General features: G+C 45.5%; 1 protein-coding gene across 1 annotated transcript; it reads left to right on the forward strand.

Moving 5' to 3' along the window:
* The first annotated feature begins 13298 nt into the window (after positions 1-13298).
* ITIH5 (inter-alpha-trypsin inhibitor heavy chain 5) lies at positions 13299-100095 on the forward strand. Its single transcript, XM_040248244.1, has 14 exons — positions 13299-13499; positions 25799-25843; positions 39728-39891; positions 41114-41215; positions 43581-43831; positions 59379-59548; positions 60264-60380; positions 79297-79465; positions 83889-84198; positions 85015-85580; positions 89317-89370; positions 91378-91494; positions 93272-93649; positions 95985-100095. The coding sequence occupies exons 1-14, from the start codon at positions 13410-13412 to the stop codon at positions 96272-96274; spliced, it is 2823 nt and encodes a 940-aa protein (XP_040104178.1). The 5' UTR covers positions 13299-13409; the 3' UTR covers positions 96275-100095.
* Positions 100096-144179: the final 44084 nt, after the last annotated feature.

The following is a 144179-nucleotide window of genomic DNA, read 5'->3' on the forward strand; positions in this document are numbered from 1 at the left end:
GTCTATCTGAGGTTATTGATATTTCTCCTGGCCATCTTGATTCCAGCTTGTGCTTCATCCAGCTCAGCATTTCACATGATATACTCTGCAAATAAGTTAAATAAGCAGGGTGACAATATACAACCTTGACGTTCTCCTTTCCCCATTTGGAATCAGTCTGTTGTTCCATGTCCAGTTCTAACTGTTGCTTCTTGACCTGCATACAGATTTCTCAGGAGGCAGGTAAGGTGGTCTGGTATTCCCATCTCTTGAAGAATTTTCCACAGTTTGTTGTGATCCACACAGTCAAAGGCTTTGGCGTAGTTAATAAAGCAAAAGCAGATGTTTTTCTGGAACTCTCTTGCTTTTTTCATGATCCAGCAGATGTTGGCAATTTGATCTCTGGTTCCTCTGCCTTTTCTAAATCCAGCTTGAGCATCTGGAAGTTCATGGTTCACGGACTGTTGAAGCCTTGCTTGGAGAATTTTGAGCATCACTTTGCTAGTGTGTGAGATGTGTGCAATTGTGTGGTAATTTGAACATTCTTTGGCATTGGCTGAAACTCTGGTACTTTGGCTGAAACTCCAATAATTTGGCCACCTGATGCGGAGAACTGACTCACTGGAAAATATCTTGATGCTGGGAAAGATTGAAGGCGAGAGGAGAAGGGGACAACAGAAGATGAGATGGCTGGATGGCATCACCGACTCGATGCACATGAGTTTGAACAAGCTTCAGGAGTTGGTGATGGACAGGGAAGCCTGGCATGCTGCAGTCCATGGGGTCACAGAGAATTGGAAGTGACTGAAACTGAACTGATGCTGGGGAAGATTGAAGGCAGGAAGAGAAGAGGATGACAGAGGACAGGATGGTTGGATGGCATCACCGACTCAGTGCACATGAGTTTGAGCAAGCTCTGGGAGACGGTGAAGAGTTACGTGAGGTGAGTCAAACATGACTGAGTGAACAACAGCAATGGTCCTTGTGGGTTTCCTTGCTGGCCCAGCGGTAAGGAATCTGCCTGCAATGCAAGAGACACAAGCTCGATCCCGGGGCCAGGAAGATCCCCTGGAGAAGGAAATGGCAACCCTTCCCGTATTCTTGCCTGGGAAATCCCGTGGACAGAAAAGCCTGGTGGGCCCCTGTCCACAGGTCAAAAAAAGAGTCAGACGTGACCTAGCGACTAAAGAACAACGACAAAATGGTCCTGGTGCAAAATCGGGGACCAAGAAGTTTAAAGTAAAACGCTGACTGGGCGGTAGGTAGACAGGAACTCCTGTGTCCTTCTAGAATAACCACAGGAGCTCTACTCTAGTGGCATTGCATAGGCACACACCTAATATCACCAGAGTCAACGATGCAGCGTTCCCTTCAAAAACACTGGCTTCACCACACATTAAAACTACAGATTCCGACATACGACGCATACAACTCATGAATACAGAAGACAGAGTCACTTCTAGGTCTTACGCAGAAGCTGCACTTACGAAACGGAAGCAGTGGATAAGTACGTACTATACATAATCAGCCAGTCGAGCAGGCGGCATTCACGGAAATACCTTCTATACACCAGGATCCTGACTGAGGCGGGGGTTGGGGGAGAACCCTGGGAGGGGGCTGGTTTGGTTTCCCTTCTGAACAGGCTGCTGGCGTGCTTTCCCGGGGCTTCCCAGGTGGCGCTAATGGTAAAGAACTTGCCTGCCAAAGCAGGAGACTGCGGTTTAATCCCTGGGTCGGGAAGATCCCCTGGAAGGTAAATGGCTACCTATTCCAGTCTCCTCTTGCCTGGAGAAGCCCAAGGACAGGGGAGCCTGGCAGGCTACAGTCCATGAGGTTGCAAAGAGTCAAGAGTACTGAGGTGACTTAGCGTGCACTCCGCTGGGGTTACCTCCAGGTGCAAGTACCTTGGCAGAGGCCTGTCTGTCTGAAGATGCTCAGTGGCTGGCTCAACTGCTGGCCTCCTGCCTTGTGGTCCCTCCACTGGGTCCTGTTGAGTGTCTCTCCGTGCATGGAAAGCAAGTGACCCCAGCCAGCCGCCTCCAAGGGACACCCATCTACTCTTGAGAATGTGCCCACGTGCACGGACCACATATAGCTGACCCCTCAGTCTGCCCTCTCCCCTCGTAGATGGCTTCAGCCAGCCTCTTGGGGTGGGGAGGTACCAGGCCCCCCCCCCCAGCAACCTTCCCCAAAGAGGTCCCTGACCTCAGTCTTTCCAGCATCGGCCCTGGAGGAGGTGATGGCTGAGGGGGCACAGAAGTGGGGTGGGGATGCATCACCCTAAGACCCGCCTGGGGGCAGCACACATTTTGCAGCGTGGTACAATGTGCCATCTTGTTCTTGACCTTGGTTCTTGGTGCCTTTCCTCTCTCCTTGGAGGTGAAAAGCACAGGCTTTGAGTTGTTGCTGTTGTTCTCTCACTCAGCTGTGTCCGACTCTTTGTGACCCCATGGACTGGAGCTCGCCAGTCCTCTGTCCATGAGATTCTCCAGGCAAGAATACTGGAGTGGGTTGCCATTTCCTTCTCCAGGAGATCTTCTGACCCATGGATCAAATCTCTGTCGCCTGCATTGGCAGATGGATTTTTTACTGCTGAGCCACCAGGGAGGGTGCCAAGGAAGCCTTCTGACGGTGTGGTAGGATAAATAAGAGCCCCAAAGATCTTCAGATCTGAATCCCCAGGACCTGCGAATGTATAACTTACCTGGCAAGAGGGATTTTGCAGACGAGATTAAGTGATCTTGAGATGAGGACATTATCCCAGGTTATCTGGGTGGACCCAAGGTGATCCCTGGGATCCCTGTAAGACAAAGTGGAGGATGACAGGTCAGGGTCAGAGAGGAGGCGTGAGGCTGGGAGCAGAGGCTGGAGGGACGTGGGCCTGTGAGCCAAGGCAGCCCCGTGCACCCTCGGAATCTGGAGAAGACAAGGAAATAATTCTCCCCCGCAGCCCCAGGAGAAACACAGCCCTGTCCACCCATTTTTAGACTTCAGACTCTCAGAGCTTTAAGAGACTGCATTTCTGTCGTTAAAGCCACTAAGTTTGTGGTCATCTGTCACAGCAGCCACAGGAGACCAGTCCAGATGTTCACGGAGCATCCGTCAGGGATAAACGTCATCGATGCGTAATATAAATGTCTGCGTTAGTCACTCAGTCGTGTCCGACTCTTTGTGACCCCGTGGACTCCTCTGTCCATAGGATTCTCAAGGCAAGAATACTGGAGTGGATTGCCAGTTCCTTCTCCAGTTATACAAATACGTCATAGCAAATGATACTTCCCTGTTGTGATGACATTATCTCAACAGGAGTCTTGGTACAAGGGGGATATAATGGTATTCCTATTGAAAAAATGGTAAAATCATGGCAGTATAAAAATAAAAAGGAGAGTCCATTCCAAGATCATACTACATAATCGGTGGCATTTTCAATGATGTATTTCATGACTTTAAAGTTTTAGAGTGTAGCAAAGATGGCTTCCCTTGTGGCTCAGCTGGTTAAGAATCTGCCTGCAATTTGGGGGACCTGGTTTCGATCCCTGGGATGGGAAGATCCCCCGGAGAAGGGAACGGCTGCCCACATCAGTATTCTGGCCTGGAGAATTCCACAGACTGTGTAGTCCATGGGGTCACAAAGAGTAGGACTCGACTGACCGACTTTCACTTTCACCTCAAAGGTGGACGAGTCGACAAGAGCGCAGAGGCCTTGTGAGGAAATGCCAGCTATGGAGCTGTTCTGAGGGTCAGATAGTCACGGATCTAGGACTGCTTAGCTCCACCGTTTCCAACTCTGTCACCTGGCGAAGGACCTCGCCATCCTGAAGTCACCTTTTTATCGGTGTGTTAGAGAGTGCCCTGAGGAAGAAAGAAGCCGTGGCGTGTACAACACTCAGCGTCAACTGGCAAGTGGTTGCATTAAGTGAGGGAAGTTGGCTGTACCTCTTGTATTCAGTTACGAAGTTATCTTAGCAAGACTCAGGACAGAATCATGAGTCTTAGCACGACACTGGCATTTCATTTAAATGATGGTAAAAGCATGACTGTATATATATATATTTTTAAAGATACTCCACTAGAAAGATAAATGACATAATCAGTGGCAGAGCTGAGAAATGACCCCGTATAGTAGGATTCCATTGGCCAACAGTGTTCTCTATTAGATATGACGTCATGCCTTATTGATAAGAGTAAGCCAAGAAAGAATGATTTTGTTCATTTTTGATAAGGAAGATCAAAAATAAAGGTGGTGACTACGGTCAGAGGGGGGGCGTCCCTGGTGGCTCAGAGGTAAAGAATCTGCCTGCAATGCAGCAGACCTTTCCCTTGGTCGGGAAGATCCCCTGGAGAAGGAAATGGGTACCCACTCCAGTATTCTTACTTGGAGCATCCCATGGACAGAGGAGCCTGGCGGGCTACAGTTTGTGGGGTCGCAAAGAGTCAGACATGACTGAGGGAGTTTCATTTTCAATGGTAAAAGGAGGTACAAAATGACCACACACCCCCCACACAGATGAACAGCAGGAAAAAACCTTCCCTTCTCTCCCTACCTCTTCCTCCACCTAGAGTCCCAAAGATGTAGGGTACAATAAACTTTATTTTTTTAACTTTTGTTTTGAGATGGTTATGGATTCACAGGAAGTTGTAAAAATAATGCATCAGGTCCATGTACCTTCCACTTGACTTCTCAGTTGGTAACATCTCACATAATTATAGCATAAGGTCAAAATCAGGGAAACTGTCATTGGTCCAACCCATAGACTTGCTCAGATTTCACCAGTTTTATATGCATCTGTGTGTGTGTGTGTGTGTAGTTAATTCTATGCAATTTGATCACACATGTAGACTTGTGTGACCACCACCACAGTCGATACAGGATAGTTTCATCACCCCAAAGGTGTCCCTGGAATTGTTAGCCTGTATAGTTACTCCCTCCATCCCTCAGTCACTCCCTGCATCCCTAAACCCTGGCAACCAGATGGGATGATGCAAGTGCCAACATGAACAGATGCATCAGTCAGCTCAGGTTGCTGTAACAAAACTCCACAGATGCGGGCTTAAACCACAGAAGTTAATTCTCAGATCCTAGAGCCTGGAAGTCCAAGATCAAGGTGCCAGCTGTTTCGGTTCCAGGTTACGGGTTCTCCTCCTGGAATGAAGACAGTCACTTCTCACTGTGTCCTCAAAAGGTGGAGAGACGGTTCTGGCGTCTCCTCCTCTTCTTTATAAGAGCACTAATCCCATTATGGAAGCCCCGCCCCTGTGACCTCATCTCACACTGATCACCTCCCAAAGGCCCCAACTCCCAATACTGTCTCACCGGGGGTTAGGACCCCAACATGTGAATTTTAGGTGGATGCAAACATTCAGTCCATAACACAGGTGATGACTGAGTGGCTCCTCCCTGTCTACTCCCTAATGACTTTATGTAACTTAGGACCCAGCCAACAGAGAGGAAGAAAGGCAAAAAAGTCTAAATTGACTAAGAAAACAATAATAATTTTAAAGATCCACATGCATGGTTTCGGGGGCCTCCCAGGTGACTCAGTGGTAAAGAATCCACCTGCCAATGCAGGAGACGTGGGTTTGATCTCTGGGTGGGGAAGATCCCCTAGAGACCAGTATGGCAACCAACTCCAGTATTTGTGCCTGGGAAATCCCATGGACAGAGGAACTTGGTGGGCTACCGTCCAAGGGGGGTCACAAAAGAGTCAGACACAACTTAGTGTCTAAACAACAACAATGCATGGTTTATCGTGAACGGGCAAGAGTGAAGTCCATGCTACACAGGCGGATGGGAACTCAGTATGGAGGTAAGCCTGAGATACGGGGGACAGGATTACATATTTGGATCAGCAAGTGTGCACCTGTGAGTCATACCTGTGGCACGTGTTACACAGACAAGAAAGTTTCTCCCTCACCAGCCAGGCAGCGAGCCTGTGAGCTGTGGAGAAAGCATGATGACAGCTCTGTTGTTAAGTCTTGATTTCAGGGAGTGTGATCTATCTCTTGGCATCAACCACAAAACCGACATTGTTTAGCTTGAGTCAAAACCCTTCCAAAGACACACCGGCAGCTTTCAGTGAAGGTCTCTGGACACCTCCCAAGCTCTGTCTGGAAAGGATCTGGCAGGTCGTCAGGGAGAAAACACATGCTGTGGATGAACTCCAAGCTTTGTGGGCTTCTCCATCCTCCACGCCTCAAGACAAAGAAAAAGCCAGGCGGGGCCCTCACAGTTGGGCCCCAAGGCAGGGTGACCCGTCATCTCTGTCACAGCATCAGCAAAGCCTCTGTGCTGTCACAAGTCTTCTGCTGTCCCAGGCTAAACCCCAGAACAGCAGGACACCTCTTGTGGTTCTAGGCGTCCTTCCAAAAGACAAGTTCTTGTTGTTCAGTCGCTCAGTCGTGTCTGACTCTTTGAGATCCCAAGGACTGCAGCAGGCCAGGCTTCCCTGTCCTTCACTATCTTCCAGAGTTTGCTCAAACTCATGTCCATTTGAGTCGGTGATGCCGTCCATCCATCTCATCCTCTGTCGTCCCCTTCTCCTCCTGCCCCCAATCCCTCCCAGCATCAGAGTCTTTTCCAATGAGTCAACTCTTCACATGAGGTGGCCAAAGTACTGGAGTTTCAGTCTCAGCATCAGTCCTTCCAATGAACAGCCAGGGCTGATCTCTTTTAGAATGGACTGGTTGGATCTCCTTGCAGTCCAAGGGACTCTCAAGAGTCTTCTCCAACACCACAGTTCAAAAGCATCAATTCTTCGGCGCTCAGCTTTCTTCACAGTCCAACTCTCACATCCATACATGACCACAGGAAAAACCATAGCCTTGACTAGACAGACCTTTGTTGGCAAAGTAATGTCTCTGGCTTTTAATGCTATCTAGGTTGGTCATAACTTTCCTTCCAAGGAGTAAGCGTCTTTTAATTACATGGCTGCAATCAGCATCTGCAGTGATTTGGGAGCCCCCCAAAATAAAGTCTGACACTGTTTCCACTGTTTCTATTTCCCATGAAGTGATGGGACCAGATGCCATGATCTTCGTTTTCTGAATGTTGAGCTTTAAGCCAACTTTTTCAGTCTCCTCTTTCACTTTCATCAAGAGGCTTTTTAGTTTCTCTTCACTTTCTGCCATAAGGGTGGTGTCATCTGCATATCTGAGGTGATTGATATTTCTCCCGGCAATCTTGATTCCAGCTTGTGCTTCTTCCAGCTCAGCGTCTCTCATGATGTACTCTGCATATAAGTTAAATAAGCAGGGTGACAATATACAGCCTTGATGTACTCCTTTTTCCTATTTGGAACCAGTCTGTTGCTCCATGTCCAGTTCTAACTGTTGCTTCCTGACCTGCATATAGGTTTCTCAAGAGGCAGGTCAGGTGGTCTGGTATTCCCATCTCTTTCGGAATTTTCCACAGTTTATTGTGATCCATACAGTTAAAGGCTTTGTCCTAGTCAATAAAGCAGAAATAGATGTTTTTCTGGAACTCTCTTGCTTTTTCCGTGATCCAGTGGATGTTGGCAATTTGATCTCTGGTTCCTCCACCTTTCCTAAAACCAGCTTGAAAACCCATACACCACTATACATCAAATAGATAACCAACAGGGACCTACTGTATAGCACAGGGAATTCTACTCAATACTCTGTAATGACCAATATGGGAAAATAATCTAAAAAAAGAATATACGTATAACTGAATCACTCAGCAGAAACTAACACAACATTGTAAATCAACTATACGCCAAAAAAAAAAAAATTTTTTTTTTTTAAAGAGAACAAAACTCAGAAAGATGAAGATGAGTAGATGAGATGAAACTCAGCCACTGCTGACTCCCAGTCTGAGTTTTAGAAGACACTGAGCTGGTGGTTTTCCTTCCCCATCACACACACCTTGAGAGCACTTAAGTTAAAAATGAACTGATCTCACTCTACAGCGCCAGGAACTATGCTCAATATCCTGTAACAAATCAAAACGGAAAAGGACGTGAAAAAGAACACAACTGACTGACTCACTTTGCTGTATAGTAGGAACTAACACACTGTAAATCAACTAGACTTCAAAAACATGAAATTTTAAAAAGTATACGTGTTCTTCTCAAATGCGTGCGCGCATCACATGAAATGTTTATTGAGCTCAAGTTACACTGAGAATTTCGTGGCTGTGTAAACATTTCCATCAGAATCCTAAACAAGGTAACCAACCGATCAAGACAGCATCTGGCAACAAGCCCCTTCATTTAACTCTAATGGTTTATTAAGGACAACTTACTTGATTTATCACTGCTTGCTCACTGTTACATGGCTGCATTGAAATTTCAAGTTTATTTGATTTGCAGCTGTCCTTTTTGCTTATATTAGGTTATATCACTTACATTTATCAAGGAAAAATTACTTTTTAAAGTTTTATTAACGGGAAAGACTTGTTCAAAAAAGCATATTTAACTACTCACTCTATAGTATTAATAACAGCAGTAAGTATGGGTCACTGAAATGGTAGTAATTTTTATACCACCTAGGCATATAGTACCACATTTGTGGGGGGTGTAGGCAGAATTTTGGAATCAACTGGGCATGTTTTCCTCTCAACACCCTCCTGAGGCTCTAGTTCACCACCTCCTCCACTCCCCTCATTCTCCCAATATATATATATGGCCCCCCGGGAACATACTCTTCTCACCCTTCCCCCCAAGGACCCAGAGAGACACCATCACTGATGGGAGTGACAAAAATCTTGAAGTAAAGGACAGTTCTTTTAAAAAGGTAGCTTGATGGGAAAAGTTACCAGATTTGCACTTGGAGACTACTCGCTCAAGAACATTCTACAGGTAACTCCCCAAACTTGGACCTTTCCCCCAGCATTTTGTGAATTTTCCACGATGTCTAAAGCCTTTTCCACACTTGCACCCTCTCCTTCTTCTGCCTCCCATCTTCTCCATCTGGCTTTCAAGTCTGATTCATGAAAAGAACAATTTTTTCTTCCTCTCCGAAGCCTTCTCTAAGTATCCTAGACCATAGTCACAATCTCACCCTCCTCTCCACTTAGCATCTCACCCTTGAGCTCAAACTACACTGTTAGTTCCAGCTTCATATCTAAGTGGTTAAATTCTTCCAGGATCATGTCTAAAACTCCTGTTATATCATGGCATACAGCTAGCACAGGGGTTCATGATACAGATACACAATCTTCCAATCCATCAAACACACTGCATGTCGACTCTATTCCAGGCAGACTGGAATACAGATTCCAGGGGATATTTTTATATTCCAGGGGATATAAAAATGAGCCTGAGACTATCCTTGCCCACGAGCAAATCAAGTCTAGGGTCTCAAATGTGTAAGCAGAAAATTCAAATAGAATATGCTGTGCTACACTTCGTGAGTGTTGACATATTTAGCAAATCATCAATCAAAAGCAATAGGAAAACTGTATTCTCTGCTTCCTCTCTCATAAATCTCTCTGGGTAAAAGTCACCATCTGTAAACTAGGTGAAAATTGGTTTTAACCAACTCTGGGAGATAGGGAAGGACAGAGAAGCCTGGCGGGCTGCAGTCTGTGGGGTTGCAAAGAATCAGACATGACTTAGGAACTGAAGAACAACCACGTGACTCCCAAGATACCAAGGGGCCCTGAGAAATCATGTAGGCAAAGCCAAAAGGAATCCATTTTCTCCTCCTATCTTTTTGATTAAAAAGATAAAAAAGTCACTGGAAAAAAGAAACTGTCGTGAGTACGCAAAGCTGTCAAGGGTTCAGGAGAAACACAAGGTCGTATAAGCAGATAAAAAGGTGAGTCGGAGGAGGTAGGAAAGAGCTGGCCCAGAATAGAACAACGGCCTTGCAGATGTTCAGAAAGAAGCTTGGGTAAGGAGGCCTCTGGGGGGAGGCGCGGAGGAGGAGCTTGACTATCAGAGCAGCTAGACAGAGGGACCAGAAGGCGACCAACGGTAAATTCGAGGGAGAAGAAAACAGCGGCAGAGCCTGCCTTCCCTCTTCAGTCTCTCTGCCCTGGCTACGCTGGCCAGGCCCATCCACTGGTGGTCTCACGTGGGGGACCAGGGGAAAGCCCCTAACTCCAATGAGCCTAATTCTAAAATCCTGGATCCCTTGCCCGATCTTTCAGTCACACACAGGAGCCACTTCCTGGCAAGAGTCAGCACAGGGGCCTCCCCGACCAGCAGAGCCTCTTCAGTCTTGTACTAAGACACCCTTGTTGCTGAGCCCTGCACTCAGACCCTGTCTGTGAACACGTGGGTCCTGACTGGAGCTCTGTGTCTAACTGGAGAATGGGCCCTACAAACCCCTTACAGGTCTCATCGGAAAAATCGGGACTGGGTTTTAGGTCTTTTCCAGCTTTGAGGTTCTCCGAGCTCGGGGGTGCCACACAGTTAAACCAGTAACACCTGGCATCAAAGGACATATTTGTGGGGATACCTTGGCTCCTTTGAAGGGGGATCATTAATTTATTCATCCTGACTGATAAGGCTAATAGAAATAATCACCTATAATTACAGAGATTTTTGGAAACCTTTCACTGGGTTTTATTTGTATGACACCTGCCTAGGTTTAAAGACCATCTGGTCACACAAACTCTCTGATGTCACTCAGAAGCTTAGGAAGTTCGGTAAATACTAGGAAGTTCAGAAACTCTCAAGTTGTGTAGCTAGAAAGGGACCAATTCAGAATACAGCCCAGCAGTCTTCCTCCAGCACAGCTAGCTCCCTGCCCAACCTGGCCTCCTGTCCCCTAATTCCATTCATCAAATGCTCCTTAGAGGCTAGGCATGCATTGAGGACAATGTTACAATTTGTGGAAGAAAACTTAGGTCCTCAAGGAAGTTCTGATCCCTTAAGTCAAAGGTGCCATAAAACAAATGTAACAATGAACCAGCACCACCACCTAGAGTAGAATTGGAGAGTCCAAGCAGATGGAGAAAAGAAAACTCATTTCCCTTGACGACTTGGCCTCTGCAGAAACCAGTTGGGACACAATGGGACAAAGGGCAGATATAAGGTCAAAAAAAAAACACAACAAAACAAGAGTTGAGTAGGAGAGAGGAGAAGAGAAAGACCAAGACAAGGTCCCCAGGGTTGTTGGAGAATTGACAGATTGAAATAACAGTAGCTGTTATTGTTTACTTTCAAATAAACCAGTTTTGTCCAAATTCAACTTTCAGGTTTTAAGCAGGCATTTCCTTTTGGAGGCAAGGAGGTGGTAGGGCCAAAATTCTAGAAGATTTGGGGCTCTCCTCCTTTTTATTTTATTCTATTATTTTTCTCCCCCTTAATTTTAAAATGAGGAGGGGACTGCACATACTTTGCATGCTGCTAAGCTTCTAAGTGTGCCCAGGATGCATCTGTAATTCATGGTTAGTAAAGAGCTAAAAATAAAAACCCTCTGACTTACTTCAAAGCTCTCCTTTACCAGTGCTTTTGCTGTGGAAACCTTGTTGGACCAGTTACTGTCACTCCACAGTGGAGCCATGTTTTTTTAATTAGCCCATGGAAAGGCTATTACATGTTTAATTGCTAATGACAATGATTTTCCTTCCATTTATTTCACCAAAACAACACTCCCCTCGCCCCTTAATGTCTTTAACAATCAACATTTCAACAAGAGGAAATAAAATATTTTTTAAAAGAGATACTGCCATAAGCTAACACACCCACTGTTTTCATTCTTCCCTAGTTCTGATGTCCACTCATATGTATTTTTACCCAATTAAACTCATACTTTTGATATGGTTATGTGATCCGATTTTTCCTTTAAATTATGCTGTAAACATTTTTTCTGTTTCCATGCACTTTATGATTGTGCGTAATATTCCACAGGATGGATGTTCTGTCTTTTGAGTTAACCATTTCCCTGTTTTTGGCCACTGAGATGGATGCCAACTTATTACTCAGTGTATTGATTTAGAGGGAATTTTTACAGAGACATAAAAAATGTCTTAAGGTGAAAAATTCAGGAGATGCATGATGGTAAAAGTTGTATGATAATGTGAACGTACTTAGTGTCACCAAATTGTATAGGTAAATAGGGTTAAAACAGTACTTTTAATTTTATGTGATTTTTATCATGACAAGGAGAAGGCAATGGCAACCCACTCCAGTACTCTTGCCTGGAAAATCCCATGGATGAAGGAGTCTGGTAGGCTGCAGTCCATGGAGTCTCGAAGAGTCAGAAATGACTGAGCGACTTCACTTTCACGCATTAGAGAAGGAAATGGTGACCCTCTCCAGTGTTCTTGCCTGGAGAATTCCAGGGACGCCGGAGCCTGGTGGGCTGCCGTCTATGGGGTTGCAGAGTCGGACACGACTGAAACAACTTAGCAGCAGCAGTATCACGACCAAAAAAAAAAAAAAAATTTAAGTGTCTTTGAGGTGATTGCCTTTTCGGAAACAAGCAGCTCCAGATCACTGGGCGTCTGCCAGGTACAAAGATGGAGCCCAGACTCTAAAAGGTGGGTGGGTGAATGGTTGGCAGATTATTAATAATTCTTCCTATGACAGGACAGGAACATGACCAATACTCTGATATTGTATGTATAGTATGATAACAGTATGATAACTGTGTAACAGTGACATTCATTTTTATGATTAATAACCAAAAAAATCAGAAGTACAACGACGTGGTGCCAACTCTAGCTTTCTCCTTTCTGTTCCCTTATGCCAGAGCCATATAAAAGGGGACCACATTGCTGGTACTTTCCGCGTTAGACCACTTAGCATTCCCTCAACTGGGCTTTTAAGCATCAGTGCTGGATGTCAAGGGGAACGCACTATTTTCCCAGAAGAAGGTCTCCTGATGCCTTCAGGCGGCAGGTGTGGGAATGGTGGTGGTATATACCGGGTGGGAGGTGGTATGTATTGGAAGTGGGCGGGCGGTATACATGCAGCGCGGGAGAGAGGTCTGTATAGCAGGTGAAGGGGGCGGACTGTAGATGGAGGGGCAGGTTGGCCCTTACAGTGTCCTCCTGAGACAGGAATGGCGCGAGTTCACGAAGGAGCGGGAGAGGGGCATGCAGGTGGTAGCAGGCGCCCGCGGCGCAGGTTGGAGAAGGCGGGGGGGGGGCGGGGCGGGAGGGGGTTGCTGAAGGTACTGGCGGGAAGGCGGCGAGCGATGGGGGGCGAACCGTGCTCTCTGGGCTGGGGGCACCCGTTGTGGATGCAGCGGACCGGGGCGGGCCTCGCGGGAGCGAGGTGTCTGAACCGGCGAGGGGTGAGGAGCCGAGGCGGGGCGCCGGGGGCAGGGCAGGAGGGGGGCAGGGCAGGAGGGGCGCAGGGGCCGGAGGGGCGCGGGGGCGGGGGGGGAGAGAGGCAGGGGCGGGGCGGGGCGCGAGGCAGGGCCGCGCGCGTCTGCAGCCCAGAGCGCATCCCTGAGTCCCGCGCTGTATCCGCGGGTCCCGCAGCACCTTGGTGCAGCCGCCCGGCCTCACCATGCTCCCGCTGCTCGGGCTGTGCTTTGCGCTGCCGCTCTGCGCCGGGTTGCTGGAAGAGGCGAGGAGCTGGGGAGACACATCGGATCAAGTAAGTGAAGTTCTAGGGGTCCTCGGGCGGGCCCCGGGCGCCGGCTGCAGTCTCTTCCCACCGCCGTCTTCGGGCGCGTGGCTGCGGGCCAGGCTACAGGACGCGAGGGAGGGTGGGATCACCCCCATGTCCTGGCACATCGTCCCCCCTTCTCCTCTCCGTCCCCAGTCTTCTGCTTGGGAGCTTCCCAATCTACTGTTCCCTTGAGGAGAGAGTCCGGCTGACAAAGTTTGTTGCAGAATTGTGTCTGCACTTCAGAGTCTTGCGGAACCAAACCTCTTTGGCTCCTGTTACCTGCGCGGGTTTCTGCTGGTTTTGTTCATTTCTGAGCCAGAACCCTAAGTTAACTGCAAGGTTCTTTCAGATGCGCCTGTGGGGTAGAGTTTTGGCAGGTTGCTGTTGGCTTCCAGTTGTTCTAGAGAGAGAGCACGTCTAGGAAATGTTCTAAACTCGGGGAAGCCTCCGCTTTTCTCATCTGAAAACCGGGAGAACAGAGTTTTCATCTCTTATTGCTTTAGCGGCTTAAAGGTGGCCAAATGATGGGCGGAGGACGAAGAACCAAAGGGTCTCAGTTCCCCTGGTTAATATTCTGTGTATCTGTCAGGATTTTTTAAATGGCTTAACCTCACAAGTGAATGAAACCTGCAAATATGAACTCTCAATACAATCTCTTATGGATAGGAAGGCTCTTGAAAGAATATCAAACAGGTTCCCAAAAATATCAATGCATAGACCTTATAGGGAGAAGGGGCTCTATCCTGATTAACGTAGGCGGTGCATTTCTGCATCTCCTGGTGCTGTTTGCACAGATGTGTTTAAATTGTTTAGCTGAAAGCATGCTTTTGCAGGATGAGAAGAAGAGATAAGCAGGTATACTTTCTGACCCCTTTCCCAGAGCCTTGGTTTGAAGGCAGATCTGGAAAACAGAATCTGCCTAAACATCCCATGGTGACTTTCACATCAACTCTGCCTTAAGGATGTGCTTATCTACAAAATGGAACTAATCTTCTCTTGTAGGACTGCCATGAGGAATAACCCATAAAAATTCCAGGAGGTTGTATGGTGGAGGAGGAATGTGCAAGCTTGGCATCCAGAGAGTGAGGCTGGTCTCCCTCTTGCCCTTTACCGCGGTGTGGCCTGGACGAGCTCCCCTATGCCTCTCTGTGTCTCCCTTTCCTGTCCCTCACAGCAGGGCACACACCTACTCTTGAGCATACTTGTAAGGATCCAGCTGCTAGTTTGTGTAAAGGACCTCATATACTGTGGTATATGAAATGGCAGATGTTTTGGTTAAGGACGGGGGCTTGATGTCCGCTGCTGCTGCTAAGTCACTTCAGTCATGTCCGACTCTGTGCAACCCCATAGACGGCAGCCCACCAGGCTCCCCCGTCCCTGGGATTCTTCAGGCAAGAACACTGGAGTGGGTTGCCTTTTCCTTCTCCAATGCATGAAAGTGAAAAGTGAAAGTGAAGTCGCTCAGTCGTGTCCGACCCTCCACGACCCCATGGACTGCAGCCTTCCAGACTCCTCTGGCCATGGGATTTTCCAGGCAAGAGGACTGGAGTGGGGTGCCATTGCCTTCTCCGCTACCAGGGCTCAATTCCTGATTCAGGCGCTTTCAGCTCGGTGATGCTGAGCACAGTCCTGAGTGCTTCAATCTCCAATTTTGTACAAAGTGGGAAAGAACGGAGTAATGAGGGTTGGGTAGGTAATGCATCTAAAAGTGCTGGGGATGGTCGGCACTTGATATTGGCGCCGCTGAAGTGCTGAGGGAAGGAATTTAGGGTAAAGATCTGAAAACTTTTCAGGGGGCGGAGGGAGAAGATGTGGGAAGCACTGAAACAAAGATTCTGTTTATGAGCTAAGAGGAGGGATTAAAGCTCTGACATCTGCAAGTCCAAGTAGGCTTAACACTGAACTTCCCTGCTTATAAGAACACGGGTTTGGCCCATGTTAGTGATTTCTTGCTGTCGTCAGCCCAAGGCACCATTTATTCTTCTGGAAAATGACTAAATCAGGAAAAAACTCTGAATATAAAGTTTTGTGAAAAGTTGTGATTTTACTTTTTATCCCTACCCTCTTAAAAAAAAATTTTGTGTGTATAAGATGTAGGACTTGAGAGCACAGCCTCTAGAACCAGACTTCTGAGTTCGAATCCTGTCTCTGCGCTTATTGGAGAGTTAGTTCACATCTGTGTGAGTGCTAAGTCACGTCAGTCACGTCTGACTCTGCGACCCTATGGACCGTAGACCACCAGGCTTCTCAGTCTATGGGACTCTTCAGGTTTGCATAGTGGAGTGAGTTGCCATGCCCTCCGACCCAGGGATCGAACCTGTGCCTCTTGCATTGTCAGACAGTTCTTTATCACTAACGCTGCCTGGGAAGCCCTAATTCACATCTATGCGGCTCTATTTACCCATCTCGAGGATGGGGGTGACTAGATTACTTAATTAAAGGATTCTGAAGATCAATTAATATACTTTGAACAGTGCCTGGTAATGCAGTTAATGCTGTGGTCTCAATAATTATGGCCTTCAAAATTATATGTGAACCATTTTTTAAAATTTGTTTTTATTGAATTGTAGTTGAATTACAATACAGTTGTAGTTGTATCAGTTTCTGCTGTATAGCAAAGTGATTCAGTTATATATGTACATTCTTTTTTATTATATAATTTGATTGGATCACTGTACTGTGACTTATTTGTGTCTTAGTTTTGGTTTTTTTTTTTTAATCTTTTGGCCACACCATAAGGATCCTAGCTCCCCAACCAGGGGATTGAACCCACACCCCCTGCATTGGCAACACAGTCTTAACCTCTGGACTCCCAAGGAAGTCCCGTATTCTTCTTCCGTATTCTTTTCCATTATGGTTTGTCATAGGGTGTTGAATATAGTTCTCTGTGCTATACAGTAAGACCCGCTGTGTATGCATTCTGTAGCTAATAGTTGGCATCTGCTAACCTCAAACTCCCAATCCAACCCTCTCCCACCCCACTCCTCTTTGGCAACCATCAGTCTATTCTCTATGTCCCTGACTCTGTTGGTGTTTCATATAGACAGGTTCATTTGTCATATTTTAATTCCACATGTGGTATTTGGTGAACAGCTTTCAGAGCTTTCCAGGTGGCTCGATGGTCAAGAATCTGCCTGCCAAAGCAGGAGATGCGGGAGGCTCGGGTTCGATCCCTGAGTTGGGAAGGTCCCCTGGAGGAGGAAATGGTAGGAATGGCAACCTATCCCAGTATTCTTGCCTGGAGAATCCCATGGACAGAGGAGCCTGTTGAGCTACAGTCCATGGGATTGCAGAGTCAGACATGACTGAGCAACTGAGTGCAAACAATTTTTAGATGTCAGTGAACTTGTGAATTTTAATATACCTGAATTTGCCTGTTAGCCTGCACTGTAATTCCTATTACTTGTCTTTAACTGAAAATATTACTAATAGATGCTAGATTCAAGATGCTTCTTCCCCCACACGTCATCTATAAACAGTATTACCCATAGTGTAATAAACCCACTATCTGCAGTGGTTTTCAAACTTCATCTTGCACAAGGACACTCAGGGGCTCTTTAAGAATTCAGATCCCTGAGCCTTACTCCCATCAATTTCCATCCACTAGGTTTGGATGGGACCCCAATGGTCCCGATGTGGGCAATGCATGGACCACATTGAGACTGATACAGCTTTGAAAGCATCTTTCAGGAAATTAATATTAAAAAGCAAGTCTTGGTCTTCCCTGGTGACTCAGTGGTAAAGAATCCACCTGCTGATGCTGGAGATGAGGGTTCTACCCCTGATCTGGGAAGATCCCACATGCTTTGGGCCACAACTATTGAGCCTGTGCTCTACAGCCCGAAAGTTACAACTACTGAGCCCATGTTCTGAAACTAGTGAAGCCCACACTCCCTAGAGCCCATGCTCTACCACAAGGGAAGCCAACACAATGAGAAGCCTCGTACCACAACTAGAGTCGCCCCGCTTGCTGAAACTAGAGAAAGAAGCTTGTGCAGCAGTGAAGACCCGGCGCAACCATAAATAAATAATTTTTTTAAATTAACTGCATTTTTTTAGAAAGCAAATGTCTTATATAAAATCAGTCTGCTTTCAAATTGATATGCTTTCTTTAAATAAGGATGGAACTGCATTCCCATTATTGCAAAAACAGTTTTTAATTTACAGAGTAATAGTAGCTACCAGGTATTGAGTTTCACAGAGAGTTTTCTAGGAGCTCTATATAAAAATTATAAGAAGTAATAAAGTATATAGTTAACAACATTCCAAGTGGAACCAGGCTGCCTGGGTTCAAATCTGGATCCCACTGCCTACTGGCTGTGTGTACTTGGGCAAGTAACTTAACATCTCTGGTCTCTTTCATCATCTGGAATATAGCATGTTAATGGTTCCTACCTCATAGGCAGGGGTGGATCTAAATTTTTGAGAGGGGAATCAAGTTTACATAATTGGCAAAGTCTTCTTGACAAAATTCTGTGCTAAAATGAACAGTCATTTATTTTTTAAATTAATTAATTAATTTTAATTGGAGGCTAATTACTTTACAATATTGTAGTGGTTTTTGCCATCCACTGACATGAAGCAGACATGGGTGTACATGTGTCCCCCATCCTGAACCCCTTCCCACATCCCTCCCCATCCCATCCCTCAGGGTTGTCCCAGTGCACTGGCTTTGAGTGCCCTTGAACAGTTATTTAGAATGATAAATCACAACAAATGACACATTTTGACAGACTGACAAGCAACATAATGTTAGAATAACTGTTTTTTCTCAGACTTTTTTGGTAATTTATTTATTTATTTTCAGCTCCTCCAGGTCTTCACTGCTGCTCAGGCTTTTCTCTAGCTTGGTGCGAGGGCTTCTCACTGTGGTGGCTTCTCTTGCTGCAGAGCATGGGCTCCAGAGAACAGGCTCAGTAGTAGTGGCGAACCGGCTTAGTTGCCCTGTGGCATGTGGGATTTTCCTGGACCAGGGATCGATCCCTTGTCTCCTGCACTGGCTGGCGGATTCTTTAGTACTGAGCCACTAAGGGAGCCCAGTTTCATCATTGTTAAGGGACTGTGCAAGTGAGGGATCCTGACGCTTACCTTTCATCAGCTCCTAAGTAATAATAAACTATTAAATAAAAAATAATCAACCCACTCTGTCAGGTAAAGCACTTACATATAGTAACAGTCAGGTCTCATGAGCCATTTTTATTATTTATGAACAGCCTGGTTGAATCCCTACCACTGCAAGGAAAGCCTCAGCAAGCTTCCTTTCGAAGGAGAAGAACCTTGGAAATCCCCCCAGGGGGAGTGATGCGCCCAAGGGGACATTTCAGAGCCTGAATTAGAACCCAAGTGCCCTGAATGCCAAGCTGTGCTCTCAGTGACTCCTCCAAAGACTGCACCACTTTCATATTTCCAACTTAATGTGGTCTGTTTAAGGATGACTTTAACTTTTATCTCCTGGCACACAGATAGTGTTGAGCCCCTGCTTCCAGTAACACATTCATTGTGGTGATCTGTTTGTAAGTCCCTGAACTGAGCATTTCTGCACTTTTAACTTTTGTAATCTACCACTTTGCATTTGGGAAAACACAGAAAATCAAAACAATTTTTTTAAATTCTTTGAAAAATAAAGTCAAGGCAAGATCTTGTGAGCCCCAGACCACTCAATCAAAGCTCCTTTATGTGCACAGCTGTGATTGTTTCAGTGGCGTTGTAAGGCTGGATGGGGAAGAAGGATATTGTGGGAGAGATTCCAGAGACTGGCTCACTTCTGAACTAGCTGTGTCTGGTTTCTCTGGGGGTGGGACTGGGGAGAAGAGGGGGTAGTCCTAAGAGCTGAGCGATGAGTCCTGTGTGACCTTGTGTTCCTAACACGCACTCCCCCCAAATCCTGGATGCTCTAATGTAAAGGAGCCCTGCCCACATGCTGTCAGAGGTCCAGCTGGAAGTCCTGCAAGCTTTCTCTTTTTAATTTTTTATTGACTTTATTACCATATTGCTTCTGTTTTATATTTTGGTTTTTTGGCAATGAGGCACATGGGATCTCAGCTCCCCAACCAGGGATTGAACCCACACCTCCTGCATCAGAGGTCTTAACTCCTGGACCACCAGGGAAGTCCCCTGCAAGCTTTCAGTTATCTAAGGAACAGATGGTCGGTTTAGGAAGATGGAGCCATCGGATGGAGACCTGAGCTTTTTTTTTGTTTCCTGCTGGGAGGGTCCCTGACTTCTTCATTATCTTCCCCCAAGCCAGGTCCATGTCCCTTGTTTCACACAGATTGAAAGCAACAGGGTGATTCACCTAAGGCTGGTTGGTTTGGGTTTTGTTACTGTTTTCCTGGCTGCCTGGAAATTGTTTGAAATTTCAACCCACCCAACCCCAGATGAAGTTTCTTCTCCCATTGCTGAGGTTATGGGTAGCCCACATGGCGCATGGCACGTAGCTGAACAATGTGCAGCCCCATTTCTCCGAAAGAAAACTTTTGTGCCAGTGATAGAGAATTCCCAGAATGAGGCTCTTCGAAGACTGAGTGTCCTCAGCCCTGATGGGTGGCATCTCCCGTGCCGTCCAGCCTGTCACCCTGGGGTCGGTGTCAGGTCCTGGCCAGGTCTCTGAGGCAGCTGAGTTCCTGGTCTTGGCTTCAGAATGTCCTCGGGAGATGCAGGCCAACGGGCAGATAAATTCCTGGCACAGAGCCGACCAGGAGCTCATGCCTTCAGCCATCTGATGGTGTGTGGCTGAGACTGGCCTCCGTGCAACCACTCCTGGCTCTGATGGAACCTAGGGCGACAGAGATGGTGGCAGAGCTCAGAAGGAATGAGGGCTTGAATCCGGCCTTTCCGTCTCTCGTTCAGTGGACCCAGGTCATGAAAGCACCCATCCCTAAAGGGAACGTGTGTACTGTGTGTATTTCGAATACCCCTCGCTCCTCTCCTCCCTTCCCACGCTCTTCCCCATCTGTGGACTTTCTGGAATGCTTTCTCTTCCCTCCTGATCCTGATCCAACTCTGTGATTGATCCTGGGGGGAAAATACCATCTCTTTTACCCAGATGATGAACATTAAGCTGTTTTTCACCTGTAGTTGGACCGTCTGATGGTGGGATCGATGGGGATTCCAGTCCCCCAGCTCTGATTGCTACATTCTTGGTGCAAAGGCAGTCTTCAGCCACCCGTGCATGTTCTGGTGGTAAATGCTGCTTGGTCCATGTGAGTTGAAGAGGCAGATAATGAGTGATTTCTCAGCATGGTTCTCACGTTGAACCTGATTCTCTTTAAATTTGTCTTCCCCCTTTATTCCACTCCAACCAACATCCTACACACCGACTTCAAGCCATCCCTCCATCGTAGAGCCTCTCGTGGTCACTCGAGAGTGTAGTGAACTCTTCTTTTTTTTTCCCATTTTCTTTGTAACTTATAAAAATTACCTCATCTGGTAAGTTTTCCTGAGTGTATTTTCTTTGACGTTAGGTAGTATGGTCGGTCCTGCATGGCAAAGATTGTGACTGATACTTCTTATTAAATACTGTGGTCTGCACATCTGTTCTGGCGCTGGAGAAGTAAGCTCAGCTTGGAAGGAGTAGAAATTCCTATCTGAGCCATCTCATAAGTCTGTGATTTGGGGCCCATGCTCTGAGGTTATTTATTATTCAGAACACTCCTTGCCTTTAAGCTGGATTCGGTTACCTGTCCTTAACCCCCACTTCCAGGTTCTTATAGGGGAACAGGAAAGCTCTCAAACAATAAAAGGGGTCAGGAATTCCTAACTAACAACAATGAAGATGACATTACTGTCATTTCCACTGCTAATCCTAGCTGGCACCAGGAGTCTCTGTGCACCAGGAAGTTTTGATTCTGGTTTGGTCTGTGTCTAAATCTGGACTCAAGTGTTGCCATGGTGATCCCCTGAGATATCAGATAGCCACCTCAAAAATGAAAAACCAACTTCTCTTGTTCTCCTGAATACTTGTTTATTTTCTTGGAAAACCTATTCTTCAAAGGAGGAGACTTCAAAGAGAATATTTTAGATCAACCAGAGAACATAATACCTGAGCAGGGCCAGGCTTCCCTTCTGACCATGATTAGTTATTTTAAGTGGCCCCCAGCCGATTCCACAATTTTAGGAAGGGAGAGGCCTGAGACGAACCTGCAGAACTGGTGGACACCTTGCCCAGGACACTGATTCTGGTTTCCTTCGGACCATTCAAATCATTCCATCTTATTTTAGAAGTAGAAAGCAGCAGCCTCCTAGTGACTGGTTCTCATTTGGCGTCAGAGCATATGTCAACTGAAATCCTATACTAATTCTTCCTATTCCATGTTCTGTAGAATAGGAGACTCTACAATGGCTTACAATTGTAATTTACAGTAGCACATATCTATTTTCAGAAGGGATCAGAAGAGGATCATGATTAAACCAGTTTTTTAGTTTACAGAATGGAAATATCTTTATTGTTTTTTCTGTTTGCAAGTGATACAAAACTAAGGTACTACAGAAGAGTTTAAAGAAAAAAATTCAGACATCCAGAGGTAATTGCCATTAAAATTTTGGGTGCATTCTGCACATACAGACACTTATACTTAAAAAATGAGGTCAGTAAAGATAGCATTTTGTTACCTGATTTAATCATTCAAAGTGTGTCTGACTGTATCAGTGAGGACAGGCCAGGCTGAAACTGGGGTAAGAACCCCCAAACTGCAATAATTTAAATGACAAACATTTCTTTTTTAAAAAACTTTTTGTTTTATATTGGAGTATAGCCGATTACGGAGAAGGCAATGGCACCCCACTCCAGTACTCTTGCCTGGAAAATCCCATGGGTGGAGGAGCCCGGTGGGCTGCAGTCCATGGGGTCGCGAAGAGTCAGACACAACTGAGCGACTTCACTTTGACTTTTCACTTTCATGTATTGGAGAAGGAAATGGCAACCCACTCCAGTGTTCTTACCTGGAGAATCCCAGGGACGGGGGAGCCTGGTGGGCTGCCCTCTATGGGGTCGCACAGAGTCAGACACGACTGAAGCGACTTAGCAGCAGCAGCAGCAGCAGCAGCATAGCCAATGAACAATGTTGTAATAGTTTCAGGTGGACAGCAAAGGGACTCAGCCATACATATACATGTATCTATCCTCCCCAAGAACCCCCTCCCATCCAGGCTGCCACATGACGTTGAGCAGAGTCCCCTGTGCTATACAGTAGGTCCTTGCTGGTTCTCCATTTTAAATACAGCAGTGTGTATATGTCCATCCCAGAGGCCCTAACCATCCCTTCTCTGCATCCTTCTCCCCACTACCTGGCAACCATAAATTAGATGAACATTTCTTTCTTGCTTGTATGACGTCCATCTTGGGGTGTCAGTGGAGCAAGTGAGACCTTAGGCTTGATGGAGCAGCAGCCTCTCAAATGTTACTACTTACTGTGCAGGTGAGAAAAGGCAGTTCTGGAGAATCTCATACCTTCCATCGAGTCCTTGGTGGAGAAGTGACAAGGCCACTTACATTCATAAGTTATTGGCCAGAACCAGTCATGTGGCTGTCTTCCCACCAAGGGCCAGGAAATGCAATCCTTCCAGCAGACAGCTAGAGAAATATTTAGTGAACAGCTCAGAAGTCCGGTAAAACTAACATTTGATGTAAATAAATATAGGCCCATACCATTATTTTTAATAGCTGTATTCTGATTAATCATTATATCATAATATATTTAACCAAACCACGTTTAAATAATATGTTAGGCTATTTCCAAGGATCAACAATTGTTTCAAAAGTTGCAAAGAAGTCTTTTCCTGCTTTCATTTTTTTTTGTATTGACACCCCCCCACCCCAAGTTGATACTTTTCTGAAAGTATGATTTCTAAATTAAAAGACATGCATACTGGTGGGAATGTAAAATGTTACAGCTACTTTGCAAACTGGTGTATCTATTTCTCAAAAGTTAAATTTACCATATGACCCAGGAATTCCACTTATGAAGGAAATAAACACAGAGACATCTATGTGAATATCCATGCAAGTTCCACAGTATAAATAATAGCCAAAAGGTGGAAATAACCTTAGAATTGACAACTGAGAAGTGGATAAACACAATGTGATGTATCCACACAATAGACTATTATTCAGACATAAAAAAGAATGAAGTGCTAATAAATACAAAAGATTATGCTAAGTGGAAAGGGCCAGTAAAAAATGACCACAATAGTACAATAGTATGATTCTATTTATTCGAAACACCCAGGATGAGTAAATCCATAGAGACAAAGTAGATTAACGGGTGCCTAGGGCCTTATTTAACTTATATGCAGAGTATATCATGAGAGACACTTGCCTGGAAGAAGCACAAGCTGGAATCAAGATTGCCGGGAGAAATATCAATAACCTCAGATATGCAGATGACACCATCCTTATGGCAGAAAGTGAAGAGGAACTAAAAAGCATCTCGATGAAAGTGAAAGAGGAGAGTGAAAAGGTTGGCTTAAAGCTCAACATTCAGAAGACGAAGATCATGGCATCTGGTCCCATCACTTCATGGGAAATAGATGGGAAAACAGTGGAAATAGTGTCAGACTCTGTTTTTGGGGGCTCCAAAATCACTGCAGATGGTGATTGCAGCCATGAAATTAAAAGACGCTTACTCCTTGGAAGAAAAGTTATGACCCACCTAGATAGCATATTCAAAAGCAGAGACATTACATTGCCTCCAAACGTCCGTCTAGTCAAGGCTATGGTTTTTCTTGTGGTCATGTATGGATGTGAGAGTTGGACTGTGAAGAAGTCTGAGCGCCAAAGAATTGATGCTTTTGAACTATGGTGTTGGAGAAGACTCTTGAGAGTCCCTTGGACTGCAAGGAGATCCAACCAGTCCATTCTAAAGGAGATCGGCCCTGGGTGTTCTTTGGAAGGAATGATGCTGAAGCTGAAGCTCCAGTACTTTGGCCACCTCATGTGAAGAATTGACTCATTGGAGGGGACTCTGATGCTGGGAGAGATTGGGGGCAGGACGAGAAGAGGATGAGATGGCTGGATGGCATCACGGACTCAATGGACGTGAGTTAGAGTGAACTTAAAGAGAGATGGTGATGGACAGGGAGGCCTGGCGTGCTGCAATTCATGGGGTCGCAAAGAGTCGGACACGACTGAGCGACTGAAGTGAACTGAAATGAACTGAGGGCCAGAGAAAAGCTGGGGTTTGGAAGTGACAGGTAAAGCAAGGTTTTTTGGGGGATAAAAATGTTCTAAATTGATTGTGGTGATGGTTTGCCCAGCTCTGTGAATATATTTTAAAAAATTGAATTGTGCACGTTAAAAGAGCGAATTTTATTGTTTGTAAGTTATACCTTACAAAGCTGTTAAAAAAGGTTTATGCAAAGTCTAAGCATATTTTCCAAGGTTTTGATCGACATTGTCATACTGCCCTCCAGGAAGGCCAACTTATTACTCACAGCAGTGGAGTCCACACTTCTGTTCTTTAAACAGTGATTTATCTTGAGAAATGGTTGGCAACCAGCTAGGATTTCTGCATGAGCCCGGAGGGGCTGGTTAATTATTAGATGATTTTAAAAACTAAGGATGCTATCACCTCCCCGTGCCCCTCCTCTGCCGGTGGGAAAGTATAGCAAATCATCCAGAAAAAACACAGTAAGAAAGTTCAAGGCAAGTTCAGTTTTGCCTTCAGAACTTCCTGGGGTTTTGACCGGAATGAATGAACCCGTCAGAGGCAAGCGGACATGTTTACTCATTGTAACAGACACAACAGCGAAGAATTGATTTTCAAGCCAAAATAAATGGAAACCAAATACAAATACTTTTTTTTTTAATAGATTTTTCTTTTGATGTGGACCATTTTTCAGGCCTTTGTTTAATTTGTAACAGTATTGTTTCTGATTTATGTTTTGCTTTTTTGGCTGCAAGGCATGTGGAACCCAGCTCCCCCACCCGGGATTGAACCCCAGCTCCCTACATTGGAAGGTGAAGTCTTGCCCACTGGATGGCCAGGGAAGTCCCTGAATACAGATATTCTAGTGAACTCTGTTCTGGTCATTTCATCTGCTCTCTTAACAGATGTAAGACCCCTCAGATGAGGAGGTGGTGTGATATTGTGGGTTAAGCAGCCAGCCAGGTCTGAGAAGCATGAATTCTAATCTTGTTCTGGGTGCTTCCTGGTTCAAAGTCAAAACTGCTTTTCAGGTGATGGATAACCCTTCTTGTGTCTTCATGGGCCTTAACCCTCTTCGTGTAACTAACTCACATGAGAATGACCTCACAATCGTATTTCATGTCTCTTTCTTCCTTCTAGGTTGGACTCAGGATCCCAAGGCAAGTCAGGCTGTTGCAAAGGCTGGTACGTATATTCACATAAATTCTCTTAAAAGTCTGTACCCTTCACGAGTCTGTGTATTTGGAACCAGGTAACAGCTATGCTCGCAGCTACTCCAAACCTTACAATTGCATGTAGAAGAAATTGAACGTGAAACAGCATAGCTTTTTAAAAAATGTTTATTATGATGATATTGTCATGTTCTCTTTTTTTTTTTTTTTGGCTTCACAACATGGGGGATCTTAGTTCTCCAACCAGGTATCAAACCCTCACCCCTTGCATTGGAAGCATGAGGTCTTATCCAGTCGACCACCACGAAGTCCCCAGCATAGGTTTTATAAACCTTTCTTTGATAAACTTTTTCTTTAAGTAGGTGTTTTTCTGAAAAGAGACCTGATTATTCCAGTAAAAGTATAAGGACGAAGTGTGAAATTTTCAAAGACCTTCTTAGAAAAAAGCTAACACCTAAGTGAACCTTTCCTTTTTTAAATAATGTTCTTACACAAGAAATAAAGATGGTGTTAGGAAGCAAACAGTGAAAGCAAGCAGAGGATTCCCACTTGTAGACTGAAGCTTCATGTGATAGAAGTTGGGCCAGGCTCTCGGTGTATGCTGCAAGCTCCCAGATGGAACTTGGGAAGACGTTCAGGATTCTAAGTGTTTATTTGAAATGACCTCAGTCCTTCCTTCCCACGGTGTGTACAGTGATGTATCCAAGTGTGGGGACACGCCTTCAGGCTCTGAGGCTACGGAATCCTCTGCACACCCTCAGGGATAAGCCATAAGCCCAAGCCGTTTACCGCCTGCTCCTGGCTGGTATCTGAATTCCTGCTGAATTGCTCATGACCAACGTCACAATCATTCCCACCTTTATTTGGACCGGGACTTTGTATTCTCCTCATTTTCTGCATGGCTTCCTCCTCCCCATCCACCCCCATCCTCCCAATCCTGCCGCCCCAACTTTATTACCCTCAGTCTTTTTCTGTTTTTCTGCATATTCACATAATCATAGACAGACATATGTGTAAGGTATAGTTCGGGCCGAGGAAGAAAAGAAGGAGAGACGACCTCAATGGAAGTAGGTTACTTTTATTCAGGCAAGGAGGGGCGACAGTCATCCTAACGACCAGGCTGAGCACCCAGAGGGATCAGGGAGGCTCCATATTTATAGGAAGGTTTGTGGAAGCAATAATGGAAACGTTAATCAGGCGGGATGTTTTGGGTATTGGTGGCTCAGATGGTAAAGCATCTGCCCGCAATGCAGGAGACCCGGGTTCGATCCCTGGGTTGGGAAGATCTCCTGGAGAAGGAAATGGCAACCCACTCCAGTACTCTTGCCTGGAGAATCCCATGGACAGAGGAGACTGGTAGGCTACAGTCCATGGGGTCGCAAAGAGTTGGACACAACTGAGCGACTTCACTTTCACTTTCACTTAGTTGAGATGGCATTTGTAGTTGGGCAGGGGTGATTAGTCTTCTGGGCAGGTGTAGGGGGTGAGAGGTTTCTGGACAGGGGGTGATAAGTCCCAGATAGATGCAACTGGCCTGGAGCATCAGGGCAGGACCTAAAGTTCAGTTTTGTTTTCTCCAAAGTTAGATGATTCAAAGGCCTTTGAGACTGTTGTTTTCTTTTCTAGGCCCAAAGACTCCTTCAATGTGTGAACATAAATGGGGGGGGGGGGCGCAACACCTACACACCTGGTACCTGGTTGGTTTGACCACAAGAGGGGTACTGAGTACTGAGGGGGTCGCCAACCTCTAGGATCTAATGTCTGATGATCTGAGGTGAAGCCGATATAATAATAATAGAAATAAACTGCACAGTAAATATAACGCACTTGAGTCATCCTGAAACCGTCCCTCAACCTCCTGGTCCATGGAAGACCTGTCTGCCATGAAACGGGTTCCTGGTGCCTAAAAGGTTGGAGACTGCTGCGGTATAGCACAGGGAACTCTACTCAATACTCTGTAATGACCTATATGGGAATCGAATCTAAAAAGCAGTGGATATATGTATGTGTATAACAGCAGAAACTAGCACATCGTTGTGAATCAACCATACTTCAGTTCAGTTCAGTCGCTCAGTCATGTCTGACTCTGTGACCCCATGGACTGCAGCACCCCAGGCTTCCCTGTCCATCACCAACTCCTGGAACTTGCTCAAACTCATGTTCATCAAGTCGGTGATGCCATCCAACCATCTTATCCTCTGTCGTCCCCTGCCTTCAATATTTCCCAGCATCAGGGTCTTTTCAAATGAGTCAGTTCTCCACATCAGGTGGCCAAAGTATTGGAGCTTCAGCATCAGTTCTTCCAATGAATATTCAGGACTCATTTCCTTTAGGATTGACTGGTTGGATCTCCTTGCAGTCCAAGGGACTCTCAAGAGTCTTCTCCAACACCACAGTTCAAAAGCATCAATTCTTCAGTAAAAATTCATTACAAAGGGAGGAGCCCTTGCTCCCAGCAAGACATAGATGCACATATTCATTCATTCAAGGATTTTGTTGAGTCCTCACTGTCTGCCCAGCACTGTTCAAGGCATTGGGAATCCAGCAATGGACAAACAGGCAAAAGACACTATCTTTCATAGAGCTTGAATTCTAAAGAGGGCAGAGATAGGCAAAGTCTATAAATAAATGGTTAAATGTGTTAGGAATGGAGAAGATAAGTACCACTGAGGGAAAAAAAAAAAACAGCAGAGGAAGGTGGAGACCCTTGTATACATTTTGAGATTTTTCATATTTGCTATCAGACAGTGGGACTATTTACAGCTGCTGTTCCCTGCATGCTGACCACAGGCCAGGTGTTTTCCTGAGTATCTCTTGTGTTCTAGCTCAGCCAAATACAGACACATTTTACAGACAAGAAAACAGTCACTTATCCAGCATTACACTTTCCATAAGAGGTGATCGAATAAGGGTTTTGAGTCCCAACAGCCTGGCTTCTGAGTTTGTGCTCATCACTGATACACCCAACTGCCTTCTCACCTGAATGTATTTCTTTCTTATTATTTTCACTCAACGGTGCCTCAGCTGGACTAAATCTGTCCCTTCTTCTAGGTGATTATAAATATACCATGTCGTTGGCACACCATAGTTTATCAAACATTCTACCATTGAGGTTTCAGTATGGTTTCAATTTTTTGTCCTCTGTATACGCTGCTGCAAAAACCTTTTTGCTTTTTCTAGTAAGTGGATGCTTTTACTTTCAGTAGGAGGGTTGCTGGATCAAAGTGCACATACATTTTTTTTTTAATGTGATAGATGTAGTCAGACTAGTTTTTGCATACTCCTAGTCCTTTCTGTCTTAATTCCATTCTATCCGCAATGATGACGATGCACATTTCTGCCAGCAACAGTGAAATTACTCTCTTTGGTTTGTCAGTCTCTGAAATATACAGTGATATCAGTCCTTCAGTGTGTATTCCCCTGACTCCTGAGTTTGGACTTTTCTCCATACAGAGTCGTTCCTCCATGAATTGTTTTACAGGTCCTGCAGCCATTTTTCAATTATGATTTCTTTTCAAATTTTTCTTGTTGCTTAGTCCCTAAGTCATGTCCAATTCTCTGCGACCGCACGCACTGCAGCCCACCAGGCTCCTCTGTCCATGGGATTTCCTAGATAAGAATACTGGAATGGGTTGCCATTTCCTTCTCCCAGGGGATCTTCTCGCCCAGGAATAGAACCCACGTCTCCTGCACTGGCAGGTGGATTCTTTATGGCTAACCCACCAGAGAAGCCCTCTTTTGTGATTTTTATCTCCTGATTGTCAGTATGGGCTTCCCAAGTGGCGTTAGTGGTAAAGAACCCGTCTGCCAGTGCAGGAGACAAAGAGAAATAGGTTCGATCCTGGGTTGGGAAGATTCTCTGGAGGAGGACATGGCAACTCATTCCAATATTCTTGCCTGAGAAATCCTAGGAAGGAGCCTAGCAGGCTACAGTCCATAGAGTCGCAAAGAGTCGGACATGACTGAAATGACTTAGCATGCACGCACTCACTTACTAGTATGTGGGAGATCTCTGTGTGTTTTGCATACTCAGTATTCTGAATTGGAAGAGTTCTTCCCTAAATCTGTCATTTGTCTATTAACTTTGTTTATGAAATATTTGTCATTATAAGGCAATGGCACCCCACTCCAGTACTCTTGCCTGGAAAATCCCGTGGATGGAGGAGCCTGGTAGGCTGCAGTCCATGCTAAGGGTCGGACACGACTGAGCGACTTCCCTTTCACTTTTCACTTTCATGCATTGGAGAAGGAAATGGCAACCCACTCCAGTGTTCTTGCCTGGAGAATCCCAGGGATGGGGGAGCCTGGTGGGCTGCCGTCTATGGGGTCGCACAGAGTCGGACACAACTGAAGTGACTTAGCATAGCATAAAGGCTTTAAGTTCCTGAGTATTAAGTTTATCTTTTCTTATTTTCATTCATAGTTACAAAGATTTTCTTGACCCTTTGACTGTTTTCATATAATCTCAGATTTTTCTCTAGAAATCTAGGAATGTTGAAAGCCTCTCTTTAACAAGTATCATATAAATTTGTTAATGTTGACTTCATTTACCCATCCAGACAGTACCAGAATGGTCTTTCCAGCATGGGTCTGGTGCATCACTCTCTTTTACAAATGTCTTCAGTGGCTTTGTGGCTTCCCTGGTTTGGCTCAGTGGTAAAGAAGCTGCCTGCCAATGCAGGAGACTTGGGTTTGATCCCCTGGGTCAGAAACATCCCTTGGAAGAGGAAATGACAACCCACTCCAGTATTCCTGCCTGGAAAATTCCATGGACGGAGGAGTCTGGCAGGCTACAGGCCATGGGCTCACAAAACAGTTTGACACGACTTAGTGACTAAAATGAAAGAAAAAATCAGTGACTTTGTATCACCTGTCAGATTAACTCTGAGGATGTCTAAGCCCACCCCCTACCCCACCCCCACTCCGTGATCTGGCTCCTGCCTGCCTCTGTAGCCTTAGTTTACCCAAAGTTTCCTTGTATTTCACGTTCTAGCTGTACCACACTAATCTGAACGTTCTCTACTCTGATTAATGAAGAGGATGTAGTGGCAACAGCTGAGATCTTCCTATCACTCCCAGCTCATGGACCCCTCCGGGACATGCTTTGATTTTATTCTGAATTAATTAGATACCCTTTTAAGGAAGCACTCTGCTATCACAGATACCAGCAGTGTTTACCTTTTGAAAAGCAGGAGTATTTTTTTGTCGGAGTCTCCCTGGTGCTCGACAACTACTGGCCTGGTTTTCCTAGAATAATTTGCTGTCCCGATGGCAGAGCCACGTCTTGGCATCCCCTTTGTAGCAGAGATTCTAAAATTTGCAGCTAAGATTTGTTTTGAGCGGATGTGGTGAGACACGCAGACACAGAAATGACCGTCACGAAGGAGGAGGTTTACACTCACAGGTCCCCGGGGACGAGCGGCATCCAGGGCCACGGAGAGAAGCACCAGGTCACTTGGGGCAGCAGGGTCAGAGGGGAGAGCATGGCCAGGAGCCTTTATTGGGGTTTTTGCAGGAAGGAATTGATGAGTCAGGTTAGGTGTGCCGAGTAACCATAGGACGGGGTCGTGGTTTAGTCACTCAGTTGTGTCCAACTCTTTGTGACCCCATGGACTGTAGGACTGGATAGCTGAAATAATCTTGGCAGGCTCTGGGCTACAGCATCTGACCATGGGGTGATTTGGGGCAGGGGGAATATTGGCTGGTGTGCAAAGGCTTGGCAAAGTTTGTGGCTGGGATGGGGGTGGTGCTGTTACTGAGTGGTTGTATCTTGAATCTGTGCTCACAGGGCAACGTTTGCTATCTCCAGGAATCAGCTGACCCTGGGAGGGGTGGAGCAACCTCTCCAAGGTCAAATCCCCAGATGCCGGAGCATCAAGAATATAGAAAATAATATGACAACGTAAAATTGATGTCCTGTGAATTAGGCACACAATCCCTACTCCTACCCCAGAAGACAAATGGAAAGGACATACAAAAGACCCACCCCACCCCTACTGCTACCAGCGTAACTCAATAACATACTCAGCAGAAACCTACCTCTTCTACTGTATTAAGTTTTTTTAAAAAAATATTTATTTATTTGGCTGTATTGGCACCTGGTATTTTTCATTGTAGTGTACCAGGCTCAGTTGCCCCTCGGCATGTGGGATCTTAGTTCCCTGACCAGGGATTGAACCCACATCCCCTGCATTGGAAGGTGGATTCTTAACCACTGGACCACCGGGGAAGTCCCTGTCTTATTAATCTTTAAAATTACACTCAGCCTAAACATTCACTTTTTTTCTTTAGAAGGTAATGTCAATATAGGGCTTCCCTGATGGCTAAGTGGTAAGAATCTGCCTGCAATGCAGGCAATGTGGGTTTGATCCCTGGGCCAGCAAGATCCCTTGGAGAAGGGGATGGCAACCCACTCCAGTATTCTTGCCTGGAGAATCCCATGGACAGAGGAGCCTAGTGGGCTATAGTCAATGGGGTCGCAAAGAGTCAGACACAACTTAGTGACTAAACAACAGCAACTCTATCAGTATACACAGCTAATAAAATGTAGTAACAAGCACTTTATAATCTATAAATATGACCTATATATTAATATTTGTATGCTGACTACAATCCCAGTTTTCAGTAATTTAATTTTTCTGTAGTATTTCTAAGTATTAAAACATTACTATTTTTCTTGGTGCTAACAAAAAGGGATATAGAAAAGAAAATACAGTCAGTTCAGCAGGTAGCATGGGGCTGGCACTGTTACTTCACTGAGAGCTAGTAATGTATGTATCTCCTTACTCCCAACATCTTGGTTCATCTTTAAATTTTTTTTTTTTTTTGGCCACAAAAAAGTGAATGAGTCCTCTATGTTTTTAAACGACTCACGTGGGCATGCAGGATCTTAGTCCCCCGATCAGGGACTGAACCCACATCCCCTGCACTGGAAGCTCAGAGTCTTAACCACCGGACCACCAGGAGAGTTCCATTATGGTTTATCTTAAAAGATTATAGAAATTTTTTTTTCTGAATATAGGGGATAATTGCCTGCTGTGTTTCCTCTCTAAACAAAGTGAAATATCACGCCATAGAATGTATTACTGTAAATAGGCAATTCAGAGCTGATGCACCCTCTGTCTACAGAGGGGCAGTTATTTCCCCAAGGTGGTAAATACAGTCCTCAGGGAGGTGCCGTGTCTGGAGGTCTTCTGCTTCATGTAATAGCAGCATGAACTTTTTCTAGATAAGAAGAAGCATTAAAAAAAGAAGCAGCAGCAGCATTGAGGTTTATTAATAGTTAAGATCTCTGGACTTGGGGCTTTCCTGGTGGCTCAGATGGTAAAGCGTCTGCCTGCAATGCTGGAGACCCAGATTCAATCTCTGGGCTGGGAAGATCCCTTGGAGAAGGAAATGGCAACCCAGTCCAGTATTCTTGCCTGCAGAATTCCATGGACAGAGGAGCCTGATGGGCTACAGTCCATGGGGTCGAAAAGAGTCAAAAACAGCTGAGCAACCTCAGTTTCCTCTCTGGACTTGGAGCCAGCCAACTGCCAAGCTCCATCAAGTGGGGGAGTAGATGAGGTGGTTTCTGAGGTTCTCTTCCACCTCTGAGATGATTTATTCTAGTGGTTGAGGAACAATTGTTAGCCCAGAATAAAACAGCAGGAGGATAATCCTCTGGGAAGTGGCCTGGCTTCTGGCAATACCCATGGCAGACACTCCCGGTCACCTTTCCAGTTGGCATCGTGGGTGATTCGGGATGTCTTCTGTGTGGCTTGATCTTAAACGGCTCACATGAGTCACACGGAAACCTCTGATCCCTGACTAATTAAGACCCTCCCTGCCTCAGAACACTTTTCCATCTGTTTAGCTTTTGTAGGGAAAAATAATGAAGAAATTATTATGTCGCAGGAAGGCTTGGTTTCTGCCCACATCCCTAAACAAAATACTGAGTCGAATACAAATATGGAAAGCATTTTGGATTTTTAAGCACTGTGCTTTGGCAGAGGTTGAGGCCACCGTTTATATCCTTTCTTCTACGACACATTTTTGTAAACCTCTGCCATTCCAGGTTCTGTGCTTGTCCTTGGGGTGGTTCATCTTACGATTTTATGTACCCTGCCAATATTCTTCACCCCACGCGCCCTCCTCTTAACTAAACTGCTCTGTTCTCATGCCAGGAGTGGGCTCTGGTTTATTCTTGTTTCTGTGTCTTTTATGTTTCTAGAATTTCGTTTTGTTCTCTTTCACTCCATCCAAATTCTATATCTCTTTAAAAAGCTTTTTCTTACTCCTACGGTCTTCACTGTTTTGCTCCTCCTTCTGGACTGTGGAAAGTCTTCTAACCGATAAATAAATACATATGCCTCCTAGTATCTTCCTGTGTTTTCTCCCTCTTTTTTTGCACTTTCTTCCCACCGCACCTTGAGAGAACAGGTTGTATGTTAATGTTTCTTCCCAATCCATCCTAGAATATAGAGTTGCACTTAACACTAAATGCTATTTATTACCATTTCCTGTTGGAGAGGATATATATTTTTCTTTAATTGGTCGAGATTCAGAAAACTCAGTTTTACAATTGGTTTTGATTTTGACTCCATGCTGAGAGCTGTTCCTGGGGAAAAAAAAAAAGTCATGAGCCCTCTTTTCCACGTGTTTGCAGTCCAAGAGGGGCACGGGAAGGGAGGGAAAGCTTTCGGGGATGGGGATACAGGAGTGCATAATTGATGTTAATAGATTTTCAGCAGACAGTGCCATCACGGCCAGACAAGGGGTGTTCGTGTCAATAACACAGCCTCCTGTGGGAAACCAGTAACAAGGCAGGCGCAGTAACACTAAAATAGTTTCTTGAAACTTTTCTCAGCCCGTCTCTTGGGGCCATGAGCCGTGAACTGTGCGTTGTCACATTTTAGTCGCAGTGAAATTCTAACTGATCATTATCTCATAAATGAGACCAAATCAGAGTGACATCAAAGATAGTCTCAAGGGTACCGAGTGTAGCCGATCTTTCATTACATCAGAAACAGTACAGGGCAGAGACCCTCTACAAAAGAAGCTCAGCTTTGTTCAGAATGCTAGAACTGTCCTCTCTGTTTATCAAAAACGTAAACTTAACAAGATTTTTTTCTATGTTAGTACTCAACTTTTGTGTAAAGAAGTGATAAATTGATAAGAAAAAAACTGGGGGGAAATGTCAGCGGATGACACCAGTGTAGAAAGCATTCAGCTCCCTGCTTTGTCTGGAGTGTTCGTGATTTGATGGGGTGATAACTCTGAGGGTCACAGGTAACTTTTAAATCAGCGTTGTACTTAGGATGTTTTGGCAGCTTTGTATTTTACTGGCTGTCTAACAGTGACCGCTGTGAAAGCCTTGACCAGCCAGCTTCTGCAGTCCTTTAACAGAAGAGGCAGGATTGGAGGTTAGGGACTCCCGATTCTTACGCTGGGTTTTGTTTAAAGTATCGTTAAGACTTTGACTTTACTTTTTAGAGCAGCTTCAGGTTTAAACCAAAGTTGAGAAAAAAGTGCAGATTTCCTATGTACTCCTCCCCTGATACAGGCATCACCTCTGCTATTGGCAACATCATTCTCTAGAGTGGGCCATTTTTAACCAAAGATGAACCTGTATTGGCCCATCATAATCACTCAAAGTTTATAGTTTACCTTAGGGTTCACTCTTGGTGGTGTACATTCTATGGGATTGAACACGTGTTTAATGACATGTATCCATCATTGGAGCTTCTCAACTGGCACTAGTGGTAAAGAACCCACTTGCCCATGCAGGAGACGAGGGACATGTAGGTTCGATCCCTGGGTTGGGAGGATCCCCTGGAGGAGGGCATGGCAACCCACTCTGGTATTCTTGTCTGGAGTATCCCATGGACAGAGGAGCCTGGCGGTCTACAGTCGACAGGGTCAAACAGAGTCGGACATGACTGAAACGACTTGGCATGCATCCATCATTATCATATCAAAGGAGAAGGGGGCGGCAGAGGATGAGATGGTCAGATAGCATCGCTGACTCATGGACATGAATTTGATATTCCCTCGTGGCTCAGATGGTAAAGAATCCACCTGCAATGAAGGAGACCAGGGTTCGATCCCTGGCTTGGGAAGATTCCCTGGAGAAGGGAGTGGCTCCCCATTCCAGTATTCTTGCCTGGAGAGTTCCATGGACAGAGGAGACTGGTGGGCTATAATCCACGGGGTCACAAAGAGTTGGGACATGACTTAGCAACTAAACAACAACAAAACTGAGTATTTTCACTGCCCTAGAAATCCTGGGCTCGACAGTTCACAGACTGCCCCTCCCTGCAATAGTCGTATTTTGCCCTTTCCAGAACGTTGTAGGGTTGGAGTCATACAGTATGTAGCCTTTTCACGTGGACTTCTTTCATTTAGGAATATGCATTGTATTGTTCTTCCGTGTCTTATTATGACTTGGTAGCTCATTTCTTTTTACTCTGGATTTCTTAGCTCCCGCTGTGTGACTGGAGGCAAGAACCTTATCCTGATCTTACATTGGTTAAGCGACAGGATTGGACTTGAGTTTCTTTTTCTTCATATTGTCTTTGCAGCTTACACTATAACTTCTTCATTTCAGGAGTGTTTCTAATATGCAGAAGTCTAGTTCCCAAAACAAAACCAGTAAAATGTGTCATGATCAGACAGAGCGTAGAGTTTGGAATAATTAACCCAATATCTAAGCGCAGCTCAAGGGCAACTCCCAATGAAAGCAGGGTTGTAAACTCAAACATCTAAAGAGACAAAGAGGGTGTGCAGTTTTTACTGTTGTGTCAAATTCTCTCCAGACACCATGGCGTCATGCAACAGATTTTGTCCTGAAGAGACCAGATGTACGTAAAGAATATTTTGTTGTCAGTTATTCCTGATTTCAGGAGTAATTTCCTAAAATCCAAAGCTTTATTCCTTACTTTTGGCTTTGCTTTATATTCTTGGATCTCAAAAGAAGACATAACTTTGGTGATTTATTCAAGCCCTCTCTATTTATATTGTTATTTAGTTGCTAGGTCGTGTCCAACTCTTTGCAACCCCATGGACTATATATAGCCCACCAGGACGGAAATCCGTCCATGGGATTTCCCAGGCAAGAATACTGAAGTGGGTCACCATTTCCTTCTCCAGGGGGTCTTCCCGACCCACTGGTCAAACCTGTGTCTCATTCTTGACAGGCAGTTTCTTTACTACGGAGCAACCTGGGAAGCCCTCTCAATTTAGAGATATTATAAAGTGAGCGAAGTCGCTCAGTCGTGTCCGACCCTCAGCAACCCCATGGACTGCAGCCTTCCAGGCTCCTCCATCCATGAGGTTTTCCAGGCAAGAGTACTGAAGTGGGGTGCCATTGCCTTCTCTGGATATTATAGGGCTATAGCAGAAATACATGAAGTGTCATCTAGCGATATTAATTTTAAAAAGTGTTTCTCGAACATTAGAGTCCCTTAGAGGGCATGTTGAAACACAGATTGCTGGCCTGGCCCCCTGAGATTTGCTCTGTGAGTTTGGGGTGGAGTCCGAGAAACTACATTTCTTCTTCTAAAATATTTTATATTTTAACCAGAGGATAATTGCTTTACAGTGTTAGTTTCTGTTGTACAAGAACGTGAATCAGCTGTATGTATACATGTATCCCCTCCCTCTTGAGACTCCCTCCTACCCTCCCATCCCACCCTTCTAGTCATCACAGAGCACCGAACTGAGCACCCTGTGCTCTTCAGCAGCTTCCCGCTCGCTGTCTGTTTCATGCTCGGTAGTGTATATGTGCAGGCTAAGTCGCTTCAGTCGTGTCCGACTCTTTGGGACCCTGTGGACTATAGCCCACCAGGCTCTTCTGTCCATGGAGATTCTCCAGGCAAGAATACTGGAGTCGACTGCCATCTCCTCCTCCAAGGGATCTTCCCAACCCAGGGATCAAACTTGCCTCTCCGGGGTCTCCTGCATTGGCAGGCAGATTCTTGACAGCTGAGCCACCAGGGAAGCCCGGTACAGTATATAGGTCAGTGCTAATCTCTCAATTCGTCCCACCTTCCCCTTTACCCACTGTGTCTACAAGTCCCTTCTCTGTGTCTGCTTCTCCATTCCTGCCCTGCAGATAGATCATCAGTACCATTTTTATAGATTCCACGTATATGTGTTAAAGTTTCTGCATTTTTAACAAAAGTTTCTGGGTGATACTGTTGTTGCTGATCTGTGGACCACATCTTGAGAACTGTTGTTTTGAAATAATTCCTTCTCAGACCAAATGAGAGAACTTCTTTTCTTTTTAGGTGAAAATCTTCCAAATGCAGTTAGATTTTTTTTTTTTTTTTCTACTTGAAGTTCAGCCACTGGATGAATAGTCTCCAAAACTCTGCCTTCAACCCCACCCCTACTCTGGCCTGGCTCAATGCTTGTGATGAAGACACTTTGCTAAAATTACAATACAATGAGACAGAAGCATATACACATATTATGGATGCACAGAGAACAGTGAATAGTTTTAACCAGCTTTTAAATTTGCACTTTCTAGCTACTGCCCTTTATCAGAAGCTTTAGGGATAAATGTAGTTAGCATACACTTTCCTTTTTTTGGGTTCTAATTCCCTCAAATACTTTCTTGAGCTCAGTGTTGATTCTCATTGGATAATAGTGGGATTGTCATCTGGATGGAAAAACCCCACAGTATAGTTTCTCTAAGTGGATATTGAAATTAATTTGGAAGTATGAGAATTTCTTTAGGCATGCTCTGATCTTGTGATCAATTTAGTGATCCTAGAAATGTGATCTAAAAATTTATAAAAGTGTTATGTGCTTCACATACTTATCAAAGTCCAATAATTTATTAAATTCTTTAAGCAAAATTAACTCTGTTAAATTGGAAAACTTGCATGTGTCTGGGTTTTTTTTTACAGTTAAAAAAAATTTTTTTGAAGTACATTTACCATGTTGTGTTAGTTACAGGTGTACAGCAAAGTGATTCAGTTATATACATGCATATATCCATTCTTTCTCAGATTCTTTTCCCATATAGATTGTTAGAGAGTGTTGAGTAGAGTTCCCTGTACTCTACAGTAGGTCCTGGTTGATTATCTCTTTTATATATATGTGTGTGTGCTAAGTCGCTCAGTCGTGTCCGACTCTTTTGACCCCATGGACTGTAGCCCTTTAGACTCCTCTGTCCATGGGATTCTCTAGGCAAAAATACTGGAGTGGGTTGCATGCCCTCCTCCAAGAGAATCTTCCCGACCCGGGGATCGAACCCAGGTCTCCTGCATTGGCAGGCAGGTTTTTACCACTAGCGCCACCTGGGAATCCCTATTTTATACATAATAGTGTGTATGTGTTGGGCTTCCCTGGTGGCTCAGCTGGTAAAGAATCTGCCTACAATGCAGGAGACCTGGATTCGATCCGTGGGTTGGGAAGGTCCCCCTGGAGAAGGGAAAGGCTACCCACTTCAGTATTCTGCCCTGGAGAGTTTCATGGACTGTATATTCCATGGGGTCACAAAGAGTCAGACACAGCTGAGCGCCTTTCACTTTCATTTTCAGGTATATGTTCATCCCAGTCTCTAATTTATCCGTCCCTACTGGGTTCATTTCTTAAAGCTGGGCTAAGCAGGTTGTTTCTCTGTCATGTACTTGTTCAGCTGTGGTTTTCTTACAAGTGAAGGGGAAAATCACAGGAACTCAGGACAAGATAAAGAAAGAAAACAATCACAAGTTCAAGGACTTCCAAATTGAAGATGATGTTCTCTTACAGAAAATAAAGACCACCCCTAACCCCAAATGGTTGAATCATGCTTTTGTGGGCTATGTGTGTGGAAAATACTGTGTTTTTTAAAAATTGAAGGTATGGTTGATTACAGTGTTGTGATAGTTTCCAGTGCACAGCATACTGTGTGTTCTGATTCCAACAGAAAACCAAACCCTTGATGACGGAGTTCTCGGTGAAGTCTACCATCATCTCCCGTTATGCCTTCACCACAGTTGCGTGTAGGATGCTCAACAGAGGGTCTGAGGACCAGGAAGTCACGTTTCAGATGCAGATTCCAGCTGCAGCTTTCATCACTAACTTCACTGTGTAGGTGAACCCTGGAATGAAGATTTCTCTGTAGAGTGGTCAGGGGGAGCCTGAGATGCTGTGAGGACCACAGCCTTTGACCCTGAGAATATATACATTCTCAACCCAAAGGACTGTCCATGGGAAAGAAGGTTGATTCCCTCCCCTCTGCCTTCTTCTTTGCATCCCCATTTCCCCTTTCCTCCTTTTTATTGTCTCTTCTTTCGTCCCATTCCTCTCTTCTTTCCTTCCCTTCATTTCCTCTTTCTTTCCCTCCAACAAATGGCTCCCCACCCCAGGCCAGGCACACTTCAAGGTGATTGGTCTACTTCTTTGAAAAAGATGAGTGTTGCTCTGCTCTAGAAATCCCTCTGGGGAGAAACAAATAAGCAAACAGATGAATAATGAGATTGCCTTCAGACAGTCGTGAGTGCCATAGAGATGACAAGTAAGACTGAGGGGCTCTTTTAGGTCGGGGAGTTGGGGAGGTGGCTCAGAGGAGTCAGTGTTGAAGCTGACATCTGAAGGACCAGCCAGCATGATAAACCTTTGATAACTAGATATCGTATATTTCTTCTTTTCATCTGAACTAAGAGGTAAAGAGATGCAAAATAGGTGTGTGGGTTTAATGTTAGGTCTGGGCAGGATTCTAGTTGGTGCATCTTCTTGGAAGTTTGTTTGAGCAGGTCTTTTGTGTTCCTCCTGGAGAATCAGAGACACCATGGGTTGGCTCTTAACACGTGGACCTGTTGAAATTTGCCCTAGAATGAAATGAGTGATGCAAGGGTAGTGCCCTAGTCTGGAATGCATTCCCAGTGCATATCCAAGAGGCAAACAAAAATATTTTCTAGGGTTGTCATGGTTATGAGATCCATGCTTGAGTTCGTCTTGGCAGGCTGGCAGCACAGCTGTCTCTCTTTTTTTCTTTTCAATTAAACATTTTATCTTGTATTGTGGTATAGCTGGTTAACAATGCTATAATAGTTTCAGGAGAACAGTGAAGGGACTCAGCCATATATATACATGTATCCATTCTCCCCCAAACTTTCCTCGCATCCAGGCTGAGACATAACATTGAGCAGAGTCCCCGGTGCTATACAGTAGGTCCTTGTTGGTTATCCAGTTACTACAGCAGCATGGACATGTCCCCTCCAAACGCCCTAACTATTCCTCCTCCTATCTCTACCCTCGACGTCCCTAAGTTCATTCTCTTAAGTCAACACAGCTGTCTCTTGTGTTTCAGGCTTATTGGAGACACGGTGTATCAGGGAGAAATTACAGAGAGAGAAAAGAGAAATGGTGATAAGGTTAAAGAGAAGAGGAATAAAACCATAGAAGATAATGGGTAAGTACCATTGAATTCCCTTGTGGCGCAGACGGTAAAGCGTCTGCCTACAATGCAGGAGACCCGGGTTCCAGTCCCTGGGTGGGGAAGATCCCCTGGAGAAGGAAATGGCACCCCACTCCAGTATTCTTGCCTGGCAAAATCCCATGGACGGAGGAGCCTGGTAGGCTACAGTCCAAGGGGTCGCAAAGAGTCAGACACGACTGAGTGACTTCACTTCACTTCACCATTGAATTCAGGAATTAAAAGTCCACTACAGCCAAGTATCAAGTTTTCTACCTCTTTGACTTCTCATCTTGTTTTCACCCTGTTTCAAGGATTTATCTTTTTATTTTTACCGTATTAATAATCTATAATATAACTGGTTAACAATACAGTAGCTAAGGGTTTATGATCAAAAACCCACTCACCCCCATTTCGCAGTTCTCACGTCCTAAAAAGATCCACTTCTGATATTTCTGTAGTTTTATGGTAGTTACTTCCCTTATTCTAAATATTATGCTTGTTGCTCTTGTTCAGTCACTTAAGTCATGTCCAACTCTTTGTGACCCCATGAACTTCAGCACACCAGGCTTCCCTGTCCTTCACTATCTCCCAGAGTTTGCTCAGACTCATGTTCATTGAGTCAGTGGTGCTGTTCAACTATCTCATCCTCTGCTGCCCCCTTCTCCTCTTGCCCTCAGTCTTTGCCAGCTTCAGGGTCTTTTCCAGTGAGTCAGCTCTTCTCATCAGGTGGCCAAAGTATTGGAGCTTTATCTTCAGCATCAGTCTTTCCAATGAATATTTCCTTCAGTATTGTCTGTTTTGATCTCCCAGCTCTCTGAGAGACTCTCAAAAGTCTTCCCCAGCACCACAATTTGAAAGCATCAATTCTTCGGCACTCAGCCTTCTTTATGGTCCAACTTTCACATCTGTACATGACTATTGGAAAAACCATAACTTTGACTATAGTCTTGTTTTTTAAAAATTTTCTTGATAAAAATCAGATGTTTATTGTTGATTCTCTGCTGCAAAGAAAGAGGATTCAGCAGATTTATAATACTCCCACTTCCTCTCCGCGTTCCAAATTTTTGTATTATTTCTTTTTCTTCTTCAGTATAAGCAGAATTATACCATCCTAGATGAGCCCTGTTCTCTTCAATGGTAGTATTCTCTCTCCTGCATGTCACCCGACCTTTTCTTTTCCTACTTAATCATTTACTTTTGCATTGTCAGAATTATCAACATTTAAATTCTGATCTGTCATGGTATTTGAATTCTTAGTCTATAAACTGAATCCAAACATTGAAGACCAATAAGTCAATTCACTTTGAATGACTGTAAATAACATTAACTGCAGAGCCACCTAGTATACTAAGATTTGTTTCCTTCTCTGCTAGACCAGTTGAAAAAATTATCTGTTCCTTTTGAAGAAAAACGATCACAAGATCTAGAGAAAATGGTGTGGGCTTTATGAGGATTATTGTTATTTTTTTTCACACTTCACAAATTGTTCAGAATCATGCCACAGTTATGTTTAGTTGGATCACAGATTTATTTTGGTCACGCCTCGTGTGGTATGTGGGATCTCAGTTCCTGGGCCAGGGATCAAACTGGCAGCCCTGTGTTGGCAGTACAGAGTATTAACCACTGGACCACCAGGGAAGGCCCTGTGTGTCTTTCCTTGAGGTCACCTGTGTCAGTCATCTTCCCCTTTGCCCCCTCGGGTCTGCGTCAGGGAGAAAGAAATAGAAGGGTTCCGTGGTCTTTGAACTCTCTGCTCTTCAGGATTCCTCGGACCCATGTAACCTTCCTCTCGTGCAGGCGTTTGCTTCTCCTCCCAAAGCTAAATTCTAGTTTTTCTTTCTAATGTCGACTGGAAAAGTTACGTACCACCTGGAAGTTGAGGATTATGTTTTCTTGGAGGCATTTTTGAGGACTATAGCCCTGGAGACCATCTCTCAGGTAGCTCTGAGGGACTGTTCCAGAGCAGTAAGGGAGGACTAGGATATGGAGGAGGGTCTACTGAAAAAATAAATGTAGTCGAACATCAGAACATGGCTGCTAATCAGAAAAAATCCAGATGTCTCGGGTGAATGGTTTTAGTGCTTTTCTGCGTATGGGAAGGTGCGAGAGTCTGGGCTCATTGACACGAGTCCTTAGGTATGCACCTTAAGAACTGTAACCTATAACTAACTTTAGGTCAGGCTCCTATTTCCCTCCATCCTGAAACCCCTCAGGGTGCATCGTGGGGACGGCTGCAGTGGCTGGTGGCTTGCTGGTAGGGAATGCTGAGGGTTCTCACTCAGCGCTTGGCTAGGACCGTCTTGCACTTGAGGGCACCTGGCTTTCTCCAGTCCTCCGTCACCTTTTCTCTTCCTTCCAGGGAGAAGGGGACGGAGACATTCAGAGCTTCTGTGGTGCTTCCCAGCAAGGACAAGGCTGCCTTCCTCCTGAGTTACGAGGAGCTCCTGCAGAGACGGCTGGGGAAGTACGAGCACGTGGTCAGTGTGCGACCCCAGCAGCTGGTGGGGCGGCTGACGGTGGAGGTGACCGTGCTGGAGAGGCCAGGCATCGCGGAGCTGGAGGTGCTGGGGCTGCAGAACAGCCGGCAGAGGGGCAGCGGCCGGGGCCCAGGTGAGAGGTGCTGGCCGGTGTGCTCAGGTGTCCCGGCGTTAAAGCAGATGGCGCCCCTGCCGTCCAGGCCCAGGGTGAAGCAAGGATCTGAAGGATAGCAGCCAAGCAAAGACAGTGCCCTGTACATTTTTAAAGACAAGTTTATTTCTTTGGCTGCATCGGGTCTTGATTACAGTTCAGGGGATCTTTTGCGGTGGCCACAGACTCTCTAGTTGTCCCGAGGCATGTGGGATCTTAGTTCCCTGACCTGGGAGCAAACCCATGTCCTCTGCATTGCAAGGCAGATACTTTACCATTGGACCACCAGTAAAGTCCCAATAATGCCTTTTTTTTTAAGCCATGCTGTATCAGGAGATTTTACCATGTTCTAATCATCTCTCACGGTTGTGTCATTTCTGGGAATCTACCCCTGGTGAGACATCTAAAATGTTGGGATGGTTATATATATGAACGTGTTTGATAATGTTTGTAGTAGCAAAAGCATTCCTTCATCCTAAATATTCAAGTACATGGATGTGATTAGTAAATTGGGGTTGTAAAAACAATTCGTCATATGATAAGGAAAAAAGAGACACGTTTGTATGTACACTTTAATGTTAAATATGGTAACTGTGAAGCCTTGTCCTTGCTGGGAAGCACCACAGGAAGTCATATAAAATCATTGTTTATGGGTGAGGGATGATGGGTCATTTTCTAATACTGTTTTATTTTACCTTATTTTTAAATACTGTGTTATCAAAACAAACATTTAACATTAACAGAAACATCTAAATAATGTGCTATATTCTTTCTAAAATTAGAGAAAAATATGTACTGGAAATTTGATTTAGACACAGACATTTGTGTTCATCAGCAGGATCTCTTAATTTGAGTTTTTCTCAGATTTTAATTTTTTTAAAGTTAATTAATTTTGGACTGTGCTAGGTCTTCATTGCTTTGTGTGGGCTTTATCTAGTTATGGTACTTGGATTTCTCTTGTAGATGGTAAACTCTAGGGCGAGCGGACTTCAGTAGTTGCTCCTTGAGGGTTTAGTTGCCCCAGGGAATGTAGAATCTTCATTCCAGGTCCAGGCATTGAACCCATGTCCTCTGGGTTGGCAGGCGTGTTCTTAACCACTGGACCACCAAGGAAGTCCCCTCATATTTTAATTTTTTAAGTAGCACTCTTTGCTGAGATGATCATGAAAAATTCAATCTAATTTAATTGCTATATTAACGTCAACTAATAGTTTAATATTCACTTGCATTCGGCCTTATCCTAAATATATCTGTAAGGTCTAATGTCAAGTTGGATAACGAAACAGATGTGCCCCCCAAATTGCACCAGGGTTAAAATGACAAGACTTTGTACCTGTGATGCTGAGGTCAGGGAAAGGCTGAGTGATAAGAGAGCGCAGAAAATGCAGAACCTGCTTTCATCCCCTGTGACTACAAGGAGGGTGCAGAGTCGCCCAAGAAGCCTTCTCGTATGAGAATATTTAGGGATGAGTTTGCAAGGAGATAAGAGAAATGACTTGACACGAGGAATAAGAGAATGTCGTTTATCTTACTTGAGGAGAAAATAGTGAAGACCTGGAGCTGTTGGTGGGAAGACTAAATGGTATGGAACCTAGTTATGCCCCCAGCACGCAGTTCAGTGAACGATTCTGGATGAGAGAGGTAGTTTGCTCTCAAAGACTGGAGCATGGATGCAGGTCTTTGGTAGAAGTTAACTCCAAGCAATGCGTTTGCAATCTGTCCAGATCTCATCAAAAAGTTAAAGATATTGTCAAGAGACCTGACATTCAGAAATGATATGAGATAAAAGACATCATTCTTAGATCATTGAGGTCACCATGGGTAGGGTTAATGGATTTGTGATCAGTTAAGAGTTAATATCCTTGAAAAAAATGACTTGGGCCCTGTGAGACTCAGCTTACACATCTGTAAATAAGGATTATAACCATCTCTCAGGGTCATTGAGAAGCTTTCGTGCCGAGTAAAATCTTAATCATCAGCGTTATTACAGTTACCTTCTATTTAGTTTTTCCTCTGCAAATCTTACCTCTCCTATTAGATCATAAATGATTTTGAAACAGGACTTTGTCGCCTTGTAATAGTTTTTTTTTTTTTAATATTTATCATTTATTTATTTAGCTTCATCCAGTCTTAATTGTGGCATGTGGGATCTTAGTTCCCAGACGGGGAATGGAACCAAGGCCCCCTATATTGGAAGCATGGAGTCTTAGCCACTGGACCACCAGGAAAGTCCCTCTGTACGGTATTAAACACTATGCCTTTTAAAGAGTAGGTAGCTGATTAGGTGTCTGCAAAGTAGAGAAGGAAAGGGAAAAAGAAACGAAAAAAACACACACCTAAACTAATCACAAAGAATGTTTTAAAATTTCATTTTTTCCTAATCTTAATTTATCAGGAAATTATCCCACATGGGAAGGATGGTTATCCTGCTGTAGAAATGAAGTGCCTTGTGTCCTGCCGGGTTCAGAACCACCATGACTCTTCCAAGATGTGTCTGTGTGGTGGTGTGTGGGTCATCCTGTAAGGGGTAGGTCTGAATCCTGATGGTTGTTTGTAAAGTTGCTCACTGCTTATCAGCAGGGCCTGTGGGAATCTCTGAGGAATGTTTCCAGACCAGCAATCTCCTGGGAATTTGTTTATTTTTAAGAAAATTGTTTTCCTGGCTCTTTGCACCAGACCAGATATCTGGCCTTACAGAGCAAGAGATCTCACAAGCCGTTCCCTGGGCCAGGTGCGGTGGACTGGGGCCCTTTTTGCTCCTCAGTCGGTCCAGAGCTCAGCTGCCTCTGTTCCTGCAAAACAGCCGCTGCAGGAAGGAGCCACAGGCACAGGATGCTGTGATTGTGCCTGGATGTTGTTGCGTGCGTTCCGAAAGCACCCGGGCAGAGATGCAGCTAGAATAGAACTGAGACCAGGACATGGGCTGCGAGCGTGTGAATGTGGACTGGAGCCAGCGCGGGCCTCTGAGGTCAGACTTCTGGGTGCTCTCTGAGCAAATCTCTATCCACTGGACCCACTGATATCGTTAGGGAAGCAGTTCTAGAGAAGAATGACCGTGTGCTAGCTACTAGACTCAGCTTGTGCACACCAGACTTCTAGGACAGCCCTCCCTGGGAGCTTTTGTAAAATACTTAGGGTGTGAATACAGATTCCATGTCTCCCCCTAGGTCCATACAAAGAAGAGAAAGCCTAAAAGCTGTGGAACCTACTTTTGCCTCCGTTTCCTTGTCTGATGTGTTGGGCCCATGGCTATTGAACCATAAATGAGTGAACTTTGTCTCAATGTGAAAGCCAGTGCTATGAGATGTAATTTGCAAGTCAAAGCATTCTACTTTCTGGATTATTAAAACAGTTAACTTGTGTGTGTGGTTCAAACTCTAACAGGTTACAAATTGGTGTTCAGTGCAAGACCTCACTCTCTCTCTCTTCTGTCACCCTGCTTCCTTCTCCCTCAGTAACTTGATGATTTAGGGGCTCAGTGGAACAGGAGTATTTGAAATTAATTCTTTTCTGGAACATCCCTGGATGTCTGACGATCTTAAGTTATAACCTGGATAAATATTCCACCCATGTGATTGGTTTAAAGCTGGTTACTTCACTCTCTAGGTTAAAATCTCAAACTTCTTGTGGTCCTATGGTACCTGAATCACTGCCCTTTCCATGAGTCAAAAAAAAAAAAAAACACCAAAAAACCAAAGCAAAACAAAAAACTGGTTGGGGCCATAAAATTTTCTTTTATGATCAGATCCCTAATGGCTCAGAGTAAAATAAAATGATAAACGATATTAAAAATAAGGTATCTTGCCTTTTTCATCTCCTTTAGCTTTATATCAGTGATGCTCAAACCTGGCTATACCCTAGAGTCTCCTGGAGAGGTTAAAAAAAAAAAACAGATGACTGAATCCTCATTCAAACACTTGAATTAGAATTTACCCAGGTTGAGGCCTCGATAACTGTATTTTGAGGTGTGATATTCTGAGTCTATTCTACGAGAAACTGAAAATTTTATGAATGCTTTTAATTTATTTATTTGTAATGCTCAAGAATAACGCTCAGATTTTTTCCTACCACTAAACAGATGTGGCTCTGTGACTTGCATAGTCTATCCTTTATATTCTTTGCTTATTTCTTTTTAAAATTTGTATTTATTCACTTTGGCTTTGCTAGATCTTCATTGCTGTGTCTGGCTTTCTCTGGTTGCCGTGAATGAGTCTAGTGGTGGTGTCCGGGTTTCTCGTTGCTGTGGCTTCTCTTGTGGAGCATGGGCTTTAGGCATGTGGTTTTCAGTCACTGCGGCTCACCGGCTTAGTCGTTCCGGGGCATGTGGGATCTTCCAAAACCAGAGATTGCACCCTTGTTCCCTGCATTGGCAGGCAAATTCTTAACCACTGGACCACCAGGGAAGTCCTGTTCTTTGCTTTTTTAAAAAAGCAGTTTTATTGAGGCTGAGCATAAAATTGACTCATTTTAAGTCTTGTAACTCAGTGATTTTTGTACACTTGCAAAGTTGCGCAACCGTCAGCCCAATCCAAGTTTAGAACATTCCTATCACCCCGAAAAGATGTTTGTGCTTCTTTGCAGTCACTCCCTGTTCCAACCTCAGCCCCAGGCAACCACTAATCCACTTTCTGTCTCTCTTCAGACAGCTGCATTTTTCAAAGCACGCCAGGTGGTTTTGACAGTTGGTAAATGTTAGGAGCCTTACTTTGGACCTCCCAGCAGAATGTATGGACATGAACTCTATTAGGATCCTGACCTATAGAAGCAGCTTTTTTTTAGATGAGTTACTTTTATTCATTTATTTTTAACCATTTTTAAAAGTTGGAGTATAGTTAATTTACTATGTTGTGTCACTTTCTGGTGCACAGCAAAGTGACTCAGTTATACGTACACGTGTGTCTATTTTTTCAGATCCTTTTCCCTTATGTACTGTGTGTGCTTAGCTGCTCAGTCGTGTCTGACTCTTTGCGACCCCATGGACTTTAGCCAGCCAGGCTCCTCTGTCCATTGAATTCTCCAGGAAATAACACTGGAATGGCTTGCCATTCCCTTCTCCAGGAGATCTTCCTGGCCCAGGGATCAAACTGGGGTCTCCTGTATTGCTGGCAAATTTTTTACTGTCTGAGCCATGGGGGAAGCCCATTTACAGTAGTATATGTTAATCCCAAACTCCTAATTTATTTCTTCCTTTATTTCTTCTTACCCCACCTTTACCCCTTTGGTAACCCTAAATTTGTTTTCCATGTCTGTGGGTGTATTTCTGATTTGTATGTAAGTTCCTTGTATCTTTTTTTGGGGGGAAAAATTATGTTTTAGGGTTTTAGAACCCATACCCACACCCCCCTACCCCCACTGCCAGCCCCCACCAAGTGCTCTGCAAGCAATGTGTGCCCTTTATCCTTTACCTGCCCAGGAACTCAGCCTACAGCTTGCTTTTTAATTGTATCACTCCTAGGTCAGCTTCCCATAAAATATTCCTAAGAACCAAGAAAGCTTCATTAGAAAGAAGAGAACCACCCAAAATACAGTTTCATTACTTTTGATGTTAGAAGATGAGATTGTTGACTCTGCCGGGGTCTTTGAGGATAAATTAATGACCAGTCTTGAGTCCTGCAAGCTCAAGTCACCTTTGACTGCCGGCTAGACTTGTATGTGTCTACCGTGTCTTGTGTATCCGTAGACACCAGTGAGGAGTTGGTTGAATCTGTTTAAAAATCAAATTTTTCTTTCCTTTTGCTTGGTCTGTTAACCTCCTGACCCTGCCGTTTGCTGTGATGGCTCTGAGGATTGAAATGGAGGCACCTAGCATGGTGCCTGCCATAGAATGGGTGCTCAGTAAGTATTTGTTAAAAGAATTTAAGAATAAATAACTGTCAGCAATGAAGATGCCATTGGGTTTTCAACACCTTCCTGGTTTGTTGTTGCTCAGTTGCTAAGTTGTGTCCGACTCTTTGCGACCCCATGGACTGACCGTATATAGCATGCCAAGCTTCTCTGTCTTTCACTACCTCTTGGAGATTGCTCAAACTCATGTTCCTTGAGTCAGTGATGCCATCCAACCACCTCATCCTCTGTCGCCACCTTCCTGGTTTAAGTTGGTTAAGTTCTCCAGATCTTGGGTGTGGCTCTTATTCTGTTGTGAAGGAGGGATTCGGAGGCAGAGTTTGGTTCCAGAAGACTCGTTGCAAGAATGTAGATCCCTCCCTTTTCCAGAATTGTCAGATAAAAGAGGGGATGCTGTGTTTAAATTTGAAACTCCAGGTAAACAATGTGTCCCGTACAGTATCTGAGACATGCTTATCCTAGAAAGTCACTGGTGGTGTATCTGAAATTCAGATGTGACAGGGCATCCTTTTTCTTTGCTAAATCTGGCCACCCTGCACTATTAAAGGCTACCTTGTGACTAATGGTTCACCCCCAGCTCCGGTTCCCCGCTGGTGTGTGTCCCTCCCCGGGACCCAGTCTTCAGGCTGCAGCTGGAAGGGTATGGCCCCGCGTGGCCTCTGCACCTTTGCCAGGAAGCAATCTGGCTGTTATGCGAGGGTTTCCAACATTGTTCAGTGCAGAAATCACTGATGTATGAATCATTTGGCTCCACAGTAGGATCTGTTTTATTTTGTTTTTAACGCTAATAGGAGGGGACCCACGCTATCTCGTCTGTTTGGTCGTCGGCTGTAGCTGGGTGGGAGTTGGCTGTGAACAGGATGGCTCAGAGCCACCCGGGAGGGTGACTTTCTCTCTTTCACTTAATACTGGTGAGCGTCCTCCTCTTCTTCAGGATACCTCACTCTGCTTCTTCCTTTTCCCCGCTGTGTTAGTTTGCTATACGAGGTGGGATGTTGTCCGGGCAAATGGCGCTGTCTGCCACAGGTGTGACTGAAACCAGAGGTGGAAGCATGTGTCCGGTTTCAACTAGAGCACTGCCACACCCATCAAAACACTTTCAAGATGACCCTCCTGAAGGGTCCCTCCGTCCACCTGCCCGAGTATGTGCCGACGTGTTGAGCCGTGTCCACGGTAAACGTTCCAAGAGCTCACAGCGCGTCCTCACCGTGTTCCTGCTCTGTGCTACAGATGTCCACCGCCACTGTCCCTGCCCTGGAAGAACTTAGAGGGGGCAGTGTTTAAAAATTGACAACAGTGTTGTTCTTTAATTGACATGTGTTTGATTTGCAACTCTGTGTCAGTTTCAGGTGTATAAAACTGATTCAGTTTACATATACACATATCTGTTCTTTTTCCGGGACTTGCCCAGTGGCTCAGTGGTAAAGAATCCACCTGTCATGCAGGAACCATAGGAGATATGGGCTTGATCCCCGAGTCGGGAAGATCCCCTGGAGGAGGACGTGGCAACCCACTCCAGTATTCTTGCCATGGACAGAGGAGCCTGGCGGGCTACGGTCCATGGGGTCACAAAGAGTCGGACATGACTGAAGTGACTTAGCACGCACACACGTTCTTTTCCAGATTCTTTTCCATATAGTTTATTATAGAATATTAAGTATAGAGATCCCTTTTGATTATTTATTATATATATATTGTTTCTATTTAGTCATTAAGTTGCATTCAACTCTTTTGTAACCCTCTGGACTGCAGCCCGCCAGGCTCCTCTGTCTGTGGGATTTCCCAGGCAAGAATACTGGAGTGGGTTGCTATTTCCTCCTCCAGGGGAAGCTTCCTGAACCAGGGATCAAACTTACATCTCCTGCATTGCAAGCAAATTCTTTACTGTTGAGCCATCGGAGACACCCCATTTTATAGTATATACGTTCATCTCAAACGCCTGATTTATCCCTCTCCCCTTTCTTCTTTGGTAACCATAAGTTTGTTTTCTATGTCTGATTTGATATTTGTATATGATGCAAAATGGTGATCGCAGTAAACCTAGGTGACATCCCTCACCATACACAGTTACAGAATTCGTGTGTGTGTGTGAGATGAGAACTTTTAAGATCGGCTCCCTTAGCAACTCTTAAATATGCGCTACTGTGTTATTGACCATCACCGCCATGGTGTAATTCTATCCCCATCACTTTTTCCCTTAACACTCTGCCGATTGGCCTGACTTTGTCTTTTTGTCGATGGCAGGAGGGTAGTTGCCCAATTATTCATTCCCTCTGTTGAAGAAATCTCCCCACTGGAGCCCAGGTGAGCAGGTGACATAAACAAACACAGGCAGTTTAACCTCTTTTCCAAGGGGAAATGAGACAGTGTTTGGAAATGCTTTTGTAGAATCACCAGGTGTTGGCTGCTTTTCCCTGACAGTGGGCAAACCCAAGGCCCACAGGAAAGAGAGGCCAGGAAATCCCCCATCAGTTGACCGAAAGGGGAGTAGCGTTCAGCTGATGACCTTGACTGTGGTTCTTTGCTTTTAAATTCTTTCACCTTTAGACACTGTACATAGCAACTGGCTTTCCTTTCCCCCCATGTGGTTGTCTAGGAGGGGAATGTTTGTCTGTAAATAACATCCTGTACTTTTCACCCTTTATGCAAAATAAACAATGTCTTATCATACAAAATAGAATCGATGGGGAAAATAGGAATTTTTAAAAATTATTTATTTGTTTATGTGGCTGTGCTAGGTTTTGGTTGTGGCACATGGAAGCTTTAGCTGCAGCTCTCAGACTCTTAGCTGTGGCATGTGGGATCCAGTTCCCCGACCAGGACTCGAACCCCAGGCCTCATGCATTGGGAGTCTTCGTCCCTGGACCACCAGGGAAGTCCCAAGGATAGGAATACTTCATAGCACTTGTGTGTGTGGTTCTTAACCTTAAGAGGGCTCCTTGGAGAATCTGGTGAAAGCTACAGACATCTGTCCGGAGAAAAGTATACATGTACAGTTTCATGCCAAATTCTGTATATAATTTCAGGGAACTCTTGAGGAAGAGTTGTTCCCTGTATGTGAAGCAAAAGTGAAAGTCGCTCAGTCATGTCTGTGTCCATGGAATTTTCCAGGCCAGAATACTGGAGTGGGTGGCTTTTCTCCAGAGGATCTTCCCAACCCAGGGATCAAACCCAGATCTCCCGCATTGCAGGCAGATTCTTTACCAGCTGAGCCACAAGGGAAGCCCAAGAATACTGGAGTGGGTAGCCTATCCCTTCTCCAGGGGATCTTTCCAACCCAGGAATCGAACCCAGGGTCTCCTGCATTGCAGGCAGATTCTTTACGAACTGAGCCAGACATTGTTGGATTCCCTGTTATGAATGTTCTACACGATGTGCCTTTTTTCCCTCCCAATAATGAATATTTGTTTTTACTAAGTTTTCAGTGGTACAGAGAAACCTGCTATTTACTGGAAAATGTAAACTGTATGTTAACAAAATGTCTTTTTTTTCTCATGAGTTGCCTTTCATCCTAGATAGAATAACAAGGTGCTTCTTGAGGGAAAGAGGCTGGGGGCTAGTAGGTACTGAGCATTTATTGTGTGTCTGGTGGGACTTCCCTGGTGGCTCAGGCAGGAAAGAATTCACCTGCAATCCAGGAGCCACGGGTTCGATCTGTGAGTCAGGAAGAGCCCCTGGAGAAGGGAATGGCAACTCACTCCAGTATTCTTGCCTGGGAAACCCCATGGACAGAGGAGCCTGGCAGGCTACAGTCCAGGGGGTAGCAAAGAATCGGACACAACTTAGCAATAACACCATCCTTAGTTCCTTTTAGATGTGATGTCATTTAATTCTGATCATGATTCTATGATGTGGATTTAAAAGACATGGAACTAAGGCTCAGAGATGTTAAGTCAGTCTTTTGAGTCTATCAAACCCTGGAGCCCACTTCCCTTGATATTGTATGGGTTCTAAAAAACACATATTTTCCAGTTAAAAAATATGGGACTTCAGACAGGAAGAAGGCCTTGTGGGGATGCTGATGATCTGAGAAGCAGGGCAGAGTGGGTGGAGACAGACCAGTCGGTGCATCTTCAGGGGTTGCCCTAGAGGCAGTCCTGTGCCCGTGAAGGTCATCTTGCAGAAGATCACTCTTGCTTGGGTGAAAACAGGGAGATGGCATGAGAAGATACAGCTTCCTCCAATTCAGAGGAATCATGAAGTTCACTGCTAGCCCTGACCAAGTGGGTGTGAAGCAGGGCAAGCCAGGATATGTGGGTTCTCATTAGAAAATTACATCAGATTCTCATTCTCTTGGTCTGCTCCCAACCTGTTCACTTGCACTCTTCATTATGTTTAGGACACATCCCGTGATTGCTGAGGGCCCTGCTAATAAATTAGCTCGTTGTGCTTCCGATTTTGCGGCAGGCAGCAGGACCCCTGTTCACACACAAGAAAAGCTAAATAGTACTATTCTGCTTTTCGATCATGGTCAGTCATTAGGGGCAGCCTCACTGATTTTTTTTCTTTCTCTAATAAAAAGAGGATTTTATGTTCTAGAAATACTTCTCTGGAATTTTTCCCAGTGGGCCTTTATATTTTTTTTTTGATAGGTAGTGGAAAATTCTTTGAGTCACATTGACTGTCTGATACTTAGTGGGTGGAGGTCAACCTCAGGAACTGGGCTTCTTGGTGAATAACCCGGTTGGGAATCAACCCACTCTTTGAGCACATAAAAGAAGCCCATTTAGAGGAACTTCATGAATTTTCATCACGCACTAGCAAACATCAGAGGTCAGTAGGAAACTAAAATAATAATACACTATCCTTTCTCATGGCTTATATCAAAGAGGCTAGTCAAATTGATTATGAAGAGAGAAATTATACTTTTTAATCCTTGGTGCTTTCATTCAACTATGAATGGTATTAATTCAGGGCAATTGTAAAGACCATTTCAGCAAGAAAGACTTGGAACATGAAATGGTAGGTACGTCCTGACAGCATTGCTGTTCAGTCACTCAGTTGTGTCCGACTCTTTGCCACCCCATGGACCATGCATGCCAGGCCTCCCTGTCCTTCACCGTCTCCTGGAGCTTGCTCAAACTCATGTGCATCGAGTCAGTGATGCCATCTAACTATCTCATCTTCTATCGCCCCCTTCTTCTGCCTTCAGTGTTTCCCAGCATCAGGGTCTTTTCTAATGAGTTGGCTTTTTGCATCAGGTGGCCAAAGTATTGGAGCTTCAGCTTCAACATTGGTCCTTCTAGCGAGTATTCAGGTTTGGTTTCCTTTAGGACTGACTGGCTTGTTCCCCTTGACAGTGTAAAGGGAGTAAAATCTCATTTGTGTCAACTTGGAAAGTTAGAGAGAATCTAGTGCCGCCCACTCACATACGTCAAAGGCACACTACCATTGTCTGTGCAGGACCCAGAATCACCTGGGAAGCTTTGTGAAAACACGGATCCCTGGGTTCTACCTGCAGGGTTTCTGACTCCAAGTTTCTGGGACGAGCACAAGAACTTGTGTTTCTGGCAAGTTCCCAGATGATGGCTGCTGGTCCAAAACCACAGTAGAGCTGGTCCGTGTCACCTGGCCGACGATGAACTCATCTAGGGTTTGCTGGAGCACTGCTAGAGAGACGAGTGTGAACATACCTCTGCCAACAGGACGTCTTTCTTAGAGCTGAGGGGTGTGGAGGGCTTCCCTGGGGGCTCAGATGGCAGAGAATCTGCCTGCCAAGCAGCAGACTGCCTGCAGTGCAGGAGACCTGGTTTCGGATCCCTGGGTCAGGAAGATTCCCTGGAGAAGGAAATGGCAGCTCACTCCAGTATTCTTGCCTGGAAAATTCCATGGACTGAGGAGTCTGGAGGCTACAGTCCATGGGGTCACAAAGTCGGACACAACTGAGCATGCACACTTAGGGACGCTGCACAAGAAATTGTTTCCCTGGACCTCTGTCCCTGGACCTCGTTCTGCCAGCTATTACACTGTGTAATGCCACCAAGTATTACCTTGAATGTATAAATGCCCACACAGAAAGATTTACCCTAAGACAGAGGACCATTTGACAAATAATACTATGTTCCATCCTGGGAGTTACTTATTCAGGCTCTTGTGCTATGCAACTTTCAACAAGTTTAAATTTTTTTTATAAATTGGGGTATGCATAGAATTAAGTGTATAAACCTTATGTGTGTAGCTTAAGGAAGTTTTACATACATACATATATATATACACACACACTCAGCAGTTACTTTCAGGTCAAGATGTAGAGTATTTTCAGCTCCCCAAAATGTCCCCTTAGCCTCTTTCCCAGTCAGGGTTTACCCTCCCCAAAGGAACCAGTATGCTCTTTCTTTCTTTCTTTTTTTTCTCCAACAGATTTATTTCTTTAAAGGAAATGGATAAGAAAAAACATAGGGCAGACAGGTATGAAATAGAAAATAAATGCAAATGTAAGCTGTTTTGCTCATTGCTTTATAATCACAGCAAACTAGTACAGAGAATGCCCTGTACAAAACACAATAAAGGTTCAAAGATGGAGGGGTTCCCTGCTGCTGCTGCTGCTACTGCTGCTGCTAAGTCGCTTCAGCCGTGTCCGACTCTGAGCGACCCCATAGATGGCAGCCTACCATGTTCCCCTGTTGCTGGGACTCCAGGCAAGAACACTGGAGTGGATTGCCATTTCCTTCTCCAATGCATGAAAGTGAAAAGCGATCCATTTTACAGATGAGATAACTAGGGCTCAGTAACCTGCCCCAAATCTCATAGATAACAGGTGGACCCAGTATCAAGTGCAGGTCCTTGTGACTCACCTGTGATCTCAAGTTCTTAGCTAGGGTATTTTCATACCTCTCACTCTTAGTGCTTGAGCAGTAATCATCAGTGAGAGACGACTCTAGAGAACACAGGCTGGCACTCTTCACGCTCCCCTGGAGATTTTCCCAGCACCTTTTCCACATGAGCAGGTCTGTTGGAGGTATTCTCTTACCTACAACTGACTTTCTGCAAGAACAGACTTCCCTGTTTGCTACCTCTCTGTCAGTCCTGAAATTCCTGCCCTTGGTAAGTATAAATAATAGAAGAATCAGTTCTGCCTTGTGGTTCCTGTTAAGGTTACACCTAAATGGTCTCTTAAAATTAATTGTCTCTTTTGGTGAAGGAAATGTTTAAAGTTCCTTTGACTTTTGTCTCATACGCCCTTAGCAGAAGGAAGTTTATTCTTAGACACAAATTGCCATGGGCAAATGATGCCTCATTTCCTTTTTTGTTTTGCTAATTAAGGATGGAAAATTGTTGGTCAGCTCACTCCATGTTATCAACTTTATGAATAGATTTTAAAAGAGAATCTGATGCTTTGTGGCAATTTCAAGCCAGCCTTTGATTCAGTATCTGGATTAAAAGTCTCCACATACTGATGTTTAGGAATTCCTCATTTTCCTATTCTTCATAATGTATGCAAATCTCAAAAAGCTAGTTGCTCAACATATAGACACAGTATTGATTGGATTTACAGAGGTGGGTAGTCTGTGAAATAATTCTCCATAGTGTGTCTTACTGAAGGACATGAAAGTTAGGAGTAAACGAGATTGTTCTTTGCTTAATGTATCATCTCACTCATTTTTCTTAAATCACAGAAAAAAATAATTTATCTCTTCCTCTTCCTGGAATTTTAATTTACATCCTAAGTTTCGTGCTGGGGAAGGCTTTGGGCGATGTTTTTTTAAAGAGTCACAAACCTTCTGGACAAGCAGCACGTTATGAGAACCAAATGACTGACGGAGGAGACGCGCTCCTTATGGAAGAATTGCGTGTGGAAGGAGTGAGAGCCTCAGAAAGCGCCCTTTTGCGACTGATGAAACAGTGAACAAACATCTTCAGTGACTGATAAATCTGCTGAGGGAGAGACTGATGAGGAACTTCCTCCTGGGCGATCAGAACTGCCCAGCGCTCTTACTGAAACTGCTGCTGCTAAGTCGCTGCAGTCGTGTCCAGCCCTGTGCAACCCTATAGACGGCAGCCCACCAGGCTCCCCCGTCCCTGGGATTCTCCAGGCAAGAACACTGGAGTGGGTTGCCGTTTCCTTCTCCAATGCATGAAAGTGAAAAGTGAAAGTGAAGTCGCTGAGTCGTGTCCGACCCTCAGCGACCCCAGGGACTGCAGCCTTCCAGGCTCCTCCGTCCATGGGATTTTCCAGGCAAGAGTACTGGAGTGGGGTGCCATTGCCTTCTTACTGAAACTAGAAGCAGACAACTAGATATCGCGTACTACCTGATGGGGTAAAGAAGTAAGGACTCAGCGTCACCAGGACGTGCTCTTGTCCACAGCACTGAACCTGAATCTAACCCGCCTCTAGCTCTACCCGCCGACCACAAGGAGGTGCAGGGGACTGAGCTGGGAGCCTCAAGCTTGACTGAGGTTTGATCACGGGGGGATTGAAAAGACCCGACCCCCCGACTGCGTCCCAGAACAGTTAAATGAGCACTTGGCCTGGGCATTGGTACGTTTTCTGCTCCCTGTGATGCTACGTTCAAGCCAGAGTTGGGGATCAGGAGAGCAGGGGACCAAAAGACAGGACAGGAAAACCATCATGACATACAGAATGTGAGAAACTCCATGGAAGAGAGAACCGGCGTTTCACAAGGTGTATATGTAGCATTAGTAAAGGGGTAGAGAGAGGGGGCATTTGAGGATTAAGAGAGATTTCAGAAATATCAGTCAAATGTGATGTGGGGACTTTGTTATGATCCCGAGTCAAAAAAAAGCTGCCGTTCTAGGACATTTTCCAGAGAATCAGGAAACTTTAAATACAAGCTGAGTATTTGATTATATTAAAGCACAAAGCATTACTTTTGTTACTTTTCATACCAGTTTTGTGGTTACGCTGAAAAAAGTTCTTGTAGAGGTACATAAAGAAGTATTTTGGGCTTCCCAGGTGGCCCTCGTGGTAAAGAACCCATCTGCCAATGCAGGAGACTTAAGAGATGCGGGTTCAGTCCCTGGGTCAGGAAGATCCCCTGGAGGAGGAAATAGCAACCCGCTCCAGTGTTCTTGCCTGGAGAATCCCATGGACAGAGGAGCCTGGTGGGCTACAGTCCATGGGGTCGCAAAGAGTGGGACACGGCTGAAGTATTTATGCACTTCACAAGTGCACTCACGCACAAAGAAGCAGTTATAGATGAAATACGATGCCTCAGATTTGTTTTAAAATTCTAGCAAAAAAAGATGGTGAGAGGGAGATTTCCGTGGCAACGGACTTAAGACTTTGTGTTGCCAGTACAGGGGGTGCACGTTCCATCCCTGGTCAGGAAACTAAGATCCCACATGCCATGTGGCCCATTCAAAGGATTCAAAACAAACGGTGAGAGGATCCATCAAAACAGATAAAATAAGACTGGTGAAATGTTGATAATTGTTGGGTCAGATGATGGTTCCGTGAGAGTTCACTTTACTATTTTCTCTCCTTTTGTGTGTTTTTAAAATTCTTGTAAGAAAGGATTTAGAAGAAGACATAGAGATGAAATGCAAGCTAACATATCTCATGCACTGAGATTTATTACCAGTACAAAGTTTTGGGGGTTCATCTGAAATGCAAACCTGAAATAAAATAAAGGCTAACTTTCTGTGTCCGTGCAAAATAGATCTTGTTTCTTTTCAGAAAAAGTTATATGTTCAGTTATTCGTTATGTTTCTATCTTGCCTACAGATGATTCTGGGCCACCTCCTTCTACTGTTATCAACCAAAATGAAACTTTTGCCAAAGTTGTTTTTAAGCCTAGTGTGGTCCAGCAAGCCAAGATCGCCCAGAATGGCATTTTGGGAGATTTCATCGTTAGATATGATGTCAATAGGGAACAGAGCATTGGGGACATCCAGGTAATGGGTTTGTTGTTGCTGTCTCTCATTAGATGCATGACACTTTTAGTTAGACCCAGAATGAGGGATTTCAGTACTCACCTGAGAGAGTGAGAACTACCGATTCTTAGGAAATCTGTTTTAACCCCAAATGTGTCTCCGAGACCACCAGTGATGTTCCTTGCTAGAGGCTGGGGATATCTATTTCCTGCTTCAGTCATCTAGAGGCAAATGAAACCTATAACCTAATTTTCCCTGAGGTGCTTTAGATGAAATTAGAATTTAGTTCATCTTTTTAATTTAGAGAAACTGGCCCATGACTCAATTTCCTGTAGGTCATATTTCTCCAGAGACAGGGTAGGATTATCAAAATGTATTAATGTGCATCCAACATGTAGGCAATCTTTATGTCGGAGCATGAAAGATGCTTAGCAAAAAAACCAGATAATGCAGGAAGCAGGATTCTCAAGTGACAAGGGTGGAGAGGAGATGAATGATTTAAGTTGAGTCAGTGTAATCGATATATTTTTAAGGAATGCTCTTGCCCTTATCCCAATTAAGTTAGCAAGTAGCTGGAGGGTCAGGATCACGGACGCTTCTGCTCTGGATGTGGCATCTGGCCCGAGACCGTTTCATGCTGTCTGTGACTTTTAGACGTTCCATGGAATCTCCATTTTGGTTTGTTTTGCTACCTAATCTGGGCGCTATCAATTTTACTTTCTTTTCCCTCCACCAGGTTCTAGACGGCTATTTTGTGCACTATTTTGCCCCCAAAGACCTTCCGCCTTTACCTAAGAACGTGGTGTTTGTGCTTGATAGCAGTGCCTCCATGGTGGGAACCAAACTCCGCCAGGTGAGTCCGGGCTACTTTTTCCTCTTTCACGTTTGTCCAGGACAGTGATATTCTCAGTGAACAGGATTCAAATGATGCAAAATGTCCGCTTTACCATTCATCTGTTCCTGCCTGTGGGGAACATTCCTGAACAGATTCAGGGAAGCCACTGACATGAACTGTCATTTCAGCATGGGGGTTTTAGGAGAGCAGAGGGCTGCAGAAACATCTTGAAATAAAGGGAACTGGGGGATAATGTGAGTGAGATAAGAATACAATGAGGAGGCCACTGAATAGTACCATTGTGGATGGAATAATTCTGTTCAGTGACGGTGTCCATTGAGAATAACAGAATAAAGTCATTGGCAGCCCCTTGGCCTGTGGTTAGAACCAAAGACCCGTATCTCAATAATTCAGGACTCCCTGGTAGCTTAGCTGGTAAAGAATCCTCCTGCAGTGCAGGAGAGCCCAGTTCTATTCCTGGGTTGGGAAGATCCAGGAATAGGCTACCCACTCCAGTATTCTTGGGCTTTCCTGGTGGCTCAGAGAGGAAAAGGATCCACTTGCAATGTGGAAGACCTGGGTTCGATCCCTGGGTTGGGAAGATCCCCTGGAGTGGGCATGACAACCTACTCCAGTGTTCTTACCTGGAGAGTCCCCATGGACAGAGGAGCCTGGCGGGCTACAGTCCATGGGGTCACAAAGAGTTGGACACGACTGAGTGACTAAGTACAGCACAGTGCAATTCAGGACTCATATTCTCACAGTACTTAGGAAGAACCTTAGCATTCTAGGGATGGGGGATATTACGGGGACATGTAATCTATGCTGAAAAATTAAGTTATCACCCAAATGTAGCCATCTACATTTTTTTTTTCACAAACCACAGGAAAAGGCTATTCCTTATCTTACTCTGGTATCAGAAATGTCATAAATTTGCATTTATATTTCCAGCTTACAGAATGGAAAACAGAAAGAACTGCAGGTTGCCATACCAACAAATATCTCAACGTTCAACAAAAAATTAGGCCTCTTAGATTTTCTTTCTTAATTCATTATCCGTTTTTATCAATTAACAATAAATATGTGGTCTAATGAGTAAAATAGCATCTCATACCTCCTATAGACCCTGTGTCCCCTGTTTTCCCCTTTAAGTGCCCCTCCGCATAGAATTGAACTTGATCTTAGCGCGTAAACCATTGCAAATATTTTCTCTCAGTTATCACTTTGTAGTTACTTTGGCCATTTATATGTAAATATTTAGTTTACACATTTTTTAACGTGTCATATATGGATACACATGTATGTTGTTTCAGTGTGCCGCATGGTTGTTCAGATCTTAGTTCTCCAGCCGCAGATTGAACCTGGGCCCCCTGAACCACCAAGGAATTCCCAGTATAACATACTGATCTTTTTTCCATGATGTCTGATTTTGCCCTACTCCAAAATAGTGAAAACTACATTCCAAAATGTGATGCAAGGATTTGCTTTAGCCTTTTCTTTTTTTTTTTTTGAAGGATAGGTAAGTATAATTTCTAACTGGTATTAGAGGAGGATACCCCGTAAGCCAGATTCTCGTTGTTCTTCAGCATTGCGTTCTTGTAGTCAGCCTACCAACTCCTTCGTCTCCTATTTTTTTTTGCCTGTGCTGGGTCTTGGTTGCTGTGCTCAGGCTTTCTCTAGTTGCGGTGATGGAGGTTGCTTTTTGCTGTGGTGTGCGGGCTTCTCATTGCAGTGGCTTCTCTTGTTGCAGAGCACAGACTCAGCCGTTGTGGCCCGTGGGCTTCGCTGCTCTGCAGCATGGGCTGCCTTCCCAGAGCAGGGACCACAGCTGTGTCCCCTGCGCTGGCAGGCAGATGCTTCTCCACTGAACCACCAGGGAAGTCCCTAGAGCATCTTCAGTATGCTGAGGCGTTTCGCTAAGGGTATTACATGGATTGTTGAATTAAGGGATATTTAATCTGGAGAAGGAAATGGCAATCCACTCCAGCACTCTTGCCTAGAAAATCCTGTGGACGGAGGAGCCTGATAGGCTACAGTCCATGGGCTCGCAAAGAGTTGGACACGACTGAGCAACTTCACTTTCACTTTCAATCTTTATAATAATTTGGTTGTCATCCCCATTTTACTGATGGAGAGACTGGGGCTTTGCAGGAGCAGATAACAGCTAGTACATGGCAGGGCCAGGCTTTCAAGCCAGGTCTGACCCTGAAAGCCATGAATCAAATCAAGATACTGTGGGTCTCAGGGCGAGTAACGCAGTGACGAGGCAGCCTCCTCGTGTGCAGTGATAGGCGTGCAGGTGGCTACAAGGTCAATGCCTGACGTTTTAAGACTCCATGGCAAAGGCTGCATCTCAGGAGGAGGGATTTCCTTGCCAAGAGCAGACTAAGGATAGATGTCACCCTATTTGTTATCCTCCCCTCTCCCTTCGTTCTTGGATTCGGTGCTGCTTAGTCACTAAGTCGTGTCTGACTCTTTGGGACCCCGTGGACTGTAGCCTACCAGGCTCCTCTGTCCATGGCATTTTCTGGGCAAGAACACTGCAGTGGGGCTTCATTCCTGGGTAGGAAACTCCATTCGTTGCTGGGCGCTGAGCATCTGGCCTGCAGTCTTGCTGGCTTTTAAACCACAGCATGGCCTCTTTCCAAGGAGAACCGCCTTAGACCAGCCAAACACGTCAGAAGCCTCCAGGAAATTTCTAAAGCCTGTGGCTACCTTACGTGGTTTTGAAAACCAGAGTCTTTAAGCAGCTCTCAGCTTCTCTAAGGCCACAGCCCTGAGTGAGCAGCTTAGCTGGCTTTCAGTGGAGTCTGTACACAGTATCACGTTCCCGGGTGAAGAGGAAAATTTGCCCCAAGCAAAGGGCTTTGGTGATGTGTCTACGGGCTTGGCCACACCAGACATTTGGAATGGGTCCCTTGAATGCTGTGAAGACCATGAAGCGTCTTTCTTGCATTCTTATCCAAATGTTCTTGGCTCCCTTCATCTTCGATGGGCCTGAGATGTTTCACTGCAGTTATCAGTCTCAGGCACATAGTTGCTACTGAGTAAGTACTTGAACAATTGATCTGTAAGGAATTGTAAGGATCATTTGAGTTGAAAATGTGTTCTTTTTTTTTCAATTTTAAAAAATGAATTTGGTTGTATCAGGCCTTAGTTGTGACACAGGGGCTTGCTTGCCCCATGGCATGTGGGATCTTAGTTCCCAGAGCAGGGGTTGAAACAGCATCCCCCACATTGGAAGGCAGATTCTTTACCACTGGACTATCTGGGAAGTCCCCTGAAAATGTGTTCTTACCCAAGGGTCTGTCAGTACCCGGGAGCAACCAAAGCTGTGGGCTTTTGGCATCTTCCCGTTCTGTCCTAATCCTGGTAGGAATGTGAGCCTGGAAGCCAGGACTTCACCAGCCTGGGGGCAGCTTCAGCCTACACTGCAGCTGTCGATGCTGGGCTCGGCTCCGTGTTCTCCCCACGTGCTCTTCTGCCGAGTCAGGCAGGGTTTCTGCCTCCCAGCTTGAGTTTGTAAAACTTAGTGAGACAGGGGATCTGAAGAGAAACAAAAACACGCTGAGCAGAGAGCAAACATATGTGTTCTTGGGAGTGTGAAGGCTTGTTGCTGTTCAGCCTCTCAGTCACTTCTGACCCTTTGTGACCCCATGGACTGCAGCACGCCAGGCCTCCCTGTCCATCACCAGCTCCCAGAGCTTGCTCAGACTCATATCCATTGACTCAGTAATGCCATCCAACCATCTCATCCTCTGTCGTCCCCTTCTCTTCCCGCCTTCAATCTTTCCCAGCATCAGGGTCTTTTCCAACGACTCAGTTCTTTGCATCAGGTGGCCAAAGTATTGAAATGTCACCTTCAGCATCAGTCCTTCCAATGAATATTCAGGGTTGATTTCCTTTAGGATTGACTGGTTTGATCTCCTTGCCATCCAAGGGACTCTCAAGAGTCTTCTCCAACACCACAATTTGAAAGCATCAATTCTTTGGCGCTCAGCTTTCTTTATGGTCCAACTCTCACATCCATACATGACTACTGGAAAACCATAGCTTTGACTAGATGGACCTTTAAGTGATGTCTCTGCTTTTTAATACGCTGCCCAGGTTTGTCATAGGTTTTTTTCCAAGGAACAAGCGTCTTTTAATTTCATGGCTTCAGTCACCGTCAGCCCAAGAAAATAAAATCTGTCACTGTTTCCTTTTTTCCCCCATGTATTTGCCATGAAGTGATGGACCGGATACCATGATCTTAGTTTTTTGAATGTTGAGTTTTAAGCCAACTTTTTCACTCTCCTCTTTCACTTTCATCAAGAGGCACTTTATTTCCTCTTTGTTTTCTGCCATTGAGGGGGAGTGTCATCTGCATATCTGAGGTTATTGAAATTTCCCCCAGCTAATAGATGTTTATTAAATACAGTTTCCATTGACAGGGTCTAGACATTCTTTTCTTTCTTTCCCCTAATCTATATAATTTCCCCGATGGCTCAGCAGGTAAAGAATCCACCTCTAATGCAGGAGACACAAAAGATGCAGGTTCAATCGCTGGGTTGGGAAGATCCCCTGGGGTAGGAAATGGCAACCCACTCCAGTATTCTTGCCTGGGAAATCCCATGGACAGAGGACGCTGGCGGGCTACAGTCTGCAGGGTTGCAAAGAGTCAGACACGACTGAGCACTTGGGACATTCAGTATAATTTCTATCACTTTTGCCCTCGCATTTGCCGTTGGCTAAGGGACCCGCCTTGGCCAAGCAGTGGCTAATATATCAGTTTCCAGATGTCTTCAATGATGCAACTTTCTGCGGCCTTCTTCCCGGGTTTGTGCCCGTAACTGGTGCCATTCTGTGCCAATTCTCGACTCCAGTGTGGCTTTGGAAGCTTGGCATCCTTTTTCTGCTTAATTTAGTCAACAGTTTTAGAGGCTAAAGAACAAGCATAGAGATTCCTTTTATATTGAAGCATAGGTGATTGACAGTGTTGTGCCAATCTCTGTTCTACAGCAAAGCAACTCGGTTATACACATGTAGACCTTTCTTATATTCTTTTCCATCATGATTTATCACAGGATATTGACTATAGTTCCCTGTGCTATACAGTAGGACCTTGTTGTTTATCCATTCTAAATGTAATAGCTTGCATCTACCAACCCCAAACTCCCCGTTCAAGCACAGTGTTTCTTATCTGTAATTCTCAAACTAAAATGAGGACAAATGTGAGCTAGTGGATTAGAGAACCAGCATCTGAATTTCATTTGCACTTCCTTCATGGGCTTACTTCACCCTCCAAAACCTCACTTTCTTCTTCTCTGTGCAAAATTGAGCTTCCAAGTGCTATTTGCGACTGAGCGACTGAACTGAACTGAACTGAATGTGTAACCTTACAGGCAAGTAGTCCATGAGCTCCATGAATTTGGGAACCAACTTGGTTTTGATCATTAAAGTACAGATTTCCAGCTCCTAGCACTGTACCTGGTAATGATTTTTGCTGAAAAACCCACAAGCCCATAAATTATGAAATGTAACTTTTTAAAGGTATGGTAGCTTTAGCCTCTGAGTGACCAGCACATACCCAACACTCTAAGGGTTTTGCATACATCTGTTCATTTTAGCTGCCAGCCAGCAGAATAGTCACGGTTATCCCTGCTTCACAGATGAGATGGTGAGGGGCAGGAAGGTGATAATAGTGCACTGAAATACATCAAGTTTCAAGTAGAAAAGTTTGGAGTCAAGCTCAGTCCACCCCACTCTGAAGCTCTTCACCAAACATTCTTCTCTGCATCATCAGATAGAACCTCAGACCAGCTCTCAAGCTTTCAAGCTTTACCTGTTCTCTTCCTTTCTTCTTTTTATAAATTATAGTTCATTTGCAATGTTTTGTTAGTTTCAGGTGTACAGCAAAGTAATTCAGTTACACACACACATCCACACATACACTGGGGAAGGGAATGGCAGCCCACTCCAGTATTGTTACCTGGAGAATCCCATGGGCAGAGGAGCCTGGTGAACTACAACCCATGGGGTTGCAAGAGTTGGACACGACTAGCTACTGAGCACACATGCGTGCACAAATACACACATACCCATGTATATCTTTCCTCGGGTTCTTTTGCCTTTAAGGGTATTATGAAATATCCAATGTAGTTTCCTGTCCTTATTGTTTATTTTCTTTATAGTACCTGTTCCTTTTATTTGTTGATTTGGCTGTGCTGAATCTTAGCTGTGGTACATGGGACCTTTAGTTGCAGCGTGTGAACTCTCAGTTGTGGCATGTGGAGTCTAGTTCCCTGACCCGGGATCAAACTCGAGCCCCCTGCATTGGGAGCACAGAGTCGTAGCCACTGGACCACCAGGGAAGTCGCTATAGTACCTGTTCTTAAGCCAAGTGAGGAGATCTGAATGCTGCACACCGCCGGTGACATGGTTGGAAGAGAGAACTCCCTGCACAAATGCAGGCAGGGCTGCAGAAAAGGAGGGAGGCAAGCACACGTACCAAAGGAGATCTCGTCTAAGAAACCTGTAGAGTCTCAGGAGCAGGCGCTGTGTGGCTGCCTTGCAAATGAAAAATGGACGATATGAGGTTTGGATCCTCCTGCCTCTGAAAGCATAGCTTCAGTTCATAACACAGTGTCCAGCTTCCCTCTTTGCAGTTTTCCAGGACAGGGGTCAGCAAACATTTTCTAAAAAATGACAGGTCAGTGAATATGTTAAGCTTTGCAGCCTGGAAGGTCTCTGTCGTGATGACTCAACCCTGCTGTTGTAGCACAAAGGCGGCTGCTGCAACGTTGCAAAGACATGGGTGTGTCCTGTTCCCATAAAACAACACTTATTAAAAACAGGGAGCAGTCTGGATTTGGCCCCCAGGCCATGGCTGGTGGACTCCTGGCCTATAGTGATGGCTAACTGGTGCTGGCTAGAAATACTGTTTCAGTTGATAAATACTATTTATTCTCATCCCCTGAGCTGCCGTTGTCCAAACAGTACCTCTAGCAAGAATGTGTCTTAGAAATATATTGCAAAACAGAGGTCTGGGCCTTGGGGCCATGGACAGAAGGCAGCAGGGGAATCTGGTGTCTTTTGGCTCAAACTCAGAAAAATGAGAAAAGAAATGATGGACAAAGGGCAAAATATTTTTACCCTGGGCCACTCATGAAAACTTGGACTTTTTGTTTCAAAAAATTTTTTTGCTCTTCAACAAAATCATAAAGAAAATTTTAAATACTTTGGAGGTACCCGTTTTTAAAAAGGGCTTCTCTGGTAGCTGGTAAAGAATCCACCTGCAATGTAGGAGACCCTGGTTCGATTCCTGGGTTGGGAAGATCCCCTGGAAAAGGGGTAGGCTACCTACTCCAGTATCCTTGGTCTTCCCTCGTGGCTCAGCTGGTAAAGAATCCACCAGCAATGCAGGAGACCTGGGTTTGATCCCTGGGTTGGGAGGATCCCCTGGAGAGGGGAACAGCTATCCACTCCAGTATTCTGGCTTGGAGAATCCCCATGGATAGAGGAGCCTGGCAGGCTATAGTCCATGGGTCACAAAGAGTCGGACACAACTGAGCAACTAAGCACATTTTTAAAAAATGTTGAAATAGTGAAGATTGAGCCAAATGAGGTCCTGTTTAAAAACTTTTGAGGGGAATTTCCCTGGTGGCTCAGTGGTAAAGAATCTGCCTGCCAATGCAGGGGACACGGGTTCAATCCCTGGTCGGGGAGGAACCCACATGTGGAGCAACTGAGCCCGTGAGCCACAACTATTGAGCCAAGCTCTAGCGCCTGTGCTCTGCAGCAGGAGAAGCCCCAGAAGTGAGAAGCCCGTGCACCCCAACTGGAGAGCAGCCCCCTCTGGCTGCAGCTAGAGAAAGCCCATGCACAGCAGCGAACCCAGCGCAGTTAAAAATAAAAATAAGTTTTGCAGATCTCTAAATGAAGGTACTGTGTGGTTATCGTGGGAAGGAAAAATGAGCAGTACAGAGCTTTGAGTTCTCTTGCATTGTCTGTTCAGAGTGCAGGCCTGGAAGATGGCGTCTGGAAGCATGGGCATCCCATAACCAAGAGCCTTACTTGCCCTTCCTGGTGTCCTGACCTTGCCCTTAAGTTTCTCCAGTGGGCATTGCCATCAGCCGCTTTTCTCTGTAAAGGGCTAGAAGTTTAGGCTACAAGTCAAAATGAGATAACCTCTGTCGGTCAAAGAGGATTGACTGAGATGAGAAACGTGGAAGCGGTTATCAGAGTGCCTGCCAGTGTTGTTATTGTTGGATTGCATCTGTTTGGTGTGTGCTGGAAGCTGCAAAGGGGGTGCAGTTCCTAAGAGCTGCCCGGGCCTGACGTCACAGCCACCTCGCTCTCTTGCTTAGGACCCCACACTCGCCCAGGCTGGCATCTTGGCTTTGACTCCAGACTTCCAATTCTCCAAAATTGAACATCACGTTGATTATGCATTGTGGGAGAGGTACAAGGCATGGGGGATACAAAGATAAACAAGACAGAACCTTTTTTCCCAAGCGGTCGAGAGAAAAAGAAAAAGTCATGGAGAAAACTGTAAGCAACGTGCTCCCTGTGATAGAAGTGAATGTTGGATCCGGTCACAGAGAAACAGGGGTGCTGGTCAGATTTTTCAGGGTGGAGCAGGGGCAACCAGGGCTTCCTAGGGGAGGGGAGAGTGATTGAGTCTTTCAGAAATTAATTCAGTAGATGGGGCAAGAAGGGAGACCGAGAACATTCTTGTTTTGGCCACCCCTCGGCACGCGGGATCTTGGTAGGGAACAAACCTGCGTCTCCTGCAGTGAAAGCAGGAGAATATATTTTTAATATTTTTATAATAGGCAGGTTAGAGGTGGACCCCTAACCTCCGGACCGCCAAGGAAGCCTCTGTTTTCCTGCATGACCCTCCCGTGCTGAAGAGCTGTGTCTGCCTCTTCCGTACCCGCTCCGTTGTTTCACTCTGACCGTGGCTCTTTCACAGCTTCCCCACATCTTTCTGTCGCGTCCTTTATGTTCGTCAAGACACATCCTTGGGGGTTTGCAATGAGTAGCCTAGGTGGACCTCTGCCAGGGACACAGGAGTCACGAGAACTCACATGTAAGGGAAAGCTGAATGGGGCAAGGGGCGGTCAGAGAGTCAGATACCCCCCAAATCTGTAGACCGAAACGGGCAGGGCTCCAGAATCCAGACATGCAGTTAGGCGATGTAGATTTCAGACCCTGTACAGGCACTGGGGACCAAGCTCAATGCTGTCAGGCAGTAGCGTGTGAGCGCGCAGGTGAAGCACGCCAGCTGCAAGGGTCTGTGGCCTTAGGGGGCCTCGTCTTGATCAGCATCCTCTTGTCCACTGACTGAGCAGGAAGCCGTCCCTGGGGATGACTACCTATAGCCCATGACCACCTGGATAGAGGTGGTGAGACTAACTTCTTTCCCAGAGTAAGAGATTTGGGATCAGCCTTGTGAGCAGATCCTGATAACTACAAACCTTCCATGTGAAGAGAAGTGGAAAATATCATCTCTTTCGAGTCTTGAGTTATTTCTACATCAAGCAAGAGAAATAGATGTCCTTAATACATGATAAAGAATCAAAGAAATATTGTTGGCAAAGAACTTTTTACAAACATGTACCATGACATTATTAGGTAAATACTTGGTACATTTGTCAGAGCAAAGTCAAAACATTTGGTGATAGATTGTAACAATAACCAGAGCCTTCATATGAGAGAGACTTTGCTTCTCAAGTTAGAATAACATTAATCCAAACACAAAGACTAATAAAATATAGTTATGTTTATATTGCAAAAGATGCTCTAATGTCTAAATATATTCAGACCTTTTTATTTAGCCAGAATTTAGTTAGAAATTATTCTCTTTTGGAACCAGTCCCAAAGTATTACTTGCATTTTTGTGTGTGTGCCACTGAAATCTACAGTATTTTATTTATTTATTTTGGACTCTCCACACAGCATGTGGGATCCTAGTTCCCCAACCATGGATAGAACCTGAGTCCCTGACAGTGGAAGTGCAGAGTCTTAACCACTGCACTGCCAGGAAGGTCCCAATACTGGCATTTAGATCTGAATTTGTACTAGAACAGTGCTTTTCTCTCACTATGAAGCAGCACCCATTTAATATTAGTTTTGCACAGATTGGGTGATCAGAACTAGAGTTATAATCTAGCACAGTACTGCATTGAAGCAGCATTTGAAATTAGAATTCAAACAATAAATAAAATTATAATAGCTTATAATAATGTATTTTAAAATACAGGAGCCCTATGATTTTGTTTAATTTCAAAAATAATGCTCTTCGTGATAGTTTGAACAGTGTAGAGACCTAAGAAATACTATTACTTTCTATTTCCTTCTAGGTGAAATTTCAAGTTAATGTTTAGTATTTACTAAACTGTTTAAGGGGAGAAGGCGATGGCACCCCACTCCAGTACTCTTGCTTGGAAAATCCCATGGATGGAGGAGCCTGGGAGTCTGCAGTCCATGGGGTCGCTAGGAGTCGGGCACGACTGAGCGACTTCACTTTCACTTTTCACTTTCATGCATTGGAGAAGGAAATGGCAACCCACTCCAGTGTTCTTTTTTTTTTTTTTTTAAAGTACGAAGACAAATTTTTATTAAAGACACTGATATTATAGAAGCATTTAAAGAGTCCAAGATCACATACCCAAGATGAGTTTTCAAAAATTATATTACTGAAATAATTTTAGGTTTAAAAATAAATGATAGCTATATATTTGTTACTTGAGTTTCAATATGGCATAAACTATAAATGCTTTCTAAGATTATAAAATATATATATTTTATAAGATTTATAATTTTTTATAATTTTTACAATATTTGGATTTGTTTTCTCATAAAGGGACAAATTAATCTGAAATTTCTAGACTTCTCATACTAGTTTACTAACACTAAATCTATATAATGTATAGGCTATTAAAATGTAAGTGCAGATTTAATTATGTCATAATTCTGACAAGACTTTTATGAAAAGCATAAATATGCTTTATAGTATATCATATTGAAAAAATTTCTTAGATCTTTAGATAACCAAAATCCTTTGACTAATACTAAAATCAGTTAGTGAATGATCTTTAAGTTCCTAGATAATTTCCAAGGGAGCCTGAGTAATGCCCCACTGGTTATATAGCATAATTTAATTCTGTATTGTTTACCTTTTATTTGCATGTGTATGGAGCGGCTACATTTTTGGCTCATGGTAATAACCCTGTTTATTCTTGCCACATTCAGTTTAGTTCAGTCACTCAGTCTTGTCTGACTCTTTGTGCCCCCCTGGACTGCAGCACACCAAGCCTCTCCGTCCACCACCAACTCCAGGAGCCCGCTCAAACTCATGTCCATCCAGGCGGTGGATGGTCCATCCAAACATCTCATCCTCTGTCATCCCCCTCTCCTGCCTTCAATCTTTTCCAGCATCAGGGTCCCTTCCAATGAGTCAGTTCTTCACATCAGGTGGCCAAATTGGAGCTTCAGTAAGGCAGAAAAGGATGTCTGTGGCTACACTTATATCTATTTACGAGCTTGATAATTTGTTAAAATTGTGCTTAGATAATATAAGGTTTCAGTATTCTCTCTCCTAGTTTTCCTTTTCAATATATTGTCATGTGTTAGTTGCTCAGCCATGCCTGATTCTTTGCTACCCCATGGTTTATCTAGGCAATAATACTGGAGTGGGTTGCCATTCCCTTCTCCAGGGTACTCCAGTGTTCTTGCCTGGAGAATCCCAGGGATGGGGGAGCCTGGTGGGCTGCTGTCTCTGGGGTCGCACAGAGTCGGACACAACTGAAGTGACTTAGCAGCAGCAGCAGCAGCAGCAAACTGTTTTAGGGCTCACCAGGTGGCAGTAGTGGTAAAGAACCCTCCTGCAAATGCAGAAGATGTAAGAAACACAGGTTCGATCCCTGGGTCAGGAAGATCCCCCAGAGAAGGGCATGGCAACCCACTCCAGTATTCTTGCCTGAAGAATCCCATGGACAGAGGAGCCTGGTAGGTTACAGTCCATGGGATCGCAAAGAGTTGGACACGACTGAAACAACTTAGCACACACACACGCACAGTTCAGTTCAATTCAGTCGCTCAGTCGTGTCCGACTCTTTGCGACCCCATGGACTGCAGCACGCCAGGCCTCCCTGTCCATCACCAACTCCCGGAGCCTGCTCAAACTCATTTCCATAGAGTCGGTGGACATCCAACAATCTAATCATCTCATCCTCTGTCCTCCCCTTCTCCTCCCGTCTTCAATCTTTCCCAGCATCAGGGTCTTTTCTAAGGAATCAGTTCATTGCATCAGGTGGCCAAAGTATTGAAGTTTCAGCTTCAGCATCAGTCCTTCCAATGAATATTCAGGACTGATTTCCTTTAGGATGGACTGGTTTGATCTTGCCATCCAAGGGACTCTCAAGAGTCTTCTCCAACACCACAGTTCAAAATCATCAATTCTTTGGCGCTCAGCTTTCTTTATAGTCCAACTCTGACGTCCATACATGACTACTGGAAAAACCATAGCTTTGACTAGATGGACATTTGTTGGCAAAGTAATGTCTCTGCTTTTTAATATGCTGTCTAAGTTGGTCATAGCTTTTTTTTTCATGAAGCAAGTGTCTTTTAATTTCATGGCTGCAGTCACAATCTACAGTGATTTTGGAGCCCCGCCCCCCCAAATCTGTTACTATTTCCATTGTTTCCCCATCTAATTGCCACGAAGTGATGGGACGGGATGCCATGATCTTAATGCTTTGAATGCTGAGTTTTAAGTCAGCTTTTTCACTCTCCTCTTTCACTTTCATCAAGAGGCTCTTAAGTTCTTCTTCACTTCTATAAGAGTGCATGCAAACTGTTTTAAAATATTGGAAGATCTGATGACTTCTAGCCCCAATTTTCCAATGATGTAAAGAAAGCTTCTAAATTTCTGCTCTTTCTCTAAAAAGAACCCTTTGGCCAATAGAAAAATAGTTTTTGTTTTTTGCAACCAGCTCCTTGTATTGAACATAGACACCTTTTGATGTTTTATGTTTCTTGTATTACAGATTTCATTTTTTATTTTTAAATAAATTATATAATGTGTTTCACTTTGGGAGTCATTCATGACGCAGGCGACAGTGGGCACCAGGCTTTGTGCAATCAATGTTTTCCTTTATGAGTCTGTATAACCTCTTGAACTGTGCTTACTTTGTCATCGGTAGGATGATATTTTTTAATGTTTGAGGTTCTTCTCTGAAACCAATCTGTTGCTAGATTTTTCTGGAAAACAATGATATAGACATGAATACATTATGGAGAAATGGTCTTTCTCTCTCAATTTATTGCCTTGCTGGTAAAGATGGAATTAAAAAAAAAAATTACTTGGTGGGTCAGTCTGGATATGATTTCAAAAAACTTCAAACCTGTAGCGTGTCCAAGTACAGTTCTCTTGCCTTTTATGGAATCCATGTTTGTGCCCTTGAAATGCCACGGTCTTGGAATACTCCCACTGAAGCATCATTGGCGCCCAGGGCCCTCTCAGAATGGCTGCTCTGGTTTTAGCCGTAACGGTGCCTGCAGGGTGACGTGGGTGAATGTCTGTGGAGGGCGCAGAGAGAGGCCGAGGTGCTGGACATCTCCATCCTTCTCGGTGACGGCTTAGATGGGTAGTTTGAGGTTGCAAGGAGGGCCTGACGTTGCAAACTTTGATGGGATCACAGACTCTTTTTGTCTGTCCTTCCAGTAGCGGGACTCCATTGCCAGTCCTGGGGTAGAGCGCTCCCCCTGCTGGCCGCAAGAGGGACTGCACCGCACAGGAGGCCAGTCACACACCCCTTTGTGGTCCCCGCCCGGGCCCCTTATCTCCACCCCCCTGAGAAGGGAGAAGGCCTGCTTGTGTCCAGTTGCCGATGAGTGTATTCCACTTCCCGGTATTACCTCTCAGAAACTGAGGGCGTTCTAGGGTACTTCTCTGTTGAGCACAATTCTGTCTTGGCTCGAGCTGGACTTTCAGAAGTTCTTAGCTTTCTTTTGCTTTTGATGAGAGGACTCACAGAGGATTTTCTCTTGGGTTCATCCAGAAGGAATGTGTGGAAAGGGAAAATGTCAGCTCCTCAGCAAACATTTTAGAATGGGGTGAGCGAGAGGACTGCTTCGGAGCACAGCAGGGCCGTTCTGCTGAAAGTTTGGCATGTCTGGTGTCTAAGACCCTTGACCTTGGACTTCCTCTATGATGTCATGGGCTCCTAACCACCCAGGGACTGGGGTACAAAAACCTTTTGTGTCAGACTTGGTTGCTGGTGCGGGTGGTTCGGCGGGGACACAGAAAGATTTGAGGAGAGTCAGCGGGTACCCCGATGGAGTGGGTGGGCAGCTGGGTTTTCCATGAGTTCCACTGATGGGTCACCCTAAGGGTCTTCTCTCCTTGGGGAACATCTCAGAGTGAGTGGTTCAAAGCGTGTGTAGTTGGAACACTAACCCCCTCGAGGGGTGAGCCAAGAGCCTGCAGCTGCTCGGGCTGTTTTGTAGGGAAGGGAAAGGAAGGTCCATCTTGTCTGTAGGCTGGCTTAACACAGGGGCTCTAAGCCCGCCAGACAGAGCAGTTCTCAGAAACTCCCCGCCCCGGGAGCAGCCCTAACAAGGAGACAGTAAGCGTGTAAAAGGGGCTGCACCTCCCGGGGCCCAGCCCTGCCCCTTCCCTGACAGACACCGCCAGGAAAGGTTGCACAGTTCCTTTCCCTGAAGACCCGCTAGACCAAGAGGGACCATCGCCAGCCAAGTTGGATGAACAGAGAATCTGAAACCGAGAGCTCCTCTTTGTTTATTTACATTCTCCTTGCTCCTGAAAGAACTTAAGTGGACAGAGATGAAAAGGCTTACTTAATAATAAACCAGAGGCAGAGCTGGAATTAACTTCTAAGACATTGTTTTCAGAGGAAATACTTCTCCCCCCTCCTTTCAACCCAAGGGAGGTACCTACAAGCAGAAGGATTCCTCACTACAGAACTGTTTCAAGGAGCCAGTCATCCCTATTCTCTTTGTTTCTACGAGGCTCGGATTAAAGGGAATCTTGTCTGAATGCTTCCTGCAGGCCAGGGTGCTTCTTTACTATCTGAATAATGAGAAGTATTTCCTTTTCCTCTCTCCATTGTATTTGTGTACCTTTCGTACCTTCCTTCAGTTCAGACACAACTTGGAACATTGTAAGAAGGCCTTCTGGTGACATGTAGAGGCTGGTGTTTGCTGAGTGCCCTTTGGGGTCACCAAGGAGTGGATATGACCAGTCAGTGCCTCCAGGGTAGCTCAGGCCTTTGAACCAGCTTGCAACATCCATTCTTATCTTTCTGGGCTTCCTCTGATCTTTCTAGAATGTGCTTACCTTGGTCTCTAGGGTATACTCTTGGGAAAAGCCTGCCTAGGTTTCTGTTTGTCTTTAGCATATAAACGCAGGGTGCAGAAACACCAGCTGAAGCCACCTCACATTCTCTCTTCTATCTGGGCAAACACCTTCCTCCTGCCTATTCAGCCTTCTGCAGAACGCAGAGCTCCCCAGACTGCGCTGGTCGGAGCTCAGGAAGGGTTAATGGTGGTGGTGGCTCCAGGCAGCGTCCGCCCCCGCCCCTTGGAATAAGGACCTGGAGACCAGTGCAAAGGTCCCGAGGCAGCTGGAAGTGGAACTCCCGGGAGCCCGTGGGTCTGCCTGCCCCAGTGCTCCTGAGGACAAGGCAGAGCTGTGGCCTTACACGGTCATCAGAAGCCCTTCATTGCTGAGCTCAGGGGAGGAGGGTGGAGAGACTTGAAGGAGTGCTCCTAAAGCAGAGAATCCTCTATGAGGAGGGAAAACAGCAGCCAAGAAGCCAGGCCAGCCCCTCTCAAGGGCTTGAGCTCGCTATTTAAGGATCCCTAGGGATGACAGCCGCTAAACAAACAGCAGCCTTCTGAGGAGATTCCCCAGGCCCCAGCCTGCACTCTGGGGGCCCCTGCCAGCTCTGAGCCCCAGCAGCGGGAACACGTCCAAGTGGCTGCCTTAGCAGCGGGCCCCCGACTGTGCTGTCCCAGGGACTGCCTCGGCTTGCCAGTCCTGTCTGGCACCGCCCAGCTGTGGACCTTCAGGCTTCCCAGAGGTCCAGCCTCTCAAATGGGAGCGATGCTGAGCCCATCTTTGCTCACGCTGGGGTTGTGCTGGCTCTGAGTGGGTAGAAGGGTGAGGGGTCAAGGTGGGGCCAGCTTCCTGGAGTTCCGTCAGCGGCGCGCTCAGAGCCCTCCACCCACATCTGTTCATTGTCGCGACCTGATCTGTTCATTCTTGCTTTAATGCTGTCCGTCATTCAGCCGTGTTTCGTGCAGATCACCGTTCTCAATGTTCAGTCTTAGCTTCTCAAGGATGGGGGCTGTGTCTCTACTCCCTTTGTATTCACTCAGTAGAATCCTCCCTCTCTCTCTCTTTCCCTCTCTTTTTCTCTCAATTGGTCATTCAGCAGCTATTTACTGACAGCCCACAATGTGCCAACTGTTGTGTTGGGAGGGCCGGGAGGAAACAAGGGGACAGCTGTTTTGAGGAGTCTGGTGTCGCAGATGGACAGTCTTCCCAGCACTCACTTTTTTCTGCAAGCTTGTTTCAAGAATCTGCCATGCGGGCAGGCTCAGCTGGGTATGACCCAAGAGTGACGGAACAGAAAACGCTTCTGCACTCGGAGACGCGGGGCTGAGATGGACCGTCCAGTAAGTGCACAGATATGTCATCACATTCTCTCTATCAGCGCTGGGAAGGCAGGGGCCAGGGTGCCGGCTTGAAAGGACAGAGGAGCGAGTGAACCCAGAACTGAAGGACGAGGAGGGGGCAGCGGGCACGCCGACTGTGGGACAGAGCATCCATCACAGGGAACGGCAGACGCGGAGGTCCCGGCAGGGGAAGGGCTGGGAGAGATAGCGACACTGCCATGCCATGAGTGCCAGAAAAGATGTGTGTGTCACGTGAAAGAGGCCCTCAGAGAAGGGGGCTTTTTTTTGTGTGTCCCTTGATTTCCCCCGAGTTGTACTGAGGTACAGTCAATACACCGCACTGTGAGTTCAAGGTGTGCAGCATTCAGTTCAGTGCAGTCGTCAGTCGTGTCTGATTCTCTGCGACCCCATGAATCGCAGCACGCCAGGCCTCCCTGTCCATCACCAACTCCCGGAGTTCACTCAGACTCATGTCCATCGCGTCGGTGATGCCATTCAGCCATCTCATCCTCTGTCGTCCCCTTCTCCTCCTGCCCCCAGTCCCTCCCAGCATCAAGGTCTTTTCCAATGAGTCAACTCTTCACATGAGGTGGCCAAAGTCCTGGAGTTTCAACTTTAGCATCATTCCTTCCAGTGAACACCCAGGACTGATTTCCCTTAGGATGGACTGGTTGGATCTCCTTGTAGTCCAAGGGACTCTCCAACACCACAGTTCAAAAGCATCAATTCTTCGGCGCTCAGCTTTCTTCATAGTCGAACTCTTACATCCATACATGACTGCTGGAAAAACCATAGCCTTGACTAGATAGACCTTTGTTGGCAAAGTAATGGTAATGTTTTTAAAATATTTATTTAAATTTTATTTTGTTTTTAATCAGAGAGTGAGTGCAATATTGTGATGGTTTCTGCTGTGCATTCACATGGATCAGCCGGAGGCATGTCCCCTCCCTGTTGAGCCCACCTCGCACCCCATCCCACCCTTCTCGATTGTCCCAGGGGACCGGCTTTGGGTTCCCTGTGTTGGATACAGCAAATTCCCATTAGCAATCTGTGTTACATGCGGTAACATATGACCTTCTTGGCTTCTTTCCAGGATGTCCTCCTTGTATTTCAAGTTACCCAGGTCCTTCGGGCCTCATCCTCAGAACCCCTCTGTCCTCTGAAATGCCTTCTTACGTCACTGCAGCCCACGGTGCTTCATTCTCTCGTAAAACCCAGTGGTAGTTCTGATTCGTACCCTTCCTCTGTAATTCACGAATCGTCCTTGTGTTCTTTCATTCTCTGAACTTCTCTCTAGTGTGTGTCAGGAGTTCTCTGCTCTGGGTGATAACAAAATAGACGGAGGGACGTCCCTGGTGGTCCAGTGGATGAGAGTCCGCCTGCCAATGCAAGGGGGCACATGTTCAATCCCTGTTCAGGGAACTGGGATCCCACGTGCTTCAGGGCAACCAGGTCCTTGCTCCTCAACCAGAGAAAGCCCAAGTGCCACAACGAAGACCCAGTACAGCCAAAAAAAAAGATGGAACCTGCCTTCACTGGAGGAAGGGAAAGAGACAGAGAGCAGACTGTAGTCGTGACGAGTGATGCACGTTACTCTATAAGTACGTTGAGGGCAGTGCTAGCCTAGAGGAGAGAAGGTCCACTCTCTTAGAGGAGCTAGAAAATGATTCAAATACAGAATAGAGCACATTAGCTGGGTTTTGAAGAATGACTAAGGACTTGTCAGATGAAACGGGCATAAGGCAGCAGGGAAGGACACTCCAGGTCTCAAGAACAGCAGTCATGAAGTTCCAGAGACTTGAGGCTTGATGTATGTGGATCAGAGCAGACAGGACATTTCGTATGTGAAAAACATTCATGTCTTATATAAAGTTATAACATGTTGTTTAGCTGCTCAGTCTTGTCCGACTCATTTGTGACCCACTGAATCGTAGCCCACTGTCCATGGCATTCTTGAGGCAAGAATACTGGAGTGGGTTGCCATTTCTTCTTCCAGGGGATCTTCCTAATCCAGGGATCAAACTCAAGTCTCCTGCATTGCAGGCAAATTCTTTCCCACTGAGCCGTTTTTTTTTTTTTTTTTTCTGGCTAGGTGATAAAGTTCCTTGACATTTATCCAAGTCCTTTTATGGAGCAGGCACTCCGTTATAACCCTGGGATTGTCCCCAGCGTGCAGTTTCCAAGCCAGGGGGTGTGTAGACTCATGCAATGGGACATGACTGGCCTTGCTTTTGTGTTTGCCTAGACCAAGGATGCCCTTTTCACGATTCTGCATGACCTGCGACCCCAGGACCATTTCAATATCGTTGGGTTTTCCAACCGGATCAAAGTGTGGAAGGACCATTTGGTGTCAGTTACTCCCAATAGCATCAGAGATGGCAAAGTCTACATCCACCACATGTCGCCGAGCGGAGGTAAGTACGTCCTGCTTTGCCTGTTTGCTGAGACGCGATACAGGGATTTGAAAGTTGACGCTGATCACAGGAAAGGAGATAACAGGTGAGCACTTTCCCCAGGAGCTTGCTTCTCCTTTTCTGGGCACCGAACTAAGATGGTCAAATAAGTTACAGGGGAAATATCTGATAGGTTTTGGAGCCTTTCCTGATTTATCTCACGGATCCCAAACAATGCAGCTCTTTTTGTAAATCGATTTTCGGGGCCAGGAGTGAAAGTCAAGTGGCTGATTCAGTGTTTTGTGTGTTTGAGTGTGAGAACCTTAAGGCAGCAGATGGAGCCGCCCCCCTGAGCTGTCGGTCCTCCTGGACTACAGGTGGCCTGGGAGATGCTCTAGGTGGAAAGGTGATGGAGCCTTTGCACCCTCGCCTGGGGGGCGGTGCCTAGGTAAGGACGCAGATGAGGGGAAAGGCCAGAAAGAGCTCTGAGATGATCTGAGACTCAGGACAGTGTGTTACCAGCTGTGCTGGCTGTCAGTGCCATCAACCCTGGACCCAGATCTTATTCCCGCTGTCAACTGGTCCTGAGGACAGTGGGCGCCTGGTGGAAGCTCAGTATTGGCATGTTTACTGGACCTTCACCATCCTTCCTAAAGGCCCGTAGAGACACTGTCTCCTGGGGGATTCAGGTGATTCTGCTTTCACGATCTGGAGACATAAAACACCCAGTTCTGTCCATCCTCTTCCATCTGAGTTTCTCATCACTCATATGTTGGTTATTTTCCGTCCAAGGCAAAGCTCTGGTTTCCCAAATGAACTTCGGAACTTGATCTTGTGTGAATGGAATTTTGATTTGTGGATACAATGGGATTTCCTACCAGTTTCCACAACAATGTGATCTAGGAATAATTTTACTGGTTGAAGTGAGAAATGAAAGTTTAGAGTTAATATTTTAGTGATGATCCTTGGAAGGAAGTTGGGAAGTCTCTGAGGAAAGAGACTTCCCTTCTTCTTTGTTTAGCCTGTAGTTCCTGGAGCCAAATCAATGGAAAAGACCCTGATGCTGGAAAAGATTGAAGGTGGGAGGAGAAGGGAACAATAGGATCATATGGTGGATGGCATCACTGACTCAAAGGACATGAGTTTGAGCAAACTTCAGGAGATGGTGAAGGACAGGGAAGCCTGGCGTGCTGCAGTCCATGGGATTGCAAAGAGCTGGACACGACTTAGTGACTGAGCAACAACTTGGCATAGCTCCTGACATACAGTATCTACTTAAAGAATATGCATTAAAATGAGTTTAAAGATGCTGCTTACTATTAGAAAGCTATGTGTGTATAGGGGGGAGCAGGATAAAGCTTTAGAAAACAGATGTGTATTATGCCCTTTTGGAATCTAAACCTTAGAAACCACACTGGTTTCCTTTTTTTTTTTTTTTTGGTCTCAGCAGTTCATTGACCCAACCTCTGCAGATGAACAGAAAATTAATCTCCTCTCCTCATCAGGAGATGAGCATGGATTCTGAAGCCAGACTGCCTGGATTTGAATCCAGCCCCACCAGCTATGAGGCATTTAACCTCTACCTCCTTTTCTTCATCTGTAAAATGAGGATATAATGGACTTTTTTTAGGATGAGTTAAAATATTTAAAGTACTTAGAACAGTGGCCGCACACAGGAAGTCTTCTCTAGCTGTCAGATATGGCCATTTGGGGGCTTCCCTGGTAGCTCAGCTGGTAAAGGATCCGCCTGCAATGTGGGAGACCTGGGTTCGGTCCCTGGGTTGGGAAGACGCCCCCCACCCCGAGGAGGGCATGGCAACCCACTCCAGCATTCTTGCCTGGAGAATCCCCATGGACAGACTGGCAGGTTTTGCAAAGAGTTGGACACAACTGAGCGACTAAGCACACACACAGATAGCCATTTTTACCCAAATAGACCTTCTTGGTGGTGCACTGTGGTCCTTTAATATCCCTGAGGGAGCTCTCAGTGGAATGGTTGGGATTCTCTCAACTCTCCATGGGAACTCTCCCGTTGTTTTTTCATTTTTTGTTTTTATTTGGCTGCACCAGGACTTAACTTGCATCACGAGGCATTGTTTAGTTGTGGTATGCCAGCTCTTAGTGTTGGCATGTGGGATCTAGATCGCTGACCAGAGATTAAAGCGGGCCTCCTGCCTTGGGAGCCTGGAGTCTTAGCCTCTGGACCACCAGGGAAGTCCCAGCCCCCACTGCCCACCCCCATTGTTAAGTGTGCAGGAGATGCCTCAACTTAACAGATTCGATGCCAAGCCCTGCTGTGCCTGGCGTGAGAAAAGCTAAGCACATCCTTTGCCTGGGGCTGTCCCTGGCTTTAAAGTGCAATGAGAGATTTGGCAGCATCGCTTAAGTTCTGGATCAAAGAGGAAATAAACACCTGCCTACTGGTCCATGTCCACACCTTCAGAGGCAATGAAGCTAGGTGAGGCATTCAGAGAGGCAAGCGGGCGAACCCAGAGAAGTGCTGCGTGCTGTCTTAGCTGTAAGTTCCCCTTCCATATGGACCATGTGTGCATCTTAGAACGAATTAGTGATGTGTTTGCACAGTCACAGACATCTATATTTTCAGCCATAAATTCTGCAGGATGTGAAGCAATGGGGGAAATTTTCTGGTTCAATCAAATATGGTAGATTTTGCAGGGAGATTAAAAAGCACGCCAATCAGGTGGCAGGATAGTGGTAATGGGTACACAGCTTTATACATTTACTAAAAATCATTAACTGTGTACTTAAAATGAGTGAAATATTTGGTCTGTCAAGAACGCCACTTAAGAAAATAACCACTGGGGTCCGAAAAAAGAAATGGGTGTTCACGTCAGCTGTCAGAACTCTCGGCTTCTCTTGGCAACGGTAGAGCAGCTGCAGCAGGGTTGAATGAAACTCTTAGAATCTAGAAGCCTCGTGTTGGCTGGTAGATTTAACTTCCACCCGCCATCCATCTCGCCGTACCCCAAACAAAATACCTGTCCAGCACCCACGGCAGACAGTGTCCCCTGACTTTAATCAGAGCTGCTAGTGACAAGCGTGTCTGAATTAGAAATGGCAGGGGTAGCAGGAGGTGTAAACTGGACAGCCTTCGCTTGGTGGGGTCCTTATGAAAAGGGGAGACCCTGAAGAGGCCAGAAGCCAGAAAGGCGATGCCAGCAATAATAAAAAAAAAAAATGAGTGAGTTCTCTAATCCTGGTCCTCCAGCCCCAGGCCACACGTGACATCCCCGAGAAGGTCTCCACGTTCCCACCTCCACACTTGGTGCTCCCTGCTTCCCTCTGGGGTGCGTTCTTTCTCCAAGTCCCTGCACCCAACACCCTCCTGCCCTTTCAAAGCGATTCTCCAAAAGAGGTGCAGATCGGTCATGCTAAGGGAATGGAGACACCTAAGCTGAGGCCCCATCAGAGACCCTCATGTGCGCCCAGTCGCTCAGTCTTTGCCCTACTCTGTGACCCTGTGGACTGTAGCCTGCCAGGCTCCTCTGTCCATGGAATTCTCCAGGCAAGAATACTGGAGTGGGTTGCCATTTCCTCCTTTAGGGGATCTTCCTGACTCAGGGATTGAACCCATGTCTCCTGCATTGCAGGCAGATTCTTTTCTTTTTTTTAATTTTAATTGGAGGCTAATTACTCTACAATATTGTAGTGGTTTTGCCATATACCAACATGAATCAGCCATGGGTGTACATGTGTTCCCCATCCTGAACCCCCTTCCCACCTCCCTCTCCATCCCATCCCTCTGGGTCATCCCAGTGCACCGGCCCTGAGCACCCTGTCTCGTGCATTGAACCTGGACTGGTGATCTGTTTCACATATGATAATAGACATGCTTCAGTGCCACTCTCTCAAATCATCCCACCCTCGCTTTCTCCCACAGAGTCCAAAAGTCTGTTCTTTATATCTGTGTCTCTTTTGCCGTTTCATGTATAGGGTCGTCGTTACCATCTTTCTAAATTCCATATATATGCGCTCATATACTGTATTGCTGTTTTTCTTTCTTACTTCACTCTGTATAATAGGCTTCAGTTTCATCCACCTCATTAGAACTGATTCAAATACGTTCTTTTTAATAGCTGAGTAATATTCCATGGTGTATATATACCACAGCTTTCTTATCCATTTGTCTGCTGATGGACGTCTAGGTTGCTTCCACGTCCTGGCTGTTGTAAAGAGTGTGCAGGCGGATTCTTTACCCTCTGAGCCACCTGGGACACCCATCAGACACCTTCAGGACGAGGTTATATAACTCTGCACCATTCCTATGCATCTGTGGAGTTTCTAGGCTGCCTGTGTGACCTGGAGAGAGTGCAGGGGGCTGCTCTCCCCACCTGTCACTCCTGCAGGTGCATGGGAGGGGTGTGAAGGTGTGTCCAGGTGAGGGAGGCAGTGAGCCTCTAGCATCGTGTTCTGTGTCCCGCAGGCACGGACATCAACGGGGCCCTGCAGAGGGGCATCCAGCTGCTCAACGACTACGTGGCCCACAATGACATCGAGGACCGCAGTGTGTCCCTCGTGGTCTTCCTGACGGATGGGAAGCCCACTGTCGGGGAGACCCACACCCTTAAGATCCTCAACAACACCCGGGAGGCCACCCGGGGCCGGGTCTGCATCTTCACCGTGGGCATCGGGGCCGACGTGGACTTCAAGCTGCTGGAGAAGCTGTCCCTGGAGAACTGCGGGCTCACGCGGCGAGTCCACGAAGACCACGACGCCCGCGCCCAGCTCATCGGGTCCGTGGTCTGCCTGTGTCCTCAGGGCGAGGGGAGGGCAGGGGTGGGCTCAGCGGGAGGCCTGGACGTGAGGCTGGACCCCAAGTCTGCCTGTGTCCTTGGGGTGGGGAGGGCAGGGGTGGGCTCAGCAGGAGGCCTGGACGTGAGGCTGGACCCCGAATCTGATCTATGCGTCTTAAAGTCAGGCTGATCTGGGTTCACATTCTGGCCCTGCCTTATGACTTTAGGCCTTAAGACCCTCTGTGCCTCAGCCTTCTCACCTGTGACAGGAGGATTCTGGCCAGATGATAGAATTTAATGAGAAAAACCATGTGAAGTATTGGCGGGACTGTTAGGGATTCTTGAAATTATACTCTGTGAAGACTTGTTAAGATTAATTAGGCTAGGTAAGAAGGAGTATGCATATTCACGGAATATGCAGCAGTGTCTATAACCGTCTGAAGGTCAGTGTCTTCCAGCATCTAAATACTGAAGGTGGATTACCGTCATTCACACTGTGTTACTCCAGAAGCAAAACAGACCAGTGGGTTGAACATGCAGGAAGGAAAATGGTGATTTACTGCCAGGAGCTCCCTGGTTCTCCTCAGAGCAGTGGACAAGAGACGAGGGAGCTTGTGGGGCAGTGAGTTCCCCATCACCAGTGGTATTCAAGCTTCTGCTGCACGGCCTCCTGTCTGAGATGTTCTGGGTGGAATGTTGGACTTGGCTGCTTCTAAGATCAGAACTGCCTCCCCAGCAGCCCATGGTTTCCTCTAAGCCCTGTCCTGCTTGCTACCCGGGCAGGCCCTGATTCTCCCCTCCATTCCTCCTCCCCAGGTTCTACGATGAGATCAGGACCCCGCTCCTCTCTGACATCCGCGTGGATTATCCTCCCGGCTTGGTGGAGCGTGCCACCAGGACCCTGTTCCCCAACTACTTCAACGGCTCGGAGATCGTAATCGCAGGGAAGCTGGTGGACAGGGCAATGGACCGGCTGCGCGTGGAGGTCACGGCCAGCAACAGTAAGAAGTTCGTGGTGCTCAAGAAGGACGTGCCCGTGGAGCCCCGGAAGGTGGGGATCGACGTCCCGCAGAGCCCCAGGCCCAGGGGGCATGGCCAGGAGGAGCCCAACCACCTGGAACGTCTCTGGAGCTACCTGACCCTGAAGGAGCTGCTGAGTGCCTGGCTGCAGAGCATCGAGGAGCCAGAAAGGGAGAGGCTGAGGCAGGAGGCCCAGGCACTGGCCGTGAACCACCGGTTCCTCACCCCTTTCACATCCATGACGCTGAAGTCAGCACCGCGGACAGAGACCCCAGAGGCCCCCTACAGCATGTCCAGCGAATCCGTGGCCACTGGACCCGAAACGGTGATGCAGAGCCTGCGAGGCACACACCTGCAGCCAGGTGAGCATATACGTGGTTCAGTGTGGGGACCCACACGGCCCTTTCTGGCTGCGTTTTCAGGCCAAGGTCATCTCTTATTTTCTTGTATCGTAATTTCTATAAACAATGTTCTCTTCCTGCAGCTCCTAGCCAACAGTGGGTTAGCTTGTGTTTGTATTGTTATTATAAACCGTGGATCGCTATAGAGAAGTTCAAGAAGGTAAAGTCAGTCTATTGATAAGTCATCAATATTGAGTGCCTACCACGAGCCACAGGAATGAACAGACGAGTAAACAAATGTTCATTTATAAGTGCCTTTCTGTATGTTTTTTAAAGATTTGTTCATTTTATTTTTCTGGCTGTGCTGGGTCTTCATTGCTGCACGTGGGTTTTTTCTACTTGGGGAGAGTGGGGGCTCCTCTCTAGTCGCACCGTGCAGGCTTGTTTGCAGTGGTTTCTCCTGTGGAGCACAGGCTCTAGGACACACAGGGTTCAGTACTTGCTGCATGTGGGCTCAGTAGTTGTGGCTCCTGGGCTCTGGAGCACAGGCTCAGTAGTTTGGCACACGAACTTAGTTGCTCCACGGCCTGTGGGATCCTTCCGAGTCAGGGCTCAAAGCGGTTTCCCCTGCATTTCAAGTCTAATTTTTATCCAATGGACCACCAGGGAAGCCCACCTTTCTATATTTTTAAACACTTCAGTTATGTCATTTGATGCGTATGCTTGATTTTATATAGATAAAAATAAAATTTATATGATAAAATTTTATAGGTAAAATAAAATGAAATTTTACTATATATTGTATTTTATTGTTCAGTCACTCAGTTGTGCCCAGTTCTTTGTGAGCCCATAGACTGCAGCATGCCAGACTTCCCTGTCCTTCACTATCTCCCAGAGTTTGCTCAAACTCATGTTCATTGAGCCGATGATGCCATCCAACCATCTCATCCTCTGTTACCCTCTTCTCCTCCTGCTCTCAATCTTTCCCAGCATCAGGGTCTTTTCCAATGAGTCAGCTCTTCACATCAGGTGGCCAAAGTATCGGAGCTTCAGCATCAGCCCTTCCAATGAATGTTCAGGGTTGATTTCCTTTAGGATTGACTGGTTCGATCTCTGCTGTCCAGGGGACTCTCAAGAGTCTTCTCCAACACCACAATTTGAAAGCATCAATTCTTTGGCGCTCAGCCTTCTTTATGGTCCAACTCTCTCATCTATACATGACTACTGGAAAAACCATAGCTTTGACTATACAGATCTTTTTCAACAAAGTGATGTCTGCTTTTTAATATGCTGTCTAGGTTTATCATAGCCCATGTCTTGTATATTTTATGAATTTTACTTCTCATGTTTTTATTAAAATTGTATTTTTAATGATTTTGTTTACAATGAAATAAATGAAATTTTATTTTATTATGGATATTATTTAAATTATATAGAATAAATTAAGTTCTATATAAGAGAATTCAGAGTTGAAACAGAAATTTTTTATTATCTGTCCCCATGCTATTTTTCAGGGGAAATTAGTAGAAACAAGAATGAGAGGGACTTCCTTGGTGCTCCAGTGATTAAAAATCCGCTTTCCAATGCGAAGAGCACAGATTCAATCCCTGGTCAGGAAACTAAGATTCCCACATGCCTCGAGGTGCAGCCAAAAAAAAAAAAAAAAAAAAGAATGGGAAAAAGGCAGGAAAAGTAATTCAACCAAAGCAAAGGGTTATATTCTCAGTAATATCTGCTTGTGGAAAACAGCACTTTTTTCATATGTGACGTTTTTATTAGCTTCCTGTTAGGTTCACATTTCCTAAGGTGAGGGAACTGACATGAACCCAGGCCTCACGTGATCCTCAGATTCTAAACTCTGAGAATCACCTGGCCGTGGTGGAGAGAGCACAACCTTAGGATCCAGACCGTTTCAGCTCGTGGCATCTCCTCGCCAGCTGTGGCCTGGGGCAGGCTTCTGAACCTCTCTGAGCTTCTGTTCTCTTACCTGTAAAATGCAGATAGTGGTGTCTTTCCTGAAGGGCTGTTGCAAGAATTAATGTGCAGCATCTTAAGTACAGAATGAGGGTTCTGCACATGTTAGATACCCTCTCCCATGAGGAGTGCAGAACTAGAAATTTAGCGAAAAGTCCAGACCCTAATGTAGAGGTGAAAAACGCTACATCGAGTTTTTAGAAAGAGTGGAGGTTGTCTTGGCAAAACTAGGACAATATTCATTCTGGTGAAAAGGATGAAGAATAAGTAAGTTGCATAGTGCTATGAGTTCACGCTACAAGATCTATGCCACATCCAGGGAAAATGGCTTTTTTGAGTAACATCTTGATTTGATGTTATTAACTCAAATTTCTGCAGCTTCAGGAGATAGCAAACTCATAAACGACACAGGACTCAGAGGGCCAAGAACACAGATGAGGAATAACGAACTGATTGAGCAAAAGGCTCGTTAGATATAAAATTTTCCTGAAGCATCAGTTAGTACTCAGGACAATTTCCTCGTTTTGTTTAAAGCTCTGATGATTTTTTAATTTTAAGATTTTTTGAGTGTCTGTGACAGTTTAAGGCTCCCAAAGCAGGGATCCAGATGAGCTGTCGCTTCTCGCCTGTGGTTGACCTGATTCTGTCCATGTCCTGCTTATGAGGGGTCAGTTAGAGAAGGGGACACTTAAAAATGTTCAGATACTATGATCTTCATTTTCTGGGTGCAAAGATCAATGAAGCACAAGCATACAAGGAGCATAAGCTTGTTAATACAGACAGCTTGAAACAATATATTAATTTTATTTTATTGACAGCAAGTAATTTACTTTGGGGTTATTTTTTAATATTTATTTTTGCCGCTGCTTTGTGAATTGTGTTTACACTCACGGCTCTAGACCTGGATTGCCGTGATATCTTTTTCTTTTCCATTTTTGTATCCTTTTGGTTGTTGTAAAGTGCTATTTTATTAAAAAAAGGTTAAATAAAATTTACCATCATAACCATTTTTCCATTCTTTTTTAAAAATTGAAGTGTAGTTGATTTACAATATGTTGTTGCTTTCTGCTGAACGGCAAAGTGATTCGGTTATACGTATATCAGTTCAGTTCAGTTCAGTCGCACATATACATTCTTTATTTTTAGTCTTTTCCATTATGGTTTATAATAGGATATTGAATATAGTTGTCTGTGCTATACGTTAGGGCCTTGTTGTTTATCCATTTTATTTGTAAAAGCTTATATCTGCTGACCCCAGCCTCCCACTCCACCCCTCCCCCGACACGCTCCCTCTTGGCACCCACCATTCTGTCCTCTACATTGTAACCATTCGACGTGCTCCCTCTTGGCACCCACCATTCTGTCCTCTACATTGTAACCATTTTTAAGTGTACAGCTCCCTAGTGTCAAGTATATTCACATCATTGTGAAACAGATCCCCAGAACTTTTTCATCTTGCAAATCTAAAACTCTGTTCCAGTTAAACAATTCTACTTTCCACCTCCCCCATAACTATAGAATATTTTCTGTATTTTTTCCTATCATATACACAGAAATCACAGCCAAGAATATTATTTAATTTATAAGGAATAAAATAGTTACCACTCCTTATGTTACACCTTCATTTTGTGTTGGGAGGCCAAGCTCCTCCTGTAAAACAAATGTTTTTAAATTGTCACAAATGTATCTGAAAGCTGTATTTGACTCATCTCAACTCTCTATACCTCTCACTTCCTCCTCTTTAATAAATAACAATGGTGGGTCTCTTCTTTCTCCTCTCCAGGACCTGCTGTCAAGAAACCATACAACCCAAGGATTAAAATCTCCAAAACATCAGGTAAAGGAAAGAATATGCTTGTGTGTGATTGAGAGTTGAGATATTTAGGACTAAGATGACAAGGAATTCCCTGAAGCCAGTTAGATCAGCTCATAGAACAAGATGTGAGGGCCTATATTTATTTGGCTCAAGTCTGCAGCATGGGGGCAGTTCTCAAAACCCCGATTGTCATTACACCATCACCTAAACTCCACAGATAACACAGCCCTCAGGACCCCAGAAGGAGCCCTGGTAGAAGGATGGATTGGACAGAGGCACACGTTCATCATGGTTGACTTGAAAAGACATTTGTTTTTAGAGATCTGAAGTATGCTCACTTCCAGCTTCTGGTGTCACTGTTATCTGCCACAGTGGACACTTTGTAAACGTTATTATTCTATTATTTTAATAATCCTTGGCTTTAGAAGGGAAGAACAGATAACAATACCATAAAATTTCCCTTGGCCAGCTTCCTGGGATTATAATAAAAATCTGGATGGAATAATGACCCAAGCCCTGCGTTTTATTCTTCAAATGTACACATCTGCCTTTGTAAGCCTTCCTTACTGCCTTGCTGCTGAGGTACTGGGCCTGCGGGTTCACAGAGCCAGGGACATTCTGGAGATTAGCTCTGGGTAGAGGAAACACATCGTCCCCAGTGGGTAGGGTGTCATTCCTTTGAGCACACACGCGTTATGGAATGCAAGAAAACTTTCCTCTTGGATACTGAGCGGAGTAATGACTTCCAGACCGCTCCTCTCTTTTTTTGGAGCAAGCAACATCTTCCCTTGTAAAGGAATTTGGTAGACTGAGTAGAAATGATGTGGAGTGAGCACAAGGCGCTCTCAGAGAACTGCCACGCAGTTATATGCGTGCCCGCAGAGTGCCAAAGATATGCACTCTTATCTTCAGTGGTTAAAGACCACTGAAGACCAGTGGTCTTCAAAAGACCTGTACCTTGTATGTCTTTATTACATTGTCCTTCACTGGATGCTTGAGGCAGTTTACAGTGAGATCAACCAGATTCTTCCAGAGGCCCCTCGGCGTCAGGCTGGGGACAGAAGGGGTTTCTCAGCAGTTCCTCCAAGACCCTCAATTGGCTCACAGCTTGAAAACACTGAACTCCTGGTCCACCACCCCTCACCATATACAAATGGTGGAACATATACATATACAGGAAAATCAGTCCTGTGCATGCATACGTGTGTACACATGAAGTAGAAAGGAATTTGGAAACATGCTGCGTTTGGTGTATAGAGAGAAACGAACCCTCCAATCTTGTGGGAAAAGAGAACTGATGTGGACTCTCGGGAAATATTTTGTCTGTACGGTGAGAGGCAAGGCCATCCATCTTTAGCAGAGGTGAAAATGAGGGGAGCAGGCGAGGAGCGGGGGTCAGCCAAACTTTGGGGTCTTATCTGCGGACAGAATTTTGAGAGCAGGACAGTCAGAGGGACCCAGAGGAGGAGCTGCCACGGTCACTGCTGACTGGCCTCCAGCTGACTCTGTGTCCTTCACTTGTCAACAGCTCTAAACTGGGCTCAGTCATTGCCACTCACGCAAGGGCTGTGTCCGACTGGCGCTGGGAATGTCTCTAGGGCCGTGGCTCTCCAGAGACAGGACAGGAAGTTCTCATCCACATCACTTAACTAGGCTGGCCTAAGCGTGACAGAAGGGGTTAGGAGCAGCCACAGAGGGAACTGAAGAAGGTGGGCTCAGTCGTCCTGGGGGTGTAGGGTGAGGCCCCGCTTACCTCTGCAGCTCAGTTGACTGCAGTGTCGTCATAGGAGCATTGGATTTGAATTTAGGGGACCTGCATTCAAATATTTACTTTCCACAAGCTACCTGTGTAACCACTGCACCGCTTCATCTCCCAGGCATCTTCCTCGTGTTGACACGGAGGACCTGCCGTTGACAGGATTAAGTCAACAACACAAGAGAAAATAGGAAAAGAGTGCTTGCACAGGAAGGTGCCCAATAAATGTCTCTTCTTTCTTTTTCTCTCCTGTTCTTGCCCTGGCCTGGCAGCGGATGGAGACCCCCACTTCGTCGTGGATTTCCCCTTGAGCAACCTCACCGTCTGTTTCAACATCGATGGAGAACCCGGGCACATCCTGAGGCTGGTCTCTGATCACGCAGACTCTGGTGAGTTCTGCCTAGAACGTAGATCTTGCGTTTGTGCACTAGAAATAAATAAGTCCTGATCTTTGCATTTTACCCCACTCCTCATGGTGTCATGGCATCTGCTCCCATCGCTTTATGGCAAATAGATGGGGAAACAGTGGAAACAGTGACAAACTTTGTCTTTGCGGGCTTCCAAATCACTGTAGATGGTGACTGTGGCCATGAAATTAAAAGACACTTGCTCCTTGGAAGAAAAGCTACGACCAACCAAGACAGTATATTAAAAAGCAGAGACATTATTTTGCCAACAAAGGTCCATCTAGTCAAAGCTATGGTTTTTCCAGTAGTCATGTGTGGATGCGAGAGTTGGACTATAAAGAAAGCTGAGCGCTGAAGAATTGATGCTTTTGAACTGTGGTGTTGGAGAAGACTCTTGAGAGTCCCTTGGATGGCAAGGAGATCAAACCAGTCCATCCTAAAGGAAATGAGTCCTGAATATTCATTGGAAGGACTGATGCTGAAGCTGAAACTCCAGTACTTTGGCCACCTGATGGGAAGAACTGATTCATGTGAAAAGAGCCTGATGCTGGGAAAGATTGAGGGCAGGAGGAGAAGGGGACGACAGAGGATGAGATGGTTGGAGGGAATCACCGACTCAATGAACACGAGTTTGAGTAAACTCTGGGAGTTGGTGATGAACAGGGAGGCCTGGCGTGCTGCAGTCCGTGCAGTCGCAAAGAGTCGGACATGGCTGAGTGACTGAACTGAACCGAATCTTTGCATTTTACCCCACTGCTCATGATGTCCCGGGGTCTTCAAATCAGGAGTAGTGGGAACTAGTGGATCAGGAATACTGTGTCAGGGCCACATAAGAGTTTCTGGAACAAAAGCAGACAAACATGTCAACCCCCTTGTATTTTTTATTTTTTCACTTTTTTTTCACTTTTAAATTTTTATCAGAGTATAGTTGATTTATAATGCTGTTTTAGTTTCAAGTGTACAGCAAAATGAATCAGTTCTACATATACATATAGCCACTCTTTTTTTTTTTTTAGATGCTTTTCCCATATGTTGTTGTTCAGTCGCTAAGTCATGTCTGACTCCTTGCAACCCCATGGAGTGCAGCACGCCAGGCTTCCCTGTCCTTCATTATTCCCGGATCTTGCTCAAACTCATGTTCATTGAGTCAGTGATGCCATCCAACCATCTCATCCTCTGTCGTCCCCTTCTCCTCCTGCCCTCAATCTTTCCCAGCATCAGGGCCTTTTCCAATGAGTCGGCTCTTCCCATCAGGTGGCCAAAGTATCGGAGCTTCAGCTTTAGCAGCAGTCCTTCCAATGAATATTCAGGGTTGATTTGCTTTCTGACTACTGGTTGGATCTCCTTGCCGTCCAAGGGACTCTCAAGAGTCTTCTCCAGCACCACAATTCAAAAGCATCAATTCTTTGGTGCCCAGCCTACTTTGGGCTTCTTTTTCCCATATAGGTCATTAACAGATTATTGAGCAGAGTTCCCTGTGCTCTACAATAGGTCCTTATTGATTATCTGTTTTATATATAGTTGTGTGTATATTTTGGCGGAAACCTACATCAGCTTCTTCTACCCAGGACACTGGTCACACATCATGTACGCCTTCACACATTCCTTCATTCATTCACTACGCAGAGTGGTCCCTGCATGAGAGCAGAAGTTCTTGCTTCTAGAAACACAAGGGAAGACGGAAATTCTAATGAGATCGCTTCATGTGGCAGTGGGGGCAGTTTGTCTGACCGCTGCTCTCTTCCCCTTCGCCTTTGAGGTGTGACAGTGAACGGAGAGTTGATTGGGGCCCCCGCTCCTCCAAACGGCCACAAGAAACAGCGCACATACTTCCGTACCATCACCATCCTCGTCAACAAGCCGGAGAGATCTTACCTGGAGATCACACCCAGCAGGGTCATCGTGGATGGTGGGGACAGGCTGGTCCTCCCCTGCAATCAGAGTGCGGTCGTGGGGCGCCGGGGGCTGGAGGTGTCTGTGTCCGCCAATGCCAACGTCACCGTCAGCATCCGGGGCACCGTGGCCTTTGTTGTCCTCCTCCACCTCTACAAAAAGCCAGCCCCTTACCAGCGCAACCACCTGGGCTTCTACATCGCCAATGGCCAAGGCCTCTCCGGCAACTGCCACGGCCTGTTAGGTAGGTGGCCGATTCCCATGTCCGTCACAGCACAGAGTTCAGTCTCCCAGGGTGAACCTGATGCTGCCCGTGCCTTGACGTGGCTGAGAAATTCCCCAGAAATGTGGTCTCCTTTTTACATTTACGTTTTGGCTGTGCTGGGTCTGTGGGCTTTTCTCTAGTTGCGGCCAGCGGATGCTGCTCTCCAGTTGTGGCGTTGCTCAGGCTTCTCACTGTGGTGACTCCCCTCGTTGTGGAGCACAGGCCCTGGGTGCTTGGGCTTTAGTAGTTGTGGTGCGTGGACTTGGTTGCCCTGAGGCATGTGGGATCTTCCCAGACCATGGATCAAACCTGTGTTGCCTGCGTTGGCAGGAGGATGTTTAACCGCTGGAGCACTAGGGAAGTCCAGAAATGTGGTCTTTATGTAGCTCGCTACTAAGTCACTTCAGTCGTGTCTGACTCTGTGCAACCCCGTAGGCGGCAGCCCACCAGGCTCCCCCGTCCCTGGGATTCTCCAGGCAAGAACACTGGAGTGGGTTGCCATTTCCTTCTCCAATGCATGAAAGTGAAAAGTGAAAGTGAAGTCACTCAGTCGTGTCTTGACTCTTAGTGACCCCATGGACTGCAGCCCACCAGGCTCCTCCATCCATGGGATTTTCCAGGCAAGAGTACTGGAGTGGGGTGCCATTGCCTTCTCCGTTATGTAGCTTATAAAAAGTCGATTTCTTTCTCTCTCTTGTTTCTTCTTTTTAACAATTTTTTTGTGACTTGCCTGGTGGCTCAGACGGTAAAGAATCTGCCCGCAATGCAGGAGGCCCGGGGTTCAGTCCCTGGATTGGGAAGATCCCCTGGAGAAGGGAGTGGCTTCCCACTGCAGTAGTCTCTCCTGGACAATTCCATGGACAGAGTTGCTGCAAATGGCAAAATCTCGTTCTTTTTCACGGCTGAGTAGTATTCCATTGTATATACACCACATCTTCTTTATCCATTCATCAGGTGACGGATACTCAAGTTGCTTCTCTATCTTGGCAGTTGCAAATAGTACTGCTGTGAACTTTGGGGTGCACGTATCTTTTCAAATTAGTGTGAAAAGTGTATTTCTTGCTTCATGACTACTTTCTAGAGTAGGAATGAACTTTACTAATTTTCACTCACCTTCAGGGAAAGGGAGCAAAGAAGTGGGGCACCCTTCTCTTCATCCCTCTCTGGTTCTTTACTCTCAGGGAGACCATGCAAACACAGGGCAGCCCACAGCTCAGCACCCAGTGGGCCCGCTCTGCCTGGCTTCCCTCCGCATGTCATTGCATGTGGGCCCTTTGACCACAAGTAAGGAGGAGCCACTGCCAGGGCTGGGTTTAGAAAGCAGGATTTCCTGGCCCTCGAGCTGGATGTCTCAGTGCAGCCTGCCTGACAAGTGCGAGCTCCTCTCGTGGACGCAGAGCTCGGGTCCCTCAGCCTTTGTGATGTCCTGGCTTGACCTGGAGAATTCTGACACTGCTTCCCACACCCACTAAGTGCATGCACGGACGAGGTCCCCAGGTGGGAGGGGGGCGGGGAAGACTGGACCCTCCTTCTCCATTTATCCACCCCCATCTCATCCTCCTGCCTCAGTAGGAGACTGGGTATCTGTGTTTTTATGTTATAATTTTTTAATGTTTATTTTTGGCTGCGTTGGGTCTTCGTTGCTGCTTGGACTACTCTTTAGTTGCAGTGCTCAGGCTTCTGATTGCAATGGTTTCCCTTGTGGCCGAGCACAGGCGGTAGGGCGAGTGGGCTACGGGAGTTGTGGCTCCCGGGCTTTAGAGCACAGGCTCAATAGTTGTGGAGCACAGGCTTACTTGGTCCGAGGTATGCGGGATCTTCCTGGATCCGGGATTAAACCAATGTCTCCTGCATTGGCAGGTGGATTCTTTACCACTGAGCCACTGGGAAGCCCCTGGTTTTGTTTATTTAAATATTTATTTAGCTGCACCAGGCAGCATTTGGGATCTAGTTCCCTGACCAGGGATCAAACCCAGGCTCCCTGCATTGGGAGCATGGAGTCTTAGCTGCTGGACCACCAGGGATGCCCCCCGGGGAATCTCTGTTTGCAGGCGGGGCATCTTTCCTGTGTTGGCTTCCAGAAGTGGAGGCTGTAGGTCTCCCCTCCCTACACCCCTCCAGACACTGATACAGGTGCCTCTGGGGGAGTCTAGCCCAGGATCGTAGGCATCACCTTGACAATGATGTCACAATCCCCTTCCTGTCGGTCACACCTGGGCATATGTCGGTCACCAGCACCCGAATCGGAGTTAGATGTTGTTCAACTGCATTGCTTGCGCTTAACCTAGACCTGATGTATTTTGTGCCCTCTCAGGTCAATTCCTGAACCAGGAGGCCAGACTCATAGGGCTCAGCAAGAGCCCTGCCCATCCTCCGGTTCCCGAGGCAGGAGAGAGGTCTGAGGCCGTCCTTGAGGTTAAAGGTCGCCAGGTCCCGGTGGTCTGGAAGCAGAGGAGGATCTACAACGGGGAGGAGCAGGTGGACTGCTGGTTTGCCCGGAACAACGCTGCCGGCCTGATCGACGGGGAGTACCAGGGCTATCTGGCGGCCCATCCTTTTGACTCCGAGACCGCCTTCGGCCCGGGCCCCTCCCGGGGACTCTGACAGCAGCAGCCGCAACACAGGAGTGCATGGCAGGGGACCCCATGGTCTAGTTCTTGGCTGGTTCAGTCTGGTAGCCACCACCCTGACCTCAGCCCTAGTGGCAGGGAGGTCTGCCGTCTGCTTGAAAAGAGAGTGGGGTCAGGACCTTGAAGGGAGGAGGGGATTTTCCCCCTCTCCTCCCCCTCCCTCATCTCCAGCAGCGAAAGATGGTGGCACCAAGGGGCCAGTCACAGCTAAAAGCAAGTCTCTATCTTGTCCCAGCTGGCCTGTCCATCCCACCGCCGACCCTAAGGTGACTGATGAAGAAAGGTCGGGTCTGTTTTCTTTGTGGAAATGGCCAAGTTCGGGCACTCTGCTCTGCGCCTCATACTAATGCTTAGGGAGCTCTCCTCCTAGCCTGGCTGCATCCTCCAGACATGCGGCCAACCTCTGCCTCAGGGGAGCCTTTCCCTGGCCTCAGTCCCCCACCCCCACCCCCTGGTATTGCACACAGCATGCAGACTGGATCATTGTAAACCACTTGGCCTGGCTTTAGCAGAGGATTTTCTTCTGCCGTGATGTCTTGCCCTTGAAAATTTGTTTTCATTTAAAAAAAAATTGATTCAAAATAGAAACGCTACATTCCAGATACCAACATTCTTCTAACAGGCTCTGTAAACCCCTTGTCTTTTGCTGGTGAGATTCTATTTATTCCGGAAGGCTGATAATACACAGGGCGGCCCATGTGGGAGTATTTCACTGGCCCGTCTCGGAGCTGGAGTGCCGTCCAGCTGCACGATGAATCTTCCATTTGGCTCTTCCAGCCTGATCCTGCTTCCAGCCTGGTTCGCTCAAGGTCCCCAGGAGGTGATGAGGCAGGCTCTTGCAGAACTGTCATGAGGAGGGATTGGATCAGCACAGAGCCGACCCACAGGGATCAAACTCTCAGCAGGAAGCATGGACAATGGGGCCCACATCCCAGACTGAGAGGCTGGAAGTCAGTATGAGCGAGGGGCTGGGGACAGATCTGATTCCTCAGGACAGGTTACAGTCAGGGGTCGGGGGTGATATCAGAAGTCAGTGACGTCACCCTCCTTCTTGCGGGAGCTGTGAAGCCTGCTGCGTCATCAAGGGAATGGGCGGGCAGTGGCCGGGACCTCTTTTCTTGCCCCCAGCTTGTGCTCCGCTTGGTCTTCTCTGGACCACAGAGGTCGTCCTGTAAGTCTGACCCTCACAGCAGTCGGAGCGCTGAAAGTTCATGGACACAGAGGGCCCGAACAGCCAAGAGTGGGGGAGGAAAGACTTGGGTCAGAGAAATGGAATATTTTAATGGCAGACTGAATAGAATAAAGGCTTTTGTGCTGGTTTCATGGAGGTCCCGTAGAGGACAGAGTGACTCTAGAACTTCCATACCATGTGGAAGCCGGAGCACTAGGAGAGAAATCAGAGTTAAGAAAATTGCTTATCATCTTGGCTCTCCCGTATGTGAGCAGCAAATTGACCTGCCCGTGTTTCTGTGGACCAGGCGACTGCAGGAGGTGAAGATAGTGCCGGGGCTGAGCCGGGGGCTGGAGTCTGGGGGTAGTGGTCGGTTCTGTCTCAGAGTCTCCATGCCTCTCCACTATGGGAACCCACCAGACCAGAGCTGGCAGCTATGTTATTTTTGACTCAACTCAGCTGCCTATTGTTCCCATGGTGTGAGCGCACCAGTCCAGGCCGCTGACAGCTGATTCCATATTTCAGAAGGAGAGGAGGAGCGGGAGGCGGGCCGGCAGGGGCCTGGGCAGGCTCTGCAGGGTCCCTCCTGTTCCGTAGACCTCGGGCGCAGCTGGGCAGACGACCCTGCGGCCGTGGGGTTGTGTTCCAGGCTGTGTGTTCCAGGCGTGGCTTCAGCTGCAGACAAGACGAGAAGCTATTCCTACAGGACTAGCTACTTCCCTTACTCTCTTATTCAGGGGAAAAAAAAAAACCCATTTTGTAAAAGTATTAGGTTGAACTTTCATTTTAACGTTTTTACTTTAGACACATCCCACTTTTCTTTCTCCTTCTCTTCCATTGTATCATCTTTTTTTTTTTTTTTTGCAAAAAGTATGTACCAGGACATTTTCTGTTTCAGCCAGAGACTATGAGATTTGTGGGCCCCAAACTCCACACCAAAGTCGTACTTCAGGTTTTTTTTTTAAACTTGATTGAAAAAAATGTCATATTTTCTGTTGGTCACGTGTGTCGTGAAGAGCAAGATCTTTTCAAATAAACGTAAGTCCCCTGTATACAAACGAGTTCCATTCTGAGAGCGCATTTGTAAGTCTAGTTTGTTCATCAGCCCAGATGACTCCAACAAAGTTAGCCCAGGTACCCAACTAACACAGTCAGCTGTCTAGGACTGTACTGTAATAGATTTATAATGCTTTTCATGCAAATAATGCATAAAAAACAAAAGCAACTATACTCCAATAAAATTAATTTTAAAAATAATTTTTTAAAAAACGAGACATTTTTAATCTTACAGTATAGTACCTTGAAAAGCACAGTAGTACAGCTGGCATACAGAAGCACATGTGAATCTTCGAAAGCACACAAGCTCACAACTTGAAGGTCTGTATGTAGAGGACTTACTGTAAATGCAGAAGCTAGGAGAGATTCTGTTCTGGGAGGTACACGGAGGCAGGAGGCAGGTGGGCAATTTCCCCTACGTCATACGAGACCTAGAGCAGGGCCAGGCTGAGTCTCCAGAACGCATTCATTAGCTTTGACATGATGCCGTTGTCTGGACAATCATTTATTTTCCTTGAGCATTTAAAAATAAGGTGGGGTCAGGGATACTCAATGAGCAGTTCAATGAGCTTGAGAAGTCCGTTGCAATAATGAGGGTTTAAACCTCAAGTTACGACATCACTAATGTCAACGAGTCCTAACTGTTGCTAGACTGGGCTCTAGAAAGTCTCCACGCCTGGATTCCTAATCCCCTCCCTCATCTGAAAAAAAGAGGCATCTCCATGTGTTGTCTTTAAGGGTCTCCAGATGTAGTTTCACAGTCCCTGAATAAAACGGACTGCAGTTCTGTACTCAGACGCTTTATCTTCTGTTTGCCTTTTCACTGGTTTACTAGTTTAGGATGCAGGGCATATGTGTTGGGAGGACAACCCTTCCTGAACCTCCATCACCCTGGTCTCTGGAATGGGAGAAATCCCCTCTGTTTCCATCAGATGAAACATTAGATCTTTAGTTGAATCATGTGTCCCCGCAGGTAGATTAGGGACAGGTTTCATTTTCTTTACATTTATATCTTGGCTGTGCTGAATGCTATGGGCAGAAAGTCTGTGTCCCTCCAAATTCATATGCTGAAGCCTAAATCAAACCCCTAAGGTGATGGCACTAGGAGGTGGGACGCTGGGGAAGGGATGAGAGCATGAGGATGGGGCCCTTGTGATGGGGTTTGTGGTTGGTGGTTTAGTCGCTCAGTCGCGCCCGACTCTTGTGATCCCATAGACTGTAGCCCACCAGGCTCCCCTGTCCATGGGATTCTCCAGCCAAGGATACTGGAGTGGGTTCCCATTTCCTTCTCCAGGGGATCTTCCCGACGCAGGGATCAAACCTGAGTCTCCTGCATTACAGACAGATTTTTCACCAGAGCCACCAGGGAAGCCCTTTGTGATGGGATTAGTGCCCTTCTAAGAGGAGACATGAGATGATTTTTCTATTCTCCACCCTGTGAGCACTAGAAGGAACACCTTCTAAAATCAAGAACTGGGCTCTCATCAGTCACCAAGTCAGCTGGCACCTTGATCTCGGATTTCCCAGCCTCCAAAATTGGGAGAAATAAACGTCAGTTGTATAAGCCACACTGTCTATGGCAGTTTTTTTTAAGATTTATTTGTTTGTTTTTGGCTATGCGTGTTATTCATTGCTGCGAGCAGGCTTTCTCTAGTTGTGGCCAGCGGGGTCTCCCTGCACTGTGGTGTGCAGGCTTCTCGCCGTGGTGGTCTCCCTTGTTGCGGAGCACAGGGTCTGGGGTGTGTGGGCTTCAGCAGCCGCAGCTTGAGAGCTCTAGAGCCCAGGCTCAGAAGTTGTGCTGCACAGGCTCAGTTGCTCCGAGGCATGTGGGATCTTCCCAGATCAGGGATCGGACTCGTGTCAGGCATTGGCAGGTGGATCTTCCACCACTAGGGAAGCCCCTATGGTATTCTTGATAGAGCAACCTGAGCTGACTGAGCCGCTGACTCTTTAAGATGCGAATTCCTTTTCTTGCCTTCAAGCTACCCCGAATGTATACAAACGATGTTATTACTAAATCTGCAGGACTCTTGGAACCATTCATGCATGATCCAACTAAAGTAAACAGCAAAAAAAAAAAAAAAAAAAAACACAGCTCAGCAAACACTTAGAATTGTGACTTTAAATATTTATTCTGTTCAGTTTAAAATAACAAGTAGGGCAAGAGGTAGTTCACCTTCAAGAAGCATTTTCCTTCCACAAAAAATTTGTAAAAGAATAACATCTGAAAACAAACAACACCCTGGTGTATTTGTTTTGAGGGGAAATGACTAGAGAGAATAAAACTTGTTGATTCTAACTACACTGTTTGTAGACATTTCTGAATTCCATAGAAATATATGTACATTGAGCAAGTGACTTGACACCGGAAGAATCATGTGGAAACAGAGCAAATTGCTATATGGAACAGCCAATGTACATCAGCCATCGCTGACCTTTTATAAAGCAGTCAGATTCATAGAAAAGTGCCTTAAGCGCCAGTCCCTTACCTTCCAGGGGTGTGGGCATCCCAAGCCTTCTATCGCCTTCTTGGGTCATTCGCCTGCCCAAACTGCCCATCACCTTGCTCAGTGCTTCTTCCCCTGGCTCAGGGCATTTGTCGATTGTGGTTCTGGCATCTCTACCTCCAGTTCCTGTGGTCCTGCCAGATCCTGCTTAGATGGTAGATTCTGAACCAGAACCAGAGCAGACCTACAGGAGTGAGACATCACTGGGAGGCTGTGCTAAACAGAAAACCAGCCAACTCCTTATCTCAAGGGCATGAACTCAACCTCTCCCGGCTTTGGCTTCGGCTTCGTCTCAAATGAAGGGGCTGAACAAGGTGACGTGCTCAGATCCCATGATCTTTATTTTCTGCTGGCATGGAAATCCTGCCAGAGAACTCTGCAGAGGCCTGGCTGTGAAGGGAGGAAGGAGGTGGGGAAAACATTCCAAAGACGGAGTGCATTTAGCTGCAAGGAGGAAGCGCATATTCAGAGGCTCCCACAGGAAATACCTTAAGCAGCTGGGGACAGCGTATGACTTGAATTAATCTTCGTGCTCCGTTCAGTTCCAGTCAGTTTCGACCGGTGCCCTGTAGATTCCGGGGTTCCTGAGACCCCACGGTGGATGATGCCGGGTGGGCCTGCAGACTCCTCTCTCCCTGCGCCCTGGCTGGGTCTGTCTCCAGCCCCGCATCCTTCACTTGTGCCCCCAGGTATGGATGCACCGGGAAATCACAGAGTTCTGCTGTAGGTCCCTTCAACCAGCCGGGTTCCTGCTGCCCTTTAGCAAAACTTAATCTGATTTCCTTGAAGTGCATCGGCCTCCATGGCATCTGTGTTCTGCTTCAGCTTTCTAGACTACCTCACTCCACAGCTTCCCACAGAAATTCGCCTCCTTTTACACCGAGGAAACGAGCAGGAACTCCCTTCGTTATTACTGTGTCTCGTCACATCTCCGTCTCCATCTCCTTCTTCTGGGCTCCATTCTTCTCGCTCCCTCCGCGCACTTGTCTCAGTGATTCCTTGTCTTTCTAGAATTTTTAGACTCTTGCTCCCAGAGGTTCTTCCCTCTTGGATAACCTTCCAGAAGTCTCCTCCAGTGCTTGTCGCTGGCCAGACTCCACGGGGCTTCCTGCTGGTCTTTTATTTCACTGTCAAGCTTGTGCTAGTTGTCGGTGTTTGAACCCTCTTTTATTAAGATTTCTTTTTTTTTTTTACAGGGATCATTTTTAAAGTCTTTATTTAATTTGTTACAATATTACTTCTGTTTTGTGTTTTGGTTTTTTGGCTACGAGGCGTGTGGGATCTTAGCCCTCCGACCAGGGATCCGACCTGTACCCCCTGTGCTGGAAGACGAGGTCTTAACCACTGGACCACCAGGAATTCCTGAACCCTCATTTTTTCACCTCCTAGCCTGTTGCTTAAGTCATCAAATTTAGCTTCTGTCTTCACCACATTCATCACACCTTGTCTTACATGTCACGTTACCACTTCTGATGTCCAGCTCCTGTGATGGATGTCTCCAGCCTCCACCACGTGACCATGCCGACTTCTTCCTCTTTTTTAAAAAGTTAGATCCCATCGTTTCTCTTAACTGATCATGTCAGTGTGTGGCAAAACCAATACAGAATTGTAAAGTAAAATTAAAAATTAAAAATTAAAAAATAAATAAATAAATAAATAAAATAAAATAAAAATAAATAAAAATAAAGTACATGTTCAAGAAAAAAAAAAAAAGAATTTCTTCCTAGTCTCCTTTGCTACTTGTCTTTCCTCCTACAACCTGTGAATGTTCCCCAAGGTCGTACAGGTCCTTTTAATTTTTTTTTCTTTTTTTTTTGGCCAAGCCATGTGGCTTTCCCTGACCAGTGGCCCTGCAGTGGACGTGCAGAGTCCGAACCCCAGGACCACCAGGCAAGTCCCCACACTGGTCCTTTGTAGTCTCCGCTCCCCCTTCACAGTCTCATTTCTTGGTCTCAGCATCTGATTCGACGTGGACTTGAGACCACTTCCCTTCTGTTATTCTGGCATCAGCTCAAATTCAGGAGTAAAAACAAACTTTCCATGTTCAAAGTAGTTGGTGGTTTAGTCACTAAGTCGTATCTGACTGTTTCCAACCTGATGGACTGCAGCCCACCAGGCCCCTCTGTCCATGGGATTTCCCAGGCGAGAATACTGGAGTGGGTTGCCATTTTCCTCCTCCAAGGGAGCTTCCCAACCCAGGGATCGAACCCACATCTCCTGCATTGCAGGCGGATTCTTTATCGACTGGGCCATCAGGGAAGCCATATTCAAAGTGTCTGTATATATATTAGAGAGATTTGAGATTTGGGAGGAAAGGAAGAAGTTTTGGCACAATATTTTAAAATTTTGATTGTTGCAAATAAAGGTGGAAATGTCTATGTGTGTGCATGCGTGCATGTGTGTGTGTGTGTGTGTGTGTGTGTTTGGTACATTTCCTAGACCAATTCAACATTTATTTTTATTGACACAGAGTTCTTTCTGAAAATTTTCTGTTAATCATATTATTCAAAACAACAGCTGTGTTTGTGTAAGTGAAGACTCCATGTCCTGATTGCTCACTGGGAATGTCTACTTATAAAAAGATGAAAATCGCAGGTCCTAAGTTTATCAATGCATCAATTAAGTCACGTCATTGTAGCACAAGTATGAAATGCATCCTAAATGTGTGTGATTTTTTGAAATGAATACACTTTGTTTGAAATGTATGGGGCAATGTAGAAAATACAGCATTGCAGATAACTTGAGTGTGAATAAATGTCTGTATGGTAGACACACACTGTTCCCATCTGGGACATTTCCTGCCCAAAGTCTTCTCAAGCACTAGGATTCTTCCTCCTGAAGATAACATAACCCGTCTACCTGTTATGGAATGTTATAAAAGAAACAGACTTTCCAGGGGAAAGCAGAAACAGTATGTCTGAAGGCTCAGCTCCAACCTGAAGTGTATTTGCTTTTGAAAAAGGCTGGATTCTAGGAATATTCTAGAAACTAAATGTTCTCCTAAGTTGGAAGTAACTATTTATCCTTTTGATCTCTTCATTGGCCTGGCCTAGAAAACTTAATAGGACTTTAAGACCTTGTGATGGAAATATAGGATAAAATTGCGTATATTATTGAAAGACAATAACACTTTAAATTGTTCCTGCAAATGTCCCAGAAGAGAAAATGCTTCAAAGCAAGTCCATTCACTTATTCATTCATTGGACGCTAACCATATGGAGGGGATAGAGGGCCTTCCCTAGCCTGCCCTAGAGATAACTTTGTATGTAATTAGTTACAGACACAGGCAGCAGTCTGCCCTTAAAAGATTCAGGGAAAAAATGTGGGTGGGAAGGGGTTTTAAAAAGAAGATGCCTGGGTAGAAGAGGTGCTGGTATTTGATCTGGGTTGTACAGAATAGGTGAGGAAAGAAGGGGTAAACGTCTAGGAGTATTTTATACAATAACATTTATAATAAAAACATTATAAAGGCAAGGAAGTAAATTGTGCAAAGGAACTAAAATTTCAGGGAGATGGCCTGACCAGCCCTCATCACAGAGCTAATATCTGGGCTTAGCCTGGATGCAGGAACTCTGCTCTTCTCATGATCCTGAGATGCTCTGGACCAATCAGGAGCAGCTTCCACAGACGACGAGGATGCTGGACCACAGGGGCAGGATCCCACCTGTGCGTATCGGCTGAGCATCACAGGGCAAGAAGTAAGGCTGGGGAAGGGCAGCTCTTTTACATGTCTCTGAATGCCCTGGTTTCAAGATTGCTTTTTCTCTCTAAAAGCCAGTGTCCCTTTCATGGAATGTTGGACTGCTTTTTGCCACCAGTCTGGGCTTGAAGTGGGCCGGGAATTCTATGGGCCGGAGATACAGAGTTGCTCCAAGTTCATCTTTCTCTCTGTTCTTTAGAAACAACATCTTAGAAAACATCTCACAGTCAAGTAGCTCCCTGAAACAAACTGCCCTCCGTGCAAAGGACATAGACACACCTCTGGGGAGTTGGGGCGAGGAGAGCCCTCTGGAGAAGGGGGTCCCACCCCACCCCCCAGGCGCTTAAATTCACAGAAATGGAGACAGGACTCATGTGTACATCCGGTGGCTGTTAAATGTCACTCGTCTTCCTTGGGAGAGGCGCGGACAATGCAGCCCTTGACGTGATTAATGAGCCTCTGGCCGCGAGAGACGCAGGCTGAGGCGGTGGAAGCACGGGAACCTCCCTTTTCTCTGTCAGACACTCAGCGGCGCGCCCACGGAGGCGCTAAGGGAGGCTGAGAGGCAGAGAGGAAGAAACCAAAGAGCCGACACAGACTCAGATCAGGGTCTGTGGGCTGGAGAAGCGGACGGTGGGAGGTGCTCTGCTGGCGTATTCCCCTGGCCTGGAGGTCAAAGACCTGGGAAGGAAGTCTCCCGGGTCCGGGCCCAGCCTCACGTGCACGTCCTTCACCGGCGGATCCCGTGGGCCATGCACAATTGGATGCAGCTCTCTGCAGGTCCTGCTGGCAAGCGCTGGCTTCTCTTTCCATCCCGCCCCCTCTTGCTTCCCTGCCCTTTGCCTGGGTTACGCCCCCCCAGCCCCCCCACCCGCACCCCACGGCCTGAGACCCATGAGGGCGTTTAGGTCCTATCACCACTGCCTGATTCGCTGCGCGTGCCCCTCATCACCCCCAGTTGTTTCTGCTCCAGGCACCTCCGTCCTACAGTCCGGAGGACGAGTGAGTGGGGAAAGGCTGGAGAAGTATGGCTGCGACGTGCCACTCATTAGAGAACCAAAGGCATCTTGACAGGTCACAACAGCTGGAGTTGTTTTCATTTTACTTCTATGAATTTAGTTCACGTATTCACAGAAATTCGAAGTTGCATGTACAAGATGTTACCGCTTTCTAATAACAATAAACACATAGATACTAAGAAATGGCTATCTTTTCTTTAGATACTACTAGACGAAGAGTCGGACATGACTGAGCGACTTCCCTTTCACTTTTCACTTTCATGCACTGGAGAAGGAGATGGCAGCCCACTCCAGTGTTCTTGCCTGGAGAATCCCAGGGACGGGGGAGCCTGGTGGGCTGCCGTCTATGGGGTCGCACAGAGTCGGACACGACTGACGTGACTTAGCAGCAGCAGCAGCAGACGACTATCAGGGGACTTCCAGTGGCTTGAGACTTTGCCTTTCAGTGCAGGGGGTAAGGGTTCAATCCCTGGTCGGGAAGCTAAGATCCCACATGCCTCGAGGCCAAAAAACCAAAACATGAAACAAGCAATATTGTAAGAAATTCAATAAAGACTTTTAAAACGGTCCACATCAGGGGGGGAAAAAAAAGACCTAAAAAAAGAAAACAGCCACCAAGATCATATTAATTAATACCTCAGTTTACAGCTGTTTTAATAAAACGAGCAATGTATTATGTCATGTATATTCACATAGAAAGCTGTCTAACATACATGCAATTAAAAACCCAGTGGATCAATAGCCTGTACAGAATAATCCTACAGATCACAACACCTTCATGTTTAACATCTTTGGAGTCAAGAGCACTTCTGAGCACGTGATCAAATAAGAAAGCTAAAATATGAAATCTGTTTCCCTCCCCCTCTCCAAAAAAAAAAAAAAAAAAAAAGCTTACTTCTAGGTTAACATTTTACTAAAGCTCTTCAAAGCAGAAGACTGCTTGCAGTCATGCTCAAGTGTCAAACTCCAGTCAAGCCTGAGTGCCTGGTGCTCTGATTTCACCCTGATTCATCCAGGACAGGTCCTTAAATGACCCTCCCTACCCTGGTCTGCTCCCAACTGCCGGTCCCTTTGAGGGAGCAGTGCCTAATTCTAGAGAAAAAAAAAAGTATCAAATATAACTACTGATGCTCAAAGGAAATAAGTTTTGAATCATAAAATCCAATTTTTATATTATGAAAACTCTTTCATTGTTCTGGTTAACAGCAGTTACTGTTTATTAGTCGGAGTTAATATTGAACCAAGATGCGCCAGTATGACAAACCCCTGCTGTTGGGGGGCACTGAAGCGACTGATAAGTGATGGATATTAAGGATTTTGAATGTCAAATTGTACTTACGGACCCTTTTGTTGTATTCTCTTTCATCTACAATGTTAAGTTGTTCAGCCGCTAAGTCATCTCCAACTCCTTGCCACCCCATGAACCGCAGCACGCCAAGCCTCCCTGTCCTTCACTACCTCCCAGAGTTTGCTCAAACTCATGTCCACCGAGTCACTAATGCCATCCAACCGTCTCATCCTCTGTCGTCCCCTTCTCCTCTTGCCTTCAATCTTTCCCAGCATCAGGGCCTTTGCCAATGAGTTGGATCTTCGCATCATGTGGCCCAACTATTGGAGCTTCAGCTTCAGCATCAGTCCTTCCAGTGAATATTCAGGGTTGATTTCCTTTAGGACAGACTGGTTTGATCCCCTTGCTGTCCAAGGGTCCATTACAATGTCATAACTGACTAAAAATAAATTGAATAAATAAAAATATCAAAGGAAAAAAAAAAAAGAAAAATACTCAGAATTGTTGTGTTTTCCCACCAGCTCTGCAAATCCTTTTCTCCGTGGGACTTTCACATTTAGACTAAAGGTTCCCAAGCCCTCTCTGCAAGGTCAAGAGAGGGGAGCCTGTTCTTTCTTGCTTCTGGGGTCACGGTGGAAGCTGAGACCCGCCGACCCGCCCTTGGCCACAGAGTCTGGGAGGCCCGGCGGCGTTCTCACCCCCGGCAGGAGCCAGGCTGGGCTCCCCTCGGCCGACGGCTCAGGTTTCCGATGAACGGACTGCAGAAAGGTGAGAAGAGCCGCGAGCAGGTCCCGCAGAGCCGGGGTCCCCGCGCGGGAGGTCCCGGGGGCCGCTGCTGTGGAAAGAATGAGGCTTATTATGCGCGGAGGCGAGGGGGCGGCGAGGTGTCCAGTGGAGCAAACGGTTGAAACCCAAGTCGCGCGGATGCTGGCAGCGCGGCGCCTGCTGTGAGACAGTCAGATGAACCCTGATAAACCCCGGGCACTTTCCCCACCCCCGCCTGCTCCCCGCCTGGCCCGGAAACTTCAGCATCACACGGAGAGCAGAGGGCCGGGAGGGGTGGGCGAGGTGGGCTGCTGGGGGTCCAGGGAGGGGCTTTCTGCATTTCCAGAGGGGCAGCGAGAGGCTGACTGTGCGCAGGCCAGGCTGCTCAGCGTTGGTCTGGTGACAAATGGGGTCTGCGGGGCGGGTGGGGGTGGGGGGAGAGTGCATGGCCCGGAGGGACCCCGCTGGGCTCCCAGCAGGGGCTGGAGCGGGAGCAGAGGGCCAGAGTCCAGAAGGGCTGCGCTGGAACCACAGTGGGTGACCAGAGGCTGGAAGGGAGGCCAGTGAGAAGCCCGCCTAAGAAACACCCCAAGGTTCTCTTTCTGAGCCTGGAGATAGGGCGGCCTCCCTGCTGGGTAAAACCGGTACTTGTGTGCTTGATCCCCAAATCCTCAGTATCTATGCGCAACAAGGTGACTGTACCTAATACCACTGAATTATACATTTAAAAATGGGCAAACGTAGAAGAACTACCAAGTTATCCAGAGATCCCACTTCTGGGTTTGTAAGGGTGAGTGGATAAAGAAAATGTGGTACTCTCTCTCTCTCTCACACACACACAGAGTATTATTATTCTGCCCTGAAATAGAAGGAAATCTTGTATTTGCAACAACATGGTCAAACCTGAAGAGCTAAGTGAAATGAGCCAGGCAAAGAAAGACAAATACGGCATGGTATCATTTACATGCGGAATTGAAAAAAAAGTTTTCATAGAAACAGAAAGGAGAAAAGTGGTTGCCAGGGACAGGGGTAGCTGGGGGCCAGAGGCAGGAAATTGGGAAAGTTTGGTAAAGGTACAAATTTTCAGCTATAAGATGAATAAAGTCTGAGGATCCAATGTGTAAAATGGTGACTATAGTTGATAACATTGTATCATATAATTGAAATTTGCTGAAAAGTAAAATTTGTGCTAAAAAGTGATCAAAACAGAGACTTGAAGAGATATTAGTACTCTAAAGCATTATTTACAATAAGCCAGAGCTGGAAGCCACCCGAGTGTTCATTGATGGATAAACGGATAAGCAAAATGTGGCCCGCCCATTTCCTAGAATAAGATTCAGCCTTTGAAAAGAACATCCTAACACTGGCTGCAACTCCGATGAACCTTGAGGCCTTGGTGAAAGTGAAAGTGAAGTTGCTCAGTCATTTCCAACTCTTTGTGACCCCATGAACTGTAGCCCGCCAGGCTCCTCTGTCCATGGGATTCTCCAGGCAAGAATACTGGAGTGGGTTACCATTTCCTTCTCCAGGGGATCTTCCCAACCCAGGGATCGAACCCGGGTCTCCCGCGTTGGAGGCAGATGCTTTAACCTCTGAGCCACCTAGGCCGAGTGAAATAAAACAGCCATGAGAAGACAAATACTATAGAGTCCACCTATATGATGATTGGAAAATAAAATCATAGGAAGAGAAAGTAGCTTGGTGGTTACCAGGGTCTGGGAAAGGAGAAGAGGGGAAGGGGACTGCTGTTTAATCGTCCAGCGTGTCCTAATGCGTACAGAAAGCCCTGGAGGTAGGCATCATAACCATATACGTGCATTCAATGCGGCGAAACTATGCCCTTAAGGGTGATTAAGGTGGCCAGTTGCATGTCGTGTGTTTTTTAATAGGCTAGACTTAGAGCAATTTTAGGTTCACAGCCAAGTGGAGAGAAGGTTCAGGGATTCCCCACAGACTTGCTACCTCCTGTACCATCGCCTCCCCCACGATCAGCACCCCCACCAGCGCGGGACACTTGTTACAACCGCTGACACCTCACCAATATATCGTCACCCAAAGTGCTGCGTGGTTTTTGCTGCAATTAAAAAAAAAAAAAAGAGTGAGCACAACATTGATAGAAAAACCTGACAAATTGCCCAATGAGAGAATTTGTAGACAAAACATTTGTGGACACAGATGTAAAACTTTTCAATAATGTTGGCTAAGAGACTCTAACTACTTTAAAAGAATAACATACAAATTAATGGTAAATGTTATGTTCTCTGTACTTTACCACAATAAAAAAAATAAAACAGCCTTGAGTGGTTTACTTTCCAACCTGAAGAACAAAACCCCGTGGGGCTCCAAAGCGAAGAGGGGAGGCCGGCTGGGCATCAAGGCCAGGCCACGACTGTGGGAAGTCCCAGACGGGCGCCAGGATGCGCTGGATCCTGGTCAGCGGCACAGCTGGCTGGGGACGGGGTGAGGCCCGGGGGCTCACAGGCTCCTAGATGTCTGTGACTCGGGGTTTAGCTCGGCCAATCACTGGCAAATAACTGCAGGTGAAAGGGTAGCCCAGGTCCCTCAGGACAGGGGCCTTGGGTACCAACAAGAGGGTTGGATACCAACAAAAAGATTCTTGAGAAGAAGGAAGCAAAGAGAAAAAGCACAAATGGAATACAGAGCCCAAAATATGTTAGTTTTAATTATCAAAAGAAATACCTAGCTTCTTTGTAGGGTTGGATAGGGTTAACTGATTCCTCTCTCTTCCCTCCTTTTTTTCTTCCTTCTTCTTCCTTCTTCTATCTCTTCTTCTTCTCCTCCTGCTATTCACCACATGTATCCTTTATATCTGCTCCCATGTTTCTTCATGTCACAAAAGTGTTTATACATAAGCCATACAGCATATATATAAATTCAATACATACACACATATATTTAATTTCTTACCTGAAGACATGCTCAGGTCGACACACTCCAGGGATCATATGACTGATGGCGGGATGGACTGTGTTGACACAAGGCAGGCTCTGTGTCCATCACCTCCTTTTCCCATCTACACACCCAGGACACATACTGGCCTCTCTCATAGCAAGAAGATAAATCCTGAAGACAGAAACCTTTTTAAAATGACCAGAATTTATTGTAATTCAAAGTAATCAAAATGGACCACTGTTCATATCATTGCTTCAACAATTTTACATCTTTTTTTTTTTTTTTCAAAGAAAGAGGAAGGTACTAGGTTGAGGTGGGTTTGTGAGATGAGCAGTAGAACACTCCAAAATTGCTTCTAAAACTATTGCAAGGGACATCCCTGGTGGTCCAGTGGCTAAGACTCCGAGCTTCCAATGCAGAGGGCACAAGTTTGATTCCTAGTCAAGGAACTAAGATCCTACATGCTGCATGATATGGCCCATAAACAAAATAAAATAAATGCAAATATATTCAGCTTTCTAGTCTTTTATTAAAGCTGCCAACTTTGAGAAGGACTTTGCTTCACTTGTGGGTAGCTGGCAATAGATAATGCTTGTAAAAGTGCTTTGTTCTTTGGGAGACATTGCATTAACCTCCTCATTGGAACAGCATTGAAAGGAACATTCCACGAAACAAGTTCTCTAAGAGGAGGAGTGGGATGGGAGAGAGATTTGAGATTTGAGCGCAAAATGCCCCTCTGTGCTCCCGTTGGTTGGCCTTCCAGGCTGGAAGTCCTCCATTTTCAATCACAAAGCACAGCTATTATCTGATTGCAAAATAATACACATTCACTGTTAAAAAAAAAAAAAAAAAAGAAGCGAGAACACCTTGGAAAATAAGACCACAAAGGATCCATTTCTTTTAGATTTTTAAAATCTTTTTGGGGTCCTTTAAGGGGAAAATGCTTTCAAAAGAGATTTTTCCCCAGGAGTTTATCTAGAAGGAATGAAAATCTCTTCTGACAGTTTAGGTAAGCCATGCCAGTAAACAACAGAAAGTGTATTCTCTGAAGTAAGATTCAGGCTCTTTAGCCAAAATTGAGAAAAAGGATTGGGTCTCCATAGTCCTGTATTATTGGATTTTTTTGGTTGTGACAAAGTGTGGGAAGGATCCTGTCCCTCTCCTATGAATGTCTCTCTAAGGTGACAACTTGAGAAGAGCAATCAGCGAGCACCAAAAGACCTGATCCTTCTGGGCTGTAACTGACCACATGGCCTCAGGAAGATCCACAAAGCTCCTCTAAAGTTTCCTCCTGTGTAAAATGGAGATCTTAGTGACCGCCTCCCAGTGGTTGAGAAGAGTCAAGGAGCTGATGCACAGAGAGAATCTGGGGCTGTAAGTAGCATATACTAAATATTCAAAAAAGATAGTTACATGTCCAATAAATAGCCAAGCAACTGGATTTTTCTACAAAGCAACCCCCCTTGAAATTATGATGCCGAAGCTCCAATATTTTGGCCACCTGATGCAAAGCACCAACTCATTGGAAAAGACCCTGATGCTGGGAAAGATTGAGGGCATGAGGACAAGGGGACGACAGAGGATGAAATGGTTAGAATATCATCACTGACTCAATAAACATGAATTTGAGCAAACTCTGGGAGATAGTGAAGGACATGGGAGCCTGGCATGCTGCAGTTCACGGGTGCAAAGAGTCAGACACGACTTAGCAACTGAACAATGACAACAAAGTTAGAATACCGGTTCTGAACTAGTTTTTCTGGATAAGACAACAAAGACTTGGGTTTGCCCAAGAAGTGGCCTTAGGACGGTTAGGACTTCTCTGTAGCTCAAATGGTAAAAAATCTGCCTGCGATTCAGGAGACCAGAGTTCAATCCCTAGGTGGGGAAGATCCCCTGGAGAAGGGAATGGCAATCCACTCCAGTATTCTTGCCTGGAGAATCCCATGGACAGAGGAGCCTGGTGGGCCACAGTTCATGGGGTCACAAAGAGTTGGACATGACTGAGCGACTAACACATACACAAAGAGTGGCCAGCTCTCTCCTAAGCGATCTTTTTTTTTTTTTCTGTTTACTTGGCTTCTGATGCCATGAGCCTGCCTGGTTGCCATGAGACTCTCGGGTTTGGCAGGGTGTGTGGGAAATCTCATCATGTGTCTATCTTTCTGCTCTGCTGGGAGTGAAAAGTGTGCAATGCCCTGGACTATATGCCAGAGAGTTAGAAGGTGCCTCTCCAAGGATGCGAGTGAATATTGCACTCCTGCCCTGAATTCTAGGGCAGACACTTTATCCCCACACATTGTTCAAACGGCGGCTCCTGCCAGCGGGAGAAAACAAGACTGCGGTAACAGGACTGAGCTGACCCTTTGTCTCCTAATCAGCGGCTGAAACCAATCCCGTCTGACGCTGTAATTGACAAGAGTGGAATGGCCACCTGAGCTGAACTTGCCACTGACCTCACCTTTTCTATCGTATAAGCAACGACACTGAACCCCTATCTCGGTTTTGTTCTTATGGTGGTGGTGATTTAGTCGCTGAGTTGTGTCCGATTCTTTTGAGACCTCCATGGACTGTAGCCTGCCAGGCTCCTCTGTCCGTGAGATTTCCCAGGTAAGAATATTGGAGTGGGATTCTTTACCCCTCAGCCACCAGGGAAGCCCCTGTTCTTATAGTTGTAATGCCTCCATGAAACCCCTGCTTATTTCTCATATGCAGCCCTGAGACCTCCTGATTTTGTTGTATGGTGTCTTTGTCAGCTCTGGCCATCATTACAAACTACAGTAGACTAAGGGGCTTAACCAGCAGGCACTTATTTCTCTCAGTTCTGGAGGCTGGGACTCCCAGATGGAGGTGTTGGCCGATTTGGACCCTAGTGAACACCCACTTCCTAGCTTGCAGACTGCAGCCTCCTTGCTATGTCTTCGTATGAAGGAAAGAGAGCAAGAGAGAGCTCTCTGGTATCACCCCTTTTTAGGGCGTTAATCCAATTAAATCAAGTCTCCAGCCTCATGACATTAAATCCTTCTTTACTTCAAAGGCTGGAGGTGAGGGCTTGAGCACTGGAAATCTGTGCAGACACAATTCAGTCCATTGCATATCATTATTACTTAGTCTCTACATTCCTAGATCCATGCCATTCATGGAAAAGGTAACCAGACAACATTCTAGGCAACTAACCATGGGAAGAAAGTCTTCAGGGAAGAATAAGGAAGCTTGGGTTCCTGTCTTGTCCATCAAAACTAGAAAACCTTTAGGTAGGTCTTAGACACAGGGTCCACTAGATTTCCTTAACCTTGGATGGAGACCACTAGCACAGCAATTAATGTTTTAAGAATTCTACAAGCTGGCAACACTATTAGGGTTTGACCCTGTTTATTAAGAGGGATGCGTACATGCTCAGTCATATCTGACTCTTTACAGCCCCACGGACTGTAGCCCGCCAGTCTCCTTTGTCCATGGAATTTCCCAGGCAAGAATATTGGAGTGGGTTGCCATTTCCTACTCCAGGGATCTTCCCAACCCAGGGATCAAACCCACATCTTCTTTGTCTCTTGCATTAGACTCTAGCACTGAGTCACCTGGGGGCGAAATGTACCTTATGAAGTGGTCAGAGCTCTAAGCAAGCCTTGGTCAAGAGCCAGGAAATGAGCATCAAGCTGACCTGGCTTTTCCCACAGAGCTGTGAACTTAGCCTGGGCAGCTCCTGAACTCTGGAGACCCACTTTTGCTTCTCCTCACTATTAGGAAACATGAAGGGAAACCATTATTAGCATATGGTTGACAATTATATGGGCTTCCCTGGTAGCTCAGATGGTAAAGAGTCAGCCTGGAATGCAGGAGACCCTGGTTTGATTCCTGGGTCGGGAAGATCCCCTGGAGGAGGGCATGGCAACCCACTCCAGTGTTCTTGCCTGGAGAATCCCCATGGACAAAGGAGACCGGCAGGCTGCAGTTCATGGGGTTACAAATAATTGGACATGACTGAGCACAAACACACAATTATATAGGGCAAAGGGAGGAGGGACACTGTGAGGACAGTGGATCGAAATCAACTCTCAATTTTTCAAGGCAGTGGAGATCACAGAGCTAAGTCATGAATCTGTAAAATCCTCCCAGCCTCAAGGGGACTCTGCTGAGGTTTATTTTCTGCCCAATAAGTGTTTGGCCAAAGCTGCTTTAAGATGCAAGCAGAGGGGCCAGGTTCTGTTCCCCTGGAGGACCAGAGAAATGGCTCAGGCGTGAGAGGTAGGTTGGATAACTGTCATCAGTGCTTGAAGAGCCTAGAGTCAGCCAGACCAAAACCTGACCCTGGCTCCCGACCTCGCTGCTCCAATGAACAGCACCCCACAGGACTGCCAGGAATGTCGCCCGAATTCTTACCTTGGTCCAGCCCAAGAAGAGTAGAACCAGGCTGGTGGCCACCTGCTCAAACACCACGGTCAGCAAGCCTGGCTCGGAGAGAGTCACCTGAAGGACAGGATGAGACCAACGGGAGCCACTAATACCCACCCAGGGGACATCCACAGAAATCACACCGGGCAGGCTGTTCAGCGAAACTTTTGGTGAGTCCAAAGGTGACGGCACCCCACTCCAGTACTCTCGCCTGGAAAATCCCATGGACAGAGGAGCCTGGTGGGCTGCAGTCTATGGGGTCGCAAAGAGTCGGACACGACTGAGCGACTTCCCTTTCACTTTTCACTTGCATGCATTGGAGAAGGCAATGGCAACCCACTCCGGTGTTCTTGCCTGGAGAATCCCAGGGGCGGGGGAGCCTGGTGGGCTGTTGTCTATGGTGTCTCTCAGAGTCGGACACGACTGAAGCGACTTAACAGCAGCAGCAGCAAGTTCGACTTTTTCTTTTTTAAATTAGAGTACAGTTGCTTTACAATACCGTGTTAGTTTCTGCTGCTCAGTGAAGTGAAATAGCAATTGATATATGTGTACGTATATTCCCTATATATGCCCTCTCTTTTGGGTGTCCTTCCCATGGAGATCACCACAAAGTGTTGAGGAGAGTTCCCTGTACTATACCATATGTTCTCATTAGTTATCTATTTTATACATAGTGTCTGTAGTATCATATCCTTTTGCCTTTTCATACTGTTCATGGTGTTCGCAAGGCACGAGTACTGAAGTGGCTTGCCATTCCCTTCTCCAGTGGACCACATTTTGTCAAAAGACTGAAGGCTGAAGAATTGATGCTTTTTATCTGTGGTGTTGGAGAAGACTCTTGAGAGTCCCTTGGACTGCAAGGAGATCCAACCAGTCCATTCTGAAGGAGATCAGTCCTAGGTGTTCATTGGAAGGACTGATGCTGAAGCTGAAGCTCCAGTACTTTGGTCACCTGATGCGAAGAGCTGATTCACTGGCCAAGACCCTGATGCTGGGAAAGATTGAAGGCGGGAGGAGAAGGGGATGACAGAGGATGAGATGGCTGGATGGCATCACCGAGTCAATGGACATGAGTTTGGGTGGACTCCGGGAGTTGGTGATGGACAGGGAGGCCTGGCGTGCTGCGGTTCATGGGGTCACAGAGTCGGACACGACTGAGCGACTGAACGACAACCGATATGTGTCGATCCCAGTCTCCCAGTTCACCCCTCCCCTGTTGTCCATTCGTTTGCTCTCTGTGTCTCTATTTCTGCTTTGCGAATAGGTTCATCTATACCATTTTTTAGTTTCCATATATATGCGTTGATATACGAATTTGTTTCTGTCTTCTTGACTTCCTTTACTCTGCACGACAGTGTCTAAGTCCGTCCACGTCTCTGCAGATGCCTGAGCCACCACTGCTTCTGAGCTTTGGAAATGTAATGGCCACTGCTCCCTGGTGTCCAGCACCGATACTCCCCCTTCTACAGTCAGCAGACCATAGTGCAGCAGGAACAATACCTTCCCACTGACCCGGAAAGTCAGGAGGCCCAAACTGCTGTGACATTGCGTTCTATTTTCCCAAATGCTCTGGTTTGGCTGGGATTACTTTCTGTTGCCCTCGATGTCAGAATACTCCATCAGGGTGACACGCCAGGGACCTCCTTCTTGCTGTTGCTGTTGCAGGTCCCCAGAATCTGAGGCAGGTGGCTTCCTAGTAGCTGCCACAGCTCTGCACACACCTGTCTGTTTTCTGCGGAACTGAATCCCGCATGACATTGGGTTTTGTTCTCATGGTTCCAGAGTACACGACATGGTGACTGGTACATGGGAGGTGATTAATACACATGGATTGCGTGAAAGAACACAGAGGGACTGTGGGTAAGACTGACTTTAAATCTGATCATTTTTCTTTTCATCACTATGTTTCTCTATTAGTGGAAAGAAGCCAGAGCCTGCTTGCTTTTGCTTTTTTTTGGCTCCTTTCTTCCCCCTGCCTCCAGTTTCCCTCCGCATCATCCTCCAATCTGATCTGCACATAATCATGAATGCATTCTACCTTCATTTCCCAGACGGACACATGCCACCGTTCTTTTAGGGCTTATACACATAAAGCAATAATGCAGTGTTGAAGGGTGAGAAAGTTATTCCCCATCCAATTCTCTTCCAATCTTTTTGATTCTGACAATGAAAAAGAGAAGGAACTAGATCACATTACTTTGCCATTAACACCTCTCAGATATCCATGTTCACAAAGAAATCACAGGCAACCATCGCGAGGAAAACCAACAGCAGGCAATGATATCCTTCTATAACTGAAAAAGTTCTATTGACAAACGCAGAAGACTAATCTGTTTTCGATATTGATGTTCTTCGCAAAGTAAGTCCATAAAGTTTTCTGAGTCAACTTAAGGGAAAATATTAAGTAAATCATTGTAAAGACAGTACCAGTTTATGGCAAGAAAAACAGGATGGTGGTATATGGTATGAGCATGACTTAAGTTTGGGAACCAGATAACCAGGTATCTCATCCTTCCTCTCACTGCCTTTCTGCACATCTGCTCCTGGTATGCCTTTCAGGGATTGCTCAGCCATTTCAGAAAAGGTTAGGATACCAGTGGGAAGGTCTACACAGAGGTGGGCCTCACTCAGATGAATGGTTTCCCCATCAATACATGTTTTCTGCCTAGCATCTTGCATCCATGAGGCCAGCCTGTGGACCACAGTGAAAAATTCAACCCCTCTTTAGTTTTCCCTGGGGCTTGCTCACTTTGCAGCAAAACTCGTGAGCCAGGCTCAGCTTTGTAGAATCTCATTCATCAGAATCACTTTAAGGCTAACAAGCTGGCCCCTCTGCCTGGGCCCCATGTGGGCAGATCAGATGTCTAGGGGCTGGTGATGCCGGCGAGATCGACAGAGGAACATGTGGTGACTAAAGGTCTCAGGAAAGAACCAGGGGTTTCCATTATCCTTGGCTTTCGGGGTAATGCAATCTGAAAATCAATTCTCATTAAAAACAAGTGATACTAAGACCTCTGACAGGTTACATCTTAAGTGATAATTAAAAGCATATTTCCTGACGCTTAGCTGAGATGAAATGCATCCCTATTTATGTCACAGAGGGGGTCTCAGGCTAAGGCTCTGTGGACAGTCACTCACTGCCCCAGGAAGCCTCACAGTTCCTGGAGTGTCATTCATTATTTTAATCTGATTTTCTTTGCTTAAGTGAAATGGAATCTGGCACTGGAACTTTCTCCCCAGTTTCACCAACAATCCTTAAAAAGCAATTGAGATCGTGCTAAACCAAGGAAGGAAGACTTATTTTGCACAAATAAAGTCTTTAGTGCAATGAGTGGATGGACTTTATGAATTACCAACAGCACTCTGCTAAGCTGTATTCTTGTTGTTCAGTTGCTAAGTCAAGACCGACTCTTTGGAACCCCATGGACTGCAGCACGCCAGGCTTTCCTGTCCTTCACCATCTCCCAGGGGTTGCTCAAACTCGTGTCCATTGAGTCGGTGATGCCATCCAACCATCTCATTTTCTATCGCCCCCTTCTCCTCTTGCCTTCAACTTTTCCCAGCATCAGGGTCTTTTCCAAAGGGCTGGCTCTTCTCATCAGATGGTCAAAGTATTGGAGCTTCAGCTTCAGCATCAGGCCTTCCAGTGAATAGTCAGAGTTGATTTCCTTTAAGCTTTATAAACCTTTCTCAATTAATAAAAGGCGACATGGCGACTGAAACACAAAACTCTTTATTTGTGGGATCTCAGCGTTCAAGGCCCTGAAGTGAGCAGTGGGGTGACAGAGGGCTTAGACTTTCAGAAAAGTAGGAGAATATTTACTGCCAATAATAGTTACTGACTCGGCCCTTTTTGTATCAAGATATTGAATTTTACCTCAAAAACTTGTGAAAAATGGGAATGTTCACAATCTATTTCTTCTGAACTGGATTTGCAGGTTATCAAAACGTATCATGAAGGCACAGGAATAAGCCACCATGTCAAAAGAACAGAAATATGTCCATCATATGTGGTTGCAAATCAAGGGACTTCCTGGCAGTCCCGTGGTTAAGACTTTGCCTTCCAGTGCAGGGGGTGCAGCTTTGTTCCCTGGTCAGGGAGCTATAAGATCACATGTGCCTCACAGCCAAGAAACCGAAATATAAAGCAGAAGTAGTATCGCAACAAATTCACTAAAGACTTTAGAAAAGGATCCACATTAACAAAGTATCTTAAACAGAACCACAGTGAGAGACTATCTCACACCTATTGGAATGGCTATTATCAAAACAACAGCCACCTCCACAACAAAAAGCAAGTGTTGGCAGGGGTGTAGGGATTTGGAACCCTCACACACAGTGGGAACACAAGATGGTATAGCCTCTACGGAAAACAGTATGGAGGCTCCTCAAAAACAGCCCGAGAAGGGGGTGCCTGTCCCTGGTGGCTCAGCTGGTAAAGAATCCGCCTGCAGTGCGGGAGACCTGGGTCTGATCCCTGGGTTGGGAAGATCTTCTGGAGGAGGGCATGGCAACCCACTCCAGTATTCTGGCCTGGAGAATCCCACGGACAGAGGAGCCTGGCGCCCTGCAGTCCGTGAGGTCACAAAGAGTCGGACAGGGCTGAGCGACTAAGCACATCCAGTGACAGCCGCGGTGGAAGTGGCCGCGGGGTGACCTGTCTTCACAGACGCCCCTTGGTCTGCTGAGTCGCCAGCAGGAGGACCCCTCTCAGCCCAAGTCAATGTTGTTTCTGGTTTCGAGCAAATGCATTTAGTGAGTTTTGTTGCCTGGAGACTTGCTACTCTGATAAAACTGGTGATTTAAGTAAGATCTGAGCCCACATGCGGATTCCAAACTGCCTCACCATGCTCCAATTACGACAGGAGGAATCCTCTTTTCAGTGACACAGACAAGCCCCAGGTGGCGGTGTTTTGCAATTGCCAAGAAATAGAAAGCTCTCCTTAAACTTGAGTTTGGATTACATTCCCTTATACCTCCCTGTGTAAAATAGATAGCTCGTGGGACAGCTTGGTGCCCTGTGATGACCCAGAGAGGTGGGATGGGGTGGGTGGGAGGGAGGCTCAAGCCGCAGGGGATATATGTATACATATAGCTGATTCCTGTTGCTGTACGGCAGACGTTAACACAACCCTGTAAAGCAATTATCCTCCAATTAAGCAAATAGAAATAGTAATAAAATTAAAGAACAAACTATGTACCTGAAATTCTTTCTGTTCTTTTGTAGAAAAGCCTAAAACTTTGAGCTGCGGAAGTTAGCCGTTGCCTGCCCTCTAGCCATCAACTCCCTGCCTGCTTCTCATCTTTCGTTTTCTCACCCTGCTCTCTGCAGCTGCCTGGATCTCCTGGACACGCAAACCCTGCACCTGAGACACTCAGCCCTCCCCACAAAGAAAAGGAAAGAAGGGAGAGAGTCAATGCATTCAATACCTTCCGTTCAACCCCGTGTCTTTCTCCATGATCCTCCCCTTTCGATCTTGAGCCTGTGCTTCTGTACAAGCCTGGCTTGAGCAGGACTTAAACTTTCACACACAAAACTCAGCATAGCAATCCCCAAGGGCCCTTGAGCCCCTTCCAGCCTGACTAGCATCACGCAGGGAAAACCGTCCAAATCTGCTTGCCCAGAAAGCAGGAAGGCTGTGTTATGGAAACACTGCCTGGTGTCATGGCAACGGAATGGACAGCATCCTCCACGCCTGCCTCTGTGGCCGGCAGGATGTGTGTCTAAGATAGGAGGGCAGAGGACCAGCCATATTCAGAATCAATCTTATTTTAGGGAGGAATTAAGTCTCCATGGCCTTTGGATGATGAATGACTGCAACCCCAAGGGCCATATCTATAGAGATAATCATGGGCCGTAAAGAAAAAAGACTTGATTCAGTTCAGCCTGCATCTGAATATAATATACAGTTTTATCCTTACACAAGGAGGAGAACTTATGTCAGACTTTCATCTTGTTCTTTCTATATGATCTTATTGAGTGCTCACCACCAGCTACCCACGCATACACTATTTGCACAGGGTCATAGGACACGCCATGTGGGTCTCTCCCAAGAGAGCAACTGTCTCAGCACTCAGGTATTATCCTCAAAAGTGAACTTCAATCTTTGCTCTAAAAATACAGAAGGAGTGAAATGGTTATCTAGCCTACTAGCATACAGTTTCTCACTGTTTAATCAATCACATAGCTGTTAATTGTCAACGAAAGGATGCAAAAAAAATGCTATCCATGAATAGATAATTGGTGTAAACTTGCATCATCTGTGAACCTAATGTGCTTCCAGGACAAATTTCCCAGCCACAAACTGGCATGTGCTTCAGGCAATACAGAGACATCGTGGAATTAAACAAACACTTGTCCCGATTAAACAAGCAATCGGGACAGTGAAATGACACAAAAGCAACGCAGTATATTCCAAGCCAGAAAGAGCTGAATTGTGGACGATCCACTGTTGCGTAAGTAGCGTGATCATTCCATTGCTATACAACTCATTCGAAACCTTCCCCCACTTCTTGCCTCCAGGGTGCCCATCATGGGAGAAACAGATACATCTCACTTCTAACCAGGACAAACCCTCCGGGTCCCAGGGAGGGCAGTCCTGCTTGCCCCTCTGCCAAGAATGTTACTGAAGACAGCTGAGAGCAAGGTTATTAAGCAAAGAGATGGGAGGAGAACAAATATAAATTCTCTCCCCTTGGGCTTTCAGATTAAGAATGATGCATAGCCTCCCATTGGTAGAAAAAACTAAGCCTCAATAAATCCTTGGAAATTACTTGTGAAATTTCATAGGCTTGGCCTCAGGTGGAGCTGGAAGAATTTTAAACTTCTAAGGAGAAGGCTCTTTAGAATGCCGAGGCTCACCGTCACTGACTTCCCTAACTCCAACCAGCATGCACTTGACCTAACAGTGACTTGAATCCCACCCACTCCCAGTTTTTGGAGCAACTTGAAGTAGTCATTTCTTCTACCCTCTCGCCATCTGGTCTCCTCCTGCACAAAGGGAGTCAGTAAGGAGCACCACCACCCCCTCCACAGATTCCATTAATTCTGACCCCTCCCAGCTTCTTTCTACCACCCCCAGAATTACATGCCTGGTGCTTTTCATGCTTAATTCTAAGCAGTCGTGAAACATCAGGCTTCCCAGCCCCCAAAGTACAAAGCCAGGACTGCACGAAAATCAGAGAAGCTAGAAGACAAATTTGACATTTGTTTTCTTTCTTTGAAGGACAACCCAGCACTCAGATGAGATGTCACATTTTTCAATAGGTCATGGGGCTGCGGTTTTCTTCCATGTTCCCTGTAACCCACGGAGACCAACTTTGGAGTGAGCTAAGAAATGTGTAATCCAACCAAGGACCAACTGTTGCATGCCCGCTCTGTGTTCCTCAGTGTAAGAGGTGCCACAGTGTGTGTATGCAGTTGAGAGGTACACGTACATACGGGGGTGTCAGCGTATCACAAAGCAAGTCTATGCAGGGGTCTGTCGGTGATTGAGAGCGTACACAGTTGTTCAGAAAGGCAGGGGAGGTGGTGTGGCATTTTCCCAAGTCTTTGTAACTTTCTAGAAGCCCACTTTCACAGCCAGCTGAACCAGTGTGACAAAGACTGAGTGGGTATCCATTGAGCTCAGGGAGACGACCAGAAATTAGCCAAGCCCTGGTCAGGGATAAAGCGGGAAATGCTGTCTGAAAAGTGCTCCCTCCATAGGGAGTAAAATTAAAAATAGATTCGTCTCTCTCGGTGCAAATCTTATCACAAAGAAGGACCAGACTGACATAGGGGGAGAGCAGGGTGCAATGCATGCCTCGTGCTGTGGTGGACAGAGCTGAACTCGTGGACTCCTCGCTGAGGTGGCAGGTGGCTTTCTGATGAGGACAGCTCTACAGTGCCTCAGTGGCCATTTCTGCACTGTGACTTTGGGAGAACTTCCTGGAGTTTCTTCAATGTCAGCTCAGCCTAGAACTTCTTCAATTTCTTCAGTCCCGCTGAGGATGCTGGGAGTCATGTAACCTAGGTGATAAACCCTCTGCTTAAACTCACCAGAGCAGACTTTGCTCTTTGCCAGAGAACCCTGTCTGATGTGGAAACTCTCCAAACTCCTGTTGTTAATGGGACACTGGAGTCTCAGGGATCCCATAGAGAACTTTCTGTGAAGACCCACAGTAGGAGGGAAAAGAAGCTCTGAGCAAAGAGCAAGCTGACCCCAGTGTCTCTCTCTCTGTTGCAGAGACTAAACCCTCCTGAGCTGGATTTCTTCTGCTTCTCACTGTGTTCTCCAAACTCCAATAGGAATAATCCTGATATCCCACTAGCCAGGACACTAATCTCACTCTAGCCCCTGTGAGTTGCATTTCCACAGTGGCCCCTAAGAGAAAATTTACTGCATAATTAAGCCAAGAGGAAAGAAAAGGAAACAAGAGATGCTAAAGCCCACTCTGTAGGCGCTAACCATCACGAAAGGCCCATATGTGGGAAACACGGCTTTCCTTTCACTGACTTGAAAAAGAAAAAATCCAAGGCTTTATATCCATGGCCAGTTCTGCTATGGCAATCCCATTTTATTGAAATGATCCTGTTTGTTCCCACAGTTCTTTGGCTAAAAAACACAAACACCACCCTTTCCAGGCGACAGAAGCTTGGTCTCTGCCCTTGTGGATGATTCTTTGCCAGACACTGGTCTTCCCTAATGAGGTGTGAGCTCCACCAACAGGAATCAGGGCGGGCATTGCAGCTTGCTCTATTCCCAGGACCCAGGGCAGTGCCTGCACGTGGTAGAGACGAGGCAGAGATGAGTCGAAAGAACGAATGACGGAATGCACTTAGAAAGAGAGAGGGCCAACTCAGTGATACACTCGGGGACAGACAGAAAGGGAGGGGCCCTGCGTCCACCACGGCCAGAGAGCAAGCTGCCTGTGCTTCTCGGAAATCCGTCAGCCAAGGGTAGAGACTGATGAACTTCTGTTCGGCTCCAGCCCCTGCACAGGGTCTCATGGGCAGTGATAGACACCAGGCAGTGATCAGTCCAATCAAGGGCTGCTGTGCTACCCTGTCTCATTTCTAACAACCACCATCTCTCCAACAGTTTTCAAAGAAACTGACCGACCCGTCATAGATCAGAGGCAAAATGCGATGCAGCCTATCCAGTAAAAATGAACGGAGCTGTTTTCCCAGAGACGTGTTCACTGAATATGGAATGCTATCAGTCAAAGAAACAAGGATGGAAGACAAGGAGACGCTCATCACCATGACATCAGGTTTTCCTGCTGAAAAAGTGCCCTGATTGGCTCAGAAAGACTGAATGTCCAGCCTAGAGTCACTCAGCATGGCTCATTGCCCACCAGAGCCCATTTTCAGGTGTGCAGCAATTTGTGATGATTACATGTGTTATGCATATTTATTTGTAGACAAAAGTCACTTAATTACAGTTGCAAAGACAATGGAACATTTTAGAGCACGCTTTATGTGCACAGAGATTAGGGTCTTGTTCTACAAGATGTTACAGGGAGATGTTGGTGAGGTACATGAAAAAGGCTCCTATTATTTGTTTTCATGTTTCACAGAGCAGAGGAATAGGTTTCTTCATACACTACCATTTATTATATGATTATAGTCTATTCTGTACTGTTTCATATACCTTTGCAAATGTATTTGCTTCTACGCTATTCATGTGGGTGAATTTTAGAAATGAATGAGATGGACATGAAATACAAATATTTACAGTTCTTTATACATTATAATGTTTGCCCCAATTACTTCAATGAAATAATTCAATGACAGCATTAATATTTTATTTATGTTCACAATAACTCTGACCATAAGTCATCTTGATTTTTGCATAATGAGGACATTATGGAGATTTTAAGAAACATCCTCAGACTAATCAGCTGGATAAACAAGAAATCCAGAAAACATCCATGTACCCAAACCCATGCCGTTTTCGAAATAAGTTGAAGTTAAAGTGAAATGTATTTCTGAAGTAATTTTATGCTTTTTGGGTAAATGTTTGTGCTTTTTGCTTTTTGGGTAAATTTGACTCTCGTGTGGTAGGTAAAAGGAATAACAACATATTTTGTGCAGGAGGTTATTATATAAACTAAGAAAAAATACCCCCAAATGGCTCCTGTTTGGAATATCCAGGAGAAAAAAGCAGTATGATGACAAGTTAACACTAGGGAAAACTCTCTGGGCACTGGGCACTTCCACGTTCTTTAGATAGACATTAAAAGCGGTCAGATCAGAGTCTCCAAGAGTGTCTTTCATCCTTTGGTTCCTTAAAGTGTTCCACTAGAAGTGAAGGCAGAAGAAAAATCAGAATTCCACCACAATATTTTCAGACTCACCAAGATAGGAAAAGTTGTAAACAAGGATATAAAAAGAGAGACCTAAGCCTACCCTGTAACTGTGTGAAGTCTTTTTTCTTATTGCTATCAATCACAAGACCTAAACCTTTGAAGCCATCTCCGCAACTCCCCTGAGGGGCATTTGCATAAACCTCCCCGTCACTGAGGGTCCCCCTGGGGCCTGATCAGTTTCAGCAAAAATATTTGAAGCATGTGGCATTGTAATCAAGCGAGCCCATTGTATGTACAGCAGTCCATAAAACAACAAAGCTGTTGTTTGGTGGAATCTTTTTAAAAAGCAGAAGCACTAGGTGGACCTGGTCTTAATTAATCATTCTCATTTTTAAAGTGGCTTCTTCAGGGTACTTAGGCAGACTTGAGGGTTGCATAAGTCACTGACTATATATCTAAGACCTCTAGAGAAGACGAGAGCATTTTCTACTGTGACCTCAAGTTGAATATTTTAATTTATGGATGGAAGGGCCAAAACACTATCAGTTATGCCCTCCCATCAAAGTAGCCTGTCTTCCTCCAAGAGTTCACCCTGCAGAGCACGCTTGGGTCAGAGAACAGTGCTCACAGGACCACACCAGCTCTGCACCCCGAGAAAGTGCCCTTACAGTGGAGACACACACCACCCGCCCCCCCCCCCCCACCCCGAGGAAGTGCCCCAGGACCTTGGCCATTTCCAGGCAGGACAAGCACTGTGTTTATTCTTTTGCTTCTGAATTCTTACTCGGCTTTGTTGCTGCAGAGAAAGGCCCTCCTTCACCCCCACCGCTGCCCAACTTCTCTGTGGACAGAGCTCATGGCCATCCCAACTCTGACGTGTTCCTGCAGTATCCAGCCAAGGTATCCCAAACCAGAGGAGAATCCACAGCTCATTTCACCAAAAATACACAAATAGGATTTCTCTATGATATCAATTAAAAAATTACTTGTTCCTTTCCTTTGGATTACCTTTGTAATAAGGTAAAGTAAACTGAAGTATAAAATCTCTCTAACCGTCTTCCACTTATCTATCTACCCATCCACCAGTCGTATCTATCATCTCTCTACTGATCTCTGTGTCCATAGTCTGTCCATCCATCCATCCATCCATCTATCAAATCTGCTGTGTGTGTGAGCTCATTTGTTTCCTACTCTTTTGCAACCCAGTGGATTGTAGCCCCTCAGGCTCTTCTCTCCATAGGATTCTCCATCAAGAATACTGCAGTGGGGTGCTGTGCCCTCCTCCAGGGGATCCTCCCTAATCTATTAATATCAATCATCTCTCGCTCTCCCTGTCTCTTTTTGACCTCTTTGGTTAAATAAAATGGACAGTGTCAACTCTTCCAATGATTCCACAGAGGGTAGAAATCTCACCTCCACCTCCCCACACCCTTCTTCCTCCTTCAACTTCAAAAATAAAATCAGTTTTGGAAAGCACCCTGGACGTGCTTTCCTGGACCAAGTCTGCCCAACAAATAACAAATACGGTAAAGGCACCTCGGTTGGAGGAAGGCGGGGAGCAGAAGAGGGGACCCCAGGCAGTGGACTAACATTGTGAGTCCGAACGGGATGGGGGTCACGGCCTGTTTGCCCGAATTCTTCCCCAAACGTGTCCCAGGCGCCTTCCTGAGAAGCTAAGAAGTGACAGGTCGCAGTGTTGCTGTTAATGCAAGTGGATGCACCACGGGGTGGTCTGGGCAGAGCTGTCGCCCTGCATCTCATCAGCCCAGTGGTCCAGTAGCAGGGCGCCCCCCCTCCCCACCTCGGGGACCCCTGCCCCCACTTCCAGGTGGAGAGGTGGTCCTGAGCTTGGAGGTAATCACAGCCGCCAAGGACAAGTCCGGTTCTTTGTGAATCTGAAATAATCAGATCATTATTTTTTAATAATAATAATAAAAACTTTTAGGCAGAAATCAAACCAACACTGTAAAGCAACTATCCTTTAATTAAAAATAAATTAAAAAAACTTTGAGATGAAACTTTGAAAAGAAAAAAAAAAAAAAGAAATAAAGTAGCAAACTGTTCTGGTCAGCAGTCACAGAAAAACCAGAGCTTAATTAGAGAAAGGGACAGAGGGAAGCAGAAGAGAGGTGAGATAAGAGCTGGGCAGCCAAGGTCGAGGCAGGGACCGGACAGAAGGCCCAGCTCAGCCTGCGGTTGGAGCTGCCAAGACACCTCCACGTGGAAAAGTCTGTTCCACATGCCAATGTGCCCTCGGAGCTCAAACCCAGGGAAAGACCTGGAAACGTGAGTGCTGTTCACAGGCGAGACATAAAATGTTTCTCAAAGTGGCTTGATGACTTCCAGATGAGGATAGGCTCACAGGAGTCACTGCTCTCACCCAGCGTGGGAATCCAACCTCTCAGGCCCTGCGGGCAGTCAGGGGAAGTAAACACTGGGCCGCCCTTTCCAGGCAACTGCAATATTTATTGAAAATGAGAGAGGGTGTCCCATGCACTCTCCCGTCCTACGTGCCTTCTGTCCATTTGCATCATCTGGGCTTTGTTACAAAATCCCCTCACATCAGTTGCTTAGCACACTGAGCCTTGTAGCTAGGAGATTGGGACCTTCATAGGCACTTTATATTCAAAGCGATCTTTATTTAATTTACTTTTTAATGAATATGGTGTTTCTAAGGAAATCTTGCCCTCTAGCTTTCTAGTCTCAAAACTGGATTCAGTCCCTGGAAGGGCTGCAGGCTGGTGGATAAACAGACGGATGGGGCCATCTAGTGGATGATTGTCATGAGGCTCCCTGAGTCCAAGGAAAAATCAAGTATAAGAGGAGGAAGCAGTGACAGACTATTTTCTTGGGCTCCAAGACCACTGCTGATGGTGACTGCAGCCATGAAATTAAAAGACGCTTGCTCCTTAGAAGAAAAGCTATGACAAACCTAGACAGCACATTAAAAAGCAGAGACATCACTTTGCCAAAAAAGGTCCGTATAGTCAAAGCTACGGTTTTTCCAGCAGTTGTGTATGGATGTGCGAGTTGGATCATAAAGAAGGCTGAGCACCGAAGAACTGAGACTTTTGAACTGTGGTGTTGGAGAAGATTCTTGAGAGTTCCTTGGACTGCAAGGAGATCAAACCAGTCAATCCAAAAATAAATCAACCCTGAATATTTATTGGAAGGACTGATGCTGAAGTTGAAGCTGTACTCCTTTAGCCAACTGATGCAAAGAGCCGGCTCATTGGAAAAGACCCTGATGCTGGGAAAGATTGAAGGCAGGAGAAGAAGGGGGTGACAGAGGACGAGACGGTTGGATGGCATCCCTGACTTAATGGGTATGAATTTGAGCACACTCTAGGAGATGGTGAAGGACAGGGAAGCCTGGAGTGCTACAGTCCATGGGTTTGCAACAAGTTGGACACGGCTTAGCAACTGAACTACAACAGCAGCAAAGAGGAAGAAAGGATGATGCATTTTCTCTTGCGGCAGAAGATGACATTCACAGCTGTATTTTTTTCACTATGAATAGGCTTCCCATTTCATTTCTCTGAGGTACAGTTATATTCTTCAGATCATTTATAGGTACAACTTCTCTCCATAAAAGACGAGGACTCACAGTTCAGCCCATTGTCACAGTAAGGTGCCATGAATAGCTCCAGTAGACTTTAATCTACTTGTTACAAAACTAGGAAGCAGCCAATTCTAACCTTCTCCATCATTACCACGGGGGAACGTGGGAGGCTGGAGAGCAGAGAAAGGGTCCACACTCCTGACACAGATCCTGTGGTCCCTCCTTTGGGCTAAGAAAGGATTTTTGAGGGTAACCGTGCAGTGGTCTTTCCAGACTTGGAAGCATAGCAGCAGAGTTTATCATGTTTTTATTAACATTATAAACTGATCAAATTCTTAAGACCATAACTTGGAACATACCTGCGGCCAATGACTCGATTTTGTGTCTTCCCCCCAAATAAGAGAAATCCGTGTGCCCGGATGAAAACCAACCTTCTAATCAAGGTGTGTGTCTGAGATTCATTTCCAAATCACAGAAGTAACCCTGACAAGATGGAAAGTCTTGCCTGAGATGTTGCCTCTGAAGTTCATTTATAGAAGCAGACTCAGAATGAGCTCCAAAGAGAATAAATAAACAGAGCCCCAGGGCTCACTCTCTCACCCCCAAAATGGTTTGACAGTGATAACAGTGGAAGCTTGGTCTGGGGCTGAAAAACAACCTAAAGAAGGAGATTTTGATAGCACCTCGACTCCATGTGAATTTATGCCCTGACTCATTTCAAAAGTAGACTGAAGGGAGCTATCTTACTTTTTTCTTCCAGGCTGATGTGGCTTGGCAACATATGTACCAATTAACTCATGTAGTTTTGGAGACAACCCATAGCAGTATGTTATTCGGAATAAGGAATTAGAGAGGGTAAAGGGTCTGCCTGAAGCCACTCGGCCCCAGCTCAGCAAGACTGACTCCACATCTTTTGACTAAACCCCATGCTCAGTGCAAAACTTCTCCCTGTTACTTTCAGGGGCTTTGCTTTTTTTTTGGCCACGCCTCAGAGCTAGTGGGATCTTAGTTCCTAGTCCAGGCACTGAGCTCCCTACCCTTGGCAGTGAAAGCAGAGAATCTTAACCACTGCACTGCCAGGGAATACCCTTCAGAGGCTTTTGAGATAAAACATTACACTTCCTGGAAGCAGAGGATAATAAAGTTGAAAGTGTTAGTCACTCAGTCATGTCTGACTCTTTTTGATCCAATGGACTATGGCACACCAGGCTCCTCTGTCCATGGAACTTTCCAGGCAAGAATACTGGAGTGGGTAGCCATTCCCTTCTCCAGGGGATCTTCCCAACCTAGGGACTGAACCTGGGTCTCCTGCACTGCAGGCAGATTCTTTACTGTCTGAGCCACCAGGGAAACCCAGGACCTCCCCTGAAGATCTTATTGTCTGGTTCGTGGGAAAAGGATTGTCTGAGAGGTTCCCTCAACCTGGTTTGTGGGTGGGATAAAATACTGGACTGTAAGTGGTCCTGGAAGGCTATTAAGCATCAGTGCTAAGTGGCCTGACGGCAGGTCACTTCACACTGTCCTGCCAATGGCAAGCGGCCGGTTAGCACCTGACTGGTGAGGCAGTGATGGAGGGCACAGTATGACCCAGAAGCTAACGATGCATCGCCTTGTGAAGCCGAGCTGGCCACAGCTCATTAGAGTAAAAAGAGTTATCAAGACACAGTAATTATCAGAGACAGTAAAACTGCTGTATTAAGATGAAAAAGCCAGTATCAAAGGGAAATAGTTAACTGCTTACCAGGGCATCTGATGAGCTACTTGGTCCAGGAATCAGACCCCAAGAGACTGCACAGGGAGGGCCCTTCTGCTGGGTGGGGCTTCAGGCAACATTAGTCATTTTAGGCCGGATCTTTTTCTTTCTTTCAATTGTTTTTTATGGTGGTAAAATGCACATAACGGGAAATTTGCCATCTTAACCGTTTTTGAGTGTACACTTCAGTGGCAATAAGTACATTCATAGTGTTGTACAGGCATCACCGCCATCCTTCTCAAGAAGGCTATCATCTTGCAAAACTGAAACTTTTCCCTGTTGAAACACAGCTCCTCATCCTCCTCCCCAGCCCCTGGCCACCACACGGTACCTTCAGTCCCTGAAGCTGACTCTGCTGCTGTTGTTTTTCAATCACCAAGTCATGTCTGACTCTTTGTGACCCCATGGACTGCAGCAGATCAGGCTTCCCTGTCCCATCTCCCGGAGTTTGCAAGGTTCATGTCCATTGAATTGGTGATGTGCTAGGAACTGCATGTCAATGGAAGCATGCAGCATTTGTTTTTGTCTTTTTGTCACTGTCTTATTTCACTTATTTCAAGATTCATCTGTGTTGTAAGACTCATCAGATCTTCTTTCCTTTCTAAGACTGAATCATATTCCCTGGTATGGATGGACCAGGTTTTGTCCACCCATTTATCTGTTGATGGACATCTGGGTTGCTTCCATCTATTGCCTGGATAATGTGTACAAATATCTGTTCAACACTGAGCTTTCATACTCAATATCCTGTGATAAGCCTTATCGAAAAGAATATAAAAAAGAATCTATATATATTCATAAATGAATCACCTTGCTGTACAGCAGAAATGAACACAACATTGTACATCAGCTCTACTTGAGTCAAAAAAAATTAGCAAGAGAATCAGGAAAAAGAAGACATTGCTTTCAATTCTTTTGGCTTTATATCTGGAAATAGGTTTGCAGGGTCACATGGTAGTTCTATTTTTGATATTTTGAGGAACCACCAAACTATAGGATTGGCCAAAATGTTCCCCCGGTGTTGGTCATTCAGGAGGTGACCAGCAAATACATTAATTAAATGGGAAGACCTACAGGAAGACCTTGATTTTTTTTCATGTGAATTTGTTACTTTAGATTGTTGGAGTGCAGTTGGAGTCCATTTAAATGGGTATGATTCAGTGACTACTGCAGCTATAGTAATGTGATTCATTTTGCAGATGGGGAAGACAAAAGGAAACGTTTCGGCATATACTATAATTTGCCTTATTTTCTACGGGTCAGATGTACTCAATCTCTGTATTTATTCAATTTCTGCCAGTATTTTTCCTGGAGACATTTTATACACTTAATCTCAGTCAAAATTCAAAACTGGTGAACAGAAAGGGGAAAAGGAGGAAAAGGGAGGAAAAGGCGGTGTAAAGTTGCATAGGGCCACCTGATCTGGTAGCTTAACTGTAGAGCAAAAAAAGGGTTTATAACATCTTTTGTTTGCTTGGTAAAGAGAGAAAAGAGAGACCTATAATCACCTTCCCCAAAGAGAAGCAATTTTTAAAAGATTGCAGGCCCCAGGATATTCATGATCATGTGTAAATTCATTTCACAAAAGGATCTTCTTAAGACCAATAAATGTAGTGTGTTAACTCTGTACCGAAGGAGTCACAAAGAGATGTTCAGGAGGAGAGCAGGTAGGTAGATGTCTCCATCTCCCCAGACTGGTAGAAATTTTTGTTAACTTTTTATTTTATACTGGAGTATAGCCAAATAACAAAAAATGCTGCGATAGTTTCAGGTGGACAGCAAAGGGACTCAGCCATACGTATACACATATCCATTCTCCCCCAAACTCCCCTCCATCCAGGCTGCCGCATAATACTGAGCAGAGTCCCCTGTGCTATATAGTAGGTGATCGTCCATTTAAAATATAGCAGTGTATACATCAGACTGGTAGAGGTTTTGGTCTTCAAAGGTGGCAGTTCAGAAATTTGAGTATTTTTAAAACCTAGGTCCTCACTATTTCAAATGAAGGCCTTAGTTCAATTCAATTCATCTAGCTACTATCAGCTAAGAGAGTGGAAAAACAAACAAACTCTTATATTGTCAACAAGTCAAATCTTTTAATATTTAGAGCAGTGACTCTTATCCTTTTGGAATTCTGGCTTCCTTTTAACAATGAGAGGAAAACTTTGATATTTTCCCCCAGGTTAACAAAAGTTACAAGTATAGACAGACATGGCTCAGACAGTAAAGACTCTGCCTGCAGTGCAGGAGACCTGGATTCGATTCCTGGGTCAGGAAGATCCCCTGGAGAAGGGAAAGACTGCCCTCTCCAGTATTCTTGCCTGGAGAATTCCATATATAGAAGAGCTGGGGGATACAGTCCATGAGGTCACAAACAGTGACTAACACTTTCACTTTTTCACTTTCATAGACAGACACACGGAGTCTTTTTAACACTACTCAGAGGATTCAGAACCATTTTATACTATTCTGAAAGGAAAGCTCCTTAAATGGGGTCCATTCTCTCCAGGTTACAAAATGCTCATCTAGAAATATCCAGAAAGAAGACACCTAAGGAATTTATATTTCATTCTGTTGTTTAAAATATATCAGGAGTTGATTACAAATAAAGAGAGGTAAGGTTTCATGCAAAGCAAAATGCATTTCATGTAATATATTTATTCTAAGACTTGTGTACAGAATTTTCATCTTTGGGTGGATAAAATAATTTGATGTTCAAAGCAGAACAAATGAATAGGGAATGTATCTCATAAACACTGAAGAGAAAACCAAGCAGCTTTGAATTTAACACTCTATGCTCAATGTTTTAGAAAAATCAGCTTGAAAATTTGGAACCACTGTTGCTAAAAAAAAAAAAAAAAAAAGGGGAACTTCAGAAAATGACCCTCTTCATCCCTTACATGAGACAAGTCAAGGGGTAACACTCCCCATGTAGGAAAGGCGTGAGATATAAAGTTTGAAGAGCTATAGTTTACTGGTGACTCCCATGCAGTTTTCCTTACAAATCTCAGCCTATGTATTTTCCCGTTACAAATTACAGTGTAGCTTCAGCCATCTCTGACTCTTTGCGAACCTATGGATGGTACAGAGGAATATTGCTCAGCTATAAAAAAGAATGAAATAATGCCATTTGCAGCAACTCCACCTAGAGATGATCATACTAAATAAGTTAGTAACAGGCAAACAACGTAGGATATAACGTCTATGTGGAATCCAAAATATGACGCAAATGACTTACTACACAGAAATAGACTCACAGACACAGAAAACAAACTTACAGCTACCAAAGGGGAAAAGACGGGGGGAGGGAGAAATTAGGAGTTTGGGATGAAATAGATACAGACTACTATATTTAAAATAGATAACCAACAAGGCCCCACTGTATAGCACAGGGAACTATACTCAATAGCTTGTAATAACCTGTTATGTAATGGAAAAGAAACTATACTTCAACAAAGTTGAAAAAAACCCTTCATTGCTTTGTTCCTCAGTTCAGTTCAGTCGATCAGTCGTGTCCAACTCTTTGCGATCCCATGGACTGCAGCACACCAGGCTTCCTTGCCCATCACCAACTCCTAGAGTTTACTCAAACTCTTGTCCATAGAGTCAGTGATGCCATCGAACCATCTTATCTTCTGTCATCCCCTTCTCCTCCTGCCTCCAATCTTTCCCAGCATCAGGGTCTTTTCAAATGAGTCAGTTCTTCCCATCAGGTGGCCAAAGTATTGGAGTTTCAGCTTCAGCATCAGTCCTTCCTATGAATATTCAGGACTGATTCCTTTAGGATTGACAGGTTGGATCTCCTTACAGTCCAAGGGACTCTCAAGAGTCTTCTCCAACACCACAGTTCAAAAGCATCAATTCTTTGGCACTCAGCTTTCTTTATGGTCCAACTCTCACATCCATACATGACTACTGGAAAAACCATAGCTTTGACTAGACAGACCTTTGTTGGCAAAGTAATGTCTCTGCTTTTGAATATGCTTTCTAGGTTGGTCATAGCTTTTCTTCCTAGGAGCAAGCATATTTTAATTTCATGGCTGCAGTCACCATCTACAGGAATTTTGGGTTGTTTCCCCATCTATTTGCCATGAAGTGATGGAACCAGATGCCATGGTCGTAGTTTTCTGAATGTTGACTTTTAAGCCAACTTTTTCACTCTCCTCTTTCACTTTCATCAAGAGGCTCTTTAGTTCCTCTTTACTTTCTGCCATAAGGGTGGTGTCATCTGCATATCTGAGGTTATTGATATTTCTCCTGGCAATCTTGATTCTAGCTTGTGCTTCATCCAGCCCAACATTTCTCTTGATGTACTCTGCATATAAGTTAAATAAGCAGAGTGACAATATACAGCCTTGACGTACTCCTTTCCCATTTTGGAACCAGTCTGTTGTTTCATGTCAAGTTCTAACTGTTGCTTCTTGACCTGCATACAGATTTCTCAGGAGGAAGGTCAGGTCATCTGGTATTCCCATCTCTAGAAGAAGTTTCCAGTTTGTTGTGATCCACATAGTCAAAGGCTTTGGCATAGTCAATAAAGCAAAAATAGATGTTTTCCAGGAGCTCTCTTGCTTTTTCGAAGATCCAGCAGATGTTGGCAATTTGATCTCTGGTTCCTCTCCCTTTTCTAAATCCAGCTTGAACATAGTTTACCCATAGACAAAATGAGAGCCCAGACAAGTGCACAGTTACAGCATGAGGTGAATTTATACAAAAATACTCTGATGCTTCTTGGTGAGCAATTTTTCATGTTTTAGATGAGGAATTATTGACCAGTTTTCTTGGGTACCATGGTCACAGTTGATGTGAAAGTTCAGTTTGGAAGGAGAAATGCCCCTACAAATGTGGCTCCTTTGAGGCAGAATTAAGCTTAAAAGTCCGAGGCTATGAAGATAATTATTCTGTGTAGAATCTCATTTTCTTAATCATAACAGGCAGCTCCAAATCTTGTCTTTGAGGGTCTTAATCATTTGAAAGGAGCCGTCAAAGCACTCAGGAGGGAGGAGGAGAAGGAGCAGTTTTAAGAAACGAGGAGGGAAGGACTTTCTTGGTGGCCCAGTGGCTAAGATTCCTCACTGCCAATGCAGACGGCCTGGGTTCAATCCCTGATCAGAGAACTAGATCTCACATGCCTCAACTAAGGCTCAGCGCAGCCAAATAAATAAACACTTTAAGAAAAGAAAGGAGGAGAGGAGGTGCCCCCACAGTGTTATAAACTCCCTACAGCCTGAGAAAACAGGACTGTGGGCAAGAGATGACTTTCTTCCCTCCTGTTGGGTAAGGCAGCACAGTCGTTGTGCCTGAGCTCTGAAATGAGCTGCTGAGCGGTCAGTGATGTGCACAGCACCTCCGCTGAGCCGTGTGGCCATGCTGCCCTATTGCAAACGAGTCCTGATCTTTAGAAGGACTCAAGGTGAAAGGCTTGACCACCGTGGCTCACAGTTTTAGCAAAGGAAACGAAAAGGATAGAAGTTATGCTGCACTCTCATTTGCTTGAGAATCACTTTAAAAATTACCAGCACGGTTCAGTATCCATCGTCCTGTCTGGCTTTTTATTAGGATGGTGGAAAAATGGGTTGAGTGAACAGATAGCATCTCTGCCTCCCAGGAGACAACAATATTGACTAAGACTAAGAAAGCAAATAGTATCAGATAACCTACTAAAATAAAGCAGGGAAAGTCATTATGCTTTTACTTTATTGATCTGGGCCCTGGCTAGTGGGGGAAGAAAACAACTTACATTGTTGAAGCTGAAGATCTCTAAGGTTCTAACAACATGATATTTTAAAAAGAGGTGTATTTATCAGCAGTAAGAAACAAGACATTGTATTGAACAGTCTGGGGACATGCTGAACACCCAGCTAACAATAGAGAAGAGGGAAAACCATTTGCTTTTAATTGTTGGACATGCTGTCTGAATAGATAACCATTTCAAATACGTTTTTATATTAGCAGCATCATTTAAGCAGGTTTTAAGAATGGAGTCCAGGCCAGTCTTGTTCACTATTCTCTATCAAACTTATTAAAAATTCATAAATAAATGAACGGCATCTAATAAGAGAAAATTTAAATGTTAACATACTATAATAATTGTGCTAATTTATGTCATTACTGTAGAATAGAAAAACATGAAGAACTGCAAGAGTTAATTTCCTGGTTTATACACACACACACATATACACACATATGTAAATATACACACATGGCTTCCTGATGGCTCAGCAGGTAAAGAATCTGCCTGTGATGAGATGCAGGAGATACAGTTCGATTCTTGGGTGAGGAAGATTCTCTGGAGGAGGAAATGACCACCCACTCCAGTATTCTTGCCTTGAGAATTCCCATGGACAGAGAGGAGCCTGGTGGGCTACAGCCCAATGGGTCATAAAAAGTTGGACACAACTGAGTGACTTACCACAAAATTGCTTTAAAGTCACTCAGTACAGTAAATTTCAGTGTGTTTTTATTTTTGTTTCAAGATATTTTTGTACTTATATTTTCTATCTTGCAGCTCAGACAAACTTCTCTCATTGCCAGATTTTACTGGTTGACCTTCTCTGAGATCCTTACAACACCACGAAATCTAAGGCTATGACAAACAAACACGAAAGGAAGACATAGATCTTCAGCACCCAAAGGCTACCAGTGGGAGGCCTGGGGTGTTGCTAGTAGGGCTTCAGATGCCCACTTTATATCGGAAGCAACACTCCAGTTGTTCAGTTGCTAAGTTGCGTCCGACTCTTTGCAACCGCACGGACTGCAGCACGCCAGGCTTCCCTATCCTTGATTTTCTCCCAGAGTTTGCTCAGATTCATGTCCATTGAGTTGGTGATGCCATCTAACCGTCTCATCCTCTGTTGCTCTCTTCTCCAGCGGCTGGTCCAAAGCTCAGCTCTTCTAGGTAGGACTGAACCTCCAGGGAGGGGGCAAGTGGCCTGGAGAAAGAAGATGGGGATCTCAGCACTCCTCGGGGTCCTTCTACTGCTTCACTCACTGCCTCACACCTGCCTTTGGCACCCTGCAGACTCCGAGGACCCTGACCTGCTCCACAGGCGCCAAGACCCTGCTCGGGAGATGTGGGCTTCTTATTTCCATACAGCGTTGGGCTCATGAGTACAGGTGTTAGGGTTCCTCCACCTGCACCTTACAGCAAGATGGACACTGGCTTCACAGTCTGACCCTCTGCCCCCTGGGCCTGGTATCCTGGGCAGGTACAGGTGCATCCAGCACTGCCCATTTTCCATCCTCTCTTCCCTGGTGGAGAGCAGAGAATGGCTCGTGCCCCGCAGATGATCCGATTCCACATTTAGTGGGATGTGAGCACAGCGTGCCTTGCCAGCTGCCCTGGAGCCTTACAACAAGAGAAGACGAGACTTGTACCATCAGAGAAAGTGTAATCTAGTGAGACATTTACAAACAATGTGATTGGACGATGAAGGAGCATCTTCTGCCCTGAGCCAGAAGCCTGATGCTCAGTGCAGAGAAGAGGAGGTCCTGCCCTTAGAGACTTGACAATGTAATGAACCAAGGATAAACTATAGGGGACTTCCCTGGCAGTCCAGGGGTTAAAACATGGCCTTACAAAGCAGGGGAGGTGGGTTTGATCCCCCGTCAGAGAGCTAAGATCCCACATGCCTTGTGGCCAGAACACCAAAACATAAAACAGAAGAAACATTGTAACAAATTCAATGACTTTAAAAACGGTCCACATCAAAAAAAAAAAACTCTTAAAAAAGAATAAATCATAGCACAACATTGTTATGGAAACTAACACAATATTGTTCATCAGCTATGCTTCAATATAAAATAAAAACAAAACAAAAAAGGTCAATGGGTAACGTCTCAGTCAAAGGAAATACTGACTTGAGACAAACAGAAACCCAAGTCTTGGTCTAACATGAGCAAAACTGGTATCACACTTTGGAACTGAATTCCTTCATTGAATAAAGGGCTCAGAACAGAAGGGCCATTCTCACCCACAGGGCAGGGCTGCTTAACGATACCCCCGTGGATGGTCCCAAGATGACAGTCAACAGGAAATTCCTATGGGCGCAAACCAGCTGTGCACCGGGACTCAGGCAGGTCTACAGCCCAACTGCTCTCTTGATTTTCTGCTTTGCAATCTAGTGCCACTGGGATGATGACCCGGGGAGCGGGAGGGGAAGTTGGGGGCGGTGCTTTGACATCTTTTAAGATGGATAAAACAATTACTTATAATACGAATCAATCACTTAGGGGAGAGAGAATCTCATGCCTCGGGGAATCTTTCTTTTCTTCCCCCTTTTCTTTTCCAACTTTCCATCTATATTTCAAGACTTTAATAACATCTTTAGAGTAACAAGCAGGTCAAAGACTTGAGGAAACATATGCCAATCCTACTTAGCACATTTCCCTCCCCACCATCCCCGTCCAACCCAACCATCTGCTGCTCTGTCAGCCCAAGTATTTATAGCCTCTTGCTTTTGCCTCATTACCGGGGCCCTGGAGTCTAGCTTTCTCTCCCCCACCCGGAAGAAATAACAGGACAGAGTTAACTTCTAATCATTGGACCATTTCCTTCCATTTCAGACCTTAAGACCAAGTTAATCTTGCAAAGTCTTGACTGAAATCTGGTCAATAATTTGCCATGTATTCAGCCTGCAAAGAACAAAAATCACTTCTGACTTTTCTCGTTCTCTCAGATGGAACTCAATAGCCATAATTCAGTAGAATAGGGTATATTAAGCCATAGGCATTCAATCTCATTTTTTAAAAGCTGGCTTTTATTCACAGTTTGGGATGTCATATTATTGACCTAGAAAATCACAGGACTAAGAACAAGAGATGTGAACACTTGCAACAACAAGTGTAATCAGATCTATTCATCCTGGTTGAACTGGAAAGCTCTCCTCTCTCAAGAGGAAATCATAGACTGACCCAGAGATTATGAGTCTGTTTTTTTGTAGTAAACTTTCCAAGCATCTGTTTCTTCATTCACATCACAAACCAACTAATGGACTCAGAATGCTTGATGAAGGGAGGCTTTTGGTTTAACCCCTTCTTTTGAGGGAAACCTGCAAGTCCAAGCATTTTCTCACCATCCACAGGTTCTTTATCCTTTCAACCAAGGGAAACTTGCTAAGCAGCACCCCAACACTGCCCATCCTGATGTCACGCAACTGTTACCCTAATCCTAAAGCAAATCTGACCAAGAGCTCCTACAACTTGGGAACATGGTTGCCAACAGCCAAGTATGAGTGGGACTCAGAATAAACTCACAGACTGATTTTCTGAGTTTGGGTTTAAAGTACCAGGCCTCCCAAGGAAGATAAACCAGAACTCTGCATTTACACGTCAAGGTTGCTGGAGGTGCCTACAGACAGGAGGGCTTATGTAAGGGGACCCCAGATGGTCCCAAAGCACCTCACTGTTGTGGCTGCAGGGTGGAGTCATAGCGAAGGCTATGAGGAGAGGGGCGTAGCCAGGAGGAGGGTCCTCAGGGCTGGCTGTTTTGCAAAATGCCCCTTCTGCCATCCACCTGCGTGGGAGATGGGTGTGCAGGAGAGGGAGTCACTCAGACCCCAGGGCACAGGCATACCTTCTGGATGGGACAGTGAGGGTTACGGATCTAAGACTCCAGAAGGGAGTGTGTAATAACACTAACGCTGCAAGGAAGCCTTTTCTTGTGCCCACAGATCAAGGTCCTTACAGCCAAAATGCTACTTCAGAAAGGCCTTTCCTGGACTTCTCTGGAGGTCCAGTGGTTAAGACTTTGCCTTCCAGTGCAAGAAGTGCTGTTTCAATGGTTGGGGAGCTTAGATCCCACATGCCTTGTGGCCCAAAAAACCAAACCATGAAACAGAAGCACTATTGTAACAAATAAAGACTTGTTTTTACCGCCTTTTCTATTTACCACCTTGTGCAAGATTGTGTGGAAGGTCATGGTCTTCAGAAAACGTTTCTGTGTTGGATGTCTCTCTGAGACTTGTCACCACCCCGTCCCTACCTCACCCACCTGATAAAACCTGGGAGGCGTGGAGGGCTTGCCCTGAGCAGACGCAGAGTCGGTGGTCCAGTCCTGTGGATCCACAGAGAGTCCCTCTGTTACAAAGCCTCCCACAAAGAAAGAGAGAACCTGGCAAAGTGGATGGAACTCAGAACTAGAATTTCGGAATTTGAGTTCTAACACCAGAAAGTCACCTGCATCTTTATGGCCAGGTCTCAATAAATGAGGAAATGGGGGCCAATCATCTTTGGGGTCCTTTCTGGCTCCAAGATCCTGGACATCTTTGCCTTCAGTTTCCCTCCTTTGTCTCCAGGTTAAAAGCACATGGCTGTGAGAGGGTGGCCTCATACTGTATTTTTCAGTAGCTTACATTTCACTGTGACTTATTTTTAGAATTGTGATGAAATAAAGCTGTGAAATCTTCATTCCTGGCTTATCACTGATAATGCAGATAACTTGGCAAAGGATGGCTGATTTTTTTTTCATCTTCTGCAAAGTGAGGGCTCTCCTTCAAAGGCCTGCTCACATGGTTTGCAGAAGACTGCAGCCTTTGCTGCAAAAACACAGAAGGATAGTGACCAGGTCTTCTGTGGGCTCTCTGATCTTGGTCTCCGTTCACGTGAGACTAATTTCAAAGCAAACCTGTGAAGACAAGTCTCTTCCACTGAGCCTCAGTTAGGAAATGGCCAAAGAAATAGCTGTTTTGCTGAGTTTTTTTTTAAATGTCACAAGTTGCCACACACTACACTTTTTAAATAGGAAATCCCCACATTTGGGCGCTTATGTTTCCTGTGGTATCTGGAAACGTCACTTGAGAAAGAACCCTCTGACTCTTTCTGTAGTCCTCTCAAGTTCTAAAACAGTGATACATAGAAGGTATTCTGCAAGGCTTCCATCAGTCAAGGGCACAGAGTTCTGCAAATCTAGCTCCAGGAGGGCAGATAGAACCATTGGCTGCTTGCCAATAGATTTGTGCTATTTTCCTCTGTAACTCACAGGCCTGGAAATTCTGACAGTGTCAGCAGCTCAGTGGTTTTCTAAGTAGCTGCCACCTCGCCTGTTTGAAATGCTTCTCGCTGGCTGGTGAAGCTTTAGAACCCAGCAATTTTTTGCTTCCCTGGTTTGTAATAATTAAGACATTCCTGCTTAGTTTAAATCAGCTCGAGGAACAAAAACACATACTCCCAGAAGCATGATATAAGGAAATAAGTACTTGACTTGGGAAGTAAATTTAAATGTCTTTGAGCCTCAGTTTTATCATTTCTAAGATGGTGATGCAAATATCAATCTTGCTGTTTTGTTGGGAAGTTTTAAGTTTAAGATCTAAAATGCAAAAATATAACATCTTGTACGTTGTCCCTCCAACATTGGATATTTTATTGTTTGGGGTGATTTCATTTTTCTAAGTAATATTTAGACCAAACTATCTCGTAGCTGATAGATTCTTCAGTCCAAAGATGGCAGGGTCCACCTTGCATTACCTCAAGGGGAAAATGCAATTAAGTGCTTAACATTTTTCCACTTAAAATATAAAATGAAAGAGGTCTTTATTAATCCAATTTTCATTTACTAATCTTTGCATTAGTAAATACTTGTTTTTGTAATTTTTCATGAGTTCTGTGTGGACCAGACTCTTTTTTCCTTCTTTCTGTCTTTAAAATTTTTTTCCTAGGCACTGCTTATCCATATTTTATTTTTGAATGTGAAAATAAAATAGAGGAAATAAAACCCAAAGATAGCAGGGTCACCTGGGATCTTGTGGGCCTTTTGGACTTAGAACTTCACATTCTTGGTAACCAGCATGGTCTCTTCCCTTTGGTTATGGAGTGCAAGCATGTGGGAACAAGAATGGTTACCTTATTAGGGGTCAAAGCCAATCACATGGAAGGCTTAAGTCCACAGTCCTTATGTGTAACAAGGAATCATCCTACCGTGGTCTCTGATAGCTAGAGTCGATTATATAAAGCCCTTCATCCCTGGTGTCCTCCATCATGGAACTGGGACATTACATGACCAGCAATAATATTCTACCACTTGCTATCTCATATTTGTATGTGTGGCTTTCTTTTTTTCTTTTTCAGCCATGCCTCACAGCATGTGGGATTTTAGTTCCCTGACCAGGGATCAAACCCGTACCTCCTGCATAGGAAGCACGGAATCTTAACTGCTGGACCACCAGGGAAGTCCCTTGTCTCTGCCTTTTCATTGATCTCCCTGTCCCACTCTGTTGTATGTCTTGCTTGTCAACCTTTTCTCCTTCTATCTTTGTGTTTTTCCATATCTACTTTGTCTCCACGTGTACATGTTTCTAACTCCTTTTGTTCTATCACTGATCCAAAATGTATAATTAAAATCCTTTTTAAAAATTATTTTTTCTAGTTAAAGATGACAGGTGAATCTCATGCACGCATCTCTAGTCTCGCCTAAAACTTCAAGCAACTCAAAGCATGTTATGAAAAAGCAAACGATCATCATGAAATATAAATCCACACAGATAAGGAGAACAGGAGGAGAGGCAATGGAGGGGGGAATTTGCAAGCTGGAAGTAGAAGGTATCTCTTCGGTAGAAAGAAGCACAGATCTAAGAAATATTCTAAGCCAGCATTTAGAGAAGCCAAGAAGCAAAATGCTCACACAGCTGCTTCATGATTTTTCTAGAAATGAAAAATTAATTCTAAGAGAAACAGTTGAAAGTCATTGTTTCTGTGGAGCAGGAGGCTCTTCAAATTATTTACATGCATAACTTTAATAAAAATAAAAATGAAAGGGGAAAAGCACCAGAGGAGAAATATTAATTATAATACTTCTCAAGCAAAGATTCTTTTTTGAAAATGAAAACCCTTTCTTAAATTAAGTTGCACTTTCCTCATGTGACATGAATATCCTTCCCCTGTAGAAGAAAGAGTCTCAATAGAAAAAGATATTCCTAGTGCCAAAAATAACACAACTAAATCTAAGCTTAATAACTATGCTAATAGCTATGGTGTCTTTGTTGAGGTAATATATACGTACAATAAAATACACCCATTTAAACTTCATTTGATGTGTATCTGTGCAACTTCTAGTGCAATCAAGATAATGGGGCGTTTCCATCACACCTAATGGGCTCCGTCTCAGACAACTCTTACCCGAAGCTCCAGGTAACCACTGCCCACTTTCTGTCACGTTAAGTTTGTCTCTTCCAGAGTTTCATAGACACAAAGTGAAATACACATAGTACATACTGTTGTGTCTGGCTTCCTTCTGATGCTTTTAATGTGTATTGATGTTTCGCGTATCAATAGCCTGTTCCTTTTATTACTGAAGAGTGTCCCACAGTAGGAGGGATTCCCAGGTGGAACCAGTGGTAAAGAACCCGCCTGCCAAGGCAGGAGATGTAAGAGATGCAGGTTTGATCTCTGGGTCGGGACGATCCCATGGAGGAGGGCATAGTGACCCACTCCAGTATTCTTGCCTGGAGAATCCCATGGACAGAGGA

The sequence above is a fragment of the Oryx dammah genome, unplaced genomic scaffold (genome assembly GCF_014754425.2).
Source record: "Oryx dammah isolate SB20612 unplaced genomic scaffold, SCBI_Odam_1.1 HiC_scaffold_10, whole genome shotgun sequence".
In the NCBI taxonomy this organism is placed as follows: domain Eukaryota; kingdom Metazoa; phylum Chordata; class Mammalia; order Artiodactyla; family Bovidae; genus Oryx; species Oryx dammah.

Excerpts from the sequence above, each read along its gene's own strand:
- ITIH5 (XM_040248244.1), top strand. The coding sequence starts at position 13,410 with ATGCTCCCGCTGCTCGGGCTGTGCTTTGCGCTGCCGCTCTGCGCCGGG. Across the intron at positions 43,832-59,378 it reads GGGCAGCGGCCGGGGCCCAG|ATGATTCTGGGCCACCTCCT; the intron begins GTGAGAGGTGCT and ends TCTTGCCTACAG. Across the intron at positions 84,199-85,014 it reads GCCCGCGCCCAGCTCATCGG|GTTCTACGATGAGATCAGGA; the intron begins GTCCGTGGTCTG and ends CCTCCTCCCCAG.